At 40.3% G+C, this 118115-nt stretch overlaps 1 protein-coding gene and 2 long non-coding RNA genes across 3 annotated transcripts; 1 reads left to right on the forward strand and 2 right to left on the reverse strand.

Moving 5' to 3' along the window:
• The first annotated feature begins 6534 nt into the window (after positions 1–6534).
• Positions 6535–64349, forward strand: ADAMTS5 (ADAM metallopeptidase with thrombospondin type 1 motif 5). The gene is made up of 9 exons (XM_043892708.1): positions 6535–6802; positions 7138–8998; positions 21284–21416; positions 34363–34530; positions 44144–44427; positions 46241–46424; positions 47008–47183; positions 49608–49783; positions 57295–64349. The coding sequence occupies exons 2-9, from the start codon at positions 7883–7885 to the stop codon at positions 57860–57862; spliced, it is 2805 nt and encodes a 934-aa protein (XP_043748643.1). The 5' UTR covers positions 6535–6802; positions 7138–7882; the 3' UTR covers positions 57863–64349.
• Positions 64350–83524: 19175 nt separating this feature from the next.
• Positions 83525–88792, reverse strand: LOC122687569. The gene is made up of 5 exons (XR_006339173.1): positions 88574–88792; positions 87447–87466; positions 85470–85589; positions 84719–84828; positions 83525–83812 (listed from the first exon to the last, which is right to left on the reverse strand). It is a non-coding gene; the product is annotated as an uncharacterized LOC122687569 (long non-coding RNA).
• Positions 88793–91298: 2506 nt separating this feature from the next.
• On the reverse strand, positions 91299–98630 carry LOC122687570. Its single transcript, XR_006339174.1, has 3 exons — positions 98494–98630; positions 95483–95729; positions 91299–91349 (listed from the first exon to the last, which is right to left on the reverse strand). It is a non-coding gene; the product is annotated as an uncharacterized LOC122687570 (long non-coding RNA).
• Positions 98631–118115: the final 19485 nt, after the last annotated feature.

The raw sequence follows: 118115 nt of genomic DNA on the forward strand, positions 1-118115 counted from the left end.
ATAAAATTTCTGTGTGTGAGAAAAATGAAAATCTAGCTTTTCCCAACATTTTTTTTTATCAAATTAAGTAACACTGATTCTGAAGCATATGCTATCCATCACAGCAGATAGACTGTTCTGTAATCTGTCCTAGGCAGAGACAAAAGAAAAGGATTTTGAGTTTTATCAAGAATGTGGCATATTTCCCTAAAAAAAAAAAAAAAAATCTGCAATGCAGGTCTCAAGAAGGTTTGTTTTCTCTGCAAGGGGAAAGGAGGATTTGCCACAATACCTCCTCCCATTTTATCAGGATTTGGTATACTCTCATCACGTCAGTACAGCCTACAAGGAACACTGAGTTAGGTAGGAAGAGGGTACCTGTGCAGGCCTGCACAAGCCGATGTGCAGGATTGTGCATGTGCGTTGGCGTGTCAAGGGGCACTTTACACCATTGTGGATTGTGGGAGGAACATGGACAGGGAGGTAAAGGGCTAGGAAAAAAGAGAAGATAGTTTAAGTAATAGTTCCCCCTTTAAAAAAAAAATTAGGGTTAATATCAAAACTAGCATACTATCTATACTCCCTTCCCTATTTCCAAAGTGCAACCTTTGGTTTTCATTTTGTTTCATGTTAAGAATATTTAATGAAATCTACCATCAATAAACTCTGAGCGTACCATGTAGCATTGTTAACTGTGTGCTCAGTTGCATCTGACTCTTTGCGACCACATGGACTGTATTCCGCCAACCTCCTCTGTCCATGGGATTTCCCAGGAGAGGATACTGGAGTGGGTTGCCATTTCCTAATCCAGGGGACCTTCCCAACCCAGGGATGGAACCCAAGTCTCCTGTGTCTTGTCTTGGCAGGCGGATTCTTTACCACTGAGTCACCTGGGAAGCCCCTATTGTTAACTGTAGGCACAATCTGTTATAGCAGATCTCTAGATTTTAGTATTCTCAGTAACTGAAACTTTACACTCTTAAGAGGAACTCTCCATTTCCCCCTCCTGCCAGACCCTAGCATCATCATCCTTCTCTCCACTTTTAGAAATGTGCCTCTTTTGTGTGCACGACACACGTCAAGCTGAAGGACTGAATCACATCCAACTCTGTGCAACCACATGGACTGTACTCTGTAGCCCAACAAGTTCCTCTGACCGTGGGATTCCCCAGGCAAGAATACTGGAGTGGGTTATCATCCCCTTCTCCAGGGGATCGTCCCAACCCAGGTCCCGAACCCGGGTCTCCCGCATTTGCAGGCAGATTCTTTCCCATCTGAGCCACTAGGGAAGCTCCAAAGGACATGAGGTAAAATGAAGTCAACCAGTCATAGAACAGACACTGCATGATAGCACTTATATGAGTCATCTAAAATAATCTTTGGTTTTGAAGCAGGTCTTCGGAGAATTTGCAAATGTGAGGGGCACTTGCAGAGAAGGGTGACGTAGAATCTTTAAAATGTGCATACAGGGCCTCCAGCAGCAGTGGTGCTGGTCTACTTGCTGCATCTAGCACCCAGTCACTAGGGGACATGACACTTAGGGACCTCAAAATACAGCAAGACCTGTAGGGTAGGGACCATAATATGGGAAAAACTATTACAGGGTTGAGAGACTGAGATTCTCCAACTTGGGAGGTAAGGAGCAGGTGCTTGGCTAGAGGGGAATATTTTATTGTCCGTTATTTCCTCACTCTCAGCATTAAAATCATAGATGGGGGAAGGGGAGGAAATAACACTTTAGCAAATGGAAATCTGAGAAAATATTACTTACAAGAACATACACATCCTTTGCAGGGAAGCTGTGCTGGAAATACACAGCTGAGAGCACCTGCAGAAGTGGTTCTCTTGCTTTTTTTCGCCTCTCTAGTTGCATTTTCCAGTTTGCACTCCAAGTATTTCTTGGTACAGTTGGCTCCTTCTCTGAATGGTTAGCATCTCTGAATATTAATCATGGCTTATTCATCTTTATATGTCTCCGGAGAACCTCCAGAGCACTCTGCAGTGGGTGCTTGGCAGGTATTTGTTACACTGGGTGGATTTTAAGAGACGTGGATTGAGCATCAAATTATGAGGGAAGGGATTTTAGCTGTAGGAGAGCTGGCCACTAGTGGACTTTTGGCTTACCGGCAACTCATTTTGGTCTTGACTTTCATAAAATGTCTAGTTTCCAACTGATAACATTCTGGAGTCCAACATCTGTATTCCTTTGAGGAAATGTGAAATTACACATCAGGGATGCTCATGTACTCTAGAAATGCAGTAGACACCTCTCATTAAATATGCACAAATAAAACTGTTACTTAGAATAATGAAACAATGAAGTAGCAATAAGTCCCCCTAAATGTGATGCCTCATATATTTTCTCTTTCTACTTTAAAAAATGAAAATAAAAACCAACTATTTCCAGTGCAAATTATTTCCTTGGAGGAACAGACATAAATTTTTCTGGAACATTTCTGGAATTTTCATCCTAATCCATTTTAAAAGTGTTGCCAGATGAACTTCCTAAATTGCCCAAGTTACTTTCACAGAAAAAAATTATATCCAAGTAGAAGTTTTCTGAATGTGTAAGAATTTACTCATTGTATTTATAAGCTATATTAGTTTCTGCCCTTGTAAATATGTGGTTATATTTATATTTATTATTTGATATTTATCTTTGGAGCTTTATTTGTTTCTATTCTGTTGCTCAACATATCTCTAAACATTTAAATCATCCATCAAACCAGTCAATCCTAAAGAAAATCAAGCCTAAATATTCACAGGAAGGACTGTTGCTGAAGATGAAGCTCCAATACTTTGACCACCTGATATGAAGAGTCAATTCATTGGAAAAGACACTGATGCTGAGAAGGATTGAAGGCAAAAAGAGAAAGGGTTGACAGATGATGAGATGGTTGAATTGCATCACTGACTCAATGGACGTGAGTTTGAGCAAATGCTGAGAGATAGTGAATGACAGGGAAGCCTGGCATGCTGCAGTCCACGGTGTTGCAAATAATCGGACACAACTTAGCAACTGAACAACAACCTGAGTACAAATATCATTATGTAATTAAAACCGAAGGCCTAAAATTCATGGACACGATTCATGAGAGAAATGCAGTATTTTGGAAAGAGGAGAAAAATGTTCACTAAGAAGAAAATTCATTTGGAATGTCCTTAAGTGCTAAATAAGAAATCTATGAACGCAAATGATTATAGTTAATTAATGTACACCACCGTCATCTAAAATGCCTCTCTATCAAAACGATCCTTTGAGACTAACCATGATGAAAAGGTTAAAATGATTGAATCCAAGTTGCTTTAGAGATGGCATTTCGTGACATATATTGGATTGTTTTTTACTGAAATTGGTAATAGCAATAGTAATAATAACAAATGCTATCTAAGGGCACAAGACAGCGACCACTGAAGACAGAACGGCCAGCACAAACTTGAAGACTATTGGAGGAAGAGGAAAACTGCAAGAAAACTAGGTTGTCCCCCTTTATTTCCTGATCTTGAAAGTCTGCAGTTCCTCAAAATATTCAACTGGTAGTATTGGTCTTAGACTGAGAGCCTTAGGGATTGTGGGATTAAAAAGCAATGGCCCCATATAAATTCCCACTAACAGTGGAGGAGGATTCCCCTTTCTCCACACCCTCTCCAGCATTTAATGTTTGTACACTTTTGATGATGGCCATTCTGAGTGGGGTGGCAGGGGGTGGGGGAGTGTCCAGGGTGCTTCCCTTTTGGCTCAGACGGTAAAGAATCTGCTTGCAATGCAGGAGACCAGAGTTCAGTCCCTAGGTTGGGAAGATCCTCTGGATAAGCAAATGCCAACCCAGTCCAGTATTCTTGCCTGAAGAATTCCATGGACAGAGGAGCCTGGTGAACTTCAGTGTATGGTATGGCAAAAAGTTGGACATGACTGAGTGACTAACACTTATTTACTTATTCTGACCGGTGTGAAGTGATATCTCATTGTAGTTTTTATTTGAATTTCACTGCTATTGTGGAGAACAGTATGGAGAGACCCTAAGAATCTAAGAATAGAGCTACTATATGATCAAGTCATCCTATTTCTGGGCACACATCCAGAGAAAAGCAACGTTCTAAAGGACATATGCACCCCAATGTTCCTTGCAGCACTATTAAAAATTGTGAAGACATGGGAGAAACCTAATGGTCCATCAACAGATGAATGGATAAAAAGAATGAAATAATGCCATTTGAGGCCACATGGATGAACCTGGAGATTATCATACTAAATGAAGTAAATCAGAGAGATAAAGACAAATATCATACGATATTGCTTTTATGCAGATACAAGAAATGTCACAAGAACTTATTTACCAGACTCAAACTCAGAGAATGAATTTATGATTAGTAGGGGATAACTGCTGGAGGAGGGTTAGTCTGGGAGACTGACATGTATACATTGCTACATTTAAAATAGATAACCAACAACGATCTACGCTGTAGGATCTCTGCTCTACACTCTGTAATAACCTAAATGGGAAAAGAATTTGAAAAAGAATAGATAAATGTGTAAGTATAACTGAATCACTTTGCTGTGTATCTGAAACTAACACAACATTGTTAATCAACTATGTGTGTGTCTATGTGTGCATGTGTGTGCTCAGTCATATCCTACTCTTTTCGACCAGGGACCGTAGCCTGCCAGACTTCTCTCTCCATGGAATTTTCCAGGCCATAATACTGAGGTGGGTTGTCATTTCCTTCTCCAAGGGATCTTCCCAACCTACATCTCTTTAGTCTCCTGTATTAACAGGCAGATTCTTTAGCGCTGCACCAGCTGGGATTCCACTATACTCCAACATAAAATTTTAAAAATAAATTTTTAAAGGCAATGACCTTCAGCAATAGTAACTTCTTCCCAGATGTTGTGGTATTTCAGAATCCACTAGGGGTCATCGAGGACCCCAACGATCATTATAATCATTACAACTATAAGTGAGAGCTGACTCTCAGAACGGGCTTCACCCCTCCTCTCCAATGACTCCAGAGGGTGCTCCAGGCAGAGGGCAACGGGCATCATTGCAGGCCAATTCTGGCATTCTCAGGTTCATTGCTCCACCAAGGACCTGAGTCCAGTTCAGGACCCTCCTGATTCCCTGAAAAAGTGATGAAATCTCTTGGCAAGGATACAAGAAACCATCCGCTGCTTGGCCTACACAGAGGTGCCCCTGCTATCCTTGGCATGCATCCTTGTGAATTTAAGGTAGAAAGCAGATTCATTTTTCATTGATGTATTCATTAATCCACCTAGGAATAATGGGGAAGGAAGATGCTCTTGTCCCTAGAGTAGACCTTTTAATCATTATCAGTAGTGGTTAGAATGTTTTTCCAGTAGTCATGTATGGATGTGAGAGTTGGACTATAAAGAAAGTTGAGCGCCGAAGAATTGATGCTTTTGAACTGTGGTGTTGGAGAAAACTCTCCAACACTTTGGAGAGAAAACTCTCCAGTACTTTGGCCACCTGATTCGAAGAAGAGCTGACTCATTTGAAAAGACCCTGATGCTGGGAAAGATTGAAGGCAGGAGGAGAAGGGGACGACAGAGGATGAGATGGTTGGATGGCATCACCGACTCAATGGACATGAGTTTGAGTAAATTCTGGGAGTTGGTGATGGCCAGGGAGGCCTGGCAAGCTGCAATCTATGGAGTCGCGAAGAGTCGGACACCACTGAGTGACTGAACTGAACTGAGTGGTTAGAAAGTCGTTGGATTTTCCTTTTTTTTTTTTTTTTTTTCCTTTTTTTCTGCTAGAGTTGATAATTTGAGGAAAGAAAGAGGAGGGACAAATAAAGCTGCAGTCACAATGCCACGCACATAATAACACTAATTGGCGCCCTTCCTCCCAAAAAACAGTCTTCTTTTTCACCTACAAGGAATTTCTGAGAATGATAGTATGTCAGGACCAAGGGTGGTGAGTGGCTGTTTTAAGAGAAATAAATATAAATATAGGTATTTATGGGCTTCCCTGGTGGTTCAGCTGGTAAAGAATGTGGCCTGGAAGGTGGGATACCTGGATTCGATCCCTGGGTTGGGAAGGTCCCCTGGAGAAGGGAAAGGCTACCCACTCTAGTATTCTGGCCTGGAGAATTCCATGGAAGAAGTCCATGGGGTTGCAAAGAGTCGAACACAACTGAGCAACTTTCACGTCACTTCACTCATGGGTATTTATCATGTTTGTATCATTTTAGCTGAAGGAAGAAGTGAAGTGTGGGTACATTATTTTTTTTAATACTAAGGGGGGGGGGGGGGGCGGAAAATGAGTTAACGCTTTCAACCTGGCCGTCATAAAGCAAACCAAAGGAAGTTGCAGTCATCCAGGATTCAGTGACAGATTGTGGGCGCGGATGAAAAGCGCGCTGGGGAAAGCGGGGAGCGCGCGGCTCGCACACAAAGGCGAGGAGTTCCCAGGCCTCCCGCGGCCCTGCCCGGGGACACCGCAGCGGCGCGCCAGCGGCCCGGCCCCTCTGCTGGAGGCTGGGAGAAGTTAGTCACCCGAAACCCTAGCCTAGCGGGCATCCGAACGCGACAGCGAAGAGTCTGGGGAATGTGGAGGGAGGAGATTGGTACCGGGAGCGCGGGGCGAGGGGGTGCACGGGAAGCCGAAAGCCCGTGGCTGGTGGATGCTGCTGCAAGGTCTGCGAGGCCGGCGCGCACCGGCGTGCAAAGAGACGGGGGGAAAACTTGCGGCCGGAACTTCCTACCGAGGCAAAGAAAAGCAGGCGAGAAGGAGGCAGGGAGAGACTTAAAACGTCTCAGTAACTTGAAAAGCACACCCAAAACACCCCTTCTGGAGATGAGGTAAGCCGAGGTTAGCCAACCCCATTGGTTGTGAAATATCAGACAAACCCCGAGCCTCTGCGGCTTTAAATGAGGCCAAGGAAATCTGTTTTGCTTCCTCAAATACTTTTTTCTCCCCCTTCGCCCTTGCTCTCTCCTTCCTCCCTCCTTCCACCTCGCCGGGTCCCTTCCTCCTCCGCGGTCGCCCTTTCCTCGATCAACCCCCCCCCCACCCCACCCCAGGCCCGCCCTCCCCCATCTGATTAGGCGCGGACCAGGAAGGGTGGGAGTGGTGGGGGAAGCTCTCCCTTTAAGAGGCAGCTTGCAGTGACGAATTGTTGAAATTGCCATTGCAGGATGGCATGCCGCTATAAATTCATTGTTCCACCTCCTCGCATCTTCACAGCGCTCGCGCTGCCCTCGGCGCTCGCAGCGGCAGACTGGGGATGACGGCGGGCAGGAAGACACCGCATCCGAAGGGACCCAGACGCGCCGCTTCGCTGGCTCGCCGCAGGCCGCCCCTGGCATTTTTGTTTTAATTTTTCTGCCTTTTTTCCCTCTTCTTCTTCCCTTCCGGCCGGTTCCAGTAGAGTCAAGGAGACCCCCCAAATAAGAAAGGAAGCCGGCTCCGGAGCTGGGAACCCCGCGACCGGCGGGTCGGGAGCAGCAAGGAGCCTGGAGGAAAGCATGCACCAGTCGCCAGCCTGGTGCGCGGCACCTTCCTGACTTTTTTTGGTGCCCCGATCCTGGCTGTGTTGGGTTCCCCCCCTCCGCCCCTTTTCTAGTACTTGCTGAATCTCGGCAACCCGGCTTTTGTGTGTGTGTGTATCTTTCCCCCCCCCCCTTTTCTTTCTTTCCTCCTCTTTTCGGAGCCCGAATCCAAACATTTTCCAAAGCAACAAAGAAAAGTTCGCACGCTGGCATCGCGGCCGGGACAGGCTGGCGCTGCTACCGGGTTCCCCCTCCCTCCGACACTAGATTCAACCTTGCAAGCAAGTGTATGTGTGTCCCCACCTCCCGCCCGGGTAACTTCCAGAGCTAATAACAAATAACCCACCAAGTCCCCGCCGGCGCGCAGCCCCTCCCCGCGGGCAGCGCACTATGCTGCTCGGGTGGGCGTCCCTGATGCTGTGCGCGCTCCGCCTGCCCCCGGTGGCCGCCGGCCCCGCCGCGGCACCTGCCCAGGATAAAGCTGGGCAGCCTCGGGCTGCTGCTGTGACTGCGGCCGCCCAGCCCCGCGGACGGCGGGGGGAGGAGGCGCAGGAGCCGGCCGAGCCTCCGGGCCACCCGCACCCCCTGGCGCCGCAGCGCGGGAGCCGCGGGCTCGTGCAGAACATCGACCAGCTCTACTCCGGCGGCGGCAAGGTGGGCTACCTCGTCTACGCGGGAGGTCGGCGGTTCCTCCTGGACTTGGAGAGGGACGGTTCGGTGGGCACCAATGGCTTGGTGCCCACAGGAGGCGGGCCGAACGCGACCCGGCGCCACCGGGGCCACTGCTTCTACCGCGGCACGGTGGACGGCAGCCCGCGCTCGCTGGCCGTCTTTGACCTCTGTGGCGGCCTCGACGGCTTCTTTGCGGTCAAGCGCGCGCGCTATACCCTGTATCCGCTGCTGCGCGGTCCCTGGGCGGAGGCGGAGGACGATGCGCGCGTCTACGGGGACGGGTCCGCGCGGATCCTGCACGTCTACACCCGCGAGGGTTTCAGTTTTGAGGCTCTGCCTCCTCGCACCAGCTGCGAGACCCTCGCGTCCCCGCCAGGCGCCCACGAGCGCCCCCCGGCGCCCCGCCGCGCGGACGGACGCTGGGCTCTGGCCCCGCAGCAGCTCCCGGGCCAGTCGGCCCCCTCGTCCGACGGAAGTCAGGGACCACGGACGTGGTGGCGGCGGCGGCGCCGCTCCATCTCCCGGGCCCGCCAGGTGGAGCTGCTCCTGGTGGCCGACGCGTCCATGGCGCGGATGTACGGCCGGGGCCTCCAGCATTACCTGCTGACCCTGGCCTCCATCGCCAACAAACTGTACAGCCACGCCAGCATAGAGAACCACATCCGCCTGGTCGTGGTGAAGGTGGTGGTGCTGAGCGACAAGGACAAGAGCCTGGAGGTGAGCAAGAACGCGGCCACCACGCTCAAGAACTTCTGCAAGTGGCAGCACCAGCTCAACCAGCTGGGGGATGATCACGAGGAGCACTATGACGCGGCCATCCTGTTTACTCGGGAGGTAGGTCCCGCCTGGGTGAGTGGTTCAAGCCCTGCAGTAAGGAGGTAGGTCAAAGGGGCAGCCTTGTTGACAGCCTTCTTTCTGCCACGAACTGCCTGGCCCCATGGGTTTGCTGACCTGTTCCTTGCAGGAAACCCATGACCGCCTCCCACTGTGCTCCTGTGTTCAGAGGATACAGTCAGCAGTTAATCAAACCTTAAATGACCATGTCGGGCTCAGACATCAATCCATCAGTTAGGATGTCTCCAGTCCGAGATCTGGTACCACACAGGCATAAATAGGATAAAATGGGGCTAGCATGCTTGGGGAAATGTGCACGGTTCCCATGGGGAAAAGGGGAAAGCTGAATCTGTCTTTGGAATCAGGGGTTATCTACTTTACAATGAACCCAAAGGTAGAACTTTGGCTAACCTGATGGAAAGGGTTGTGATGGGTGATTCACTGTAGTCACTCTTATCCACCATCTTGCTCTGTAAATGCCCAACCTTCTTCCTTGAACCTCTTTCCGGGCATAAGTCAAAGGAAGACTTTCTAAAGGAAGGATTCATTTTCTCATCTGGCTTTCTAATGGAGTTCTGACATACCCACTTTGGTGGAAACTTGGTTCCTTGGATGGAAGAGATGCGGGAGGGCCAGGAGGGTATAGAAACCAGTCCTGTGAGGTTCCTTAGCAACGGCTTTGCCTGGTCCTTCAGTGCACAGCAAGCTCTGCTAGGCTGTCCACAGCTGCCAGTCAAGGGTCACATCCAACTCGCATGTTTGGGTTTTGGATAATGTTTCTGAAGTCCCAGAGCGGAAAGATCTGGGCAGAGAGTCAAGACATGAAGGAATGTTTTTCCAGGATTTCCCTCTTTTAAGGATGGAGGTAAAGGGAGGGGGAGAAAAATGATCTTTATAGACTCAGAGGTTCTGGGAGTAACCCAGTACCTATGTAGACCACCACAAAAGTGTGACATTCGGATACATAGTCCGAGCTGGTATTGTGCTGGGTTTGCTGGGAGCTCTGAGCCTCGGTTTTCACAACTGTCCTCTGATTGGCAGTTTTGAGTCATGCTCTCAGATGTCTGGTAAGAATGGACCTTGATAGCACATTCTTTAAGTGTTTGGGATCCATTCAGGACAGATGAAGGATTAGAAACTTTGGAATATTATGCAAAATCATGGTACAAAAGGGAATGAACGGAAACAGGACAGGAAATTCAGTGACGGCTTGCAGGAGGTTTCAGAATCACACAGTTCCACCACCTAATTCTCCTATTTTTACTAAGGCACTCCTGGTATGAAGGAAAAGTGTTGATAAATTTGGAGTGAAGAAACACTTGTGGTTCATGGTGTGGACATAAATGTAAACCACATGTAAATAAAGACGCTGGAGGGCAGCAGTTAGGGACATGGTGCTTTGCAAGATGGAAAATCTTTCTCTTCATTAAGTGATCTCTGGGACACCATCCTTTAATTTTTCTGCACAACATTAATCTTTAAAACGGAAGAGCATTCACTTTTGTAGCCTTCCATATGAAGTGAAGTTCTCCTGTAAAACTGTCCCTTTCTTATTTGGTTTCCAGGTTTTTTTGCTTTTTTTTTTGGTAAGCAACTTTCTGTGTCTGGATTTCTTGCTTTGCTACATCACTAGAGGCTGCCAAGAAGGAGGCTTCAGAGAGTTTATGGAAGGAAGTTCTCCAAAGACAGAAGAAAAAATACTTTTGTAGGCATACTACTCCAAAGTGTTCCCTTTGAATATTGTCATGGTGCACTTTCATTTTTAATACAAATGCAGATTCCATAATTTTTTAAAATAAACATAAATAGAAGACCCCATGACTCCCTAGTTTCTGCCCTATAATTTTCCTAATTGCATCTGAGAATAAAAAGAAAAAAAGTAAAACTAGTCAGTGATTCAAAATGATTTGCCTGTTGCCTTTTCTGGATTTGATTTGAGTAGTTAACAATTCCTATTTTCCAAGCTTTGGAATATATCAGTACCTTTTAATAGATAAGGAAGGAATAAACATCTATCTTCATTTTAATAAGTACTATAAGGACATTCATTTTTCAAGCTAGTCTACACATGGAAAATATTTTACATAGGCCCTCCCTGGCCTCCTTGCCAAGTAGCAGCAGTAAAGTAAATCTCATTTAGCTGGTGGCTGGCCCTCTGGTATATACATCTAACTTGATGAGAACCAAATATTTAAAAAGCATGTTATCATGATTATATGCATCTAATTTTAAAAGGCACTATTAATTAAGGAGCTGAGAAGAATATTGCAAGATTCTCACATAGCATTCACTGGGGAGTACTTTAAAATACAATGTCAGTCTCTGGTTATTACTTCAGACTGTGGAAACCAAGGGGAACTAAAGGAGAAATGATCTGAGATCTTCAGTTTCATGGAAATCAGATATCTGGGATCTAAAGAAAAACTTTCATGGCTGTTTTTTTTCAATGAGCAATACCCGGAGTTGGCACCAGGATCCCACTTTTACAACTCTGTTTTGAATGTAAGAAGTACGTTGCTTAGCAGCCAGACGCCAAGCCGTGAAATCCATGTTTTGATGGGCTCTGAGCACTGTTCAAATTCTGTGTCCAGATGTCTTCTCCTAAATTGCTTGTTTTTCAGGCATGAAGTAAATGTGTGAGGATATGTTTTCCACCCCTGTTGACTAGCCGAGGCCACCTTGAATGCTGTGTCTAGGAGTCAGCAGAATACTGCTGGTAATTCATTTATCAAACTAACAGACTTCACTGTTAGGACTGTACCCCAGCACTTGGCGCTGTCCTAATTAGAGAAACTTAGCACCAGCCACTTTTTTTTTGCAAGAGGAGCAGTTTTCATTCCGGAGTGGCACTTACACTGGAATTCACACCACTTCTTCCATCAAACAGTAGAAATCCGATCGCCCTAGGATTTATTTTTGCCTTCCAGAATTCTTTTCTGGTTCTTGGCTTCCTCTTTTTTTTTTTTTTTTTTTAAGATAGTTTCTCTAAAGACAAATTCCTAAATCCATTTTGGAGGCCATGCTATTTTCTTTAGAGATAAAACACCTACCTGCTTGAGAACAAAGTGGGAAATTGTTTGTTTAATATTTTCTGCCCTCTGCACATCATCAATGAAAGCTTGACTTTTTCATGATTTGGAAGTGTTGGATTGAAACTGAACCAGCTCTCAGACTATGCAATAGAAACAGTTCATTCATTCTCATGAATCATCATTGTGCCAGTTAACAGGTAACTGTCTGTCAGTTAACACCTTGCTCCTGTAATTGGTCTTGTTTTTTAAGTATTTTTAATATTGGTGTTAGTTTCAGGCATACAGCAAAGTGATTCAACTATGCAAATACATGTATCTATTCTTTTTTCAAAGTTCCTTTCCCATTCAGTCTATCACAGAGTGTTGAACAGAGTTCCCTGTGCTATGCAGTGGGTCCTTGTTGGTTTTCTGTCTCAAACATAGCAGATGTTGAACATCTGATGTATGTACGCTGTGTACATACATAGCACATGTACATGTCAATCCCAAACTGCATTCTTCCTTGTAATGCTGTAAGGCTTTATAAGGGGGCCTCTTACACTGGAATGGGGACTCCACTCAGAATTATTAGCTAGCTTCTTGCAAGGTTATCATAATAGGGGGCCCTAGAAGAAGATTGGGAGTTTGGAAGAGGGAGAAGAATGAGCTTTTTCTTATTTGCTTGTAGGCTAGATTAACTGATTCTGTCACACATTTGAGTTCAAATCCCATTTAAACTGAAAAGGGAAGCCTTCTCAAAGAATCATAGCCAGTTGGTCAATTCTAACTGGTAAAAAGCTAAATAACTCAGAAATGGGAAGATGGGGCAGCTTCAGCAGCTGAAGTTGACGTTTAAATAATAAATTATGAATTAAAAATTGCTGAGAGTAGGTCTTAAAAGTTCTGCATCAAGAGGGAAAAATTTTGTGATGGATGTTAAGTAGACTTACTATGGTGATCACTTTGCTATTGAATCATTATTTTGTACACCTGAAACTAACATAATGTTGTAAGTAAATTATGTCTAAATTAAGTAGCTGTGAAGAATATTCCACAAAATCAAAAGCCATTAGATCAGAGACAATAAACCACAACACAGAGGATATATTTCAGTGTCGTCTCTTTTACTCAGCTCATGCATCTGAGCATCTCCTATTTGTGAGACTCTCATTTAGGGAGTTGAAGGGAGTAAGAAAATATCTTATCCCTGCCTACTCTGGCTTGTCGCCAGGGGAGAGGAAGCAGATATATGCATGTTGTTGTCGTTTAGTCGCTAAGTCATGTCCAACTCTTTGTGACCCCATGGACTGCCGCTCACCAGGCTCCCCTGTCCTCCACCATCTCCCATCATCCACTATTTGAGTTTGCTCAAATTCATATCCACTGAGTCAGTGATGCTATCTAACCATCTCATCCTCTGCTGCCCTCTTTTCCTCCTGCCTTCAATCTTTCCCAGTATCAGGGTCTTATTCCAATAAGTCGGCTCTTCGAATCAGGTTGTCAAAGTATTGGAGCTTCAGCTTCAGCATCTGTCCTTCCAATGAATATTCAGGACTGATTTCCTTTAGTATTAGCTGGTTTGATCTCCTTGCAGTCCAAGGGATTCTCAAGAGTCTTCTCCAGCACTGTAATTCGAAAGCATCAATTCTTCCAGTGCTCAGCCTTCTTCATGGTCCAAATCCCACATCTGTACATGACTACTGGAAAAACCATTGCTATGACTATATAGACCTTTGTCGGCTTACGTATATGTATATGTGCTGTGCCTGCAAGCTAAGTTGTTTCAGTTGATGCAGTGGATTATAGCCTGCCAGACTCTGTCTGTCCATGGGATTCTCCAAGCAGGAATACTGGAGTGAGTTGCCTCGCCCTCATCCAGGAGATCTTTTCAATTCAGGGATGAAATCCACCTCTCCTACATTGGCAAGCTGGTTCTTTACCACTAGTGCTCCCTGGGAAGCTCACATATGTGCATATATCATTCTAATATTAGAAAAGCTCTAATAATTGCTGCAACTGAGCTATAAACAAAAGCTGAGAAAGGAAAGAGAAGGGAACAATCAATTCTGCCTCTGCATATTTATACAGGCCTTATTGTAAATGGAGAATTGAATTGGTCCTCAAAGGATGGATAGATTTGATTTGGATTCAACCAGCTTTTGTTGAGCATTTCATAAGATGCTATTCATAGTCATAAATCATTTAAGAAGTAATTCTTTCAGCAATCTGCACGCATCTGATCTTACTATCATATGACACATAAGGACATTCATACAAAGAGAAACAGAGATAAACTTCTCCCAGTAACAGCTGACAAATGGCTGAGAGGGAAGTTTGTCCTCTCAAGTGGTCTCTAAGATAGAAATATTACAATGAATTTATGCAAGCATTCAATATATTTCTAATAGGCAAAGAAGGATTCAGAGGTTTGAAAAGTGGCCCTTTCCCTAAGAATCCTAATGTAGGAAACAGAAAAGGAAGTAGATGGTTGTTATACAGTGTGATGATGTTTTAAGAAATGTGGTCATTAAATGTCATGGGAGTACATTAGAAGGTAGCCTTACCCATCTGAGTTCAGTTTGGAAGAAAGAGAAGAATTAACCAGATCCATAAGGAGGATATAGGCATTGTAGAAACACCAAATTAATTCTTGGAGTTGCCCAGAGGCAGCATGGCAATCCTGGGAAATATAATAAGGTTCAGGTCCCTGGTGGCTCAGAGGATAAAGCATCTGCCTGCAATGCGGGAGACCCGGGTTCGATCCCTGGGTTGGGAAGATCCCCTGGAAAGGAAATGGCAACCCACTCCAGTATTCTTGCCTAGAGAATCCCATGGACAGAGGAGCCTGGTGGGCTACAGTCCATGGGGTCGCAAAGAGTTGGACATGACCGAGCGACTTCACACACACATGAGAGGACAGGGGCTTCCCAGGTGGCGCTAGTGGTAAAGAGCCCGCCGGCCAATTCAAGAAACACAGGAGACACAAGAGATTCAGGTTCGATCCCTGAATCAGGAAGGTGCCCTGGAGGAGGTAGTGGCTACCCATTCCAGTATACTTGCCTGAAAAATCCCATGGACAGAGGAGCTTGGCTGGCTACAGTCCATAGGATCACAGAGAGTTGGACATGACTGAAGCCGTTTAGCCCCCAGCACAACATCAGGAGGCTAAGAGGTAACTGACTGCAGCGTATAGGTAGGGATCTCACAGGAGACAAAGGACCCGTTAGAAGCCTTAGGTGATAGACAGGAAGGAACAATGAGAGGAAAGAGAGGATGGCTACCTGAGACATTTGGGAGATGGAGTCAGTGACTCCCAGTGACTGATCTGATATGGCCAGTGGGAGACAGGCAAGTTAATGACGTCCTCAGGTGTCTTGTCCATCACTCTCAACTTCTTTTCTGGAATATCTTTCTCAGTGCATTTCGTATGGATTGTACTGTGCAGATTGTATGGAATCTACTGTGTAGATTATTGAATTTCACCAGATGTACCATAGAGATAAAGATTATGCTTCCCGGGTGGCTCAGTGGTAAAGAATCCACCTGCCAATACAGGGGCTGCAGGAGACACGAGTTTGATCCCTGGGTTGGAAAGATGCCCTGCAGGAGGAAATATTAATCCACTCCAGTATTCTTGTCAGGAAAATTCCAGAACAGAGTAGCCTGGTGGGCTATAGTCCATGGGGTCCCAAAGAGTCAGACATGACCAAGAGACTAACACTTTCACTCTTTTTTTTTTTTTTTAACATTGTCAAACATCTTTTCATCCCTCAAGATCCAGTGACCTCCTTTGAGACACCTTTACTGATTTCCCCAAGGAGAACGCATCATTCCTCTTCTGAAATCCCTCAATAGTCTGTTCACTCTGCGTCCCTCTTGACGTGTCTAAATCATGTCACATTTCTTAACCATTGAGATCAGATCTTATTTTATTTATTCACTATCCTGCCAGCACCTAGTACAGTGTCTGGCAGATTGTGAACACACAGTAACTGTTTTAGGAGTGAGTGTACCCAGGTCCCTTGGTCCCTAATCCAGCAGGGCTCTCTGTGTTTTCTGTCACCTAGCTGTATCCAGAAGCCCAGATGGAGATTGCATAACATGGGACATTGTCTTGTTCGGCTTAACAGACCCAAATAATGTAGTCTCCGCTGAGGTCCACATGAGACCCTCTGTTATTGGGGGATGCCCTTTAGGTAGCCAGAGAGGGAAATGGCACCTCAAGAATCAGATCCAGGGAAACTTACCTGGCAATCTAGTGGTTAAGACTTCACCTTCTCAGGCAGAGGGTGTTGGTTCAATCCCTGGCCAGGGAACTGAGATCCCTCATCTGTAGAGGCCAGAATACCAAAACATACAACAGAAGCAGTATTATAACAAACTCAATAAAGACTTTAAAAATGCTCCACATCAAAAAAAATCTTAAAGAAAAGAATCGGATTCTACAGGACAGATATGAATTATGATGCATAAGTGTATATCTGAGTTATACTGATGGCCATAAGATGTACCACACCCCTTTCTCCTATCAGTAATTCTTCTTCATTAGGAACTGGGCAGACGGTAGGCAGACACGGAAGGCTACGTAAACCCTCTCCTCTGCCCTTCCCTTGAGCTCGGGCTTATCCTGTGCGTGCTCAGTGGCTCAGTCATGTCCGACTCTTTGCAACCCCATGGACTGTAGCCCGCCAGGCTCCTCTGTCTATGGCATTCTCCAGGCAAGAATACTGCAGTGGGTTGCCATTCCCTCCTCCAGAGGATCTTCCCAACCCAGGGATCGAACCTGCATCTCCTGCATTGGCAGGTGGATTCTTTACCACTGAGCCGCCAGGGAAGCCCAGGTTTGTCCTTATCGGTGGTAATATCTGTGTAAATATTTAATAGAAGGTACTGTTACGAACACTGGGAGAATCTAGGCTGAGCATCACTTCGCCACAACTGTCGAGCACCTCAACAGCACTGACCAGCTGATCAACAGTAGGTAGGGGTCTAGCTGAGAAGCCATGAGAAACCCAGATAGTGCATTACAAAGCAGAGACATTACTCTACCGGTATTTCCAGTAGTCATGTATGGATGTGAGAGTTGGACTATAAAGAAAGCTGAGTGCTGAAGAATTGATGCTTTTGAACTGTGGTGTTGGAGAAGACTCTTGAGAGTCCCTTGGATAGCAAGGAGATCTGACCAGTCTATCCTAAGGGAAATCAGTCCTGAATATTCATTGGAAGGACTGATGCTGAAGCTGAAACTTCAATACTTTGGCCACCTGATGTGAAGAGCTGAATCATTTGGAAAAACCCTGATACTGGGAAAGATGGGAGGTGGGAGGAGAAGAGGGTGACAGAGGGTGAGATGGTTGGACGGCATCACTGACTTGATGGACATGAGTTTGCGTAAACTCTGGGAGTTGGTGATGGACCGGGAGGCCTGGTGTGCTGCAGTCCATGGGGTCACAAAGAGTTGGACACCACAAAGCAACTGAACTGAACTGAACTGAAGTGTTAGTTAACTCCAGATTCCCCCTTCCAAAGCACTCTGCCTTCATTCTGGCTGCTGTTCTGCAGATGTGATCAAATCTGCTCTTATCAGCCTCTGTGTTCCTTCCTTCCCTCAGCGTGTTTGTGCTGCCTGAGAGACCAGTCTCCCCTGCATCTCTTGCTCTTACTTCCAGTTTGCACATTCATGTCTGCTTAGTTCCTTTTCCCCACCCAATACCAATCACTTTGCTTTTCCAAGTTGTATTAGCTTCTGGGCACCTGCATTTCAAGGTAGCATCCTTTGCTGGCTTCTTGCTCCCCGCTGCATCCGCAAGAATAGGTCTGGGACACTGTGAGTCCTTCTAAACTCCACGATGAATCACAGATACTGCCATATTCATGATATTGTAAATGGCCACCCCTGGTCACCATGTCAGTGACCTCTCTGTCACGCTTTCCCTGGTCTTGCTGACCATTTCAGCTCTATTTTAGGTACACTGTCCCAGACCTGTCGCCCGGCCAGGAACACCCCAGAAGCCCACTGGTTAAATCTCCGCATGCTCTTGTAACCCTTACATTGTATTAAATTTTCCATTGCATCATTGTCTACACATATCAATATCATAAAATCAATCCTGCTTAAAAAGGACCATCTTTAACATGACAGATATAACTTACCTTCAGATTTACACTAAGCAGAAAAGTCCTTGTCAGCACTCTTAATTCATTTGACTCTTATGTGGATACTTTTGTGATTTTCATTCCTTTAGTATCTCCTACCTCCAGTTTTGGAAGATAGATGAGTGGATGGACAGACAGATAGATAGGTAGATATGCTATTGCCTCACTAGGATACTTAATCCTGCTCTGAATTAAAAAAACAAAAACACCTATAAACATCAATAAGCTTTGCACCTGTAAATGTTGTTATAAATCATCATCAGAAAATAGAGATGAGTTTGATATGTTATATTCTTAATAATTTGATGCACAAGTTCAGTTTTAATGGATTGGAATGAACATTGGATCACAAAGAAGCACAAGCATTCACTGTCAGTCTTGAGGAAGACACCGTAAGTGGGCTGCCATGATTTGAAACTGCGTGAGTAAAATGGAAAGGTTGCCAGTTCACATAATTACAGTTACAGAAATAAAGACTGTGGCTATGCAGTCAAGGGGTTTAATCAATGTGATTTTAAAAAAAAACTGCTTTTGTTCATAATTTTGTCACATGTACAAATTTCCATGGCAAAGGGCCAAATGCATTTAATGCAATTCAAGGATGACAAGGAGGGTTGATGGGCTCTAATGAGCAATTGATTATCAGTAAACAGAGAGAGAGAGGAAGAATCCACATTAAACTCTGTGTAGAACAAGAGGTCATTTCCATTAGCTGTGACTCTTCATCCAAGCTTATTAATGAAGTAAAGCGTAAGAAGGGGAAACATTTCTTAGATTTTATCATTTGAAGATAATAACCCAAACTGCAAAGGTAAACATAAATCCTGGTTTTTTAAAAAAAAAAAAAATTTGCATGTGCAGAAATAACCTACAGTGTCCAGCAATTCACTTAAACCGTGACCTGGGTCTTTGGTCTTAAAGCTACTAAAACGACTGGAGGAAAAAAATGGATTAAAACATGCATTCTACTATACAATTATCTCAAAGACCGATTGTTATGCAAACGTGTGTTCTAATTTCAATTTTAAAAACTACTAATTTGTTCTCAACAGCAGTAATTTGACATCCCACGGGATGGCATATGAGGATACCCAGGAGACTTTGGGAGACTATTGTTGGTTTGGTGACTGGATTCACCAAAGCTACTTGGCTGAGATTTCCACTGTCTGAAGTTATAATGACATGGCGACCACAGTACAGTTCATCACAGCTGGGATCCCATAATATATGGAACACAATAAGGATCTGAAAAAGTACTAGGGAGATTGTAGGGCATATCTTTTAAATATTATTCACCTTGGCTGGACTTCCATGCAGCAAAATAGAGAAGGGTTAGAAGCGTATGTAGACACTGACTAGGCGGCATTGGTTATATAGTAGTAACATCTCCTGTTGGCTTCCTGGAGTCTATTGCGGTCTTGTAGCATACAGCATATTAAACATGTGTGACAATGTTCAGTAAGGCAAAAATCCACATAAGATAAACATCTTTTCTCCTTGTCCTAGTAGAATATAAATATTAGCTTATGTTGTAAAAAAAAAATGAACAAAAAATAAAGGTGTGTGAGGTCTACATTGCATCCGACTATATGTCAGAATTCACCTTCAATTAAGCAAATATTTTTTGAGTTCCTGTTAAAAGTCAGACCTTGTGGTAGTTGGTGACACAAAGCTAATAGCTACAATAGAGAGAACAATTTCAATTAGTAAACAGTCATCTTTCATAGTAATTAATATTTTAAAAAACTCTTCTGCCATTATTCACTTATGGCTTTTTTAATAGAAATATACAAAGTCTCAATTCATTTTCATTGAAAACAGGAGTCAAATACAAGAAAAGCTAATATCCATTAATATTCAAATAACATTTAGTGGAAAGTTTGTCATTACAAATCTACATCATAAATTTTGGCTTCTATTTTCTCTTTATGCTTCATAATTTAAAATTGTCTTGTTGATGTCTCTTTCATCTAATTTGATCATCTTAACCATTAGTAACAGGCTTCGCTTACGGCTCAGCTGGTAAAACATCCTCCTGCAATGTGGGAGACCTGGGTTGGGAAGACCCTCCGGAGAAGGGAAGGGCTACCCACTCTAGTATTCTGGCCTGGAGACAGTTCATAGGGTTGCAAAGAGTTGGACACAACTGAGCGACTTTCACAACCATTAGTGAGGTGTGATCGTGTTCTCCTTTGAAAAACTCTTATAAGCCACACAACTTCTCACCAGACAAACACATACACTCATTTATATAAATATAATATATTACAGGGACTTCCCAGGTGGCACTAGTGATAAAATTCTGCCTGCCAATTCAGGAGACTCAAAAGACTTGGGTTCAGTCCCTGGGTTGGGAAGATCCCCTGGAGGAGGAAATGGTAACCCACTCCAGTATTCTTGTGTGGAAAATTCCATGGACAGGGGAGCCTGGTGGGCTACAGTCCATGGGACCACAAAGAGTCAGCCACAATATGTTACCTATATTTTCTGAAGATTGATCAGGTTGAGAAATACTACATTAAACACTATGGGAAAGACTGTATACATTTCTAAAGAAACAATCTATGAAATTACAACTTGATTTGGAAACTGAGATGATCTTTTGAGGAATTACCCTCATACATTAAAATTTAGTTTTCTATCCAAATGACTGAGAAATTTATATTCTGCCATAAATATGTGGCAGAATTGCAGTTTTGCCCCTGTGATGGAAAATAAATTATTACGTTTGACTTCTGATACATTTAACATGAATTTAGGTCAGCATAGCAAGACTTTCTTAAGCATGAGCCTATATGAAAATGATCCATAACATACGTGCCTACAGTCACATGATACAGCTTTGTTAAGACCGTGGCTACTTTTGTAACGGACAAGCCACAATCCTGGACATCTTTTAAAATGTAATTGAGTCCCATCATCCTTCTGTGCTTCTGGGGCCCGGAGAAGCTTAGCAGAGTCAATGCCGTTAGTTTGTCTTTGGACCATTTCCAGAGCTGAGCAGGTGATACCATAAACAAATCCCAGTGTTGACATTTGGAGTGAGCAAGTGGTTCTACAAGGTGGCTCCTTCTGGATGTAAATTGACTTTAATGATTTCTTTCTTTCTCTGGGGCAGGATTTATGTGGGCATCATTCATGCGACACCCTGGGAATGGCAGACGTTGGGACCATATGTTCTCCCGAGCGCAGCTGCGCAGTGATTGAAGATGATGGCCTCCACGCCGCCTTCACCGTGGCTCACGAAATTGGTATGCAGCGTCTTTTCTCTTGCCTGGCCAAATCAAACACTTGTAACAGCTGCAACAGGAACCGGCATACTTGGCAATTAATTCCAGATTTCTCCTGGTTCGGATAACCCTTGGGGATTACATTTGTTTATATTTGCACTTTTAGGGTTAACTCCTAAGAGGGACGGAAACCAAAGTTAGGCACACGTGGCAGAGACTTCCTTTCTGTTGGTGCCATTTAAAAGTTTAAGAGAAAGTCACTACTGCCAGTCTTATAAAGCGTCCACCCAGGACCTGATGAGATAAAATCTGTCACAGCTGACAATGGAATGCAGAGATGTTTGTCTTAGAAATTACTCTGTGGACTCATCCAGGGTGAATCAATTTACACAGAAATTCATCAGGTTTTATTCCACTGTCAGTGATACATCGACTCCTGGCAAAGGTAATCAATAGCTTATGGTCACCATTCCAGTCTTGTTTTTAAGAGCAAAGCAAATGAAACAAAACCTAACAGTCACCAGGGTTGATTGTAAAGTGTTCCTTACCTGGTGACATTAAGAAACTCATTTCAATACTGAAACTAGAAATTTAAGGCTAAATATGACAAATATCCCAGCAATTAGGAATATGTGTTTCGTAATCACTGACCGAGGCTACTAGATATATGAGAAGTTAATTTAGTATTTAGGATTAGGTTTTAGGATTAGATACATCTGGGCTCAGTTCTTGCTAAAGTACTTTCTGCCTATGTCCTGTTGGTCTGATGATTTAAATTCTCTAAGCTTCAGTTTTCATATCTGAAATATAGAAATAATTGTGCCGATTTCACTGAATTATTTCAGGGACCAAGTTGGGTAAATTATAGATACCAGCTGTTATTTATATTCATATATACTTCTGTTTTGCTTTTTAATTAACTAATTCATTTACTTTTTAATATATCACCTTTTAGCATTATCTTTTTGGGGGCAAAGTATGGTTTGATAATTATTGCACTTTTTGCTGCATTTTATTAAACAGATATAGTTTTCTTAAGCTAACACAGTCATTTTAAAATCAACTTAAAACTTTTCTTCCACTTTAGTAAGCAAAGAACATTTCACAATATGTTGATTTTTGGCTGCTATGTTTTCTTTGGGGACTTAATTTCACATCAAAAGTACAATTGCATAAGTCAGTATATTAGAGCAGTAAAATAGAAATCAGTACTTAAGTTCCAATTAATATGTGTTAATCATGAGCTTAGTTTTCTTTTTTTTTTATGATCTTAAGTTTTCTTAACTGACACTCTTCTTACCACCTAAGCAAAAAAAAAAAAAAAGCACAAACATGGTATCTTAATGTAAATAACTGTCCAATAGCATCACTGATAATAATTCAATTTAACACTTTGTTAATTGAGCCTCTTTAGCTTCAAGATAGAAGGCAATGGCACCCCACTCCAGTACTCTTGCCTGGAAAATCCCATGGACGGAGGAGCCTGGTGGGCTACAGTCCATGGGGTCACTAAGAGTCGGACACGACTGAGCGACTTCACTTTCACTTTTCACTTTCATGCATTGGAGAAGGAAATGGCAACCCACTCCAGTGTTCTTGCCTGGAGAATCCCAGCGACGGCGGAGCCTGGTGGGCTGCCGTCTATGGGGTCGCACAGAGTCGGACACGACTGAAGTGACTTAGCAGCAGCAGCAGCAGTGATCTATTTTCACACATTGACAGCATCTGGGAGGTTTCTTTGTAAGGAAACCACAGTGGCAGTAAATGGAGCTTCTTTGAGGCTTCATGGACCCTCAAAGCAACTGAATTGGAATGAAGAACCTTCTAGCACCACCTTTCTCAGTCCTCCTGAGTTCCTAAACCAAGAGATTTTATGGGCAGATACAGCAGAGAGGTAGGACGCAAGATGCTAATGAGAACAAATGTTTTATTAAAACTATTTATGTACAATAAGTTTTTCTTTTTCTTAAGTGGACATGATTCTACAAGAGAATAATGTGGGAGAAATGTGGGTTTCTCTGCAAAAAAAGTCAAACGTAAATCTTTGATGTCTGACTACACTCCATGTTCCTTTTAATTTCTTGATTGGATCATTTCTATGTACTTCTTTAGAATTCTCTGTAATTTATCCTCCAATAAAACAGTGCCTACTTCATTTCTCTTTATGTGTCACATATGACCTAATCTGAGAAATGTAAGGTCTGGGGATAGGGGGGTATGGGTTTAATTTCCCTTTCATAAAGGAATCTGGCTTTCATTCATTTTGTTTTCTAATTGCTTTATTATTCTTTAATTTCAATTTTCGCCTAAATATTGTGAACATGTGTTATAAAGTATGAGCCTTAAAAATTGTAGCAAAGATAACCTTACAAAATATTTCCTAATCATCTGTGTACCATTACAGGGCTTTGCCTGCCTCTGCAGCCAGTGTGCTTTTGGGTCACGGAGTTCCCTGTTCTGTTTCCAGCGCTTTATTTTTAGAGTGTTGCTTGTAGCTATCAGCCTGAGTTTACTATGCTCTGGATTCTAATTCCACTCTGTTCTTCTATGTAATTTCCTCCCTTTTTATTAGACATTTACTACTTTTTAGATCTGGATGTTATGTCCAGGCTACATTTGGTGATAAAGCACTGCTGTGAAACCTCAGTTTTGCCAGAGTGTTTTGAATTCGCTCGAGTCTATTCAAAAATGAGCAGTTTGCTTCATGTGTATGGTAAATACGTTTCTGTGCTCAAAACATAAGCTGTGGAGAAAATTTCCAGGCTGTTCCCATGATTTTTCTACTTTATTTCATCTATCAGCAATGAAAGGTATAATCAAAAATCATTTCAGTTCAGTCACTCACTTGTGTCCAACTCTTTGCGACCCCGTGGACTGCAGCATGCCAGGCTTCCCTGTCCATCACCAACTCCCAGAACTTGCTCAAATTCATGTCCATCAAGTTGGTGATGCCATCCAACCATCTCATCCTCTGTCATCACCTTCTCCTCCTGCCTTCAATCTTGCCCAGCATCAGGGTCTTTTCCAATGAGTCAATTAGTTCTTCTCATCAGGTGGCCAAAGTATTGGAGCTTCAGTTTCAGCATCAGTCCTTCCAATGAATATTCAGGACTGATTTCCTTTAGATTTGACTGACTTGATCTCCTTGCAGTCCAAGGGACTCTCAAGAGTCTTCTCCAGTCCCAAAGTTCAAAAGCATCAGTTCTTCAGCACTTAGCTTTCTTTATGGTCCAACTCTCACATCCATTCATGACTACTGGAAAAACTGTAGCTTTGACTAGACGGACCTTTGTTGGCAAAGTAATGTCTCTGTTTTTTAATATGCTGTCTATGTTGGTCATAGCTTTCCTTCCAAGAAGCAAGCGTCTTTTAATTTCATGGCTGCAATCACCATCTGCAATGATTTTGGAACCCAAGAAAATAAAATCTGTCACAGTTTCCACTGTTTCCCCATCTATTTGCCATGAAGTGATGGGACTGAATGCCATGATCTTCATTTTTTGAATGTTGAGCTTTAAGCCAACTTTTTCACTCTCCTCTTTCACTTTCTTCAAGAGGTTTTTTAGTTCCTCTTTCCTTTCTGCCATAAAGGTGGTGTCATCAGCATATCTGGGGTTATTGATATTCTCCCAACAGTCTTGATTCCAGCTTGTGCTTCCACCAGCCCAGCATTTCTCATGATGTACTCTGCATGTAAGTTCACTTTTATTAACGGGTTTAGTTTCTCATGGCATGCTCTAGTCACTACTTCCTCTTTCTAAACCATAGGGGTTTAAAACACACAATCTTGAGAGTTGAATATAAAGCTTTTTGTTCCTTTTTTAATAATATATTTACTTATTGGGTCTTGGTTTCTTCATGCAGCATCTTTCATCAGGGTCCACAGGCTGTGAAGTGTGCAGGCTCAGTAGCTCTGCAGACATGTAGGGTCATAGTTCCCTGACCAGGGATCCAACCCGCATCCCTTGCATTGTAAGGTGGATTCTTTAACCACTGGGTCACCAGGAAAGTCCCCCAAAGTTTTTTGTTCTTTTACTCACTTTGACTTGCTCTTTCACTTAGTCCATTGAAACATGTCCCTACATTGAGAATTATCATGTAAGACAGAGGCAGGCCTTAAGTCTTTGTCTTGTACGTGTTCTGTCCATGATGTTAAAGTCATAATGAAGTGACTTAAATGAACAGTTCTGAGAAGTGATGCTTCTTGTGCCGCATGTGAATGGGAATACTTCTCTTTTCCTGCTTTCCTGTTCCTTCCTAACAGAAAGCTAGATTTTGGAGACACAGTCCACTGGTGTTAATACAGCTTTCTGGAAAATAGATTTTGATGCATCTAGACATTGCCTAGGCAGTAATGAATTGCCTTACTGCCTGCCTTCTTGCTATCATATGGACAGGTCAACATCAAGTAAAGTAAAAGTTTTCTTTGAGAAAGTTTTTTAAACTATCAAGAGCATGGTTCCCATCCCTGGACTATGGGTGGAGGTAAGAATGCGACTATAGCTGTTTTACAATCCAAATGTGAGCTGTAGCAAGTTTCAAGTGAATGTAAGTTTACATTTGGAGTTTATGTTTTTCACTTGTCAAACTTTTATTATGGGCTTGGAATAACGATTTCACCTGCCGCACACATGGTTCTCCAACATAATAATTTTCTTGATGTTGGGCCAGCCTCTAATGTGAGAGGGGAGCCATCTGATTTTATTTAGACTCATGAAATCCGTAGTTTGCAAACAGGCTGAAGTTCTGCCATAGAGTGGTTAATTATAAAATGTGCTAAGTGAATCTCTCCATCATGAAAGACTCCAAAAATGCTTCCTAAGCTAAAAATCAGGCAGCTCAAAGAGTCAGGGCCAGATAGTCAGCTGGAAGCTTCGGAAGCGGTGGAGACACAACAGTATGGCCGCCTGTGTTTTGCTGCGGTTGGAGCGAGTGCTCTGGTTCTGCTGATCTGCGTGTGACTCTACCCTCGCCATCGATTAGATTAAACGAGGCCATGTTTTGAAAGGCTGCAGAGGCCCTGGAAACACCATAGACCAAAGCCAAGTACACAGAATCAGATGTCAGGACTGGCTGTGAGATGTGAGGTGAAAGGAAGCCAGGATTAAACTTGGTATTTACCCTCAAAACCCATAGCTTTAATCAACATGAACTGTGCATTTTTTTTTTCTATCCGGTTTGGAGCAGTGCCATACTGTGTCTTTCTTGGCCCCCAGATGAAAGGTGGGAATAGGTCTTTGCTCCGTGTCCAGAGGCAGCATTGAAAGATGTAGTGTTAGGATCAGCTGGTTTGTTTTGAAATCAAATCCCAATTCCCCAAGGTTCTAGGGAAAGCCTATGGATTGTCTGCCATGGGTATGGAAAGCCAACAAGTTGAAGGTGACATAAAATAAATATATCACACACAACGTGTAATTTTTTTTTTTCCTTCTTAGGCTTAGAAAATCTCCCCTTGTCTCCCAAACTGAGTGTCTGATTATCAGACACTAGTAATCTAGTGTCAACTAATCAGACACTAGTCATCTAGCATCTGGTAATCAGAATTTATAAAAAACTAGGTAAGACTAGACTACTCGTAAGTTAAAATTATAACAAACCCACGATATCAGTGAGAACAATAAAATTCAGTAACAATCACTGGGCCTTTATATTTGTCAGGCACATTTTCTAAGTACTTTGCAACTTTTATATCCCTTAAGCCTCACAAAATCCCATGAGGTGAGTACTATTAATGAGTCACCCAAGAAAGGAGGATGCTGACGTGCAGAGAAGTCTCTAAACTGATCTAAGGTCAACAACTAGGTATACTGCTTGGGGAAAAGTTAAATCCAATTTATCCGGCTCCAGAGCCCAAAATTTGGACACTGTGCTAGAATGGCTTGTTAGTGTCCCTTTTGAAAGATAGACTTGAATTTGAATCAAAAGGATATTGACACAGCTATTTATAAGGTGAAAAAAATTTGTTTTCTTCCTTCTAAATTACATCATTGATATAACATTTAGCATTTGTGTTTAGGGCTTCCCTAGTGGCTTAGATGGTAAAGAATCTGCCTGCCAATGCAGGAGACCTGGGTTCAGTCCCTGGGTCAGGAAGATCCCCTGGAGAAGGGAATGGCTACCGACTCCAGTATTCTTGCCTGGAGAATTCCACGGACAGAGGAGCTTGGCAGGCTGTAATCCATGGGGTCACAAAGAGTCAGACAGGACTGAGTAACTAACACATCTGTTTTTAAATGGGAGTTTAAGAGTTTTATCACTTCTTTGAAGGATTTGCATTTAAAAAGATGTGTAGGATCCAATTACTGGGGCTCCTGGTTTCCTTCACCAAGGATTCTAGGTCCTGATACCCTGTGAGTTTTTGACTCCTTTCTCAACCCCTGGCAAGACCTTCCTGAACCTTAATAATCCCAGCTGGAAAATTAGGTAAAAATAAAAACATGACCTCATTAAGAAACAGATGCTTCGTGAGCAGGGCTTGCTTAAGCAAACACATGACAGAGCTTCTTGTGACATTTTTTTAGGATGTGATGCTGTGGCCCCATGCCTATTGGCCAGTTCGGGGTCAGGACACAAGAACTTGAAGTTCTGTTTAATTTACAGACCAAAGTTTAGAAAAACAACCCAGTTTCCTTCCTGAGGTTAATATTATAAATCAGCCCTGGTTGTACAGTAATACCTGAGTTGAATAAGAAGCTGAACCAACATTTTCCTGTTAAGTAATGTGTCTTCACCAGGGTGTCCATTATTTCAGATTTTCTGACACCAGATTCATGTGTGAATTTAAGGAGGCAAGATGCTTTTTAAAATCTACATTGTGAATATCCAAGATGAAATTTATTTAATGAAGTGCTGCCTAGTTACCAGTTTTAAAAAATGATTGATGTCCAAAAAAATTACCAGGTGACTAATAGTTTGCTGTTTCTGAACTGACACTTATAACTCAGACTCTTACCCTGCAGACTTTGCTTTGACATAATTTACCCAAAACTCATTTCCTCGGCATAATTCAAATAAACTCTTTGCTGAGGTTACTTTGTGTGATGGGCACTCATTAGCAGGACTGTCATGTTTATGATATGGTTTAATATCTATTAAGAATAGATGGGTATTTTCTACAGAAGCCCTTATAATTTACACCTTGGTTTTTACTAATGATTTCAAACATCAAGATACAGCTGTAAGGGCTGCATCACTTGGGAAAATAATGAATTGGACCCCTGCATCACCGTAAATTTCACTCTGACTTCTGTAACACTTTTTTAAGAAATTTAGTGTATGAATGCCGTTAACAAACTCACCCACTGCCTAACAGTGTTTGGTCTGTAACTGTGTTGGGATTTTATGTGAGAAGTGGCTTCCAATTACATCACTCAAGAATTAAAAGATTCACCAAGAAAGATAGTATTGTAAATAAAGTTGCTTAACTTAGTTAAGGCAAACAAACCTCTCTTAGTTTTTTGCACGTCTCCTGATTACAAATGGTTCCAAATACAAATGCTAATGCTTCCTTGAAGCAAGACTTTGGAACCTCTCCTTTAAACCCAGATTTTGAATTGTGGTCCACAATCCATATCAGCCTTGCTTCCTCACTAGGATTTTCCACATCCTGTTTTAGTAAGGTAGCTTGGTAGAACTTCCTCAAATCTCTTCCCTTACCTTTCAAAACTGCCTTGAATCTTCTTCACTCTGTTCCCATATTTGGCCTAGAGAAAGAAATGTCTCTGTCTTTCCAAGAGAAAGAATTGCCTTTCTCTGTGACTTTCTGGACCCTATCTCCCTAACTCTTCCTTGATCTTGTGCTAAGTCATTTCAGTTGTGTCCAACTCTGTGAGACCCTATGGACTGTAGCCTGCCAGGCTCCTCCATGGAATTTCCCAAGCAAGATTACTGGAGTGGGTTGCCATGTCCTATTCCAGGGGATCTTCCTGATGCAGGGATCAAACGTGTCTCTCTTCCATCTCCTGCATCGGCAGGTTCTTTACCACCAGGACCACCTGGGAAGCCCACCCTTCAACTAACTCTGGTTTGCATTGCTCAAAAAACTCATCATAAAAAAGCCTTTTGATGAAAGCAGTACATTATTTTAGGCGATGTCAACATTTTCTCTGGCACTGTTTTATCTTCTGGGGCACGTGTGTTTAAATCTCAGCTTCACTAATCCTGCTCAAGGCTGCTTGTGGGAGAAGTGCTTAATCTCCAATCCACGCCTGTCATTTTACACATCTCATTTTATGATTTAGGAAGAGATTCTCACTGGAAAAGGCCATCAGTGACATCATGATAAATTGTGGTCAAGCCCTTCAAAACATCCACTTAAAATGTGTTGTTAGTTGCAACAGAACTTTCGAAATTTCCTAGGTTCCAGGCTTTTCTCTGTTAATAAGTGTGTGGTCTCTAAAGTGAGTGTCCCTTGAAAGTAACTTATGCTTTTATATGTATCTCACCATTCTAGGGCTCAAAGACACAGGATGATTTCAGGCTGACGTTAGGTGTCCTAGCTTAATGATGAGGGGAATCACATTTGAGAATGCCATTTCTTTGGCTGTCCACAGCCTTTAGTATGCCTGTCACGTCTCTCCTGAGGAGCGTCCAGACGTCCCGCACATTGTTCTTTCATTTCAATCCCTCTCCAGCTCCTGAAGGGAAGTCACGTGGGTCTTCCCCCTGTGCCCTGGATCCAGCTCCTGTGGCCCTGGCTCCCTATTTCTCTGGGTGCTGAAATGGTCTTCACATTTCTTGTGATTCTCCTTGTCCCGGGGAGAGCATTCCTCTCCCAGCCAGCTGACAGGCTTTCTTCATGGAGAACAGAACATTCATCCTCACTGCAAGGAGTCTCTCTCTCAGTTGACCTGTAAGTGGTCCCTTTCTGACTGACTCTGGGAGATCTTATAAAATTCACTTCTCCTTTCAGCTCTTGCCAAAGTGGAACTCAGATTTGTTCTTGCCCAGAATGACAGTCTTTTCTGATGACTGTCTACCTGTATCTTCAGCAACAAGCAACTACATAGATAAATTAGCAATTCAGAGGCCAAAGAGTCTGCCAAAAGAGTCATTTAAAAAGCCCAGAGCATCTTTTTTTTTTTCTTTCATTTTATTTTTTATTTTTTTTCTCCCAACTTTTTTTTATTAGTTGGAGGCTAATTACTTTACAATATTGTAGTGGTTTTTGCCATACATTGACATGAATCAGCCATGGATTTACATGTGTTCCCCATCCTGAACCCCCCTCCCACCTCCCTGCCCATCCCATCCCTCTGGGTCATCCCAGTGCACCACTTAAGTAATGTGCACTGACAAGCCCCGAGCACTTGTCTCATGCACCCAACCTGGACTGGCGATCTGTTTCACAATTGATAATGTACATGTTTCGATGCTGTTCTCTCAGATCATCCCACCCTCGCCTTCTCTCATAGAGTCCAAAAGTCTGTTCTATATATCTGTGTCTCTTTTTCTGTCTTGCATTACCATCTTTCTAAATTCCATATATATGCGTTGTATACTGTATTGGTGTTTTTCTTTCTGGCTTACTTCACATCCACCTCATTAGAACTGATTCAAATGAATTCTTTTTAACGGCTGAGTAATATTCCATGGTGTATATGTACCACAGCTTCCTTATCCATTCGTCTGCTGATGGGCATCTAGGTTGCTTCCATGTCCTAGCTATTATAAACAGTGCTGTGATGAACATTGGGGTGCACGTGTCTCAGATCTGGTTTCCTCGGTGTGTATGCCCAGGAGTGGGATTGCTGGGTCATATGGCAGTTCTATTTCCAGTATTTTAAGAAATCTCCACACTGTTTTCCATAGCGGCTGTACTAGTTTCCATTCCCACCAACAGTGTAAGAGGGTTCCCTTTTCTCCACATCCTCTCCAGCATTTATTGCTTGTAGACTTTTGGATAGCAGCCATTCTGACTAGCATGTAATGGTACCTCATGAGGTTTTGATTTACATTTCTCTGATAATGAGTGATGTTGAGCATCTTTTCATGTGTTTTTAGACATCTGTATGTCTTCTTTGGAGAAATGTCTGTTTAGAGCTTTGACCCATTTTTTGATTGGGTCATTTATTTTTCTGGAATTGAGCTGTAGGAGTTGCTTGTATATTTTTGAGATTAAGTCTTTGTCTGTTTCTTCATTTGCTATTATTTTCTCCCAATCTGAGGGCTGTCTTTTCACCTTGCTTGTAGTTTCTTTTGTTGTGCAAAAGCTTTTAAGTTTCATTAGGTCCCATTTGTTTATTTTTGCTTTTATTTCCAATATTCTGGGAGGTGGGTCATAGAGGATCCTGCTGTGATTTATGTCAGAGAGTGTTTTGCCTATGTTCTCCTCGAAGAGTTTTATAGTTTCTAGACCAGAGCATCTTAAAATAAATTGCTTTGCTTTCATAATTGATATTTAGCATTATAGGCATCACCATTATGTATAAAAGAAAAAAAATAGAGGTAGTTTCCTCGGCCCCTCAAAGTGAATTTGGTGTTTACCTTGCGGCTTGTATTTAAATCAAATATCTAAAACTTAGCCTCCAGATGAAATGAGTATCTCTTGAGGCAGTAATACACATGCATATGAACAGAGCTTTTATCTAGATACATTTCGAAGAAAAGACTATTACTCCATTGAAAGTGCTAGTCACTTAGTTGTGTCTGACTGTTTGTGACCCAATGGACTGTAGCCCACCAGGCTCCTCTGTTCATGGAATTTTCCAGGCAAAAATATAGGAGTGGGTAGCCATTCCCTTCTCCAGGGGATCTTCCTGACCCAGGGATCGAACCCCAGTCTCCTGCCCTGCAGGTGGATTCTTTACTGTCTGAGCCACCATTGCTCCATTAAATAAATATAAATGTCTTATGAAATAGAGTGCAAAGATCACATTTTTTAAAGTATAAAACCTAGATTCATAATACAGAGGTTCTCTTAGGCCACTTTTTCTACTATGCCAGGGGCGAAAAACCTCAAGTGTGAAACCTCCACACTAATCCCACAATGTTCACTGATAACCTTTCTACATTCTCAATGAGTATTTGATGTACTAAGTAAGTTTTAGCAGTTTCGAATAGAATATGAATGAAAGGTACTATTTTTCTGTGGGTGCGGTGAAACTCAACATACCACCCAAAACTTGGACGAGCTCCTGCCAATCTTCTCTTGCATGTTATTTGGAAGATATTTTATGAACTCCACTGTGAGTTTATGCTGCTGACCAAATAGAACGTGAGTGGTGGTAAGAGGGTTTCCCACAGAGAACCGACTAGCTGAGTAAATGCTATTGAAGTAAATAACTGTATAAATAGTATCAAAATGCAACGCTTAGAAGGTCACCGAGCCCTGGCCACTTAACTTCAACCACAACAGCAAGCAGCTGTTCAGTGGACAATTTTGTTATGAGGTGTTAGTGATTTAACAAGTTGGCCCCAAGTAGTTGGAATTTGGCGTGAAAAATTTCATCTCTGTTGGGTTTTACTGTTGCACACTGGACTTTTTCTTGGCAGAATGGTCAAAGTTCCTGCCTTTGGTATTCAGGAACCCAAGGAGAATGCAGTAATCACTTTTCTATGGTATTTTCCACTTTTTTTTTTTTTTTTTTTTTTGGTGGTGGTTTGTGTAGGGTTTTAAAAAGCTTTGCAAAAAACACTACTAGGGTGTCTTGTTTACTTTTTAGAGTCTCTCCAATCTGTTGTCCTGAATTTTACCACTGAGGTATATACACTACCGTGTGTAAACTAGATAGCTAGTGGGAAGTTGCTGTATCACTACAGGGAGCTCAGGCTGGCGCTCTGTCATGACCCAGAGGAGTGAGATAGGAGAGTGGGAGGGAAGCTCAAGAGGGAGTGGATATATGTGTACTTATAGCTGATTCACACTGCCATGTGGCAGAAACCAACAGATCGTTGTAAAGCAATTATCCCCCAATTAAAAAAAAAGAGCTAAAAAAAACAACAGTATTTTAAATGTGTTATAGAATGTATTATACCTTTAGACTATGTGAAAAGTTAATCTTATGTAATAAAAAAATTTTAGTCAGATTATAAGAATGGGCGTATGTACTCTGCAGAATAATACCTTGCACGGTAGAACGGGAACATCAGTGTGGGGGAACACCAGAGAGTGTGTTTGGTAAACTTAAGCACAAACAACCACCTAACTGAGTGGTTTTAGACAATCACTTCCCTTCTTAGTATTTGTTTTCTCTCCAAGGGCTAACACTTGGTGAGAGTCACATTGGTGCTTTGGACATTTCTTAAATGCAAATGGGTATATCCTCAAGACACACCATTTACTTGTGGAACTAGTGAACATTCCCAACTCACTGAATGACTAAAAGAAATGAAAGAGTGAAGCAAGCTAACGTTTGCATGAAACCAGGAAGTTACTAAGTTCACTTTTTTCTTTTCTCCTCTAGTCATCTCTTATACGGCTACTTATTTACTTGGCCAAGAAAATGGAATCCCTGACCTTCAAATACCATGTATTAAGTGTTTGTAACTTGCAGAACATTGAGTTAAATATAGATTTTCCAGCAGTGGCTGGCGGGGAGTGGAAGAGGGGGATGCTCTCTGATCTCATGGGGCTTGTAGTTGAGCATAGAAGATGGAAAATTAACAACATTCAAAATAATATGTCGTGAGGACTATGACATAATCCCACAGTTGCCTTGCGAATTCTAGATTCTAAATAAGGTCTGTTTCCACATATTCTTGAGCATGTGTGATCCAGATGGATTATGGGAACATCTCATCTAGTGTAATTTTTCAGTTTTCCCCAGAATGTTCACCAGAAGTGACCACTCTGATGACATGCAGCTTTAATTTCCCTGGGGGGAGTCCAGTCTCTGTGTGAAAAAGCAGTTAAAATGAACTCATGTACAATTGGGAGGAGAAGAGTCAAGTACTAGTTTAATTGCCACAGAAAAGCAGATGTGCCAAAATCTCTCATTGTTTGCCCTTCATCTATCCTGTCTTTTAGGACATCTGCTTGGCCTCTCCCATGACGATTCCAAGTTCTGTGAAGAAAATTTCGGCTCCACGGAAGATAAGCGCTTAATGTCTTCCATCCTAACCAGCATCGATGCATCCAAACCCTGGTCCAAATGCACCTCAGCCACCATCACAGAATTTCTGGATGATGGCCACGGTAGGTACAGTTCCCCAGGCTCAGAAACAATACCTCATTGTATCCTCCTGGTGTTCACTTTGCCCTCTAAGACAATGGTTGCTGAGACAGTGTCAGAAAAAGGAACAAGGGGGTCTGTCTACTGGTATGGAATGCCAACATCCTTGGTGGCATTATAGCTATGGTATTTTTTGCTTTTGAATTACTAAGTTCAAAGAGAAGCAGTGTGGGAGACCACACAGAAGGCCTCGCTAGTGCCCTGAAAGCCTGGCTTTTATTCCCTCTTTGACCACACCAGCTTCCTGTGAGAATGTTGGCAGATATCTCATTTCCCTGTTATTAATAGGACTCTCAGAATTATTTGTTACATGCTTATTATAAAGGTATGGTTAGAATGTAAGTGACAATTCCATCAGATTCTCTTTATGGCAGCATAAAACCAAGAAAGGAAGCTCTATAGATCTACACTCACTACAAGACTTGGCTTCACCCTGGCAGCCCGTTTTCCTGAAAGTGGAGTAAAAGCTGCAGAAACAGAAATAGAAAATCAATCTGAACCGTGAGAAAACAGTTTAAGAACTTCAAAAGAAAATCTTTGGCTTTATCCTCTAAATGGAGTTCAAGAGCGCAGCATACTTTATTAAGGTCTATTAAATCTAGGATTAGTGCCGTAAATTATATCAAAATACCAAGGAAGTAACAATTTTTAGAAATAATAAATTCTGACCCTGAAGTAATCTTTGAAACAAGCTATTGCTAATTTCCTAGCATCCCTGTTACCTTAAAATACTGGGAACACAGGCAAATAGATGAGTTAAATTTGGAAGAGATTTCCAGAGACCCCAGAGTTCCAGTTTCTTATATTACATGTGTGTGTGCTCAGTCACTTCAGTCCTGTCCTACCCGTTGACACTATGGACTTTTTTGCGACCCTTTGGACTGTAACCCACCAGGCTTCTCTGTCCATGGGATTCTCCAGGCAAGAATATTGGAGTAGGTTGCTATTTCCTTCTCCAGGGGATCTTCACAACACAGGGACTGAACCCACATCTCCTGCATCTCCTGAGTTGCAGGCAGATTCTTTACCCACTGTGCCACCTGAATGGACATATTCTCATTCCTTTTGCTTTCCTCTTAAAATTTATTTCTTTCTAAAACTGATGGTTGAAGTAAATGGGACAGAAATTCTTGATGATGATAATTGTTTACAAATTTATCTCAGGATATGGTTCAAAGCTGGATAAAGAGAATCTAGGGTAACTATTTTTCCCTAGTTTCACAGCAATTAAAGCTTGATATTTCTGTAATTTCTTAGTGAGTTTGCCATCTTGAGCTTTGGCTGCATAATTACAAAACAATTAGTAAATTCAGTACTTTTCAGACAAAAGGAAATTCTACTATATAGCCTTTTGTTGTCTTATAGCCAAAATGTTCACAGACTCATTTTTGCTATGTTAATGGTGAACTGATAATGCTTTAGCTACTTCCGACTATTTAAATTTCCTGTTCCTGAAAACAATCCCTACCCAGCTTGCTTTAAAATTTCCCTTAACACAAAATAAATGTTCTTTATTAGTTGAAAAGATGGCCTAATATCTCAAAGATTTAGAAATAATTTCAAGAATCGATGTATTAGGTTTATCCTAGACTAATAATAAAGTGGTAATTTTCTGTTTAGTTAGCTCAGTTTAAAATGTTGAGGAAATGCAGAGAGTCCTGAGGTGAATGCTTACCTAATTATCTGCCTACCTATTGATCAAGTCCATATCTAGTAACAGTTCTTCTTAGGTGGAATCTTAGTTCCCACTCTTAGGTTACTTTTACTGTTGTTTTTTTTTTTTTTTTCAGCTTTTGTGAATATGGAATAACATTAATATTTTATTTTAGAATCCCACATTACACATTCCAAAAGGTTGAGCTAAACTTTGAATCACTAAATGAACAGATTTAGTTGCTAAGGCAGCAAATACTTATGGCTAAAATGGGACCAACTTTTTTTTTTTTTTCCCTGTATAAGTATTAGGTCAGCTAATTACAATGCTGTGCAAAATCTTGTTCCTTATTGCCATATTTCTGGAATGATTCATTTATTTCATGTTTGTGGAATTCATGATTTTACTTTCCATGCAGTAAAGATGCTTCCAGTATTGTTTTCACTTTCTAAATCTCATTTCTGTATTTAAAAGAGTCTACACTCAGATTTTTTAAAATTTTACAACAAATTTTATACACCTTTCTGCATCTGCTCCAAAGGATCTCCTGGTAGATAACCACCAAACCGTACTTTTACTAGAAATAGATCTCATTCATTTGCACCGAGAAAATCTTATCTAACTTTTCCATCTATATGTTAATTAAATAAATAAATTTCATTACCAACATTTGTTGGACAGGAAATTCTCATAATATAGTCAATCATTCATTCGTTTCATCAAAACCTAGACTCTCTCACTTTTGAATGTTGAGTAAGCAGTTTTGTGTTTTAGCTAACCCTTCAACCCCACCTCGCCCACCAAAAGAAAACTGATTTTATGATGAGTCTAAAAAAGGCACTGTAGCTGTGACACAGTGGCAAGATCAATTATATTCATTTCAAACCTAACCTATGCACGCTCAGTCATGTCCGACTCTTTGCAACCCCATGGACTGTAGCCCGCCAGGTTCCTCTGTCCATGGGATTATCCCAGCAACACTACTGGAACGGATAGCAATTTCCTTCTTCAGGGGATCTTCCTGATCCAGGGGTCAAACCCGAGTCTCCTGTGTCACATGCGGATTTTTTACCGCTGAGCCACCAGGGAAGCATTCATTGAAAAACAGAGACAGAATCAAAGCTACAATACTCTATGTAGCACTGTCATTTAAGCGTCACTTTAAATACCTTAATAACTTTTAGATTGCAACCAAAAACTGACTTAAGTCTGTTCAACTGAGAGTGTGGCGATAGGAATTAGTCAGCGGGATTTTGAGATTGTGGCCGTTCTGACATTTCAACTTCAGAGCTTAGGAGAGCATCAAGAGGACCGTCAAAGCCCAGGACAATGGAAAGACAAACAAAAGCAAACAAACACACATCTTTGTTAGAAGACTAAGCTGATGTCATGAAACCATATCATCAAACCTTCCTTTTCCGTCTACTCATAGGGAACTACTTGCATGCAGACCCCATTCATTCATGAAATGGAATGCAGTAGGAGTGAAATGGTTCTGTTTTTCTGTTCTGATTTTCTAGGCCACTGACAATTTAGGGCTTCCCTCATAGTTCAGTCGGTAAAGAATTTGCCTGCAATGCAGGAGACCCAGATTCGATTCCTGGGTTGGGAAGATCCCCTGGAGGAGGAAATGGCAACCCACTCTAGTTTTCTTGCCTGGAGAATCCCATGGACAGAGGAGCCTGGCGGGCTACAGTCCATAGGGTCGCAAAGAGTCGAACACAACTAAGCGACTTAGCACACACGCATGCAGAGTACCTAGAACATCCATTTATGTAATTGCTTACCTGTCTCCTTCCCACCTCCAGCAATGCTGGAGAAATGAGTCCTTAGAGTGCAATTTAATTTGTATCATTTGAGTTTTTTTTAAAAGTATTAGCCATAAGTAGCTAGACACGTGTAGCACTCTACCACTGCCAGATTTAAATTTATTAATATTTATTAATATTGAGTGCTTTCTGATTTAGTTCCAACAAGAAATGCACAGCAATTAGGTTATGATTGAAAATTCAGTTTGCACACTCTAAAATAACTGGGCCTGCAAATTTGTGATTCAGAAAGGAAGAAGTCATGTCTTATGGGGGACCTTCCCCCCACCCACAACCCCAGCCTGGCCAAGATACTTGTAACTTTCTGCCGTGTTTATACAACCTAGCTCTAGGCAAATTGGCTTAGGAGTATGATCCTCAAAAATAAAGGTAAGCACTGGCAGAGAAATTGCTTAGCAGAAGCAAGTTATTAAATTTCCTTTCTCAAATGCTTAATAATCTTGAAGCCAAAAATAATAGCCGTGTCCCCTGGATCCCTGAGTCCCCAGTGCCAGGTGATGAGAAAGGGTCACTGCCTAAGCAGATACAACTCAAGCACACCCAAGACACAGGCTGCTAAGGAAAAGCTATAGACATCTTTGAAAAATTCATATTTAAAGAACTAAGTTTGCAGCCACTTACTGAACACACAACTTTGGAGAAAAAGTGGTATTAAAAAGCCATTCTCTTAATCCTTTGTAAGTATAGATAGTAGAGGTCATAATATGATCTTAACATTTGGTTTTTAAGGTTTTATGAAATTCAAAGCCCACTATGGTAGCCTCTAGATTTTTCACAGTAAATATGCTAACAGAGTGCAAGTAAGACATGAATTTTAACTCCACAGTGACCTCTGTTTAAAAAGCTAATCTTCATCCCCAAACACAGAGAATTTTTAATCGAAATTTCCATGGCATAACACCTGCTAAACAATGTACTAATACTTCTCACAGTTTCACAAACAGATCTCTTGAATTACCTTGGCCAGCAAGTAATGTCTGTGCCTTTGTCATCACCCAAGTTAAAGGGCTTCCCTAGTGGCTTCCCTTTAGCTCAGATGGTAAAGAATCTGCCTGCGATGCAGGAGACCTGGGTTTGATCCCTAGGTTGGGAAGGTCTGCTGGAGAAGGTAATGGCAAGCCACTCCAGTATTCTTGCCTGGAGAATCCCATGGACAGAGGAGCCTAGAGGGCTATAGTCCATGGGGTTGCAAAGATTTGGACATGACTGAGCAACTAACACTACTACTAGTGGCTCAGTAGTAAAGAATCCTCCTGCCAATGCAGGAGACGTGGGTTTGATCCCTGGGTCAGGAAGATACCCTGGAGAAGGAAATGGCAACCCACTCCAGTACTTTTGCCTGCGAAACCCTATAGACAAAGGAGCCTGGCAGGTTACAGTCCACGGGGTCACAAAAGGGTCAGAAACGACTTAGGGACTAAACAACAAGCAACAGGTTAGTTTATCCATCACTGAACCCATGATGTATCAGTGTCTCTTTTAATGTTAGACATTCAAATAAAGACCTCAAAGAAGAGTTACAAGACCAGAGAAATGATGATAAAGAAAAGAGTTTGTAGTGTTATGGGGGTTCTTTGAATGAGTTTCATTAGGAATATTAATTTATTTCTCCTAGACCAAGAATGTTTGGGCCACTGTGTGTGTGTTGGGGGTGGGGGTGGGGGGCGGGCACACTACTCGGCTTGCAGGATCTTGGTTCACTGACCAGGGATCCAATCCAGGCCCCTGGCAGTGGAAGCATGAAATCCTAACCACTGGGCCACCAAGGAATTTTCTATTTGGGTCAATTCTTAATTTCATGTGTGTGTATTAAAAAGGAAGAGAAGATAGAAATAACTACAGTGCTAGAAATGGGGGGGGGGGGGTAGAAAAAGAACAACCGACCTTCATGTGATAATTTTCATTAATCATTAATATGAAAGACGAACAGTGACACCAGTCAGATATAAAAAAGAAAGACTTTTCTGCTCCATTTCCTGGAGACCTGACATACTTTCCATCACCCAAAAATGTATTTTATGGCCATGGGGTATGACCACATTATTCTCTTTATTTGTTCATCACAAATCACTGAGTCTTACTTTTTAAACTTTTCACCTTACTTAAAGCATTTAATTTAACATGGATAGTGAAAACAAATTTGCAATGTGCACACATTTTCATTATCTTTACATAGAATGTTAAGACAGAAGAAAAGAAGGAAGGAAAAGAGATGGGGAAAGAAAAGGAAAGAAGAACTTGGCGATTTTATGGAGCAAATAAATAGACAAAATGTTGGCAGCGAAGCCCAGATGGGATTTCAGGCTAAGATAAATCTTGAAATATGTAAAGAGATGGTTGAGAATAAAAGTAATGGCGATTAAGAAAAGTCAGCAATAGACTGAACACTTTTAGAGGTCAATATAAATGGTATTAAAAGACTGATCAATTTCCTTGTCACCTCTCCCCAAATTGTACACATTTTTTAGATGAAAGATGTATATCCAATCCTCTGTTACTTAGATCTTAAATATTTCATATCGTGAGACGCAGAATCAAACTGTATTTTTATTTTTTTCTTGTTCCCTGGCCCCAGTCTGCCATTTGGTGGCGCTGTCTATACCTATTTTATCACCAAATGACATGTCAACGAATAAATGAAATTGATCGACTGTAGATTTCAGTGTTATCAGAAACTAATGCAGCAATAAATCCTAATGTTGACAACATTAAAGTCATAAGTAAAAGGCAAATCTGAATAAAACGGTTTTTTTTTTTTTAAGCAAGAACAGCTCCTCTCCAAATGACCTCTAAGGGAAAACCACAGAGCTAAATATGTTGTTTTTTTCTTAATAGTCAAGCAAATATGTTACACATTTTTAGAACTTTTATACTTTGGTATTGAGCTTCATAGGCTTCCCTGATGGCTCAGTGGGTAAAGAATCCACCTGCATTTCAGGAGACACAGGAGACACGGGTTCGATCCCTGGATCAGCAAGATCCCCTGGGGAAGGAATTGGCAACCCGCTCCAGTATTCTTGCCTGAAAAATCCCACAGACAGAGGAGCCTGGCGAGCTACAGCTCAAAGGGTGGCAAGCAGTCAGACATGACTGAGCATGAGACACACATCGAGCTTAAATAAAGAGGGACCACATCTTGACGCCAGTTTCCAATCGCCTTGTCCATTTCTTTCCACAAGCCATCTGCCAGGGAGGTTGAAAGGTGTCAGTGCCATATCCATGGGGAGGTGATGAGTTGTTTTGACTTGGGGAAAAGCGATGCCGACCCATGCCACAGGCACCCACACGTGTTAAATACTTCCCAGCTGGTATTCAGTCACCCAGTGTTACACTTTGTGATTTTCAGTGAAAAAAAAAAAAAAAAGATTCGTCAACCAGTACTTTGGAAAAGCATTCTTGATGGCTCAGAGATCTGTTGACAGTCTTCTTCCGTCATCAATCCACTAAGCATTCTCTGCTATACACAAGGCTGTTTTTTATGTAAGCAGGAAGATAATGCTTTTCCTGGAGTCCAAAGGGCCTCATCGCACTTTATCTTCTAAACAAAGCTTAGTGAGGTTTGACAATCATTCCTTCCTATTGACTTGCTGTTGATGTTTTTCTTTTAGCTTGATGTTTTTCTCCCAAAGTTCTATTTGGCTGGATAGTAAGTTTTAATGCTTTTTCTGGCCTGCCTTAAGAAGCTTTACCTCTTCAAAAGTTCTGGCTCAGAAGTTAAATAGGAACTTTGCTCTTTATTCATTTTCATATAATGCCTCCATCACAGATTGACAAATTTCAAGGTATTCGCTTTGAAGAAACTTGAGCATAGTTGTAAAAACATTTGCAGTGTACTTAAAATGTGCTGAATATTCCATTTCTCAGTGGAAAATAGGATTTAAACATGGTTTTCTTTTGTTGGATAAAAAGAATAACTCAAAATAAATCTGAAATGTTGTTAAATATGTTGGGCATAGTACCAGTATGATTGTTTTATGTTTTTCTGGTCACCCCTTAATTGCCCCTCCAGTGTCACAGTGAGAAAAGCAACATTTCATAGATCTTGAAAATAAATTAAGGACAGTGAACTAATTTGGCCAAGAACACTCAGCCATTTAGTCTTTTGCCAGAATTAGACTTTAGACCGGGTGTTTCTACCATTAGGCCTGGTGTTACCGTTTAAAGGATTCGTACACATGCCTGCCCTTTAGCAATAAAATAAGCAGCCTATCCACATGGTAAGCAGAGTCAGGTTTGTATATGATGAGAAGAGCAGGCTCTGAGCATAAAGCCCTAATAGCTATGAGACCTTAGGTAACTGATCCTTAGATCTTCAGTTCCTCAGTTTCCTTATCTCAAAATAAAGAAAATAATGCTCGTTGACCAAAAATTCTGTTCCAGTTTTTCCATAACATCTATGGAAAACAACACAAATGAACTTCTTGGCCAACACAACAGAATCTGCTACATAGAATTCTCCTAAAAATTGAATAAACTGATACATTAAAAGAACTGAAAAGAGTGTCCTGCTAAGTTGCTTCGTTGCTGCCTGACTCTGTGTGACCCTGTGAACTGTAACCTGCCAAGCTCCTCTGTCCACAGAATTCTACAGGCAAGATTACTGGAGTGGGTTGCTGTTCCCATCTGCAGGGGATCTTCCCAACCCAGGGATCAAACCTGGGTCTCCTGTATTGCAGGTGAATTCTTTACCATCTGAGCCACCAGCGAAGCCCCAAAAGAGTGTCAGTGTATAACAAATATTCATCATTTTTAGTGTATAAATAATCAGTGTGTAGATCCTAAAATCAAGTAAATAGAAAAGTACTGAAACTGAAAGACAATATGTAAGCTCCTATACAAACTGAGGAAATTAACGGAGTTAACTCACTCAGAAGGAATTTCTTAGGGAAGCTTTCGGGGAAGGGGAGGTGTAGTTTAGCTTCTGAGTTTGCACTGTCTGTGTGTCAGCTTCTACTGACTCCCCACTCCCTTTCTGACTGCCCCATCACTGTGTACCAGACACCCTCCAAGGACCCAACAAATACCAATTGCATTCAACAACTGACACAAAGGGGAGAAAAGGAGGTGAAGAGTGACAAAGCGGGCTCAGTCCCAAGTTATCAGAGATATTTTCCTTTCTTTTCCCACTGCTCTAATACGTGGTGCCTGAAAGCTCTTCATTAAAATGCTTTCAGTCTAAGAGAAAGACTTGACTGACTTTGCTTCCTTCAGCTTATCAGGCCTGAAGGGGTGGATCTGGGTCATTTTTCTGTATTCCCAAATATCTGGTATGTTTGGTAGAACACGGTACATGCTAAGCTTATTGAGTGCAGCAATGACCGCGGCATCTCATTGTTCTTTATTTATGGAATTAATGGAAAGGTAACGTGGATGGGGGATGAGTGCATGAAAAAGAGGTAAGAATTGGGGCTGGTGTGGACAAAGGGGTATAGACAGGGCGCAAGGACAAACTCTCTTTCTCAAAGTTGTGAACACAACTTTGTCATTATTGTTGTTTTTGTTGTTGTGACACCCAGGTGGCACTAGTGATAAACAACCCGCCTGCCAGTGCAGGAGACATAAGAGACACGGGTTCAACCCCTGGGTCAGGAAGATCCCCTGGAGGAGGGCATGGCCACCCACTCCAGTATTCTTGCCTGGAGAATCCCATGGACGGAGGAGCCTGGTGGGCTACAGTCCATGGGGTCGCCAAGAGTCGGACACGAGTGAAGTGGCTTAGCACACAGCACACACACAGTTATTATACCCACTTTCTGATTTCCGCCAGGTCCATCCCAGTTTCTGTTAGTCCCTCAGCACGATGGTTATTTTCACAGCTAATCATTGCAAACTTTTATTTTATCAAATAAAATTCACTGCCATCATTATGATGCCATCATTATGGATACCCCAGGGCACATCATCCATCAGAAATCCTGGTGAGTGTTGGCGAGTTCATGGAGGCGCCCAGCCTCGTCCAGAGAGTCCCCTTGCCAGGGATCTGGGAATGTGATGTGTCTCCACACCAGCCAGAGTCTTGCCTGTTTAGAGCCATCATTTTCAAAGTTGGAAACAGAAACTCCAAACAGTGGCCAATCTTGGTTGTTCTTGTAGGTAACTGTTTGCTGGACCTACCACGCAAACAGATTCCGGGCCCCGAGGAGCTCCCGGGCCAGACCTACGACGCCAGCCAGCAGTGCAACCTGACCTTCGGGCCAGAGTATTCCGTGTGCCCCGGCATGGACGTGTGTGCCCGCCTCTGGTGCGCCGTGGTGCGCCAGGGCCAGATGGTGTGCCTGACCAAGAAGCTGCCGGCCGTGGAGGGAACGCCATGTGGGAAAGGGAGGATCTGCCTGCAGGGCAAGTGTGTGGACAAAACCAAGAAAAAATATTATTCGGTAAGTGCTTTTCTTGTCACGCAAGGCCCGAGCCCCAAGGGCTGAAGTACATTCCTGTGACATGTGGAGGGGACCATCCCCAGAAGGCTCTGCTTCCTAGTTAAAATATTTTTCCTTGAGGGATCTATTTACCGCTTCCTCTTTTACCCACAGGAGTCATCCTCAGCTGTCAATTACTGGAGAAAATGCCAGTCTCGGGTTATACCCAGTAATAAATAAGTAGAGAGCCCAGATTCTGTCTCATTGAGACCACAAGTAGGGCCCCCGAGTCACTGCTTGGAGTTTGTTTTCAAACTGCTCCAGTTATTGGAACACATTTGTTTCAATTCGGGAAGGAAATCCCAGTGGAGCTGACAGATGATCCTCAGGCATACTTGCTCAGCTCCAAAATGGTCGTGTTTTCCCCCTCATTGTGTGCCTGCCGCATGCTTAGTTGCTCAGTCGTGTCCGACTCTTTGCAAACCCACGGACTACAACCAGCCAGGCTCCACTGTCTGTGGGATTCTCCAGGCAAGAATACTGGAGTGGGATGCCATTTCATTCCTCAGGGGATCTTCCCAATCCAGGATCAAACCCAGGCCTCCCACCTTGCATCTGAGGCCATGGCAAGTTCATCTAACTTCAGGAACTAAAATAACCACACCTGCTGCAGGAAGGCACCCCACCTCCCTCCCTGTATACCCAGTCCAGCTTCAGGTCAGCTCCCACCAGCTTCACTTTCCAGCAAAGCATCGGCTCCTTCTCACTTGCAACATTTTCAGAGTCCCTGGAAGACCTTTGCCATGGGCACATTGCTTGTGCCTTTCAAGGCTTACCACCCAAGCTACCAGTCTCAGATACCCTGACACAGACACCCTGAACCATGCAACCAGAGGAGGTTCTTCAGGAATGCCCTTGACAAAGCAGTTTCTAATATCTTCCTTTTGGCATCTCTCGGCTTCCTGCTGCAGCGTTTCCAGAGGAATCAACCTGGGATGTCATAATAGGGCTTCATTCCCTGTGGCATGGGTCCATGTGATTGGATGCTATTAGTGTCTGCCCTGTTTCCTTTCTACTGGGTGTTAGGAAGTCAAGCTCAGGTCAGATATGTTTACATGTGACAGATGGGCTGTGTGATGTCTGCAAAGGGACTGCAGAACTTGAGCGCTCAAGAGGGAGAAAAGATGGAAGCATAATCAGCCTGGGATCATGCAGCTTCTTTAGCATCACACAATTCTTTAAAGATGCAAGGTCAGAGTGGACACAGAGTGAACCATGATTCGGTGGTGACGGACAGAAATGCACAGCATCAGAAGGTCCTCGCAGCATGCTCAGTACTTCAGGCGAAGTCTTCAAACCCTCTGGGCTTCCCAGGTGGCTCAGTGGTAAAGAATGCACCTGCCAGCACAGGAGCTGCAGGAGACACGGGTTTGATCCCTGAGTCAGGAAGATGCCCTGCAGGAGGAAACGGCAACCCACCCCAGTATTCTTGGCATGGACACGGAATAATCCCACGGACAGGGGAGCCCGTGGTGGGCTACAGTCCATGGGGCCACAAGGAGCTGGACAAGAATGAGTGACCAAACACATACCCATTCAGATCCTCTAGTGCTGGGGCCGGGGGCAGGGGGCAGAAAAGGTGGATTGTTTAGAATTGGAATCGCATTGCAATTTCAGAGTGTTCAACATCTGTGACCGTGTTAAACTCAAGAGATGATCATGTCTTATCTGCGATGACGTTTCCGCTGAGTCATTGCATGCAAGTGATTTCTAAATGTACATTTTGAAAGTTGTCCACCCTTCTGAGTAAAATATCTCCTGTTTTCTGTTTTAGACATCAAGCCACGGCAACTGGGGGTCCTGGGGGTCCTGGGGCCAGTGTTCTCGCTCGTGTGGGGGCGGAGTGCAGTTTGCCTACCGCCACTGCAATAACCCGGCGCCTAGGAACCACGGCCGCTACTGCACCGGGAAGAGGGCGATCTACCGCTCTTGCAGCGTGACACCCTGCCCGGCTAATGGTACGCGGCTCCCAAGAGTCAGCAACCACCATAGATCCAGTGTCATTTGTATTCTGGGGCTTCCTTGGTGGCTCAGTGGTCAAGAGTCTGCCTGCCTATCCAGGAGACATAGGTTCAATTCCTGGGTCGGAAAGATCCCCTGGAGGAGGGAATGGCTCCAGGATTCTTGCCTGGGAAATCCTCTGGATAGAGGAGCCTGGTGGGCTACAGTTCATGGGGTTACAAAAGAGTCAGGCACAACTTAGCAACTGGACAACAACAATTTTTATTCTAGCAGTCGGCAATAGGAGAGGCTGAAGAAATATTCTATTAATCTTGTACTGCACTGTTCCACCAGGGTGCAAATCAGTAACAAATACATGAGTGGTTTTTAAATTATTATCAACAGTTGAGTATTCCGGGAGTAGGAAAAAATAATTGCTATTTTCAACTCTGTGGATAAAAATCCTTCAACACTGGTGTGTTGAGAGACTGTAGGAAAAAAAAAAAAAGTTAGCATCTTCTCCTTGAAAGTATTTACATGAATAGGAATGTATCTGAGTTTCAGAACAGAGTAATAATGTACTTTTTTTTTAATTTTTAGGTAAATCTTTTCGTCATGAGCAGTGTGAGGCCAAAAATGGATATCAGTCTGACGCAAAAGGAGTCAAAACCTTTGTGGAATGGGTTCCCAAGTATGCTGGAGTCCTGCCCGGAGACGTGTGCAAACTGACCTGCAGGGCTAAGGGCACTGGCTACTACGTGGTGTTCTCGCCAAAGGTAACTGCTCCCAGACTGCCCAGAAAAGTGGGTGTCCTTGGCGGAAGTTATTTGGTAGAATGGAGGCTGCACATACCAAATGTAAACAGTCATTATTTGAGGGGTGGCTAGATTTTGGAAGGTTTTATTTTCACCTCTGTAATTTCTGTATTTTCAAACTTGCTACAATGAATCAAAAGGATTTTGTAAACAGAACAAGTAAATGTTTTAAAAGCTATTTTTTGAAAACGTGTAACTCTGTCAGGAAGATGAGTTGTGACCTTAACTTCAAAATAGTATTCCCTAGGTACGTTTGTAATTTCTCGTGTCTGACTCTTTGCAACCCCATGGACTGTAGCCCACCAGGCTCCTCTGTCCATGGGATTTCCCAGGCAAGGATACTAGAGTGGGTTGCCATGTCCTTCTCCAGAGGATCCTCCTGACCTAGGGTTAAAACTCGCATCTCATGCACTGGCAGGCAGATTCTGTGCCCCTGAGCCACCTGGGAAGCAAAGATAAATATAAAGGATGCCTAAAGTTTGTGTTCCCTACGTAGATGGAATGACTGCTTCTCAAAAGAATACTTTCTCATATTTTTAGCACAAATTATATTTGTAAAGGAGACTATAAAACAAGAAAGTTTTCTATTTTTCTATGTTTTATTGAAGAATTCCATTGGTGATTCATGAAGCAGGATGTCAACATCATTATCCCTGACCTAGACTTTAAAATGCCCTGCACTTTTAATATGAATCAGTGTCCCTCTAGATTTACACATCATAATATATACATGTGAAATGATCCTTTATTTTCCATAGAAGAGCATTTTCTAAATTACTGAAGTTTCACTTCTCACAATCAACATTATGCTATGGTTTAAAATACTGTTAATCTAATTTACAAATAGGCATGATATTTAAAGCCACCTCTGTAACAGGTCTTCAGATATTTATGACATATTATTGAAAAGTAATTAGCCTCCAACTAATAAAAATAAATGAAAAAAAAAAAGAAAAGTAAGTTAATGTCCAAGTTATGTGTGTTTTAAAACATTTCATCTTTTATTGTAAAATAATGCATTTTCTTTTAAAAATATTAAATAAAAGTGAAAAACATTATCTGGAAATATAATCATCCAGAGAGTTGTTAACCTGTTGAAGAAGAAAGAAAGAAAGTGAAGTCGCTCAGTTGTGTCCAACTCTTTGCGACCCTGTGGACTATAGCCCACCAGGCTCCTCCGTCCATGGGATTCTCCAGGCAAGAATACTGGAGTGGGTTGCCATTTCCTTCTCCAGGGGATCTTCCTGACCCAGGGATTGAACGCAGGTCGCCCACGTTTAACCTCTGAGCCACCAGGGAAGCCACCACACCCCAATTAACACGTCCACATATTCATATACTCACAGACGTATATGATGAGAGGTTTTGTGTATACACAAATACAAAATATGTACATTTATTCATATGACTGTGTGTGTTACTTGCACTTACATGCACAAACCAGTAAGAGATCATATGCATACTATTTTATAACTACCTTATTCAATATATGCTAATTCTTGTTTCAAAAATATGCAATCTCTTCCAGTAAGTACGTTTCTCAGACTTGCCCAGACTTCTTTTTTTATACAAATTTGTCTCTATTTGGGGCTTCCTTAGTGGCTCCGTGGTGAAGAATCCACGTGCAATGCAGGAGACACAGGAGACTCGCGTTTAATTCCTGGAGGAGGGCATGGCAACCCACTCCAGTATTCTTGCCAGGACCATCCCATGGACAGAGGAGCCTGCTGGGCCATGGTCCATGGGTTTGCAAAGAGTCGGACATGACAAGCAGTTGAGCATGCATGCACACATCTCTATCTCAGCATCTCACCATTCCACACAATAGGGAATGCTTTCCAGCCGTGACAAGGCTGTGTGTGTCCATGTAGATTTTCAGTGTTATGACAGTAATAACAAGTATGCAACCAAAAAGGATGTCCACATACTTGAGCCTGCTCAAATCCTGCTCTCCCTCTCCCCACACAAGCGACAAACAGTCCCACATCCTGGGTGAAACAGTCTATCAATAAAAAGACAAGACTATACCACGGGGACTTATCTCAGACACAGAAATCGAGATGAGGACCTTGGTTCTCCTAACACATTTAGAATTAGACTCAAGAGAGAAAGAAGAAAGAAAGGGCACAACCCTGATTTATCCCAGTTCTTCTTCCTGCCAATATGTCAAAGATTTTCTACTCAGTACTCCTGGAAACTATGGTTTGGGGTTGGGGGGGGGGGGTTGTTTGGTTTTTCTTTTTTCTTTTTTTTGGTTGTTTAGTTTCTGATATAAAATCTATTCCAATCAAACTTAAAAGTCCCAAATTAAAACTTGATTTTATCAAAGAAACCACGTATGCAGAGCCAGTATTTCCCATCGCTAAGGTGTCTCTCGTTATCCAGGTGACCGACGGGACGGAATGTAGGCCTTACAGCAATTCTGTGTGTGTCCGGGGGAAGTGCGTGCGGACAGGCTGTGATGGCATCATTGGCTCGAAGCTACAGTATGACAAGTGTGGCGTCTGTGGAGGAGACAACTCCAGCTGCACAAAGGTGGTTGGAACCTTCAATAAAAAAAGGTAATGTGAGAGAACCATTGCCCTTAACTGACCTGAACAAGACTTTCAGTTCAGCCGCTCAGTCATGTCCAACTCTTTGTGACCCCATGGACTGCAGCACGCCAGGCCTCCCTGTCCATCACCAGCTCCCGGAGTCTACTCAAACTCATGTCCGCTGAGTCGGTGATGCCATCCAACCACCTCATCCTCTGTCATCCCCTTCTCCCGCCTTCAATCTTTCCCAGCATCAAAGTCTTTTCAAATGAGTCAGTTCAGGTGGCTTTAGACTCTTGCAAAATTGATAAAGGAGGACTCGTTACATCCTAAGCTATCTGTGGGCATGTTACTCACCAGGGTTCTTGGCCTCCTCCAAGCAATAGAAATTGACTAGGGGGCAGACAAGAAATTCAGGCAAGGCTTTACTGGGGCCCCTGCTGATGCAAGGGGGAGCAAAAAACAAGCAACAGGTTCCCTTGTTTGCTCACTCCCCTGGGCAGGAGGAGCTCATTCTTTATATGGGGTGAGGGTAGGAGTGTGTCCATGGGCTGGCCAGAGGGGGACCTAGGTATTTTTCCCACCCTTCTGGTGGTATGACTCAGATGTTAAAGAATCTGCCTGCAATTCGGGAGACTACAGGTTCTATCACTGGGTCTGGAAGATGCCCTGGAGAAGCAGGAATGGTTACCCACTCCAGTATTCTTGCCTGGAGAATTCCATGGACAGAGGAGCCTGGTGGGCTACAATCCATAGAGTTGCAAAGAGTTGGACGCAGCTGAGCGACTGACACTCTCACTTTCTGGTGGTGTGGAATGAAGGGCGGCAGGCACAGAACCCTGTTTTTGGCTCCATGCTCTTCAAAAGTGGTGGTTGGGTTTTTTGATCTCTTCGTGTTTCTTGGGCCCAGAATTTGCCCCAGCGACACACAGTCGATCACACATGCAGTGATTTTTAGGCCCACACAGTTTCTCTGAGTTTTGTTGCTGGAGGAGAGGTGGGTCCAGGTGCAAGCATTGCAGCACTGCAGCAAAGCGTCCCGGGTCCCAGGCCCGTCCCAGAAAGAGCTTTAGCCAGGCCCCCCTACTTAATGCTTTATGAATATGAGAAGGGAAGGCAAGGACATGAAATGACCCTGGATGCCGACTGGAAACTCGTGGCACCTTTCGAAGCAGATGGAATCACAATGGCCGTGGCTTCAGGTTTTGTAGAGTGTGAAAAAGGCAAAGGAAAAATCTGTGACATTCCACTTGAGCCATACCTTGCAGATCTGTTATTCCTGAAACACAATTTAGGAAGAGATGACTGGTTTCCATCTTAACTACATTTTTTTAAACAAATAAATTCTCTTTGGGCTATATTTTTCTTGAGAAAACATTTCTCAAACCAAAATGTAAGTGATCTGCAGTGGTGTTGAGGGCAAGCCTGTTTTTGCGTGCACTACCCTGGTTTCTATCTACTCTATGAAGCATAATATCTGTTTCCTGCTCCCTCTCATGGTCCTTGATTACACTCTTGCTTTAAAAATGTAAGTTTAGAAAGTAACCAGTTTCTGGCATGAAATATTATACTCTCAGCTAGGATGACTGAGTCAGCTAAAGAGTCTGCAGAAACGCAGAATTGTTTTTCCTCTTCACCAGACTACCCTTGCGCTGTGTGGTATTGGTCAGATGGGACTTCCCAGGTGGCACAGTGGTAAAGAATCTGCCTGCCAGTGCAGGGGATGCCAGAGACACGGGTTTGATCCCCGGGTCGGGAAGATCCCCTGGAGCAGGAAATGGCAACGCACTCCAGTATTCTTGCCTGAAAAATTCCATGGACAGAGGAGGGCTACAGTTCCATGGTGGGTTACAGTCCATGAAGTCACAAAGAATCAGACATGACTGAGCATGCACACACACTCACACACACACATCAGTCAGGCGCATCTGTATTCCTGAGGTTTGTGCTGTGTTCTCTGTAACTGGAGAGGAATATACAAGCCAAGTCCACAAGAAGCATTTCTTAAAACAAATCACATGCCATGGTAATGTAAAAAACTAGAAGTGATCTTTGATATGATAAAAAAATATATGGCTGGAGAACTAATTCTGTATTAAAATAGTCATTTCAAATCTTGTTTACTAGTGATATAATAATTATTCATCTAATGGTGTTGAACCATCTAAGTCAAAAAGGCTGCAAGTCCAATTATATTCTGCATTTCAGTATATTTCAAAGATGCAGGCACCTTAGAAATGATCCAGTCTAATGTTTTGCTTCATAAATGAGGGATTTGGGACTCCGAAAGTTTAAGATTTAGGCAGTTTTACATGACAGTTTTACATGAGGAATGCCAAAGTAGAGGCTATAGTTTAGGTCATAAAAATAGGATGCACAAGCTATTTGTTAAAAAGGAAAAAAAGAAGAGACAGAAAAAGAAGGAAGGGAAAAAATTCAGAACCAAAAGAGAAATAAAATTAGTTTTTAAAAAATAGCTTATGTATTATATGCTATGTATTTTTCCTACATCAACTTATAAGACTCTTACAATGCTAGATTTAGCTTTTAGGTTTTTTATGTATTTACAGCAAATAAACACGTATTTGCTGTCACACAAAAAGATGAAAGCACTCATGATAGCAACAAGAATGATGCACCATAAACCCTTGCAAATTGATTTGATCAAGATTAGAGTATGTGATGCAAATGACCTGTTTGAGTATCCTGAATAAATTATCTTGACATAGTTGATTGATAAAAAGGAACATTGATCTTGGAGCTGGAATATTTGCAGTCCAACTCTGATTTAGTAATTCCCTAGCCACGTGGTCTTGAAGAATCACTCAACTTCTTTCCTATTAACATCCTTGAAAGTAGAATGGAAATAATAGTAATTATCTTGCAAATAAGTGTTTCTGTGAGAATCAAATGAGATTATGCATATTAAAATATTTCACTAAGTTCAAAACTCTTCAGGAGCATGATCCTAATTTTAGTTCACTCCTCTCTCAATTTTCTTCATGTCCCTAAAGGGTAATTCAGTCCTTCTACTGCCTGGGGCTAAAACCTTGAGCTGTCTTTCACACCTCATTTTCTGTCACAACTCACATCCATTCATCTGCAAATCAGTCCTACTTCCAGGGTGTGTCCCAGAATCTGGTTGCCCCTCGCCAGCAGGAGGACAAACACCACCATCCCATGGTCATCCTCTTGGGCTGTATCAGTCCAGCCGTCTTCCCATGGGTGGCTCCCCAGCCCGTGGTTCTTCACGGTCTCTTCCTCACAGAGCAGAGAGAGTCATCCCTGCATTACCTGAGTCAGCTGGTGGCATTCCTGGGCTCAACCCTTCAGTGGCTGCCATCTCACTTAGAGTCAGTGCACAAGGCTGTTTTGTAACCTGGGTGATGCCAAAAGCTTTGGTCCCTGCCCTGCTCCAAGTCTCTTCTTCCCTGGCCTCTTCTCTTGTTCTGCTCTAACATCCTGGACTTCCCAACTTCCCAACGCTCTTCAGACATGGCAAGCAGGACCATGGGCACTGTTTCCTCTGCCTGGAACAGTTTTTGACAATGAATATAACCAATGCTTCCTCTAGAATTCCTTTAAATGTCTGCTAAATGTAACCCCCATCGCCCCCAGGCAGTGACTTTCTTAAATGAATTGGAGGGTCTCTCCCCCTTCCTCCTTGTTCCACTGTCTTCTTACTCTCCTCTCTTCTTCACAGCTCTTATCAACAGATATCATCGCATATCCTGTTTGGGGGTCTAACTCCTCCACTCTTGCTAGAATGTCACTTCCATGACAGCATGTGTAGTATGTAAGAATGCACATATTCCTTCATGGCAGGTGCTGTTCTTAGTACTATGGAGAAAGCCCTGGACACAAGAAGATTCCCTTTGCAAATAGGTTCATCTGTACCATTTTTCTAGATTCCACATACATGTGTTAATATAATATTTGTTTTTCTCTTTCTGACTCCATTCTGTATGAGACTCACTAGGTCCACCCATGTCTCTGCAGATGGCACAATTTTGTCCCTTTATATGGCTGAGTAATATTCCTTCATATATATATATGTACCACATCTTCTTGATCCATTCCTCTGGACATTTAGGTTGCTTCCATGTCCTAAATGGGAAGGAAATCCAAAAAAGAGGGGATATATGTATAAAGAAAAAAGGAGACTCCTTGCCCTGCCATCCACACTTCATACTTCATACATCCATGAAAACAGCTGCATTCATTCATGGCGACCAAAGAAACCGGTTAATGCCCAGAGTTTAAATGATACCAAACAGGGTGAAAGAAAACAAATAAGGAGTAAAAGGAAATCCTATTTTACTGAAGCATCAAGAAATCAGCACAGGAATCTTCATACTGCCCAGTGCCTTGAGCGCCTCAGTCTGGAGACCTGCCCAGGGCTGAGCTCCCAGTGATTCTCATGAGTATGAGTCAGACTCCAAGAAAAAGGATTTTAAAAAGCCTGTGCTGTCTGATTCTCTCAACCAACATTCTTTACTTTCTTGACACTCTGTTTGGTATCACTTAAACTCTGAGCATCACCAGAACATATTTTCATTTAACTGTTAGCAAGTTCAGCTGATTGAGCTAAAGTTTCCATGCACAGGGACGTGGTAAAAGGAGCAGAAACTAGGAGTCAAATGTCCTAGCACTGCCACTGGTTAACTCTAGTGAACTTGGCAAATTACTTTAATACATCTTCCCTGATAGGCGCTTTTTTTTCCCAAACACATATTTGAGTTTTGTTTAGATTTAGCGGTGTAATTCATTTACACGTTGAATTTTTCTGCTTTCCCTTTTTAAAAATGTATTTATTTTTAATTGAAGGATACTTGCTTAATAGTATTATGTTGGTTTCTGCCAAACATCAACATGAATCAGCCACAAGCAGACATATGTCCCCTCCCTCTTAACCCTCCCTCACCATCCCAGCCATCTAGGTAGCCACAGAGCCCCAGCTGGAGGTCCCTGAGTCAGACAGAAAATTCCCATTGACTGTCTATTTTACACATGGTAATGTACGGTTTTGTCGTTGTCATTGTTCGGTCACTAAGTCATGTCCAACTCTTTGCGACCCCATGGACTGCAGCACACCAGGCTCACCTTTCCTTCGTTATCTCCCAGAGTCTGCTCAGATTCATGCCCACTGAGTTGGTGATTCTAACCATCTCATCCTCTGCCGCCCCCTTCTCCTTTTGCCTTCAATCTTTCTCAGCATCAGAGTCTTTTCCAATGAGTCAGCTCTTCTTATCAGGCGGCCAAAGTACTGGAGCTTCAGCTTCACCATCAGTCCTTCCAGTGAATATTCAGGGTTGATTTCCTTTCAGATTGACTGGTTAGATCTCCTTTCAGTCCAAGGGACTCAAGAGTCTTCTCCAGCACTGCAGTTTAAAAGCATCAATTCTTTGGTGCTCAGCCTTCTCTATGGTCCAACTCTCACATCCATACGTGACTACTGGAAAAACCATAGCTTCAACTAGATGGACCTTTGTCAGCAAAGTGATGTCTCTGTTTTTTAATACACTCTCTAAGTTTGTCGTAGCTTTTCTTCCAAGGAGCAGGCATCTTTTAATTTCATGGGTGCAGTCATTGTCGACAGTGATTTTGGCGCCCCCCCAAATAAATTCTGTCACTGTTTCCACTTTTTCCCCTTCTATTTGCCATGAAATTATGAGACCAGATGCCATGATCTTCATTTTTTGAATGTTGAGTTTTAAGCCAGCTTTTTCACTCTTCTCTTTCACCCTCTTCAAGGTGAAAGGCTTTTTAGGTAAGATGGAATATTTTTCTCCTGGCTTAGTTTGAAGCCATAGTAGAAACATCTCATCTCTTAATATTAGACACTTAAAAAAAAATCCTGTGACAGAATCTAATCCAAAATGTACTACATAAGTAAAGTTAATAAATCACATTGAATAGGTAAGCCATATCGTCAGCATTGCATCTTCTCTCTTCAAGACAGTAAGAAGTTCTGCCACCTGCCTGGCCATCATTGGAGATCAGATGCCCAGTACAAAGGGGCCTTCCCTGGGAATAAGCCTTCTCTCCAACTCAGAGGAAATACTTGAGTGGGAAACACACTTGGATTTTCCATATATGGATCAGTTGCCCCATATCCTCTAAACTTGAGTAAGAATTTGAAAGTAAATAAGTAAATTTCACACACATTAGTCAAACTGCACAAGCAGAGTATTTGTATATATTTAAATAGCTAGGAAGCTAAAACATATGGAGACATTAATATAATTACTTAGACAAAGATTTTGGCAAGAGATGCCTCCTCTGCACTGGTGTAATGCCTTAGTGCTCAGCTAACTTTCATCCTAGCCTTTTCTGCAAACTTATGGGTATCAGAGATACTTTTACCTTTGCCCACTTTCCTGAGCAGAAGATGGATCATTAGAAATTTATCTCATTTATTGCTCATCATAAAAGCCTGAGTCAGTCCACCATAAAGTTTTGCAGACCCTAATAATTCTGGGAAATTTGCTAAGGCATTAATGTTTCTTTTTTTTTTTTTTCGCCTTTTGATACCAGTAAGCTGTGGTTACCCAGTTACAGAATTTTATGTTTTATTTTCTTTCCTGCCCCAGCAAATCCAGAGTGTTAGGTAGAAACAGAATCAGAGCCTCCACCCTGTCTCTAGTCTAACAAATAATTAAGCCCATGGTTTCTCAACTAGTCTGAGCATTGGAACAGTGGGAGAAACTCCAAAAGTACTGCTGCCTCTGACCCATCCTGAAAGATGAGGATTTAACTGCCCTGGATTCAGATTTACAGGCTTTGAACTTTTTCCAAAATCCCCATGTGATCTTAATGTGCAAACAAGTTTGAGGAACGTTAATTGAAAGATTTCTGTGAGATTAATTGAGGGTAGATTTTTGTTGGTTTCTGTTTATGTGTATCCCATTTTGTGCCAGAAAGAACATAGAGTAGCTTTATAAATTTTGAACATCATAATAAAGATGTGTGCAGGACATCCCTTCTCGGTTCAGTGGTTAAGACTGCAGAAGGCACAGGTTCAATCTCTGGCCAGGGAACTAAGATCCCTCATGACTCATGGTGTGGCCAAAAATAATAAGAGAAAATTTTAAAAGTAAATAAAAATCTGTTGTTTAAAGAAATGTATGCAGTTTGATAGTCTAACTATAAAATATATTTTGCTATAAGAAAACCAATGTTTGAAACCAATTTTAAGCTTTAATAAATTGAAATTTTTTAATTTTAATACCTTAAAACTGCACTAAGATAAGGTGATGTGCCAGTGCTAATCATTCAGTCAGTGTCCGACTCTTTGTGACCCCATGGACTCTCTCTGTCCATGGAATTCTCCAGGCAAGAATACTGGAGCGCGTAGCCATTCCCTTCTCTCCATTCCCTTTGATACCCACCCAGGGATCAAAGCCGGGTCTTCCACACTTTTAGAAAATGTCTATTTACCTTATCTATTTGTTAAGCGTTTTACTTATATTTTTTTTTCCTTCCTCCCCCCTCTTCCCGTTCGTTCTCTCTCCCCTGCTGGACATCCCTGCTTCCAGTAAGGGTTACACTGACGTCGTGAGGATCCCCGAAGGGGCGACTCACATAAAAGTCCGCCAGTTCAAAGCCAAAGACCAGACCAGGTTCACTGCCTACTTAGCCCTGAAGAAGAAAAACGGTGAGTACCTGATCAACGGCAAGTACATGATCTCCACTTCGGAAACCATCATCGACATCAACGGGACCGTCATGAACTACAGCGGCTGGAGCCACAGGGACGACTTCTTGCACGGGATGGGCTACTCGGCCACCAAGGAAATCCTCATCGTGCAGATTCTTGCCACAGACCCCACCAAGGCCCTCGATGTCCGCTACAGCTTCTTCGTTCCCAAGAAGTCCGCTCCAAAAGCAAACTCTGTCCCCAGCCAGGGCAGCAATAGCGTGGGCTCGCCCAGCCCGCAGCTGCAGTGGGTGACGGGCCCCTGGCTTGCCTGTTCGCGAACCTGTGACACGGGCTGGCACACCAGGACGGTGCAGTGCCAGGACGGGAATCGGAAGCTGGCGAAGGGCTGCCCCCTCTCCCAGAGGCCTTCCGCGTTCAAGCAGTGTCTGCTGAAGAAGTGTTAGCCCTGTGGTTACGGCCTCCTGCCGGGTCGGCTGAAAGGACGGCTCTCGGATGCAGGCGCGGGGGACGCAGGGTCCCCCGAAAGCACAGAAAGTCACACCCTGCAGCGTCATCACCCACGGGGAGTCCGATTATGGGCAGAATCTGCCCTCAGCGACCAAAATGAAGGTGTGCACTGCTTCGTGGGACAGTGGTGACCTTGGGACGTGGAAACACTTGCGAGTTCTTGAACATCCCCTGGGCCGACGAGATTGCAGAAACACGGATGAATGTAGAAACAGGGAACATTCGAAGATGGCAGAGCAGTCTCTCCCTCGTCACCTACCTCTTATAGAATGTCTTCAAAGGCATCATAATCATTTTCATGCATATTATTTACACAGCAGCTTATTTTTATTGTTTGTAAATACATGCTTCCTTGGTATGTCACTTTATATCACTTGGTTCTATTAAAATATATATATATATATATATTTCTATATAAAAAAAGTATTTGACCAAAGGAGGTCTGCAGCTATTTCCACTCTTTCCAGTTTCCAGAAAGAGCTGTGGATGTTTTACTGGAAATTAAGAACTTGCTGCTGTTTTAAAAAGAGTTAGTTATACGTTCAGACTACGGGAGATATAATTTTTGTCAAAAACCATTTTGACAGCAAGCATCTTCTGAGACATTCTGAAAAGAAAAAAGGGTCTCAGTGTATCTAGTCATTTAAATATACGCAGGGGTCTGTTTATTTAAATCACTAACTGCCTGTATTTTTTCAGGCAGCCAGACAAATTAATGTATCATGAGGAGGGAGAAGAAGTGTTTGTGTGTGCATCAGTATTCAAAGGTCTGAAAATTAATTACCTCCTGTTAAAATTTAAAAGTAAAAACAAACAAACAAAAATACCTGCTTCACCGTATTTTCAAGTTAGATTTTCACAGCTGCTTTCTCTCTCTGTGGCTCCTATCTGATATCTCACAATGTGTCGTATCCATAGAGAACACACAGCGAAGTTTTCAATCACATTCAACACTGGTATACCTCTTACCAGCAAGCCTTTATAGCGCCTTTTGTTTTCGCTCGTTTCTTTGCTTTGTTCAAGGCTTCTTAACCTACCATGTTTTGGACTTGTTGACTTGGTAGTCAGCCGCATGTAGAAGTGGTTATCGTTAATGTGGCTAGTGCAAAAAAAAAAAAAGGTTACTATTAACAAGACTGTTTCCACACCATAGGCAATAATTCTTTGCATATTTTTTTTTAATCCAAGTATACTGATACTGTTAAGATTGTTCCCAGTTAGAAAGCATTTGGTTGTACCAGTGAGTGATGAAATGTGATGGCCTTTGCAAAGTTTGCTCTTATTTCCATAGCCTGTTTAGGTAGATTGTGAGTTGGAATAGTTAGGCATGGAAAATTTTTCCAGTCATCTGCATAGAAACTTCATAGGCAATAAACCACATCCCTCTATGCCATGGTTCAGAAAAACCAAAATATTACATTTTATTTGGTTTTTCTTTGTGAAATAGCACAAACAATTTGCTTTTATGAAATTTTCTAATAATCCTACCAAATGTGCCCTATTATTAGAGATTTGCTTATAAGGATATTAGGGAACTACTATTTGAGTTTCCTTAAGCTCATGAGAGTTTATTTTTGTCATAACATATTTTTAATATAAAAGAAATATGTAATTGATCTTGCTATAGCACATTCATTTCAATAGACCAAGGGAATGGATATCTCTGTGTTTTAAGTATTTGCTCAAGAAATCAAAAGTGTTCATCATTCTTTGGGTTTTCGTAGGCTGACTTTGCTTTAGACATGGTCCTTTTTCTTAATCAAATGCCAGTTAGAGAATGGAGGCCTTTACAAGACTGGTAACCTCCATTTGATGAAGGTACCAGATATGAGGCACTGAGAGCAAAGCTGTTCACGTCAGTAGAAAAAAGTAAAAATAACACTGATCATTTGACTATGCCGAGAGAATTGACAGACCAGCTTTACTTTTTCCAATATTCAAAATAACTTGAATCAAGTAACTCAGCTATGGCAATTTTTTAATCTTTTGTGGTTGTATTGGCAGTAACATTAAAAAATAATTGAAGAGCAAACGTGATTGTCTCCTATTCTACTTCTCCATATGTATTCATAGATTTTAAAATATGATTTACCAATGATTCCCTTTTTCCCCAAATACCGAAGTTTTACACTTCTCGTAGGAGCAATCCTAGAGAGTTTAAAATAAATAAATAAACCACTATTCCATGCTTCTATCTAAGGGGCTTTTTTAGTTTTTTTTTTCTTTCCCCTTGTGCGGGTGTCAGTAGATTGACTAAGGAATGTATGTCTAAACTCCTGAGAAAATATATAGACTGGAAACTGAAATTTAGAGAAATGGAGTGTTTAGTAGACACAGAGAATGATAAGCAAAGGGAAAATCCTCAATATATGCAAAGTAATTTAGTTCAGTTTCAGGTTGTGTTATGCCTTTTCTTTTTCCATAGCTGCATCTTGAATTAAGAGTGTAAAATTCAGGATGCTAGAAGCCACTTCCTAAAAAGAAAAGACTTTAAAAGAGTCTGTCTGAAAAAGCTCAGGTTAGTAAGAATCTAATGGCACTCACAAAACTAAACACTCCAGATTGTTTCAGTAGATAAAAGGGAGCCCAGAGCAATACAACATTTATTTCTTCTAGAACAGAAAGTGTCAAATGAAGCCCTACCTTGTTGTTTAGAGGTTTAAGGACATTGTTTTAATTTATTCAACCAATTCAATGTCCTCTGCCTTCCTGTGGAAACAGTTTTAGCACATTAAGAATGAAGGGATTAATCACAGACAAAAAAAAGTTGCAGCACTGAAAAAAAAAAAGTAATTTATTGTTTTTGCAACTGGTATGTGAATTTGTGTGATAAAATTATTTATTCTTATTTAACGAAAATATGTGCAAATTCTTCTATATTTAAGATGTTCTGCTGTTGTCCTACTTTTTAATTTATGCTTCATGTTTGTGTATAAAGTACACTTTGTGAATTTACATAATATATGGCACTGGTCGCTTTTGTATTTTTTTTTTACTGAAAGCTTTCTGTGTGAAACAGGTGTATATGTGTATATTCCTCATGTATTCTTATTCTGATACTGTCCCTTTCCTTACTAAGGACATTTTAAAGTTAATCTTCCGTGGCTAGTAATATTCATCACTTGTAGTTAAGTTAACAGGTCTTTGGGTTCCTAATCTTCCCAAACCTCAGCTAAGAAACACATTTATTCAAGGAACTAAGGTCTAAGTTTAAAACTAGAGTATCTAGGTAGCCTGGAAGCTTCCAGTAGAAGCTAAGACAATTCAGAGTCAGGTCCATACACTTTCACTGACGAACTTGGACAAGGAGCTGTTGATATATCACAACCTCCAAATGATATCAATGATAATAAAGCAAAATAATGTCTTCTGCTGCTTTAGAAACCCTTCTTAACATTAATAGCATTTCCTCTCAGCATCTTTAGAAATTTGTAAATGAGAGTAAACAAATCGGACTTAAATGATTCAGATATTTGTAGTCATAACTGTTTCTGCAAGTTTGGGATGTCCATTGATATGATGTTTTATTATTACAAGTTAATCTTTTGGAGGGATAATAGGATTTGGGACAAGCAGGGACACCTATGATCACACCAGCTTGCCCCAGACTATAATTTCACGATTTGGTCACAGTAAGGCAAAACACCTTTGGACACACAGTTGACCAGATCAATCTTTGGTTCTGATGTTTCTCCCCTTGGCTCCTTCTTTATTAACAAGGTCATTTTAATGGTCTGGGAGACAACAGCAGCCAGATCCAAAGAAGTTCAGGGCTTGTGCTATAACTTAGAGTTCACTGTGAAATAAGACTGAACTTAACAATTGCTGGATTTTGCTAATAGCTTGTGGCTGAGTATGAAATCTTATCTGCATGATGAGTGACTATTATTAATCTGTTAATAGTCAAACTTGAAGTCATAAAAACACATTATATTTTTTTTAACATTTCAAAGCTACAGAGTAACTTCTGAGTTACTGTTTTATTCTACATGAATGACCTTGAGAACAGAAATGGCCATTTAAGTTCAGGGTCAAGGTGATCTATCATATAGACACACAGAAAGGGAACTTGTAGGTTTTCTTTATTATTTTTCTTATTTGCCAACAACCTGTAGTTTTAGGTTATCGAACAGGTAGACCAACCAAGTGGGTAGATCAACTAGCCCACTGAAAAATACAATCTTTCTAATAGCTTCCTGTTCACGTGAACTACGGGGCTTCCTTTGTAGCTCAGCTGCTAAAGAATCTGCCTGCAATGCCAGATATCTGGCTTTGATTCCAAGGATGGGAAGATCCCCTGGAGAAGGGAAAGGCTACCCACTGCAGTATTCTGGACTGGAGAATTCCATAGACTGAATAGTCCATGGAGTCGCAAAGAGTCAGACACGACTGAGCGAGTTTCACTTTCACTAGCATGAACTACAGAAATGACTTATCAAGTTACAGCTCTTAAAACATATCAGTCTATACTGTATACTGAATGTCTTATTTAATTAATGTATGAGAACATATTGAAACACCAACCTATGCATCAGTGATTCAGAAAATGCAAACATACATAGTGTTCAGATCAGAAAAGTATTCCATCTGGCTATCCTGTTGCCATGATATCATAGTTATCAATGCAGATTTTGTAGAAAAGATAAAGGAAAGTGTTGTTAGAAAGTGTTGGTTTTAAAATGGAATAGGACTAAAATATATATATATATATATATATATATATATATATTCATTAGCTTGCACTCTCTTAATGTTCTCTCAAGTTTGCTGTCTGTGGTCCGTATCTTACATCTCCACCAACTGGTCCATGTGCCCTGCCATAGGTCAAGTGAAGGAAATAAATAATGGCCCATCATCCTATTGCGGGTTTGATCCTTGGGTAGGGAAGATCCCCTGGAGTAGGAAAATGGCAACCCACTCCAGTATTCTTGCCTGGAAAATCCCATGGGCAAAGCAACCTAGTGGGCTACAGTCCATGGGGTCCCCAGTGAGTCGGACAAGACTGAACACACACCTCACACATCTTCCTATAAGCCACTGCTGCAGCAGAATGATCCAAGTCTAACACTGTGAGGACAACTGTGATTTACAAATAAAACAGGGCATTTTTTTTTTAACTTTTCCTTTGGCACAGTCTAATGAACAATTGCAATCTTTATCAAGGTGCTAGCATTTTCAGTGACCCAGCTGCCAAATGCAGTATTTCTGAGTTACTATTTTATTCTACATGATTTCTTGGTTTGCAAGAAAGAGCTCTTTAAGTCTTTTTGTCAAAGCTGGACACAACTTGATAATCAAGGTTTGGGAAATTGTACCTAATGGTCATTCAGATTGGCAGGGTTTAGTGACAGAAGCTCCATGTACATTGAGTATATTTAAGGTGACATCCAAACTTGAAAAGCATCAGGTCGCCATAGCCCAGTTTTAGATGAGTCACATTCTATCATGTACTAAGCCATCAGCGTTCCTTTCAAACAAACTTGTCTCAAGTTGCTTATACACAAAGGAATTTTGTGTATATTTGGCTGGACTTCAAGTTTTGCAGTATTTTATGTCTGTACACTTGGCTATTCTATCTCCATCTTTTCTGTAACAATTCACAACATATTAGAAACATTTCACCCCATGCTGAGTGTATCTAAGATACAGTATCATACTGTGTGACTTTGTGAAACTAGACTTTGGATTAAGAAATTTATATTGTCCCTGGATGGTATTTTTGCATTACACACTCCAGCATAACGTAAATATAGGAGTTGACAAATACTGCTTACATTTTAATAAGATCATTCATAAGAGGAAATCATGCATGCGCTTTGTAAATAGACTGCAGATAACTAAACAGATTGCAAGAATATGTTGGATTTGATATAGGCAGTGGCCACGGATATTTGATTTCTATATTAGTGTCTGTGAGTCAAGTCAGGTAATAAACCTAAATAGGTATAGAACTGATATTTTTAAGTCTTGAAAGATGCTTTCAAGGCAGAGTAAAATATTGAAGATTTACATACTGTATACAAGCCGTAAAATGTACGCTGCTTTCTACTCTCAATTTTCCAGAAGTGATGGCATTTTTCAGTAAATACAATGCTGTTGGAAAACCAAAAAAAAAAAAAAAAAATCTTGGAAAACTAAGACGGGTCTTGTTTAAAATGTCTCTTCAGCTTTGGCATATTTCAAACCTGAAACAGCTATTGAAAGAGTTACTGTGTTTTGTAGCCTGCATTCCACAACTGCTCTGTTATTCAGGTAAACCACTTGAAATAAGATGTTTGGGACCTTTACTGTAATATTTTTCATTAAGGAACAATATCCTATTTTGTAAAACATTTCCTTATGTGTGACTTTAAACTGTAAAATTAAACATTGGTTTTGTGGTTTCAGTGGGCATAATAAATGTAAATTGTAAAATAGGTTAAAGTATGTATGGCATATAATATGTTTTAGAGGTAGAAACTATTGTCTATTTATTCTTAATTTTCTCATAACAGCAATAGGATCAAGTTAGGTCTTAATGAAGCCCCAGGTTCTCTATAATTTCTACCATCTCTTATCCACTTTGGCACAGGCCTTTAATAGTTTGTCTGTCTTAAACTATAATGAACTTTTGCTTCAAGTTCTTCTTACCAGACCATCAGCCCCTAAATCTGTCTAGTTTCAAACTTCTGATGTTAAATTGGAACCACAAGCAACATAACCTACCTACTTCATCCTTATTTTTATAAAGACAAATGTATTCTAGCTATAAAACTAAACAGCCAAAATAATAATGCATGCATCGAAATTTAAAAGGCATTAACATTCACTAGCAAAAGGCTATTTTTTGGTATCAAATTTATAGCATTAAGATTCTGAAGGACATGAATTCCTTCTAAAACTGAAATCATTACTAGTTAATGTACATTGCAAACACTGAATTTCTCTCTCTTATCAAATAGTATTTCAGAATTGTACTTTAAATTTTCTTCTTGGTAGGATATATAGTGTTGAAAGAAATAATTTAAAACACTTAAACATTTAGAAGTCTGGTATATTATAATTTAAGATTATTGAACACCTCTTGTGTCAGGCACAATAGTAAATACCTCACAATTTTCTCCCAGGTTTTCCACTCCATGACCCTTAGGACTCTGGTCTTAAGAGCCCAACATTGCAGATGGCCCTCAAATCATAATTGTCAGTGATTGTCTAGCTGTCACCAAATACCACCCACTAGTATAACAACTTTAGATATTTATTATCAATTATTGGCTTTTTAAAGGGAGTCTGAGGGAGGGTTTGCAGGGTGCATGGAAGAATGTGTGAGATAGGGGGGGCTAGAGGGAGAATTTAAATGACCTAATGTGTGGGCCCTTGAGTAAAAACAAGAGTGATCCTAAAATTCCAATTAAAATGGCATGGAAACTGTGGAGAATTGGGCAAACAGTGAGAATAGAGACAAGAGCTTAGAGTGTACAAAGAGCTGTTGTTCAAGGAGAGAGAATTTGATTTAGAAAACCAGTAACTGGCTGGAAGGGGAAAAAACACTTTGGTATTTAATCTTACAAACTCCTTCACATTAATATTGAGTTGGTTCAGGCAAAGTAGAAAGTATCAAAGTGGTCCAGAGGGTAGTTTTTAGACTAGGAGTAAAATGAACAAAGAAGATGGTTCAAAATGGAACTATAGGCATGTGAAAAGTCCAAGCCATCTTTAATTCCTAGATTCTCTGTAGTCTCTTGACATATTGGGCTGGCAAAAAAGTTCTTTCAGGTTTTTCTGCAAGATGTTATGAACTTTTTGGCCAACTCAGAACATATCTTGAGAGCAAAGTCTTTTTGTTTGTTTCTTCACTGCCATCCCATCAGCTACCCTGAAAGTACCTGGCAAAAATAAATACTCATAAGTACTTGCCAAATGAAGGAAAGAAGGAAGGATTGGATAGCAAACATGTAGATAATCGTCACTAAAGGGATTCAGAAAATGGTCAAAGACATCATAGTAAATGGGTAGGCAACGAAAAAAAAATTTTTTTTTTTGGCAATGAAAGTATTCTAAATAGGGAGCACTGACATTTTAGACAAAATGTCAAGAATGAAGGGAAATAAAAGCAGATGCATGGTAGCTCCTTAATTCCAAGACAGATCTTTAGTTCCTAGGGTGACATGTTGTAAAGGAATTCTAAAGATGTCCCTCCATAATTCCTAACCCTTGATCATTCAATCAAATGCTAATCCAGACACTGCTGTAAAGGCATTTTGCAGATGGAATTAATCCTACTAACCTCTCTAACTCAAGAGAGGAAGGTTACCTTGGATTAACTGGGGGTGGGGTGGAGGGTTCAGAGTAATCAAATAAACTCTTAAAGACAGGAAAGAAAGGCAAAAGGGCAAATCAGAGAAATTCCAAGAATGAGAAGGATTCCATGCACCACTGCTGACTCTGAAGATGAAGAGAGGGAGTCAGGGGCCAAGGAACATAGAATCTAGAAGCTGAGAACAATCCCCCAGTTGACAGCCAGAAGGAAAACAGGGACCTCAGCTCTACACCTGCAAGACGAAGGATTCTGGCAACAGCATGAAGTTCAGAATCAGAGACATCCTCAGAGCCTCCAGAAAGGAATGCAACTCTGTTGACACCTTGATTCCAACCTGGTTACACCCAAACCAGAGACCCAACTGAGCCAAGTTGAGCCTGATATTTTTCAGTCAATAAGTTATGTCCGGCTCTTTGCGACCCCATGGACTGCAGCACACCAGGCTTTCTTGTCCTTCACCATCTCCCTGAGTTTGCTCAAACTCATGTCCATTGAGTCAGTGATGCCATCCAACCATCTCAACCTCTGTTGTCCCCTTCTCCTCCTGCCCTCAATCTTTCCCAGCATCAGGGTCTTTTCAATGAGTCGGCTCTTGGCATCAGGTGGCCAAAGTATTGGAGTTTCAGCTTCAGCATCAGTCCTTCAAATGAACATTCAGGATTTATATCCTTTAGGATTGACTGGTTTGATCGCCTTGCTGTCCAAGGGACTCTCAAGAGCCTTCTCCAACATCACAGTTCGAAAGCATCAATTTTTTGGTGCTCAGCCTTCTTTATGGTCCAACTCTACATCTAAACATCTATTATTATCTCACCATAGAATTGTAGATAGAAGATAATAAACTGGTGGTGTTAAAACAGCCTAAAGGCTGCCAAGTGTATAGCAATTTGATATGGCACTTACAGAAATCTAGAGTGGAATATTAGAAAGGCTACCAGTTTAGACCATTAATCAGAATGAACAAGGTTAGGAACCAGTTCTTGGGGTTATGGTATAAGAAGGGGGAACACAAGAAAAACAGAATCTGACTTGCTAAAACAGGCACAAAGGCTTGAGATCAGACCCTCATCTAAGCTCACTTTGACATGGAGTCGCTTGGGCTGCTGGAAAAGTAGTCCATGTATACACCTTGACTCAAGGACAAGATGAGCTAAAAAACTTGAGGGGAAGTGAGAATCTGTTGCTACAGATTAGAACAAGCGAAAACAGGATTAAAGCAGGGGCAGAAGGGATAGGAGTTCATGGAATAGAGAAATCTATTGCCTGAAACCTTGTTCTCCAAAATGCAGCTAAGAAATCTTTTATTGACAATAAATCAGTGAATAAAAGTTTTGATCAAATAAGTCAAAGTTTTAATAAGGATGTTCTGAGTATAAATTGCTATTATTGAACCATTCCCAAATTTTGTGGTTTAAGACTACAGTGTATTGAAGCTCATGATATGGTGAGTCAGGCCTCAGTTAAGTGATGGGCCTGCTCCACATACCAACTGGAGTTATTCGATGAGATTCATCTGTAGCTGGACTGGACTAGAGGGTCCAAGACAGGTTCACCCACAAGTCTGGCATCTTGGCAAGGACAGCGAGAAGGTCGGGCTCAGCTGGAGCCCTCCTTTTTCATTTAGTCTCAGGGCTTTCCCTGAGGAACGATCTTTTCAGCAGGTTGTGGTCAGTCTTCTTACAAGTGGCTCAGAAGGCCAAGAGTAGGTGTTTCTAGAGAACCAAGTGGAACCTACATGGTTTCTTGAGGCCAAGACTCTGAAGTCCCAGAACACTCTTTTTCAGCCCAACTAATTAAATATTTCACAATAAAGGAATCAGCAACATTCATAGATCCTTCCTTGATTCTTCTAAAGTTGAAAGATTATACGATACGCTATTCTTTGTAGTTATCAACCTTTTAAAGTTAACTTTTCTTTGCAACCATGTCATTTCTACACAAATAAATGGAGGCTTTCATTTCAGGGGAAAAAAAAAAACAATGTTTAGGACTACAAAGACATAATAGTTAACAATTAAGTGGAAATCATTACCCTTTATATTCGTGTGAGTACAAAACCAGTGGGCTACAGACAAGAAGTCACAGTCTTGTAATTAACTTGGTATACCAGCCCAGACTCTAGGGAATCTTTCTGGCTGGGTGGGAAACATGAATTGATTTTTATTGTTTTGCTCTGTTCCGGTTTTGTTACTGTAGTTTTCCCACTATGCATGCTTTTCCCTGAAAAAACATTTCAATGTGTCTGAAAGTTGTTGAAGCTCCATGGACCAGGAGTGTCTGACTTAAGCAGGTCTCAAATTTAATATTGCAGAGAAAGTTTAGGTTATCAGCTGTACATGTGGAATTAAGCAAATAATAAACAAATATTTATTTGCTAAAATATGTTCAGCCAGATGTATACAATAAAATTGTTCAATCATCTGCAGGTCATTTCATAAGCAAGTAAAGCGACCCCATGGACTGTAGCCCCCCAGGCTCCTCAGTCCATGAAGCTCTCTAGGCAGGAACACTGGAGTGAATAGCTATTCGCTTCTCTAGGGAATCTTCCCATACCAGGGAGTGATCCCAGGTCTCCTCTTTACCGTCTGAGCCACTAGGGAAGCCCCTCTAATTAGAAGGATGAAGACAGGGAATGTCCTGTCTAGGAAATGCAGATAGCACTGTAATTTGTCTCTATTTAGTACAGACAACATCGAGTTCTAGCTCCTTACAGCGATAGTCCTCACTCCTAATTCTATTAGTTCCTGTGTCAGTGGTCCTACAGGAAGTTAGGTGTGTTAATCACTCAGTCCTGTCTGACTCTTTGCGATCCCCTGGACGGTAGCCCACCAAGTTCCTCTGTCCATGGAAATTTCCAGGCAAGAATACTGGAGTGGGTTGCCATGCCACTCTCCAGAGGATCTACCCAACCCGGGGATCAAACCAGGGTCTCCCACATTGCAGGGGGATTCTTTACCTTCTCAGCCACCAGGGAAGCCAGAGACTATGGTTGAATCAATATAAATCTATCAACACAGAATTTTAAGCCATGTACTTCTGAAAATGGGGCAGGGATTTGTAGCAAGGACAACCTGTCTGTTGCATTTCTCTCCTAGTGAAATAATAAAACTGTTTCAGTACTGGTGGAGTATTTCTGGAGCCCACTATCTTTGTTTTTATAATCCAGTAGAGTCCTGAACCTTCTTTGGATTTTGGTATTAGTAAGACATCAGTATATGAGCTCAGAGACAGAATTTGACATGAAATCCAGAACTGTCATAGAAGATGCTATTTTCTTTCTTCTCTTTCTCTTTTTCTTTCTGTTTTTTCTTCTTTTAGTAATGCTTCAGGGTCATAGGAAGACAGAGATCTCTCCAAAATAGGCCCTTTCTAGTTGTTTTCATTTTCCTGAAAATAATTCTCTCAGAGAAATTTTCTTTTAATTTCTCATCTTTTTAAAAAATCTATGTTGTATAAAAAGTTTAAACTTCTTAAGCCAAATATCACTTTAAGAACCTGATTAAACCTGTGGTTTGCTTCATAAATGGATGTGCACACAAGTATTATACACAATTACTAGAGAATTCCTAGAACTTCGAAGCTGAACAAGAAATTATAATGCAACAGAAAGAAAAATAAATATGTTTTAAATGGAAATATTCTAATAAACAACTTTTTGCAAGTGAAAAATTTGAGATTAGAATATATTTGGTATACATTGATAAGTTTAAAAAAATTTACTGTTCACTTAAAGAATATAGCCTGAAATGATATTAATACTATCATTGTGATAATAAATAATTATAATTCCTCAAGGACCAGGGAGAGGCATATAGGTGACCAAGAAATTATATTGCAGTGTGACAGTTTCTCTGATAGTTAAATACAGAGTCAGTCAAGTGATACAGTTGCCAAAGAACCAATTAGACTCTTGAAGTGTATTGATACAGTTCCATACAGTGATTGTGTTCCTATTCTCCATGCTGCAGACATTGTTAATGTTAATGTATTTCACCTTCCTCCTTGCTCTATATTAATAGTAGGGCAGAAGAGACTGTCATTGCAAAGCTGAACCAATGCCAACAATCAACTATCTTTGGAATACTTGTTCTACGAGAAATTTTTTTTTTAAGGTTTAAATCCTTGTTGAATTTTCTCTTTGTTGAGACAAAAGCATTTCTCATTGACTCAAGTTGCCATTTCAATTCTGGGAACCATAATTTAAAAATAATGTAAACAGACTGAAGTTCCTTTAGGGGAGAGAAAGAAGTTGGAAAACTGAAGGAACTTACAACAATGTCCTATTTTGTATGGTTTGAAAAAAGAGTTGGAACGGGACTTTAGAACAATATATATAGTATATGTATTCATATAGTTGATGAGTTATCATGGGGAAGAAAAAGTATAATTGTTTTACAGAACAAGAAAGGGCAAAATTAAAACCAATCAATAGGTCAAAGTAAAGACCAAAAGTGTAGGCAAAAGTGTCTACCTTTCTCACACTGCAACTTTTGTTCCAAAAACAAGTGCTCTAGAAATACCATAACTGGTTTATTTTTACCACTCCCCTCCCCCAGGGAAGTTTTCCAAAACTACCAGTGTACCTTTGGAGATATGTGTGATATATATACAAACACACACACACACATTGGAGATATGTGTGATATATATACAAACACACACACACACACACACACGATGCTGAACCTGAAACCTGAAGCCCAATACTTTGGCCACCTAATGCAAAGAGCTGACTCACTGGAAAAGACCCTGATGCTGGGGAAGACTGAAGACAAAAGTAGAAGGGGGTAGCAGAGGATGAGATGGTTAGATAGCATCACCAATCCAATGGGCATGAATTTGAGCAGGAGATGGTGAAGGACAGGGGAGCCTGGCCCGGTGCAGTTCACGGGGTCACAGAGAGTCAAACTCGACTTAGCAACTGAACAATAGCAGCAACGACAATACATACATAGATGTGGGTTTAATTACTTATAAGCATGTTTAATAAGGGAAGATCCCCAGAAGGAAGAGATGGCAACCCACTCCAGTGTTCTTGCCAGGAGAACCAGAGGGGCCTGGTGGGCTATAGTCCAGGGGGTCTCAAAGAGTCAGACATGACTGAACATCTGAGCACATGGTTAATAATACTTATCTTATTATTTCCTTTTATCCTGTAGTCTGCTGTATACTTCAGGAATCCAGTGCACAGTGCTGGCCAATTATAAGAGCCTAGTTTTACTTTTCCATGGTACAGTAGGTCTCATTCAGAGCAAATCCCCCCCCTTCCCCCAGGGGATATTTGACACTGTTTGGGAATGTTGTTGATTGCCAGAATGTAGGGGTCAAGACACTACTAGCATGTAATGGAAAGAATCAAGAGATTCTGCAATGCACAGGCCAGGCATTATCTCACCCAAAACGTCAGTAGTGTTGAGGCTGAGATACCACCTCAGTAGGTAACTCCTGCCTGCTCTGCCTGTAGAAATACACATTCTCAGGAAACTACCTTTTATCTTCTAACGAGATGGGAGTCAACAGGCCTCTGACGCTCTTCTCCTTGGTGCTGTGATACTTGGAGCAGTAGGATCTGGGGGCCATGCTTCATCATTGGGACATTGGCACTTGGTGGTGTGTTTCTTCATACAAGAATCAAATAACCTCAGGTAGGTTATGAGTCCTGGGCATATGGGGACAATTGATGGATTATGCAGGTGAGCATGACATGGACTGATGATAGGCAATTACTATAAATCACCGTTAGTCTGACTTCTAGCCACATGCAACCGATTGCAAGAAATGTGTGGAAACTAGGCCCCGTCCATCCATTTTAGAATATTAATATTGTGCCCAAAGCCAGGTATGCACATTTTCTGAATGAGCTAAGTGGAATATTTCCCTAATAGCCAAGTGAAAAGAATTGAGAAGAATGAAAGTTTTGTTCCTTCAAGGGTATGTTTAAACAATAGTTTATTTTAGATGCAATAGCATATATATTAAATAATAACTGCTATAAATGAGTATGTGTTCCTTTCTAGGGAATTCTAGAAATACAAAAACTCTAAGAAATACAAAAACAAGGTAAAAGTAAAAGTGTTGTTAGCTTATTTGTGTTCAACTCTTTGCAACCCCATGGACTGTAGCCCACCAGGCTCCTCTGTCCATGGAATTCTCCAGGCAAGAATACTGGAGTGGGTAGCCATTCTCTTCTTCAAGGGCTCTTCCCAATCCAGGGATCGAACTTGGGTCTCCTGCATTGCAAGTAGATTCTCTACCATCTGAACCACCAGGAAAACCCTAATACAACAGAAAATCTGAATTCAGTTTTCCATGAGTCACTAGTAATAGATACTGTTTTTTTGTTTAAGAATAAGAGTTATATAAAGGTTTATATATGAGGTTTCTTGCCAAACTATACATTCTCAAACTTGGCTCTTCAGGATAGCCTAAATGATATTCTAACTGACTACTGAGGGAGAGAAGTATTTTTTTGTGTTTTTTGGTTTTTCTTAATCATACTAAGTGAAGTAAGTCAGACAGAGAAAGAGACAAATATCATATGACATCACTTTTATGTGGAATCTAAAAAAAAAATGATATGGTGAACTTATTTACAAAACAAACAGACTTACAGACTTCAAAAAATACAGCATACTAACACATATATATGGAATTTAGAAAGATGGTAACGATAACCCTATATGCAAAACAGAAAAAGAGACACAGAAACACAGAACAGACTTTTGAACTCTGTAGGAGAACGTGAGGGTGGGATGTTTCAAAAGAACAGCATGTATACTATCTATGGTGAAACAGATCACCAGCCCCAGTGGGATGCATGAGACAAGTGCTCGGGCCTGGTGCACTGGGAAGACCCAGAGGAGTCGGGTGAAGAGGGAGGTGGGAGGGGGGATCGGGATGGGGAATAAGTGTAAATCTATGGCTGATTCATATCAATGTATGACAAAACCCACTGAAATGTTGTGAAGTAATTAGCCTCCAACTAATAAAAAAAATTAAAAAAAATAAAAAAACAAATATATGGTTAAAAAAAGGGCAAGGTGGGAGGAGGGATAAATTAAGAATTTGGGATTAACATATACACTCTACTATGGACAAAATAAGGACTTCCCTGGTGGCTCAGTAGTAAAGAATCTGTTTGTAATGCAGGAGACCTGGGTTGAATCCCTGAGTGGGGAAGATCCCCTGGAGAAGGGAATGGCAACCCAGTCCAGTATTCTTGCCTGGAGAATTCCATGGAGAGAGGAGCCTGGTGGGCTACAGTCCATAGATAATCAACAAGGACCTAAAGTACAGCAGAAGGAATTCTATTATATTATATAATGATTTATATGGGAAAAGAATCTAAAAGAATGTGTGTTGTCACTTCAGTCATAGCCAACGTTTTGCTTCCCCATGGAATATAGCCTGCCAGGCTCCTCTGTCCATGGGATTCTCCAGGGAAGAATACTGGAGTGGGCAGCCATTCCCTTCTCTAGATCTTCCCCACCCAGGGATCAAACCAGCACTTTCTGCTGCCCCTGCATTGCAGACATATTCTTTACTGCTGAGCCACTGGAGAAGCCAGCAGTAAAACAATGGATGTATGTGTAACTGGATGTCTTTGATGCATTCTTGAGACTAACACAATACTGTAAATCAACTATGTTGTTGTTTAGTAGCTCAGTTGTTAAGTCATGCCCAACTCTTTCACAAGCCTATGGAGAGTAACCCAGCAGGCGCCTCTGTTCATGGGATTTCCCAGTCAAGAATACTAGAATGGGTTGTCATTTCCTTCTCCAGGGGATCTTCCTGACCCAGGAATTGAACCTATGTCTCCTGCATTGGCAGTCAGGTTCTTTACCACTGAGCCACCAGGGAAACCACCAATATAAAATAAAAATGTAAATTTAGAAAAGATTTTAAAGAGAGCAAGATTCACAAGCATTTTAGTTAAGAGCAGGTAAGATCAGGAGAGGACATACTGAAATTCTGTTTACATTTTCATGAGGTTATTATTCACTTTTAGATATATACTGTGTACTTGCCACTGGGCTCCCTCCTGCCAAACCAGAAGGATTCCTGAGGTTCTTGTTTATTTCTGCTGTTCCAACTCATTACCTTCCACCTCCTAAAACACTCAACACCACAGCTTTCAAGTCAAAGCCAAAAGTGCTCCATCTTTGGAAGCGAGTGTACAATTTGAAAAATGGTTGCACTTTGATGTCTTTGTTTTTCCCACACAGAAATGACTTTCAATCATAAGACTCAGTCTTGGCTCAATGCAAAACCTGATACATGATGACTGGTGTGTTAACACACACAAGTCATCAAAACAGATAGCTGTCTCTAAAAACGTGTTACCTTGCTTCTGACTGCCTGGGCAGGTGATGGAGATGAGAGAGTGAATAATTCCTTTTGTCAGTTCAAAGCTAAATTCTGGAGGCAGCATGTTTTCCTGGATGCCTAACTAAATCTTCTTGGCTTCATTTACTAGGTCAGAGCTACAAGACTCCAAAACACTGTTGCATTTAGAAACGCGGTGCATTCTCATTTGTGGGGATTCCGTTCTTTGAAGAGTATTTACAGTTCAGTTCTTCACCGTAGAGGGCCTGACTCTGGAATCCAGCAGAAGATGGCTACTCATAGCATTTCAAATCCAACCAGCTTTTCCAGCCACATGTCCAACTATCACATCTGATCACACACACTTACAGTTCTGTCACAAAGCCCGCCATCTTCCTTGAGTTTCTCTGTGCGCCTGAGTATCTGTACTTTTACCATGCTGTTCCTTCAGCCTGCTTGTCTTTCTATCTTGTCTCTCAATGACATCTTTACAAGTAAAAAGTCACATTTTTTATGAAGACTGTACAGATCTACTACATACACACACACACACACACACACACCCAGTCAAAATCAGTTACCATGTCATCTAACTGCCCATATTATGGGTCTCTACATTATTATAATCTTCTATTTCTGCTTCTTTCCCTACCTCACTGACTTCACCAACCCATATGGAAGTATATATCTTTTGAAGGCAAAGCCCATGTCTTCAATATCCTTATGTTTTCAATCACTGCCAATTTATTGAATGAATGATGGCATGAGAACATATTTGAACATTACCTTGGACAAACACAAGATATTTTATAATACTAAGTCAATCTAAATTTTTTAATGCAGTGTCCTTACATAGATTGTTGATATTTTGGTGTCATGGATTTTTTGCATTCATTTTTTTTTAATGCAACACTAGATGTTATTTTTGTTGATTATGAGTTTTTATGACACCCTGGCCTCCTTCTTAAATTTGGGATTCCATGCAAATTCTTCACTCACCTCATCAGAGACCTGTTGCTGAGATGGACTCTCCATGACGTCTAAAATAACTGATGAAAAGTTAGCAAAATATATTTTTTATTGTATTTGTTCCTCAATGCTAATGAAATCCTGATACTGAATAAGAGTAATAATAATATAATGCATAGATTAGAGAATTAACGGAACTCTAAATCATGTCATCCACCCTCTTCATCATATAGATAAAGCACCTGAGGGCCAGGGAATTTAGGAGAAAGTGGTCCAAGCTTACACTCCTACTTCTTTTTTTGTTGGTTTTGCTAGGGCTTCAGGCAGTCATTGGGGTCTGTGGATATGAACAAAGTTCAACAGGCTTCTTTTTACATTAGGCAAAGTTCAAAGTCCTTGTCTTTGGAAGCAACCTAAATGTCTATCAACAGAAGAATGGATAAAGAAATTGTGGTACATATATACAATGGAATATTACTCAGCTTTAAAAGGAGCAAAATTGTGGTTTTGCAGAGACATAGACTGACATAGAGACTTCATACAGAGTGAAGTGAGTCAGAAAGATAAAAACAAAAATTGCATATTGTCACTTGTATGTAGACTCTAGAAAAATGATACAGATGAACTTATTTGCAAAGCAGAAATAGAGACATAGAGAACAAATGTATGGAAACCAAAGGAGGAAGAGGGGTAGGATGATTTGAGAGATGGGCATTGACATATACATATGCATATACAGCCATGTATAAAACAGATAACTAATAAGAACCCACTGTCGAGCAAAGAGAACTATATTCAGTGGTTTGTGGTGAGCTAAATGGGAAGGAAATCCAAAAAAGAGGAGATACGTGTTCACATTTGCTGATTCACTTTACTGTATGGTAGAGACTAACACAACGTCAAAAAGCAGCTAAACTCCAATAAGAATTAATTTTAAAAATAAATAAAATTAATTTTAAAAGGAAATTGAAAATTGCTTTCTAAATTACTAGCAAAAATCTACTCCCCACAAATAATATATATCTACCCCTTTTCTGCATTTTCACCAGAACTAGATACTGGAACACTTTGAAGTTTTGCAAAGTGGTGAACCAAAAGAATGGGATCTTGTTTTTATTTTAAAATTTTATTTTAAATTTATTTTAAATTTCTAAACTATTAATCAGGTTGATCCTTTTTTTTTTTTTTCATATATTAGCAGCTTTTGTTTTCTTTCCGATGAAATGCTATTCATAGTTTTTATTAGTTAGTTCAATAAGATTTTTAAATCAATTCCTACAAAAAAAGACAAGGGTCTCATTTATTACATGTGTTGTAAAATATTTACTTTCTCCCAGTCTGTCACGTTTGGTTTGAAACTTTGCAATATCTTGAATCCTTTTGTTTTCTGCTTTCATATAGTCAAATACAGTTACTTTTGCTAGGTGGTTTTAGATTTTCCTGTATTTCTAGTCTTTATATTTTCCAGGTGGCATCAGTGGTAAAGAATCCACCTGCCAATGCAGGAGATGCAGGAAACACAGTTTCAATCCCTGGATCAGGAAGATCCCCTAAAAAGTAAATGTCTACCCACTCCAGTATTCTTGCCTGGAAAATTCCACAAACAGAGGAGCCTGGCAGGCTACAGTTCACGGGGTCACAAAGAGTCAGACACAACTGAGCATGCAAGAGTCACAGTAGTCTTAATAAAGGAATTTTCTCTTAGTACCAAGGAATAAAAATGTTTTCTTCAAAAAAAAAGCAAAACAAAATCCTTGTCCTTATTAGTAATGCTTTCTATCAGTCTGCACTCAGACAATCTTGGAATGACAATTAATTCTAAAATTTAAAAAGACACAAAGAAGTAATCTTCAACTAGATGCAGTTTTGGTTTATCTCATTTGTTGTTTGGCTCTCATGTGGATATGCATTTCCTTGGAGGATTTTAGGATATAAACAATATTGGAAAGTAATAGCATTTCCAAGAAGAAGGGAGAAACACAATGATTCAATGCTTTATTGAATGTTTCTCTCCTACCAGACAAGGAAATTGATACTAAGTAAGAGGAAAGTATTGGTGGAAAGATGTTCTTGCTATGATTCAGGCACTTCTTAAAAAATACCAATGCCCCGGCCTAGCTCCACATCAGTTACACTAAAAGTTCTAAAATTGAGGTCCAGGTGTTGATATTTTTAGAAAATCTCCTTGAGAGGTTCATCATGCATCCAGAAGAACAAAGCATTTCTGCACATCTTTGTGACAGCAGTGTTTTCAGTCCTAATTCTGTATTTATTTTTTATCATAGACCACATGCTTTGGTTAGTTTTTTTGTTAGCTACTCAGCTTTCAAGTCTATCCATACATGATTTTTGCAGTGAAGACGACAACCAGCATCTACCCACTCCCACCTCCAGCCATAAACCATTTGAATTTGAGGAGTTTGTCTCAACGAATCCAAAATCGAAGAGAAGATACAATAATGCCTTGTTCATTCTGTGTCACATGGGAGGAATTTATCTAAGGGGCACCTAGTGAGTTTGCATCTTCATCAGCCATAAGGGTAGTTGCTATGACAATGTGAGAATCAGATGCAGTTCATAGCTCTTCTTCTAATCTTTGGGTGTTCCATTTGTCATCTCTGCCCACCTCTTACTTCCACTACGTCCTGGCCTTTTGTGTGCTGACATGTGTGGTCTCTGAATGAATGTCAAGAGAGAAATGGATGATAGACATATAGAAGAAATGAGAAAAGTACTGGGCTCTGGATTTAACAACTTTGGATCTGAATACACTTACAACTTAAAAATTAATGTTCCTACCTGCTCTGCTGGCTTCTTTCTTGTCTGACTTCAGAGGTTGGAACTTAGCATGAGTGGCCTAAGACTGAGCTTTTCAACTCCACTACACCTGAGATGCAATTCGAGAAAATTCTGTCCTTGTTCTCCTCTTGTGTTTAATTTATAGTGCAGCCGTCACTCTGGGTATCACTATGGGCATTTTCAAGGGAAGCTAATATAAGGTATAATATTAAGCATGTTCAGTTTACCGCTTACAAAGCAGTGGACTCGACTGGGTGACTGAACTGAACTGAACACCAGGCCATCACCAACGCCCAGAGTTTACTCAAACTGATGTCTGTTGAGTCGGTGATGCCATCCAGACATCTCATCCTCTGTCGTCCCCTTCTCCTCCTGCCTTCAATCTTCCTCAGCATCAGGGTCTTTTTAAATGAGTCAGTTCTTCGCATCAGGTGGCCAAAGTATTGGAGTTTCAGCTTCAGCATCAGTCCTTGCAATGAACACTCAGAACTAATCTACTTTAGGATGGACTGGTTGGATTTCCTTGCAGTCCAAGGTACTCTCAAGAGTCTCCTCCAACACCACAGTTCAAAAGCATCAATTCTTCAGTGCTCAGCTTTCTTTATAGTCCAATTCTCACATCCATACATGACTACTGGAAAAACCATACCTTTTACTAGATGGACCTTTGTTGGCAAAGTAATAAAGCATGTCTGGCTGCTTTTGAACTGTGGTGTTGAAGACTCTTGAGAGTCCCTTGGACTGCAAGGACATCCAACCAGTCCATCCTAAAGGAGATCAGTCCTGGGTTTTCATTGGAAGGACTGATGTTGAAGCTGAAACTCCAATACTTTGGCCACCTCATGCAAAGAGTTGACTCATTGGAAAAGGCCCTGATGCTGGGAGAGATTGGGGGCAGGAGGAGAAGTGGATGACAGAGGATGAGATGGCTGGATGGCATCACCGACTCGATGGGCATGAGTTTGAGTAAACTCCGGGAGCTGATGATGGACAGGGAGGCCTGGTGTGCTGCGGTTCATGGGGTTGCAAAGGGTCAGACACGACTGAGTGACTGAACTGAACTGAACTGAGCATGCTAACCCTGAAATCCTATTAACTTTGATAATCAGAAAAAAAAAAAAAAAGGACAAAACTAGAATTCTGGTGTCTGCCCTCCATTCTGTATTGTTAGATTTAGTTTATGAGGTCTATTTAGATGCAGTTTCCCAGGTTACACTAGAGATGAGTGAGTGAAAGTGGCTCAGTCGTGTCCGACTCTTTGAGACCCCATGGACTATACAGTCCATGGAATTCTCCAGGCCAGAATACTAGAGCCTTTCCCTGCTCCAGGGGATCCTCCCAACCCAGGGATCGAATCCAGGTCTCCTGCATTGCAGGCAGATTCTTTACCAGCTGAGCTACCAGGGAAGCCCCAGTGGTAAAGAACCCACCTGCTAACACAGGAGATGTAAGAGACCCGGGTTTGATCCCTGGGTTGGGAAGATCCCCTGGAGCAGAAAATGACAACCCACTCCAGTATTCTTGCCTGGAAAATCCCTTGGATAGAGGTCCATAGGGTCACAAAGTGTGGGACATGACTGAAGCTACTTAGCACGCACACATAGCATACACATGCATCTAGAAGCAGGCTAGAGGTTCCCATCTCGCATTCTTGCCCCCTCTCTATGTCTAACGTCAGATCGCTGGACCTGAAGCAACTCTTGGATCTGAAGCATCTCTTGCAGCTTGTCACTGATGAAGCTTTGGCCCTGTTCCTTCAACAGGACTGAGTCCAAATGCTCAACCTACACATTTCAGCAAGTTCCCAACATCCCTGAGTCTTAGTTTCCCTTTTTTGCATAATGGGAAACCTCGCACCCCTATATAATATATAGCATAGAGGAATAGCTCCATAAATGTCTGGTCTTTCTTTTTTTTTTTTTTTCTAGCTTGCCTCTTCACTATATCCTTAAAACTGTCTATGTCTCTCAAGAACAAAATCTCCAAATAAAACTCTTAGTCCTGGCATTCCAGGGCAGATATGAGCCTGATTATCACACTTTTTCTCCCCCTTTGCCTGTCGTACATTATAAGGCCACCTCACTCATCACTCACCTGAGATTCCCAGGTGGCTCAGTGGGTAAAGAATCTGCCTGCAATGTAGGAGACACCGGCAGACATGGGTTCCATCCCTGGGTCAGGAAGATCCCCTGGAGGAGGCCATGGCAAGCCACTCCAACAGTCTTGCCTGGAGAATCCCATGGACAGAGGAGCCTGGTGGGCTACAGTCCATAGCGTTTCAAAGAGTCAGACAAGACTGAAGCTACTGAGCATGCACAAGCAAGCACTCATCTAAAGCTGCTTGGTCCTCTATCACTTATGAATCCCATCCTCTCTGTCTGGAAGGACTCTACCCCATCCTTTTATTATTAAAGTTGTGCCCTTTCCCTAAGGGCCAAGTTGATTGCCACTTCCTCCAGGAAACTGGGAGGACTTCACTCCAAAGGCATTCTTCCACATTTAGAGACTGAAATTCATCCCTTGCCTTTTAAAATCAGAAGTCAAATAAACCAAGAACACACCAAGAACTTATTGAAATTCATGGTGGAGTCAGCAAATGGAAGAAGAAAATAAATTTGCCCCCCCCCAGAAGAAAATATTCTAAAATATGTTTTTAATTTAAAAAAGCCTGATTCTCCTTTCATCCATTTTTTCTTTTCTAATTTTGAAATATCAGATAAGCTAAATGTCATTTGTTTCCTTTTAGCTTAACCTTTTCTCACTCTAAAAGAAGGGCATGTGTTTACATTAATTCTCTGTGTAGATGAAATTCTTAGATCCTCGAGGGGTCTGGTATACATCCTGTTTGCAAACTAAGATTTCTTTATGAATGAAGAATAAAATGTGCATAGGCAGGCCTGAAACAGCAACCTTGCTTTGGGGCACTGCTCTTAGCTCCAATCTTTATAATCGGCATCTCTGAAACGTTCCACTTTACAAAGTACAAAGCCTGTTTTCATAGTTCTCTCATAAGTTGTTTTCCTAACACACTCCAATCAGTTTGATGCCAGTGAGTTTCTGCTGTGTTTATTATATTTTGTCTTCTTTCCACCCGGGCCCCCACCCTCAAATCCCACATTGTGAGCAAGCCTTTGAGCCACCAAACGTTTATTAGCAAATTTTCCAGCAAATAGAATTTTTTTGAACTTTTTCCACCTTTGGTCGATGGGCTTACACTGAAATAAACCAGTCATGTTTGTGCTAAACTTCTAATGGAACTTCGCTTCCAGTCACATTTAATGAATGACAAACTAAATATACCAACAAAGTCAACTCGTGAGTAAAAATAGAGGGAGGCAGAGACCCTGAGTAAAACAGAAAGAATGTGAGGGGGAAACATTGGGAGAGGGAATGAATGCTTAACTCCTGTGATTCCCGTAACAAATACTTAAAAAGCACAGCTTTCCGGAGGAAGGTGAGGGTGGGACGAATTGAGAAAGTAGCATGGACATATATACACTGTGTGTCTGTTGTATGCGACCCCATCAGTTCAGTTCAGTTCAGTCGCTCAGTCGTGTCCGACTCTTTGCGGCCCCATGGCAGCACGCCAGGCCTCCCTGTCCATCAACAACTCCCGGAGTCCACACAAACCCACGTCCATTGAGTCGGTGATGCCATCCAACCATCTCATCCTCTGTCATCCCCTTCTCCTCCCGCCTTCAATCTTTCTCAGCAACAGGGTCTTTTCAAATGAGTCAGCTCTTTGCATCAGGTGGCCAAAGAATTGAAGTGTCAGTTTCAACATCAGTCCTTCCAATGAACACCCAGGACTGATCTTTAGGATGGACTGGTTGGATTTCCTTGCAGTCCAAGGGACTCTCAAGAGTCTTCTCCAACACCACAGTTCAAAAGCATCAATTCTTCAGTGCTCAGCTTTCTTCACAGTCCAGCTCTCACATCCATACATGACCACTGGAAAAACCATAACCTTGACCAGACGGGCCTTTGTTGGCAAAGTAATGTCTCTGCTTTTTAATATGCTGTTTAGGTTGGTCAAAACTTTCCTTCCAAGGAGTAAGCATCTTTTAATTTCATGGCTGCAGTCAGCATCTGCAGTGTTTTTGGAGCCCAGAAAAATAAAGTCAGCCACTATTTCCACTGTTTCCCCGTCTATTTGCTATGAAGTCATAGAACCAGATGCCATGATCTTAGTTTTCTGAATGCTGAGCTTTAAGCCAACTTTTTCATTCTCCTCTTTCACCTTCATCAAGAGGCTCTTTAGTTCTTCACTTTCTGCCATAAGGGTGGTGTCATCTGCATATCTGAGGTTATTGATATTTCTCCCAGGTATCTTGATTCCAGCTTGTGCTTCTTCCAGCCCAGTGTTTCTCATGATGTACTCTGCATATAAGTTAAATAAACAGGGTGACAATATACAGCCTTGACGTACTCCTTTTCCTATTTGGAACCAGCTTGTTTTTCCATGTCCAGTTCTAACTGATGCTTCCTGACCTGCATATAGGTTTCTCAAGAGGCAGGTCAGGTGGTCTGGTATTCCCATCTCTTTCAGAATTTTCCACAGTTTATTGTGATCCACACAGTCAAAGGCTTTGGCATAGTCAATAAAGCAGAAATAGATGTTTTTCTGGAACTCTCTTGCTTTTTCGATGATGCAGCAGATGTTGGCCATTTGATCTTTGGTTCCTCTGCCTTTTCTAAAACCAGCTTGAACCTCTGGAAGTTCACAGTTCATGTATTGCTGAAGCCTGGCTTGGAGAATTTTGAGCATTACTTTACTAGCGTGTGAGATGAGTACAATTGTGCCGTAGTTTGCACATTCTTTGGCATTGCCTTTCTTTGGGATTGGAATGAAAACTGACCTTTTCCAGTCCTGTGGCCACTGTTGAGTTTTCTAAATTTGCTGGCATATTGAGTGCAACACTTTCACAGCATCATCTTTCAGGATTTGAAATAACTCAAATGGAATTCCATCACCTCCACTAGCTTTGTCCGTAGTGATGCTTTCTAAGGCCCACCTAACTTCACTCGCATTCAAGGATGTCTGGCTCTAGGTGAGTGATCACACCATCATGATTATCTGGGTCATGAAGATCTTTTTTGTACAGTTCTTCTGTGTATTCTTGCCACCTCTTCTTAATATCTTCTGTTTCTGTTAGGTCCATACCATTTCTGTCCTTTATTGAGCCCATCTTTGCATGAAATATCCCCCTGGTATCTCCAATTTTCTTGAAGAGATCTCTAGTCTTTCCCATTCTGTTGTTTTCCTCTATTTCTTTGCATTAATCGCTGAGGAAGGCTTTCTTATCTCTCCTGGCTATTCTTTGAAATTCTGCATGCAAATGAGACGGACTGTAAACTGCCAAACTTTCTGTCCGTGGAACTCTCTAGGCAAGAATACTGGAGTGGGTAACCATTCCTTTTTCCAGGGGATCTTTCCAACCCAGGGATCGAACCTGGGTCTTCTGCATTGCAGGCAGATTCTTTACCATCTGAGCTACGAGGGAAGACTTCATATGAATATGTAAATATTTATATATTACACTATCAGATGTAAAATGATAGTGAGAAGTTGCTAAGTAACACAGAGAGCCCAGCCTGGTGCTCTGTGATGAGCTAGAGGGGTGAGATAGGATGAGGGGAGGGAAGCTCAGAAGAGAAGAGATACATATATAATTATGACTGATTTGTGTTGTTGTACAACAGAAGCCAACGCAAACTTTTAAGCCAATTTCCCACCAGTTAAAAAATAAATAAAAATAAAATATATAATTTTCCTGAAATTGATTATGAATATGTGTATATCTGAGAGAATTAAGGATTTGAGAAGTTAAAGTCATTTTTATTTCCATGTAAATCATTTCATAAAGTTGGTATCTCCTAATGACACCAAAACACTGACAAATCTCTGGTTAATGTAAGTGTTAAAAGTCACAAAATGAACCTGAGATCACAATTACCTGAATTCAAATACTAACTAGACATATCCAGGCAAATTAAGAAGAACCCAGGGACAGTCTTACCCAAACATCAAACAAAACGAGATGCAGGCTTCCTTTCTTCTGAAAAGTCTCCAGGCCTCAATTATACTCACATTTTTAGTTTTTGGGCTCAGATCATTTCATTTATTACTTTTTTAATATCTCTGTACAATTCTTATTACCTTTTCAAAAAGTACTGAAGTATCACTCTGAACTAAGATAAGTGTCTGGACTCATTATTGACAGTGGGATTGTTGCAGAAATTAGCACCTCCAGCTGGCGATTTATTATGTAAGTGATAATGTTTGGGTAACAAAAAGTGTACTAATATGTCTCTGGTCAATAATGTGTTCACAGCAATAGGAAAATTAGAGGAAGAAAAGTGACCAGACAGAAAAATAATGACTTCAAAGCTAAAATACCTTGAAAATGGTCACATCTCCATTCTTTAAATCAGTTTTACATCTTGCCTCAACTGATAATCATTTATTGTTAACTTCACTGATTTTTGTCCTAAAGGTGTCCTATGGGCCTAGGAAATGAGAAGTCAAACTAAATATTAGTGGCTGGAATTCATGCAGTCAAATCAGAGATAAAGACCAAGCTTGCTGGAAGAATTGACAGAGCTGGAGTTAATTTATTTACCCATAGAAGAAGACACATACACAGGGAGGCGATCAAAAACTGATGATGGCAAACTGCTCAGAAAATGTGTGGTCACCTGCCCTGTTGCATTTTTAGAGGAAGAGATAAAAAATTCATGTGTGTGTGTATGAGTCCCTCAGTTGTGTCTGACTCTTTGCCACCCTGTGGCCTGTAGCCCACCAGGCGCCTCTGTTCATGGAATTCTCCAGGCAAGAATACTGCAGTGGCTAGCCATTCCCTTCTCTAGAGGATCTTCCCAGCTGAGGGATCGAACCCCATCTCCTGCATTACAGGTGGATTCTGTACCATCTGAGCTGCCAGAAAAGTCCCCAATAATTGATGACTAGAGGTCAAATGACCTGCCAGTGCTGTTAACAGCATCCCTCCATCTACTGATTCAAAGGGATCAAGTCCTTACATCCTCCCAACACTTCCCATTTCCATGTCACTTCAGCATGCTCTTCCACGGCAAGCAAGGTACTGTGCCCAGCTTTGCTCTTGGTTTCCCCCCGTGCCACAAACACTGACCAAAACCAACACCACTGTGAGCGTCAGGGACTCGCCAAGCGCACAGAACTTCAGGTCCTCTCTAGGAAGCCTGGGGTTTCCCAGCCACAAAGCTTTGTGCTGCCTTCACGATGTGCTGGTCTGATTTGGAGCAAAAACAGATAGAACACAAGAAGTGAGAGCAGATAAAGAAATCAAAGTTGAGATTGTGCCGAGTGTTGGAAACATTGATTGGACCTCACTTTGAACCAGAAGGGAACTCTTTAAAGTTCTGTTTGGGAACAGATCACCATTTAAAGTTTCCGAAGAGTGACACTGAAACTCATCTTTACACATTGTATGCCGGGAGACACGGACGCTTGGTCGTTCCTTTTGTGTTATTGACCTGCATGGCAGAACATTCACGAACAGAGAGCAAAGTTTAGCTGCAATGCAGGATATTTTTTTGCTGATGTTCTCATTTTTTCTTGCCTTGTTATTTGTGTTGAAATTTGATTCAAGAATATTATTTTAGTATATAAAAACAGGATAGAGGCATAAAAAAATCTTCCAGCAGTACTAATTCATTCTTAGGAATATGAATTTCACTCTTAAAACCATAAATGAAAAGCTGAAACAAGCAAAACACAATTCGCTGTTTTGAGGCTGCTTTTGGAAATTTGTTTGCTTAAATGTTTCATTCTTCTTTTTTTCATCATCAAAATTGAGACCAGAGAGATCTGAGGATTTCCAAAATAAAAGCTTCTGTTACTAATTCCACTTAAGGTCAGCATATATGAGGGACATGTGGATTTTGGAAATAAACCACCCCTAATTATTGTTTTGACACATTTAAATTTCAAAAGAGAGATTAAAACCTGAACAAAGGACCGTCACTTCTGCCTGTGACACAGTCACAGTAACTGGACTCGCCTGCTCGTTACAAACAATGATTAGAAACTGAAAATACATGCAAAACTGCTATTTTTAGGCACTGGGCAACCGGCAGTCCAGGATTGCGTTACCTAAGAGAGGAGAAAAAAAATGAACTATACACAGCAACTTTCCATTTTCTAAATTTCAAAGCAGGGAAGAGGAGCCCAGGCAAAGCATAGCAGTCCTGCTGAGCTGTTGGGGTAGAGATTAAAGTTCTCAGAGGCTGAGAAAGCTGGATTTGCAAAGCAGAATACAAAAGATGAGAACGCTCCCAGAGAAACAGCTCCAGGAACAGGCATTGGCTTCCTGAGACTTTCACTTAATACTAAGCAACACATGAATGGTAAAACTAAGCAGTGTGTGGGGTAAACGCCTAAGAAGCTGGGCAAAAATGATCAGCTACAAGAGAACTGTAAACTGAATAAATTTTAAAAAAAAAAACTCACTCAGAGGTGGGACACTATCTTGTATTGGCTACCCAAACTGAAGTTATTGAATACCTGAGATATTCAATAGAGACCCCAGAAGTCTTCATGGTAGATCTATCCCGTGTCACTCTTAAAAAGCTGAAAGGTAACTTCACACTAATTTATAAGCAATTAAATTTCCTGTCAAAATATACTTCAGTCCTCTCTAAATGAAGACAGAAAATTCTATGCACTTATCAGAACAATATTCACAATGACTATAATCATTTAAATTTTTCTCTAAACATGAAGCAGGAAAATGAAGCTCATTGTTGAAGCTCATTGTCAGGAGAAATGCTTGTTAATAGCAAAGAACTCAGAAATGACAGAAGCAATGCAGCTAGCAGACAAATCCATTAAAACAATGTTATAAATATTCCTAAGGATTTAAATGAAAACAAGAATCTAATGAGGAGAGAAATGAAAGGTTAAAAAAAGAAATATGGCTTATAAGGCTTACAAACAATATCTGAGAGGAAAATTTAACAGGAAGGACTTAACTGCAGATTAGAGAGAGGGGATAAAAGTGTTAATAAGCTTGAAGACATAGTAGAAGTGGAAACTAAAGTACTGAGGAGAAAATGTTTGAAAAGTAAGTAAACAGAAACTCACTTACCTGCAGAACAACAGGGATTCCTGAAAAAGAGGAGAGGAGACAGATTAAAAGGGAAAAAAAGAGAGAGAACAGGCAAAATTTCAGAATGTCTTTAAAACCACTTTATAGAGGTATGATTGACCAACTCAAAGCAATACATATTTAATGTAAAGGTCTGTATAGTCAAAGCTATAGCTTTTCCAGTAATCAAGTACCATACCAATGTGAGAGGTAGACTACACAGAAGGCTGAGCACCAAAGAATTGATGCTTTCAAACTGTGGTGTTGGAGAAGACTCTCGAGAGTCCCTTGGACTGCAAGGAGATCCAACCAGTCCATTCTAAAGGAAATCCAACCCTGAATATTCACTGGAAGGACTGATGCTGAAGCTGAAGCTCCAATACTTTGGCCAACTGCTACAAAGAGCTGACTCATTAGAAAAGGCCCTGAAGCTGGGAAAGATTGAAGGCAGGAGGAGAAGGGGATAACAGAGGATGAAATGGTTGGGTGGCATCAGTGACTTAATGGAAATGAGTTTCAAGAAACTCCAAGAGATAGTGAAGAACGGGGAAGCTTGGCATGATGCAGTCTACGGAGTCTCAGAATCAGACACAACTGATCAACAGAATAACAAAAATGGACAACAGACCTAATGAGTTTGGAGATAAGTATACATCCATGAAATCATCACCACAATCTATGCCATAAATATGCCTATCACCTCCAAAATGTTCCTTCTACCTTCTTTATTTAATTATTTTTGTGATAAGACAAAAAGCTTTACTGTCTTAGAAATTTTTAGTTTCCAATAAATTTTATATTATTAGCTAAAGGCACTATGCTATACAGCAGATTTCTAGGACTTACATAACTCAAACTTTGTACTCTTTGAGTAATACTTCTATAAATCCACAGAACCAGGAAATTCAAAAAACAGGATAAAGACAAGGAAAACCACAAGAAGTCATATCTTAGTCACATTATTGAAAACCAGTGAAAAAGAGAAGTGTCCAGAAAGAAAAAAAAAAAAAAAACCTGACTTTGGCTCAAATGATTGTAATGGTGAATTCTATGGAACACTGAAGGAAGAAAATATAATCTTACATAAACCCAGAAATTAGAAGAGAAGGGAAAAATTCCCAACTTACTTTGCAATTGTTTTGTTCAGGTTACCAGAACAGAGATATTATAAGAAAACTACCAAGTTTCTAAACACAAAAACACCAAAGATTAGCAAACCTAAGTGAAACTGAAAGTCCTGTCAGACTCTTTGTGATCCCAGGGACTGTATAGTCCATGGAACTCTCCAGGCCAGAATACTGGAGTGGGTAGCCTTTCCCTTCTCCAGGGGATCTTCCAAACCCAGGTTTCCCGAACTGCAAGCAGATTCTTTACCAGCTGAGCCACAAGGGAAGCCCAAGAATACTGGAGTGGGTAGCCTATCCCTTTCTCCTGTGGATCTTCCCAACTAATTATTAACCAATCTTGCATTCCTGTGATAAACCAATCGGTTTTCGTGTTAACTTTTTAATTGTTGTAGCAAACCTAAGTTAACACAGAATAACTGATTGGTTTAGCACAGGAATGCAAGATTGGTTAATAATTCAATAGCAATCCAGGTTACTCATCATACTAAAAGAAAAAGGGGAAAACAATGTATTATCTCAATAAACAGGCAGACGAAGCATTTGACAGTATTCAACATCTACTCAAGCTCAATGCTCTTAAACAGAATAAAAGGAGACTGTCTTTATTTGCAGATAATATGATAGTATACATTAAAAAAAAAAATCAGTCTACCAAAAAAAAACCTACCTAGAACATCCTGATAAATTTACAATAATGTAAGGTCATAGGATGTAATACTGAAGATCAATATCAAAACTTAATATAAAATCTATTCTAATTCTATATACTAGCAGCAACAATGGAAAAATAAAGTATTTAGGTACCATTTCCAGTAGCATAAAAACATAAAATACTCAGATATGTATATAAATATAGGCATGTAAGACTTCTATAGTGAAAATCATAAAACATTACTGAGAGAAATTAAGAAAAATAAATGGAGAGATACACCATGTACATGGATTAGAAGATAATACTAAAATATCAGTCCTCCTAAATCAATGTACTGATAATTGCAATCAAAATTTCAACAAGGATTTTTTAAAAATAAAAGCTAACAAACTGATTCAAAAATCTAGTTGAAATTTCAAAGGTGATAAATTTTTTAAAATTTAAAATTTTTTAAAATTTTAAAAAATATTTTAAATTTAAATTTTTTTTAATTTTTTAAAAAATTAAAAAAAATACTTGAGAAGAAATCCAGAAAAAATACTGGAGAAGAAATACTGAATTAAAGACTTATTATAAAGCTTCAGTAATCAGACAGGGTAGTATTTTCAAATGTATAAACATATTGCTCAGTGAAATATAATAGAAATCTTACAAATATATCCACATATATACAGTCATTTGATTTTCAATAAACATGCTAAGGAAATACAAGGTCAAAATACAATAAATGATGGTGGAACAACTGAATATCCATGTGGGAAAAAAAATACACTTCAACACATATCATAACATACAGACAATTTTCTCAAAAGTGGATCCTAAATATAAGTATAAAAGCAAAAGGTGCAAAGCTTTCAAAAGAATACACAGAAAAATAACCTTTAAGGACTTGATGAAGACATGGATATTTTAAGATATAAACAAGTTGTTCATGCCCAAATAGTGTATGAATACTACTCAGTAATAGGAAAGAATTTGCGTGATCAAACGAGAGCATGGTTGAGTGTCCAAAACACTCTCCTAAGGTTCAGAAGGCGCACACTTGGTGGGACCCACTGGTGGCTGGTGCAGGACACAGGCACATGGCCAAGGCTTGTCCAATCAGAAGAATCCATCACTCTTCAGAGTTGGAGCTCGTGAGACATAGAAACAGAGACAATAGGAAATCTGTTCCAATACCAGCTGCACCACATCCATTTTCCAGGGCATCAGTAGCAGTGGTGCCTCCAGAGGCCTCCAGGAATTAGAGCTAGAAGTGGAGGCTATATAATCTGAGACACCAATTTGTACAGTTGAGGTAGTATCAGTGTCCTCTGTATAAAGGATCTGTGGCTTTATCAACGTCTGTGCAGTTCTGGCTAGCTCCCTGCCTCCTTTATTCATGACAATTCCCTGAGTTTCGTTCTCAGTTTTTTTTGGCAAATTTGTGAGTTACTTAACATCCATTCAGTGTTCTTTTTTTGAAACGGTTTCTTCTGGCTGTTCGTCGCTACTGAGAACTCTAATATAAATTGCATCAATCATACATACAGTGATGATTTGAAAAGTTATATCTCTAAGTTTGACGTTATCTACAATCACACATTGTACAGACAGTCGTGATCAAAACAGTCCCCAAGGGAAAAAAAAATACAAAAAGGCATAATGGTTGTCTGAGGAGGTCTTACAAATAGCTGAGAAAAGAAGAGAAGCTAAAGGCAAAGGAGAAAAGGAAAAATATACCCATCTGAATGCAGAGTTCCAAAGAATAGCAAGGAGAGCTAAAAAAAAAAAAAGTCTTCCTCAGTGATCAATGCAAAGAAAGAGGAAAACAATAGAATGGGAAAGACTAGAGATCTCTTCAAGAAAATTAGAGATACCAAGGGAACATTTCATGCAAAGATGGGCACAATAAAGGACAGAAACAGTATGGACCTAACAGAAGCAGAAGATATTAAGAAGAGGTGGTAAGAATACACAGAAGACCTGTACAAAAAAGATCTTCATGACCCAGATAACCACGATGGTGTGATCACTCACCTAGAGCCAGACATCCTGGAGTGTGAAGTCAAGTGGGCCTTAGGAAGCATCACTGTGAACAAAGTTAGTGGAGGTAATGGAATTCCAGTTGAGTTCTTTCAAATCCTAAAAGATAACACTATGAAAGTGTTGCACTCAATATGCCAGCAAATTTAGAAAACTCAACAGTGGCCACAGGACTAGAAAAGATCAGTATTCATTCCAATCCCAAAGAAAGACAATGCCAAAGAATGTTAAAACCACTGCACAATTGCACTGATTTCACATGCTAGCAAGGTAATGCTCAAAATTCTCTAAGCTAGGCTTCCACAGTATTTCCAGATATTCAAGCTGGATTTTAAAAAGGCAGAGGAACCAGGGATCATAGATGATAAAAATGTTAGATGATATTTAAATGATAGAAAAAGCAAGAGAATCCAGAAGAACATCTACTTCTGCTTCATTGATCATGCTAAAGCCTTTGACTGTGTGGATCACAACAAACTGTGGAAAATTCTTAAAGAGATGGGAATACCAGACCACCTTACCTGCAGCCTGAGAAACCTATATGGAGGTCAAAAAGCAGCAGTTAGAACCAGGCATAGAACAACGGACTGGTTCCAAATTGGGAAATGAGTACATCAAGACTGTATATTGTCACCCTGCTTGTTTAAATTCTATGCAGAGTACATCAGGCAAAATGCTGGGCTGGATGAAGCACAAGCTGGAATCAAGATTGGCGGGAGAAATATCAATAACCTCAGATATGCAGATGACACTATCCTTATGGCAGAAAGTAAAGAAGAGCAAAAAAGCCTCTTGATGAAAGTGAAAAAGGAGAGTGAAAAAGCTGACTTAAAACTCAACATTTGAAAAACGAAGATCATGGCATCCATCACTTCATGGCAAATAAATGGGGAAACAATGGAAACCATGACAGACTTTATTTTCTTGGTCTCCAAAAGCACTGCAGATGGTGACTACAGGCATGAAATTAAAAGACGCTTACCCCTTGGAAGAAAAGCTATTATAAACCTAGACAACATATTCAAAAGCAGAGACATTACTTTGCTGACAAAGGTCCATCGAGTCAAAGCTATGGTTTTTGCAGTAGTCATGTATGGGTGTGAGTGTTGGACCATAGAGAAGGTTGAATCCTGAAGAATTGATGCTTTTGAACTGTGGTGTTGGAGAAGACTCTTGAGAGTCCCTTGGACTGCAAGGAGATCAAACCGTTCAATCCTCAAGGAAATACAAATTGGAATGTGAAGTCAAGTGGGTCTTAGGAAGCATCACTATGAACAGTTAGTGGAGGTAATGGAATTCCAGTTGAGTTATTTCAAATCCTAAAGGATGACGCTGTGAAAGTGTTGCACTCAATATGCCAGCAAATTGTTGCCACTAAGGACTGATGCTGAAGCTGAAGCTCTGAAACTCTGGCCACCTGATGCCAGATGCTGGGCATGATTGAAGATCCTGATGCTGGGATTGATTGAAGGCAGGAGAAGGAGACAGAGGATGAGATGGTTGGATGGAATCACCGACGTGATGGACATGAGTTTGAGCCAGCTCTAGGAGATTGGTGAAGGACAGGGAAGCCTGGTGTTCTTGGGGTCACGAAGAGTCAGACACGTGTGAGCAACTGAATAATAACAACAACAGTCACAGAAACACCCTCTCCTTGAAATTTCTCTTGAATAAAACTAAGCATCTATAAAATAGAATTCTTGAGCACTTCCTCCCCCACAAAGTGGTAATCGGCCATCAAGGCTTAGAATTTTCTCTCCCCAGTACATCAGTTAGCAGGGACCAAACATCTCCATCTTTCTTTTTGCTTTTTTTCTCTTTTAATAATTTTCATTGACGTATAGTTGATTTACAATGTCAATTTCTGCTGTGCAGCAAAGTGACTCAGTTATATATATATGTGTGTGTACATATATATATTCTTTTTTAAATATTCTGATCCATTATGGTTTATCATACAGTGTGAAACATAGTTCTCTGTGACATACAGTAAGATCTTCTTGTTCGTCCATCCATCATTCTTACTATTATAATAATCATCCAATTCTTTAGCTATTGTATAGTCCAATGAATCCTTTTACACTTGCATCCCTTCCCAATTCCCAGAAGGCAGAAGTATCAACAAAGTCATGCTGCAGCAGGTCAGAGGTTGTCATCCCTTCACTCACCACAAACAACAGGACTTCTGTGTCATCTGCTGACTGTGTGATCCAATTCCAGAATGACATCCCAAGGGTCTGCTTCCTAGAGCCCATTCTAGTACCCAAGATCAGTGACATCGGATTGGATCCCCCAGAAGCAAATGCAATGATAAGGAATTTTCAGGAAGCAGTCTATTTGAAATATTTCCAGGACACAAGCGTAGGAGGGATAATGTGAGATCAGAACAGGGAGTAGCACAAAGAAGGGTGTGGTAGCCACAAAACCTCCACAGAGCACAACTTAAATGCAATAACTCAAAGGCATTCTGTGTTCCCTGAAGTCTCATGGACCAGCTGCCCCGATTGAGGGATGGAGTGTTTACACTCACCCACATATCAGCCCTTGGCTACGAGCTGTTCTCGGGGAGAGCTGAATTCTCAGGCATTTCCCCTCTGTGTGCTTGCAGACCAGGCAGGTTCCAGCAGCCCGGCAGAAGCGCAGCTGTTCGTTTTGTGCCTCTCCCGCTAGGCCGTGGGTCGCCTGAGGTCGGAAGCCCAGGCAGCCTCCGCAGCACTGTGTGTGGGGCCAAGAAGGGTGCAAGATGCCAGCAGCGCTTTTGCATTCAATCAGAACGATCCTGAGTCCCAGGCATCAGAGTGTGAAATCCTGACGATGTTCCTTAAGAAGCAGTATTTTGAGGAAACTGTGGGAAGTCATTTAAATAAGGATCAACAAATGCATCTAGGATGTGATAAGGAGACAGCAGAGGTTTAAGACCAAGTTCAGAAATCTAAAGGAGTCCATAAACTAGCTGGATGGAAGTGGATTAAATTAAGAGAGAGTAGAGGCATTTTCCAATCAAAAATACAAGCAAGTGGAGAACAAAGTATGGAAAACAGGGAGGGGAAAGGGAGAAGGTGGGATGAATTGGGAGATTGGGAGTGATTTATACACATTATTGATGCTATGGATAAAATACATAACTAATGAGAACCCTGCTCAGTGCTCTGTGGTGACCTAAAGGGGAAGGAAATCCATAAAAGAGCGATATATGCATATAGTGGATTCACTTCACTGTATAGAAATGAATACAGCATTGTAAGGCAACTATACTTCAATATAATTATATATATTATATTAGCAATGCATTATATAAGCAAATATATATGTTATCTAAGCAAATATATAAGCTTATATATATATGTATATATATATAAAAGCAAAAAATTTTCTAACGTCATGCTTGTAATTTTTGACATGGGTTAGTCTGAAGAATTAAAGACAGCCAAGGAAGAAAGACATGGGAGCTTCAAAAGGGAGAGGATATGTGTATACCTATGGCTGATTCCTGTTGAGGTTTGACAGGAAACAAAAAAATTCTGTAAAGCAATTATCTTTCTTTTAAAAAATAAATACTTTCATTTTAAAAAAAAAAAAGAAAGACTAGGGAGAACATTCAGTGACTTTGACTATTGATAATTAAATATTTGATAATGACTATTTGATAACTTGTTCTCAGAAAAAACAAGGTTTTCTCTAAGGAACTGTGAAGTTACATGGCAGAATCAGAATCGAACTATAAGTTAGTTGAAAAACATACATAATCGTCACTCTATGGGACAGAAAATGAGGAGATTGTGCATCTAGGCAATTTAGACATTTTTGAGCCTCTAATGAGTACAAACTAGAAATGGACTATCCAATAGAAATACAATGCAAGCTACATGTGTAATTTTAAGCATTTTGGCAGTCACATCAACAAAAAAATTTGAAGCAACAGGTGAAATTATTATTAATAATATGCTTTATTTAAACCAATGTATTTAAAATATTTCTTTCTTAACATATCATTAATATAAAAATATTCATGAGATATTTGGTGTTCGATTTGTAAATTTAAAGGAATTGAAATTAAACTGAAAATTCAGTTTTTCTGTCTCACTAACTAGGTTTCAGGTGCTCAATGGTCACCCATGACCCATGACTACTATATAGGACAATATATCAATAGTACTAGAAGCAAAGACTATGACAATGTGAAACTATCTGAAAAAAATCTGAATTAAATGAATATTATATCAAATGCTTACCATTGATATAATTTTTCACCTTCTTTCCAATGGGCACATCTTTTAAATTTTACTTGTTGAAAGCTTCTTAATGCCAGATCATCAATGAGGCTACTGCAGAAGCCAAAGCAATCACCCTTTACTGCACAGCATTCTGAGTTAAGCTGCTTTTATTTAGAATGTTGGCCTCTCTGGAATGTTCCATGACTTCAACTTGATCTTGCCACTCATTTGCCAGATGTGCTGCCATGTAGTAATGATGTTCTCACTGTGGCATGAAGAGATGAACCCATGAGAAACATTTAGAGAGTTCTGAATAGTTTTAAAATGTATATCAGACTGAATACTTCTCAGATTCCAAATAACTGTCATTGGTCTTATCTAGCCCAGATCAAGACACAGCAACACAGAAAATGTAAATTCTAAAAATAAGACAATACTTTAAAATTTTCTTTTGGTAACTTATTATGATTCCTTCTCCTTTCCTCCTCCTAGCCTTAGTGGGAAAAAAAAGAATTATACAAAGTCAACTTGTTGCATACTGTAATAAAGCTATACCATACCTGACAACATTTTTGTAGCTAGAAATCTATTCTTCTATTAGAAGATCAAGGATACCTATTATCTATGAAAAATTATCAGGAAATATAATTGAATCAAGCAAAATTATGTAGGCATTTCTCAGGGAATTAGTTTTGATTTTGGTAGCAAGCTCAAAATGGTTTCAGGATCAGTAACTTCAACTTCAAACCTCTCCTGAAATAACTCCCCGATGCACAGAAAGCCACATAATTTTGTTGCCAATTGTGGTCTGAATTAGTTTAGTCCAAGGAATTTCTCCAAGTTTTTGCATATGTTTCATTACCTTCAATTAATGACAGCCTGAAAGGAGGGCAGAGTTGACTAAGAAAATGCTAAAATAAATGTTTGTAAAAATTTGACCAAGAAGAATTACCAAGTTTTCATCACCAACATGCCATTCTACATTCGATATCATAGTATTGAGTTGGCCAAGAAGTTCATTTGTTTTGTTCTATAAGCTCTTGTATAAATATCTTGATTACCATTTATGGGTTAATATCTCAGCATCCACCTCACTCACACCCTCTATCCCAGATTGTGATAAGGACTCACAAGACAAATGAGGTTCTATCTTGGATTCTGTTTGATCTCCACACACCTGCTCATCTCATCTGTACTACAAAGAAGTGGACTGTGCTATACAAAGAAGCTAGCACAAAATCATTTAACACTGCTGCAACTGTATTCCAAATGAAATGGATTGAAATAGCAGCTTTATAAATATCAACTAGTTGATCAAATTAGTTTGATTAAGAGATCAAATATCTCTTAATTTGGTAGTATCGAAACATACACAAACACTTCTAACACTCTCCAGAACCGTGGAATCAAAAGCCAACTAATAAAGTGAAGTTTTGAGATTTTTCTCTATCAATTAGTGCTACAGATCTGCAGAAAACCACTTGTTTGCAACTTGTAGCTAATTCTATATTCAAATATAGGCAGTCTTGGGAATTTGAGATTGACGTGTACACATTGCTGTTTTTACAGCAGATAAAAAACAAAGACCTACTTGTTTGTTTAGCATAAGGAACTCTATTCAATACTCTTTAATAACCTAAAAAGGAAAAGAATTTGAAAAATAAAACTAATAGATATATGTATTTGTATAACTGAATCACTTTGCTACACACCTGAAACTAACACAATACTGTCAATCAGCTATGCATATGTCCATGCACATGTGCTTAGTCGTGCCCAACTCTTTGCGAGCCCATGGAGTATATAGTCCAACAGGCTCCTCTGTCCCTGGAATTTTCCAGGCAAGAATACTTGAGTGAGTTGCCATTTCCTCCTCCAGGGGATCTTCCCAATCCAGGGATCAAACCCACGCCTCTTGGTCTCTTGCATCTCCTGCATTAGCAGGCAGATTCTTTACCACTATACCACCTGGGAAGCCAGTCAGTCAAACTATACTCTAATACAAAGTAAAAAACAAAAAAAATTAATAAAAATAAATTTTAAAAAAGGTTAAACAAACAGAAAAAAAATTGAAAACCAATAAACAAACAAACAAATCAAACAAACAGCGACAACAACAAAATGAGTCTAGTCAGTCTGGCTCATATCCTTGACCACATCCCTGACAGCATCAGTAGCATAGATACAGTCAGCCCTCAGTATTCAGTTTCAGAACCACAGAGAGGGAGAGATGACTGAACCACGCCATTTTAAAAGGGATCTGAACATCCGTGGATTTTGGTATCCACTGGGATCCTGGACCGAATCTTCTACGTACATTTGGGAAGGACTGTACGCATTTTGGGAATGAACTTAAGAGATTGTCTAGCCCAACCCACAAATAGATGTTTAATATGCTCAATTTCACCCCCTGACAGTGTATTAAATCTCCTAGCAGTAAGGATAGGAAAATATTTCAGAAGCAGAAGGAATATGTCAGGTCTTTTTCCTGTGTGACAAATTAAAATACTTTTTAAATTTACTCCTTAGACAGCTCTGCTATATGATTTCCAAGTTTGAAGAGTTGCTTCTTTTATTTGCTATTCCATAATCATCTTTTCTACTGAGAGAATGAAAAGAAAGGAGAAAAAGGATTACATCCACAAGAAGCAAAATAATAAAAGTAAATAAGTGAACTATAAATCATTATTTTCTAGGACATCTCTCTAGCTTGGAAAAATAAAAGAAACTGAACATTTTTTCAGAGAAAATTATAATATCAACTGCATAGATTGATATTAAACCAGTTATAACATGTCTAATATAATAACCACTTTTCTCACAAAAAATGCTAGTTAGGTTTTCAAATCATGTCTAAAGTTTCATTTTTATTTTACCCTACCAAAGAATGTCAGCTTTCTCAAGATTGAGCTCATCATGGTTCGCAGAAAAAAAATTGTTATACTCTTCAAAAAATTATTAGAAATGAAAGAAAACAGAAACATCATCAAAATTGTGATTTAAAATATATATCAACTTAAGACACTTACAGAGTCTTCAGAATCAATCATAATACCAGCTCCTTTAACTTGTTTTCTCCGAAAGGATAGTGTAGGGAATCATCACAGTGATCTCTAAGCATAACTTCTTCCCACATTCACCTAAACATCCTTCAGGGTGATTTGACTTTGAGCGCCAGGACTGTCTGGCATAGCAGACAAACCCATAGTTGGCACAGCTATCTCCCTAGCTCTGGAATGAGATTAGAGATGGAGGAAATATCAACATCGACTAAGGCCAGTGAAAATAACTCTAAACTCTCTCCTACTACCAAACAAACAACCGCAGCCACATCTTAAAAGCCACCATCAGGATGGCTGATTCAGGTTCCACAGCCTGAAGTGGCTTCTTCCATATCTTAGTCCTGTAATTAGTGGCGGGTGTTCCCTCCAGATGCTCAAGAGTTAGAGATTCGGTTTGAAGGTTGTTCAGAAGTGTATCCAAATAAGCCTGGATTTTTCTTCTGTGTGTGTTCCTCCCTTTTCTCATATGTTTTTATTTCCCACTCCACCTCCCCCCATCTATTCAAATTTCTCCTACAAAATCTATACACCATTTCCCTCCAATTCTAGAACTCCCGATTGTCTCATTAGTTCAGTGTTTATGACCTACTGTTTTTTAAATATCTCTTTCTAGAAATAGAAGTTAAATAATAGACCTAATACTTTGTCAAAGAGCACAGCTAACTTGAAGAAGATCCAAGTTCCTTTTAGCCAGAAAATGAATTTCTCATGCCCATACTTCACAAAGCTTCCTTTTGTTTTAAGAATTTTTCTAACCAGAAAACAATAAAAGCTTGAATCAGGGGCTTCCTTGGTGGTCCAGTGGTTAAGAATCCACTTCACAAAACAGGGCACGTAGGTTTGATCCTGGTCAGGGAACTAAGATTCCACATGCCACGGATCAACCAAGCCTGTACACCGCAACTGAGGTCCGCGCACCGCAGTGAAAGATCCCAGGGGACTCAGCAAAGACCCCCGCATGCTGCAGCTAAGGCCCAGTGCAGCCTAAATTAATTACTTTTTAAAAACTGCTTTGAGAAATTACCCCTTCTCTTGTTGTGGAACTACAATTAGGAACTCAGTCTTCTCCTAGCTAAGCAGTGGAGATGTTACTCAAGATTGGCAATAATTCAGAGTGCTCTGGAATGTGAATGTTGAGCAAAGAGACTGAAATTCGTGGTTTATTCTATAGTTCTTGCTCTGATTTCTGAGCCTGTTTCTCCAGACTTTACGTTAAACTGAGAACTTAATAACCCACCACAATCATCTTTGGTTCATGTTAGTCAAAGTCAGTTTCTATTGCATGCAAGCAAAAATCTCAACTGACACTCAACTGAGACCAGTCAGTCATTCTTTGAAAAATAACACCATGTGCTGGATTCATTAAATTGTAATCAATTCATGGATGGTAACATCACACTTGCATGATAAATCCTGCTGTTGGTGCTGGAAAACTGAAAGATAAAAAAGAAAGATGCTGACTTATTTTTAGTGTTTATCCTATAGTTAAGATTAATCCACATGCAACGATTACAATTCCCAGGCACGCAACAAACGCTGAGGGAATGCATTCACTATCCAAGCAATAACTTTTCTTGTCACCCACCTAGTTTCCCAAGCCTCAGCCTGTAATTCATCCTCAACTTCTCCCCCTTCCTCACCCCACACATCTAATGAGTCACACTTCATTCACTGAGAAAATATTCACTAGCACATCATGTTGATTGTATTTATTTTAAATCTCCTACTTCTTCCCATCACCAAAGCCTCTCCCTTATTTCAACCCCTCACACTGCAGCAAATGACCAACTGGCCCCTCTGCCTCTGACTTGGTTCTTGTAATTCATCCTCTCCAAAGATGACAGATTATTTCCTAAGGTGCAAATCCAATCATGGTGTGCTCCGTCTGAAGCTTGCCATCGTGTTTGGGAGAGTTCCAAACGTCTTAGCGTGGTATTCACAGCCCTTCAAGGCACTTGAAAACTCTTCCGGAACAAAGTGAACTGTAACTAAATGAACAATTGAAAAGGCAAATCCTATCATGGTCTGGCTCTTGCTTATCTCCCCAGATCCATCTCTCACCACCCTGTGCTACAAGCATACTGGGCTCCTTACAGCTGCTTCCAGCACCATCATCTCATCTCCTGGCCAGGGCACCAGCTGCTCCTCTGCCTGAAATGCCCTTCCTGCTCTCTGCCCTCATTTCACCTGAGCAACTCCTACACTGCAACCCTCGCGCCGAGAGATGCTGATCTTCTTTCACACCAGCACAGGAGTCACTCTGTGCATTCCTCCTACACAAAATGCATCACTCTATAATATCATTTTCTGTTCTTTTGTATGTTTTCCCTTCTAGAAGGCAGGTTATACTCCTTGAGTTTGAAACTGTGATTCATCTGTGTTTTCACTGTGCTTAGGAGAACACCAAGCACATGAAAACATTCAATAAATGTTTTATTGACTGACTGAATACACAGAAAATATTTTTGCAAATAATGCATCCAGTGTTTGCATACTCGGGTCTTTTACACAGACCTGAGTAACAGAGAAGACTTGGATGGAATATGTTTCCATACAGTCTATTTGTAAACACAAAAGCCATCTTTCTACCAAGATGTTGTAGAGTTTTCAGGAGTCTCTGAAGATGCCAGTTCTGTATGTCAACAACCATCAGATGAAACTTTCCAGATTTATGTAAAGTTTCTCTCGATTCAATTTGTAAAGTCTCCGAGATACACTGAAAACAAGAGATGTCCGTAAACCTCTGGATTTTGCAGAGAACCACTTCATATAGTAATGTGTCAGGCACACTAGAATATAAGCCAGTCCACCAGAATTGGTTTTATAGAAGATGAAGATTGCATCAAAGAAGAAACATACATTTTGGACAATATTCTGTAAGTAAATGAATTCAGACAAAAATAATGAAAGTTGTACAAGAGATGGGAGGATAATAGGACTATTATGGCAGATATTCTCCTAGGATGGAGTGAAATGGAATAAACGCTGCAAACATACATGGTTTCATAGGTGTTTGTAATGAAAACAGGCATCATGCATAATGTAAAGCACAAGATATGCTGGTCACAAAAGACACAATATAATCCTTTAAGAACTTGTCTTCCTTCTACCATGAGCAGTCCTGAGTCATCAGCCCTTTACTCCTCTCTATATCGTGACCTAAGTAAGATGATTCCCCTTTCTATAATCACAGTCTTAGGGCATTAATTACCACCACTCAGCATTAATCCCTAATCCATAGCTCCGGTTATCACTTCTAATTAAATTTTAGGCTTTTTTGGTATATATACAACTGTCCTCTGTGGCATTTTCTCAATCAAAATTTATTTGAGAGTGAATCAATCTTCAATCTAATACTAGTTCTTCTTTCCATCATCTGTTTCTGTAGAAATAAATGCTGATCTTCCAAAATCATGTCAAGATTTTTTTCAATACTTTATATCTAGCCTCTCTCTCACTCTCCCATCACCAAATGTTCCAGGAAATCAATTAGTGTAGTTATAAAACATCCATCACATACCCAACTTTTCTGATACCACCTAATTAGGTACAATATCATCTTATCAAGATGTCATATTGCTGCCGACATCACCTTCTTGATGTATTGCCAACTGCTTTCGTCTTTCCACTTCCACTCCCAGTCTTCCTCAAGGACATCATATAGATTCCTGACTCTAGATCCATCATACTTATAAGTTCATTTTGTATAGCTATAACAAGAACTCCTTGCTACATTCAAACCAGTTTTACCATATCACACCTTTTCTCAGAGTCACCTGTTCAATATGTCTTCATGACCTTCTCAACTTATCCCAAAGCCTACCTTCCTTCTAAGAGCTAACATCTCACAATTATTTGTGAGATTTGTGAAGATTTGAATAATTTCATCATTTAAAAAAAATGATTTCACTGAATCCTTTCTGCTGGAATACTTGTACCTCCAGTGAAATTGACCAACTAACTTGGATTTATTCTTATATACAAAAGTTCTGGATAACTGTATCAGTCAAGATCAGCTAATTCGTGCTGTAGTAGTAAATGACCCCTGAATCTCAGAGACTTCACAGAAGCTTGTTTCTCACTCCCATGTGATTCATCAGGTAGCTCTACTGAACAGTCTCTCAAGTACACAGCAAACAAGCGCTCCAGGGTTTGTTACCACAGAATCCTCCACTGCTGAGACAGGGAAAGAGAGAAACTAGAAAATTGTACAGAGGATTTTCATTGCCTCTGATTACAACTGCAAATGGGCCATAAAATGTAGAGGATCAACACAATATTTAGAGAGATTTAACAGTGTCCATCACAATAAATTTGTGTCAATAACTCTCAGCTTAGCTGGTATAGAAAGAAAAATTCTCAACACAAGCATTGCAATGTTTCACACTGAAATATTACTCAGTTCAGTTCAGTCATTCAGTCCTGTCCAAGTCTTTGTGACCCCATGGACTGCAGCAAGCCAGGATTCCCTGTCCATCACCAACTCCTGGTGCTTGCTAAGACTTGTGTCAGTTGAGTTGATGAGGCCATCCAACCATCTCATCCTCTGTCGCCCCTTTCTCCTCATGACCTCAATCTTTCCCAGCATCAGAGCCTTTTCTAATGAGTTGGTTCTTCACATCTGGTGGCCAAAGGATTGGAATGTCAGCTTCAACATCAGTCCCTCCAATGAATATTCAGGACTCATTTCCTTTAGGATTGACAGGTTTGATCTCCTTGCAGTCCTAGAGACTCTCAAGAGTCTTCTCCAACACCACAGTTCAAAAGGATCAGTTCTTCGGCACTCAGCTTTCTTTATGGTTTAACTCTCACATCCCTACACGACTACTGGAAAAACCATAGCTTTGACTACATGGACCTTTGTCAGAAAAGTAACATCTCTGCTATTTGATATGCTATCTAGGTTGGTCATAGCTTTTCTTCTAAGGAGCAAGTGTCTTTTAATTTCATGGCTGCAGTCACCATCTGCTGTGATTTTGGAGCCCCCCAAAATAAAGTCTGTCACTGTTTCCATTGTTTCCCCATCTATTTGCCATGAAGTGATGGAACCAGATACCATGATCTTCATTTTTTGGAAGTTGAATTTTAAGCCAACTTTTTCACTCTCCTCTTTCACTTTCATCAAGAGGCTCTTTAGTTCCTCTTTGCTTTCTGCCATAAGGATGGTGTCACCAGCATATCTGAGGTTATTGATATTTCTCTCAACAATCTTGATTCCAGCTTGTGCTTCATCCAGTCCAACATTTCACATGCTGAATTCTACATAGAAGTTAAATAAGCAGGGTGACAATATACTCCTTGATGTACTCCTTCCCCAATTTGGAACCAGTCCATTGTTCCATGTCCAGTCTAACTGTTACTTCTTGATCTGCATACTGAAACATTACTACCTATAGGTTAAAAGTGAGAATTGTGACTGCCTTTCTGAGTAAATCCACTTAAGTCTCCTGCTGTCAGAGACCAGATGGAAAATAGCAAGGATAGAAACACAATCTTAGAATCTTAAGGTCAAGAGCCTGGGTGCACCAGGACCTCCCTACTCAGCATGGATGAAAGGCTAACACTTACTGATGTTGACCTTGTGAGGCGAGCAGAAGTAACGCAACTTAGATCAGGAGTAGGTCTTCCTACTTGGTAAGATTATCAGGTAGCTTTCGCTTAACAATGACCACTGTTTGCCAATTAGGACCAATTAGTTTTCACTTAACACTGACCGATGTTTGCCAATTAGGAAATTAGGAACGGGGTGGAAACCCCCAGGAAAGTCCCGCGCGCCCGAAAGTATTGACCAATGAAATTGCTTTGCAAACGTGTAACCAATCCGCTTCTCACCCTATAAATTTGTGTAACAGCTTGGGCTCAGGGCTCTCTGACCCACACCACTGCGTTGGTTGCGGGCAGAGAGTCCTGGCTCGAGTCGGTAATAAACTTCCCTTCCTGCGAGTTGCATTGTCTTGGAAGCCTTCTCTCTTCCCGCTCTGGGATTCGGACATCGGGCCTAACAGACCTAAGCTGATCAATTAAAATGACCTAGATGGTATCTGATCTGTTATAGCCAGATTCCCTAGAGTCTCCAGAAGAAAATAGAGATGGGAACTAGCGGTTATCATGTTTTATTATTTTACTGCTTCAGATGTTCTGCTTAATTAGAGAGAATTCCATGAGTATAGGCATTTCACAAGATAAATGTCCCATCTAACTCCAAGACCTTATTATCAGGGAATACTCAAGTCTATTTTATAGTTGACAAGAACCTCTTCATTAGAAAGACCATTTGTTGTTCATCAACAGAGGAATGGACAAAGATATGGTACAGACACACAATGTAATATTCAGTTCAGTTCAGTTGCTCAGTTGTGTCTAACTCTTTGCGACCACATGAATCACAGCACGCCAGGCCTCCCTGTCCATCATCAACTCCCGGAGTTTACTCAAACTCATGGCCATTGAGTCGGTGATGCCATCCAGCCATCTCATCCTCTGTTGTCCCCTTCTCCTCCTGCCCCTAATCCCCCCCAGCATCAGGGTCTTTTCAAATGAGTCAGGTCTTCGCATCAGGTGGCCAAAGTATTGGAGTTTCAGCTTCAGCATCAGTCCTTCAAATGAACACCCAGGACTGATCTTCTTTAGTATGGACTGGTTGGATCTCCTTGCAGTCCAAGGGACTGTCAAGAGTCTTCACCAACACCACAGTTCAAAAGCATCAATTTTTTGGCACTCAGCTTTCTTCACAGTCCAACTCTCACATCCATACCTGACCACTGGAAAAACCATAGCCTTGACTAGATGGACCTTTGTTGACAAAGTAATGTCTCTGCTTTTTAATATGCTATCTAGGTTGGTCATAACTTTCCTTCCAAGGAGTAAGCATCTTTTAATTTCATGGCTGCAATCACCATCTGCAGTGATTTTGGAGCCCAAAAAAGTAAAGTCTGACACTGTTTCCACTGTTTCCCCATCTATTTGCCATGAAGTGATGGGACCAGATGCCATGATCTTAGTTTTCTGAATGTTGAGCTTTAAGCCAACTTTTTCACTCTCCTCTTTCACTTTCATCAAGAGGTTTTTTAGTTCCTCTTCACTTTCTGCCATAAGGGTTAGTGTAATGTAATGTAATATTACTCAGCCATAAAAAGGGGCAAAGCTGAGTCTTTTGTAAAGATGTGGATGGACCTAGAGACTGTGATAACAGTGAAGGAAGTCAGGGAGAGAAAAGCAAAGGCTGTGTATTAACACCAACTCACTGGAAAAGACCCTGATTTGGGGAAAGATCGAGGGCATGAGGAGAAAGGGGCGCAGAGGATTAGATGGTTGGATGGCATCATCGACTCAATAGACATGAGTTTGAGCAAACTCCAGGAGATGGTGAAGGACAGGGAAGCCTAGCATGCTATAGTCCATGGGGTTACAAAGAGTCAGACATGACTGAGCAACTAAACAGTATTAACCTATGTGAAATCTGAAAGAAAAAAAAAATGGTATAGATGATCTTATTTACAAAGCAGAAATAGAGACACAGATGTAGAGAATAAAAAAACGTGTATACTAAGGGAGAAAGCTGACGATGGGATGAATTGGAAGCTTGGGACTGACATATATGCACCTACTGACACTGTGTATGAAATAAATAACTAATAAGAACCTACTGCAAAGGACGGGGAAGTCTGCTCAATGCTCTGTGGTGATCTAAACGGGAAGGAAGTCCAAAAAAGTGGGGTATGTGTATGTATAGCTGAGTCACTTTGCTGTGCAGTGGAAACTAACGTCACATTGTACATCAACTCCAGTTCCATAGAAATTAAAAGAAAAAGAAAAAGAGGCCCTCTGTAGACGGGTGGGAAACACTTCTCTACTCTTGGCATTTCCGTCTACGTGGAGAGTGTTCCAGTGTTGTCATCCTCCCGGCCTCCCTCACCCGCTCCCTCATTCCCACACAGCTTATCTAACCGGGAACAGCCTATCTAACTGGCAAGCGTGGAAAGAAGACCCAGGCAAGCGGAGCCAGCATCTTCCTTCTCTTTTTCCCTTGAGAAATAGCTGCCCACATGTTCTGGTTTACTTCTCCGTGGGCCAGTTCTCACAGGGAGAACCTGCCCAGTCACGCACTGGAGGCAAGCTAAGTGAGTTTGTATGAATCTGGGGCTCGTTGTTAAGAAGCCTGCATTATCCCAGACAGAGCACATTCTTTCATCTCAGCTTTACCTGTAATAAGGGTGATTTTTTTCTTTTTTTGTTCTCCACCTATTGACTCATGTATCATATTTCTTAGCTGATGAAGAATCTGAATGGGTAGGGAGGGTGCAATTTATCACATTCCCCAAATCACCTCAGAAGATAGCATAGAGTTCTACATTATTTATGTAAATGTACTTGTCATCAACATTGATGATAGGCTTTTTTATACTGTTGTTATACTACAACTACTGTTTTCATATTCAGTGATAGTAATACCTTTTTGTCAGTTAGTAGAATGCGTAACCACTGTGACTTTTTCATAGAAAAAATTTCATGTATTTTTTTCATTTTATTTATTCGGCTGCCTTGGGTCTCGGTTGTGGTGTGCAGGTTCTCCGTTGCAGTGAATGAGTTTCTCTGGTTGTGGCATGCAGGCTTCTCTCTAGTTGTGGTGTGCATGCAGGCTTAGTTGCCCAGCACCGCTTGAGATCTTAGTTTCTCAACTAGGGATCGAATCTATGTCCCCTGAACTTGAAGGTGGATTCTCAACCACTGGGCCACCAGGGAAGTCCCTCACAGAAAATTTTATTAGCAATCTGAAATAAAAGTGTCAATATACATGCATGATATTCTTAATGTTCTTGTGCTAAGACTTGATTGTTTGCACAGAGGCAAAACAACAATAAGAAAAGCAAAAAAAAATATCTTCAGGATGTTATCATCCTGAAGATAACATTTTCTATAATTCACAGACATGCAGTAATGTATAAACTGGGATTTGGATAAGATCATCTGTCCATTTGGAGTTTACAGTAAATGCATGACTCCAAAGTAAATCAAATTAGCCTACTGATGATAAAAATAAAAAGCACTAGACTTAAAAGCTGAAAAATAATGAAGTACACATATACAGCTACAATGCAAAATGATTTTAACTGTTTTATGTTAGACTGGAAATATAAGCCATTCTTTAACATCTTTACTGCTTATTATTTATAAATCGTTAAGACAATTTATGCACTTAAACAGAGAACAAGACTAAAGTTTATCTACCATCTCTCTTTTTTTCTCATTAAATTACACTTACTTGAAGGTCACATAATGACTATCTGTTTTTTAGTGCCACCTTTTGGGTGGTCTTGTTATTACATAACATCAAAATTGAAAAACTTTGGAAATTAAGTGTGTGTGTATATTCATTAATCAGTAACATATTAAGAGTACAGCCTTAGTTTCTCACCCTAACTATAGAGTGTTAGAATTGAATAGAAACTTTAATCACTTATGCTCTGTAATAAAATAGGAGTTGTAATGTTTCCGTGTTACAGTTTTTGGAATCATGAGGTTCAACCCCTGTCACTCCCATCCACTCTATCCTTGTCTCTCAGCACTCACATTCATATAAAGTTTGATCTAAAGCATGTCTGCTCTTTCCTTTTTAGGAAAGATGCTTATAGGAACTGCACTGTTCATTGACACAGCCAGAGACAGCAGCTTTTCTGAGGCTTCATGATTTGCAAGTATGGAGCTAAAATCAAACCCAGGTCTCATACTTCTAAATTCCATCAATTACATTTACCCACTTCAAAGAAACTTTTGGCTCTAACAAAAGTCCTGTGCTACTCCTATCTTGATAAAGTGGGTTGAACTCCAGGTGAGCTGAGAAATCTGCTCTCAAAATATCACAACAAAATAGCAGAATTGCTCACTCACATCTGGTTATTTTTAAAGTTACAGTTCTGAATTTGACCAATAGCAAAGATCTCTCTGCTTTAGGTTAGAACCATAAAACGTCATCTACTGGGACCCAGCACATGCCATTGATTCATACAAGTGATTCATTAGAGTCTACTTAGCATGTCATCCACCCATTCATCTAGATTCCCAAAGTCCTATTCCTATAACTAATTAGATCATTGAAAATTAAGAGACTTAAAATATTAATTTAGTCAACATAAAAAATATTTAACAAATGTATAACATAATTTTCAGCCTTCAGGCCAACAAAAATATCATTTCTTTAAGCATGACTTTAGAGATTTTCTTGTAAAACCATAGTAGTTCACCACTGAAATTTAACCACCACATTCCTTATGCAAGCCCCTCTTTTACATTTGATTCCTAAGAAAACTCTGCTACAAGTGAATTTGTATCATTTAAATTATTATGACTATAAAAGCAAAATTAGCTTAAACTTCTTTGTTTCCAGACAAATTAAACCCTGTGCCCAACTATGATAATCAGATCATCTCATGTACTGGTCACATTTGCTCTTTCTGCTCTTTGCTGTTGACCTCTGTACTATTCTGATTTTATTCCAAATTATTCTTCTTTATGTTATGTTTTCTTTTACAAATTGTCTTAAATCTTGTTGGATACAGCTCAAGCACCAAAATGTAGGAGTTAATTCAGGAATTCCAGCAAGGAGGTTGTGGTTGCTGGACCCAGCATCAGACAGGAGCAGTGTGGAAGAGTTAGCTGTTCATGAGACTTCCAAGACTTCACAGGTCTTAGCTGAGGCCACTGATAATCATTGCCTAGGAGAAGTACTGCAAAAAACATGCATCACACCTGTTGAAATACTATTCGCAATAGCCAAGACATGGAAACAACATAAGTGTTCATCAGCAGATGAAAGGATAAAGCAGGTATGGTACATATATATACAATGAAATATTACTCAGCCATAAAAAGGATGGGATGCTGCCATTTATAGCAATGTGGATGAACCTAGAGACTATCATACTGAAGTAAGCCATACAGAGACAAATATTACATGATATCACTTAAACGTGAAACCTAAAAAAGTGATACAAGTGAATTTGTTTATAAAGCAGAAACACTCACAGATATAGAAAAGAAATGAATGACTGCCAAAGGGAAAGGTTGGGGAGGGAGTGATGAATTAGGAGTTTGGGATTAGCATAAACATACCGCTATGCATGGGCTTCTCTCATGGCTCAGTGGTAAAGAACCCACCTGCCAATGCAGGAGACATGAGTTCGATCCCTGGCCTGGGAAGATCCCCTGGAAAAGGAAATGACAACCCACTCCAGTATCCCCACCTGAGAAATCCCAAGGAAAGAAGGAGCCTGGTGGGCTACAGTCGATGGGGTCTCAAGAGTCAGACACGACTTAGCGACTAGATAACAACAACAAAACAACCACTATGTATAAATAGATAAACAACAAGGATTTCCTCTGTAACACAGGAAACAATATTCAATACCTTGTAATAACCTATGATGGAAAAGAATATTAAAAAAATGTATATATATATATGTGTATGTATAACTGAATCACTTTGCAATACACCTGAAACTAACACAATATTGTAAACCAACTATAGTTCAGTTAGGAAAATGTTTAATATGCTGATATAGCTTCCCAAGTGGCACAGCGGGAAGGAATCCACTTGCCAATGAGGGAGACACGGGTTTGATCCCTAGGCCAGGAAGATCCCCTGGAGAAAGAAATGGCAACCCACTCCAGTATGTTTGCATGAGAAGTCCTGTGACTAAAGGAGCCTGATGGGCTATAGTCCATGAGGTCACAGAGTCGGACATGACCGAGCACACATGCACACAATATGCTGATATAACAGGCAGGAAGACTTGCAGTAAGATAATGACCAGAGCTAAATGTTCTTAAGAGAACGCTTATGAAGCTTCCTGAATAGCTGGCTTAGCAAGAGTTTCTCAAAGCGAAATAGTGTGTCTTATTGGAAGTGGTCATGTACTTAGGACTCATTACACTGAACTACAGACTTGGCCCATCAGAGGCGGAGATAGTGTTTGACAGAGCCCAGTGCTTCCCTTCTGAATGGATAACCATTCTGAGAACACTGCTTCAATATGAGAAAGGAGTAATTGAAGTAAAGGAATAGTATGAATTTCTGTCTGTGTGTGTTAGTCACTCAGCTGTGTCCGACTCCGCAACCCCATGGACTTAGTTCACCAGGCTCCTCTGTCCATGGAATTCTCCAGGCAAGAATACTGGAGTGGGTTACCATGTGCTTCTCCAGGGAATATTCCCAACCCAGGGACTGAACCCTGGTCTCCTGCATTGCAGGCAGATTCTTTACCATCAGAGCCACCAGCGAAGCCCATGAATCTTTAATTAATTACATAAAGGAATACATTCCATGCAAGAGAACAGAATTACATCATGTTCATTAAGATTCTCTTGCCTTTAGGATTATTTTTACTTAAGCCACATGGAGCAATGAACACAAATTTGTTTCAAAAGTTTTGTCTTCTGGAAGTATAGCTCGTCCACTTAGGGATTGTACATTGACAAAAATTAGAGACAGATGTACGAACATTTCACTCCATAGGATGGGCAAGAGCTCTGCTTGCGAATCAATATAAATGTCCAAAACATAGGAAAAGCTTCACAACTTTTCAGAGTTCTATTTGCTTTAATTCCGTGTAGTATTACTTTTGAAAATAAACACACATTTAAATCACACAAATCTAACTACCCTGTATTTTTTGGTACATAAATAAATTATTAATACCAATAGTAGAACAGAAATACATCTGTGATAAAATTATTATTTTTCTTTCCTATTTGCAAATGCTACAAATCAGTTTATTGTTTATACTTAAATAGAATCTTTATTCAGTTTTTAAACACCCTTATGCACTTGTTTTCATAACATATCAGAGAAATCTATTATGTTTGTTTGATCTTTCACAAACAGGGAAATGTAGCCTCAGAAGTTACTTGATTTTTCCCAAGTTCATTTAAATCTGACTTGCTTGTTAAACTTTAAAAAATCACACTAAATTATATGTTGTTTTTATATTTTACATATATCTTTGTTAAAACACTAAAAACACCAAAAGTTACCTGTACCACTCATTTGGACCCAAATAGAGGATGTAGTTGACACTTAGGGAACTTTACCCTGACTATATAACTGGGTTCACCTAAAATATCCATCAAAGATAGATTTATATCTTCCATATTCAATTATATATTCTGTATTACTTAAACATTTATGTTATGTGACATCTAATTACAAAGTTACATTAAATGTCAACCGTTTTCCAGGAAAAATATTTTTTAAGTCTTGATGTGGTTTAATCGCTAAGTAGTGTCCAACTCTTGTGACTCCATGGACTGTGGGTCCACCAGGCTCCTCTGTCCATGGGATTTTCCAGTGAAGAATACAGGAGTGGGTTGCCATTTCCTTCTCCAGGGGATCTTCCCGACCCAGGAATTGAACTCGGGTCTCCTGCCCTGCAGGCAGATTCTTTAAGTCCAGGGAATTCCCTTTAAGTCTTAGTTCAAAACTAAAAATGCATATTCATTATTGTATACTATGTAGGATAAGTTTATGCAATAGAAAAAACTCTAGCTGAAGGTTACCATTAAGTGATAATATTAACTAATTCACCTAGAGATTGAATTTCTTGAAATGTATGGGATTTCTCCTTTTAAGTAAAAAAAAAAAAAAAAAAAAGACGAATAAAATTCAACATATATTAAGTGGAATGAAGTTTTTAGTTAACAATAACATGACATTATTTTCAAATAAACTTTTCATTTTAAATAATTCCAGATTTTATAGAAGTTTTGCAGAAGAGTTGCAGAGAAAACACAGAGTTCCCATATACTCTTCACTTAGATTTCCCTGTTGTTACCCTCTTACACAACCATGGTTTAATTCTTCAAAAGTGGAAGTGGAAGTCACTCAGTTTTGTCCAACTCTCCGCGACCCTGAATTCTTCAGGCCAGAACACTAGAGTGGATCCTTTCTCCAGAGGATCTTCCCAACCCAAGGATGGAACCCAGGGCTCCTGCATTGCAGGTGGATTCTTTATCAGCTGAGCCACAAGGGAAGCCCAAGAATACTGGAGTGGGTAGCTTATCCCTTCTCCAGGTTTAATTCTTATAGCTAATGAATTAATGTTGAGACATTGATTCATTAAACTAAAAGCTTCATTCAAATTCCACCAATTTTCCCACTAATCTTTTTCTATCTCAAGATCCAATCCAGGATACCTCATTACATTTCATTACGTTGAGTAAAAATATATTTATATTTCTTCTGAATAAAGAAGATAAATACTAGTAATATAATAAGTATTCTGTGAATTACTATCAAAATATGTAGTATAAGTATACATCTAATACACAACTACCAGCAGGCTCTATCAAACTTAGAGAAAATTTTTAAATATGTCTATGACTTTTCTACCTCCAGTGTAATTACTATTTTCATCTTGCGCTCAGTATCTATTAATTTGCATTTGGTTTATTGTATAGGCATAAAATCACATGGAAATACTGAAATAATTAATTCATACTTGCTCTGAAAAAAAGGAAAATTTATATTTCTATAAATTCATTGCATTGTTATTTGCATATTTTATAGAAAGATGTTTCCATGACTACAAACTGAGTTCAAATAAAAAGACTATCTACATAGTTAGAGATGATACCCTGAAATATTTGAGTAAATGGAGAGAGAGTGAGAAATTTCAACTGTACAAGGCTTGGGTATATCTGGGGAATTGTGGAATAGAGAGTTACCTTGTTAACAACTTTTTTGGAAATTGAATTTGGAACCAATGTACATGGGTTGCAAACTGATACCATAGAGGGTATAGCACATAGACATTGACTTCACCAACTCATGATATTCAAGAGTAGTCAATTTCACAGCAGTCTGTAGAAAAAGGTTTTCAAGCCAAAAGATAAGGAAAACTCAGAGAAGACCAGAGGAACAACGCAAATGTGATTAAATGACTTGAGAACATGACCTTTAAGACATGGAATTATTAATTATCTACTCTAGAGAAAAAAAGCTAAAATCAGTCTTCAATTTTAAGCTTGGCTACCACCCAGAGGATGTAATCACCCGATCTACTGAACCCAGACAGATGGAATTAATTATAACAATGGAAAGATGTATTTGAGATTTTAAAAAGTCTTTCAGCTGTTGGAAGTTCAATAGTGCTTTTGTTTTTAGCAAATAAGAAAATGCCATGCAAAAGAGCAGGTTTTTCATGGCTTCAATTTTCTTTAGATAATGGCAGCCCAGTAGTGATAAGAATACTTGGAGCCCAGGTCTTGATTTCTAAATACCATTCTGCAGTGAAAGGAACCAAAGCTCCGTGGTGAAGTATTAATATCTCTGATTGGGTGGGGAAATTTTTTGATGTGCTTAGAACAATTTCTGGTGCCAGAAAATAAGTCTTCAGAAAAATACTAACATGGATTATTATATAAATACAATATTGAACAAGCAAAAGTGTATTGCAGAACATATGCAATATCATTCTATTTATAAGAAGTTTAGAAACATCCGGAAGTGAACATATTGCTAAAGGATGCAAGCATATGTGGTGAGAAATCTTCTCAGTATATATAGTATGAACACCTGTGCATACTAACGCATGCAGGCATACACACTAACGCATGCACACATACACATTACATTTATTTCTATATTTATTTATCTGTGTGCACATATATATATAAATCATAAATATGTTGTACAATTGAAAACCAAGCATAGATACATGCACGTTCATACAAATGTCTCCAACTCCAACCCAATACCAGAAGTTTCACTTATTTGTAACCTTTTTCTCAGACAATAAAAAAGAAGCAGCTCTCATTTTCTACAAGATATTTACTTACTTGATCAGTCATAGTAGACACAGAAAGTAGTTTCAGAATTACTAATGCATACCTCTATAAGAAACTAATTTACTAATCACAGTGAAATATTCTGCATATTTCTCTATTGTGTTTGACTTTTAATTATCACTCTTTGTGGTATACAGTTCAAAGGCTTTTGAAAAATGCATAGTCATGAACGCACCATTACAGCTGTGATACAAATGGGTTTCTCACCCTCAAATCCTCCCAGGCTGGCCCTTTGTTGTCAACATTCCCCTCATTTCTTAACCCTGGCAACTGCAGGTCCTATCATTTATTTTTCAATAGCATCATATAAATGAGATCAAGCAATATGTTATATTTTGAGTTTGGCTTCTTCTTTTTAGCAAAATGTATATAATATTTATCTCTACTGTATAAATCACTGGTTCTTTCCTTTATATTGCTACACAAATATTTCATTTTATGGCTGTACTTCAGTCTTTTTATCCATTGACCTATTAAAGGACATCTGAGTTGTTTCTAGTTTGGGAAAACTATGAAGGAAGTTGCTATGAGCATTCATGGAAAGACTTTTATATTGGTATAGTTTTCCATTTATTTTGTGAAAATACTGAAGAATAGTTTTTCTGGGTCATATGATAATTATATACTTAACTTTATAAGAATATAACGGAATAGGGCTTTCTGAAATAGATTCATGTACAAATGTTCATTTAAATTATCATAACTGTGCCAATAAATTTATTTCTCTAAATTTCTTTATTTTTAATTGGAGGATAATTGCAATATTCTGTTGGTTTCTGCTATACATCAACATGAATCACCTGTACAGTACAGGAAACTCAAATCCTGTGCTAATTAATTTCATGGGAAAAGAATGATCTTTACAATATGACTCTGGTGGATTAAAGATGGCCACAAACTTACCAGCACTCCTTCCATCAAGATGTGATCCCTTCCATTGAATCTGAGCTTTCCTGCAACCACTTTCTCCAGTAGAGTATGAAGGAAGTGACATTATGACAGGTTCTAGACTTAGCCATAGTGGGCTGGTGTCTTTGGCCTTGCTCTGCTCAAACTGTGATCTGCTGCTGTCTAAGAACTTCAGCTACACTGAGGTATGCTCATTCTATGAGAGTCTCAAACCACATTAAGAAGCCCCAGAAAACGAGATATGTAAAGATTAGGTTACCCAGGTGGCTCAATGCTAATGAGTCTGCCTGCCAATGCAGGGGATGGAGGAGACATGGATTCGATCCCTGGGTCGGGAAGATTCCCTGGAGGAGGAAATGGCAACCCACTCCAGTGTTCTTGCCTGGAGGATCCCACGGACAGAGGAGCCTGGCAGGCTACAGTCCATAACATTGCAAAGAGTCAGACACGACTTGAGTGACTGAGCACACACTCACACACGTAAAGATGATGTAGCTGGTTCTTTTTTCCTATTATTTAATCTGGTATAATGGAAGAAACGGTCTGCTTCTACTTCCTGTAACCTATCAGAAGTTCTCCATGTTAGTTTTTGTTATCAGATAAGTTCTCCTTTTACCAGAAAGTCAATGCGTCCCTCTCTTCTTCCACACAAATCTAGAATCAGTTTGTCAAGTCTAATAAACTGTTGAAGTTCTTATTTTAGTTGCTTTTTGTTTATATTAATAGATCAATTCAAGTACTAATTGCTTTCTTTAAAAATGTCTTTAAATATATGAATGTATTATAATCTCTCCATTTACTGAGATCTTCTTTAGTATATTTTACCAAAGTTTTACATCTGTAGAAGACTCGTGTGTATCTGTTATGAGACTTATTCCTACAAATATTTTCTTTCTAATATATTTATAAATGACATATTTTATTTGACTTCATTTTCTAAATGTTTATTAGTAGAATATAGAAATATAAATGAGTTTGCATATTAATTTTACATGCAAAAGCTTGTTATACTTTCCTATTAATCCTAATAACTTATCAGTTAATTTAGGTTCTCTCTAATGATGATCATATAATTTGCATATAATTGTATTCTTTTTATAGTCCCCCCAAAGAAAGCTTTTTGGAAATGGCAATATCTGTTAGGTACCCTTGATTAGTTCAGATATGGAATATTTTCAAATTTCTTCACTAAGTATAATTTTGCTGTAGAATTTTCATAGAAACCTTTAATCAGATCACAAAAGTTTCTTCTGTCCTTGGTATCCTAAGAATATATTTACAATGAATGAATGCTAAATTTTACTTACTATCTTTCTATATCTTTGATACAATTGTCAAATTTTCTCCTTAAAATTCTTCATGTGGTAAATTATATTCATTGGTTTTCTTGTATTAAACCTCTGTTATATTTCTGAATTAAACTACCTGACCAAGAGGTATTTATCTTCTTTTTTATACATTTCTCAGTTAGGTTCACTATTTGGCTAAAATGTTTTACACCAATGTCATGCCTAAGATGGCCTGAGATCTTCCTCATTCACTCTTTTTGGGGACTTTTGGTATCAAATTTATGCTATTCTCATATAAGGAGCTGGAATGTTCTCCCTTTTTATATATACTTCAGAATCATTGATGTTGATATTGAAATTGTTGATTGATTCCATAGGAAAAACTTCTATCTGAGATTATGTTCCTTCTTCCTAAAATATATATTTTCAGTTTTCCTTAGTGTCTATTGTAGGCAAACTATTTCAGGTTTCCTTTATCTTGCAAGGTTATTTATATTGCTTCCATTCTTGTCGTTTTCTAGCATACAATTCTTCACTGTCAGGAATTTTCTCTTAGTATGAGTATTAACTATATCATTTCACTTTCTTCAAGCCTTTATTGTTAATGTGGAGACATCATCTCTCACCAAGTGTTGTCATTCCCCTAAATGTAACTATCTACACTGCTTTCTGAGGTTTTAAATTTTCTATTTATCTTTGGTCATCTGAAATTTTACTGTTACGTTTAGGCATGAATTTCTTCCTTTTAAGCGTGTTCCACCTTCCATTTTTCTTAACCTATTTTCTCTAGTTTCCATTTTGTGTGTGTCTGTGTGTGTTTGCTCAGTTGTGTCCAACTCTCTGTGACCCCATATACTGAAGCCCACTAGGCTCTTCTGTCCGTGGAATTTTCCAGGCAAGAATACTGGAGTGTGCAGCCGTGTCCTTCTCCAAAGGAACTTTTCGACCCAGGGACTGAATTCGCATCTCTTGTGTCTCCTGTATTGGCAGGCAGATTCTTTACCACTGCACCACCTGGGAAGCCCTTTCATACTATAGTCTCTGTTATATTCTGAAAATTTCTCCTTTCTCTCTCTCCAGTTCACAAATTTGCTCTTTACCTTTGTCTAATCTACTAATAAACCCATTCTGTTCAGATTTTGTGTTTGGTTATTTTTATAGACTCACTTTTGAAGTTTATTTTCAAACCATTATTTTAGATTTTGTGTCTTATTCCAATAATTAATATTTTTGCAGATTTGATTCTGGATTTATTTTTTTTTTCCCCTGCTGGCTCTCACTCAACATGGCTCACTTATTTTGTTCTGTTTTTTCTTTGTTTTTGTTTTACTGTGAGCTCATATTACTGTAGATATTATTTGAGCCCTGAGCTGCAGTGATTTTTATGAGAGAGGGTTTTTGTCTGGTCCTGCTAGGTTCCAAGGGCACTACTAACCAAGGACCAGTTTGCCCTGAATACTTGTATGCTGAATATTGAGACCACCCAGGAAATATGAATTCAGTCCATAAAACTGAAATCAGATGGCTTGTGGTCATAAAGCCTAAAAGAAA

The sequence above is a fragment of the Cervus elaphus genome, chromosome 31, assembly GCF_910594005.1.
Source record: "Cervus elaphus chromosome 31, mCerEla1.1, whole genome shotgun sequence".
NCBI classification, from domain to species: domain Eukaryota; kingdom Metazoa; phylum Chordata; class Mammalia; order Artiodactyla; family Cervidae; genus Cervus; species Cervus elaphus.

What these genes read in the sequence shown, in the direction of transcription:
- ADAMTS5 (XM_043892708.1), top strand. Translation starts at nt 7,883, where the DNA reads ATGCTGCTCGGGTGGGCGTCCCTGATGCTGTGCGCGCTCCGCCTGCCC. An exon ending in ATTTCTGGATGATGGCCACG is followed by an intron (nt 34,531 to 44,143) that starts GTAGGTACAGTT and finishes TTGTTCTTGTAG; the next exon opens with GTAACTGTTTGCTGGACCTA. An exon ending in GACACCCTGCCCGGCTAATG is followed by an intron (nt 46,425 to 47,007) that starts GTACGCGGCTCC and finishes TTTAATTTTTAG; the next exon opens with GTAAATCTTTTCGTCATGAG.